General features: G+C 37.7%; 1 protein-coding gene and 2 long non-coding RNA genes across 5 annotated transcripts; all 3 read left to right on the top strand.

The window, feature by feature from the left end:
• Nucleotides 1-27,502: 27,502 nt before the first annotated feature.
• Nucleotides 27,503-94,472, top strand: NDFIP2 (Nedd4 family interacting protein 2). 3 transcript variants are annotated; one of them, XM_078432579.2, is made up of 11 exons: nt 27,503-27,592; nt 28,460-28,563; nt 31,233-31,294; nt 32,027-32,368; nt 61,188-61,344; nt 67,293-67,426; nt 72,538-72,631; nt 80,739-80,863; nt 85,436-85,502; nt 88,348-88,453; nt 91,108-94,472. In XM_078432579.2, the coding sequence occupies exons 4-10, from the start codon at nt 32,096-32,098 to the stop codon at nt 88,449-88,451; spliced, it is 954 nt and encodes a 317-aa protein (XP_078288705.1). In that variant the 5' UTR covers nt 27,503-27,592; nt 28,460-28,563; nt 31,233-31,294; nt 32,027-32,095; the 3' UTR covers nt 88,452-88,453; nt 91,108-94,472. The 3 variants fall into 3 exon arrangements, with proteins under 3 accessions (XP_078288705.1, XP_060492871.1, XP_060492872.1); XM_060636888.3 differs by having other exon boundaries at nt 28,460-28,572; XM_060636889.3 differs by lacking the exons at nt 27,503-27,592; nt 28,460-28,563; nt 31,233-31,294 and having other exon boundaries at nt 32,015-32,368.
• Nucleotides 94,473-98,765: 4,293 nt separating this feature from the next.
• Nucleotides 98,766-101,989, top strand: LOC132681951 (uncharacterized). The gene is made up of 2 exons (XR_009611349.3): nt 98,766-98,810; nt 99,203-101,989. It is a non-coding gene; the product is annotated as an uncharacterized LOC132681951 (long non-coding RNA).
• Nucleotides 101,990-119,916: 17,927 nt separating this feature from the next.
• LOC132681950 (uncharacterized) lies at nt 119,917-126,836 on the top strand. Its single transcript, XR_009611348.3, has 3 exons — nt 119,917-120,665; nt 123,660-123,739; nt 125,980-126,836. It is a non-coding gene; the product is annotated as an uncharacterized LOC132681950 (long non-coding RNA).
• Nucleotides 126,837-138,415: the final 11,579 nt, after the last annotated feature.

The raw sequence follows: 138,415 nt of genomic DNA, 5'->3' as shown, positions 1-138,415 counted from the left end.
AGTTCCATCCACGTAGTTGCAAATGGCAAGATTTCATTCTTTTTGATTGCCGAGTAATACTCCATTGTATATACATCCCACATCTTCTTTATCCATTCATCCATCGATGGACATTTGGGCTCTTTCCATACTTTGACTATTGTTGATAGTGCTTCTATAAACATTGGAGTGCATTAGTCCCTTTGAAACAGCACACCTGTATCCCTTGGATAAATGCCTAGTAGTGCAATTTCTGGGTCGTAGGGTAGTTCTATTTTTAGTTTTTTGAGGAACCTCCATACTGTTTTCCAGAGTGGCTGCACCAGCTTGCATTCCTACCAACAATGCAAAAGAGATCCTCTTTCTCCGCATCCTCAAAAATATCTGTTGTTGCCTGAGTTGTTAATGTTATTCATTTTGACAGGTGTGAGTTTTGTGATTTTGATTTGTATTTACCTGATGCTGAGTGATGTTGAGCATTTTTTCATGTGTCGGTTGGCCATCTGGATGTCTTCCTTGGAGAAATGTCTATTCATGTCTTTTGCCCATTTATTCACTGGATTATTTGGTTTTTGGGTGTTGAGTTTGAAAAGTTCTTTATAGATTTTGGATACTAACCCTTTATCTGATATGTCATTTGCAAATATCTTCTCCCATTCTGCGGTTGCCTTTTAGTTTTGCTGATTGTTTCCTTCACTGTGCAGAAGCTTTTTATTTTGATGAGGTCCCAGTAGTTCATTTTTGCCTAAATTATTTTTAAATAAGAGTTATGATTATAGCATTTGTTTTTTCTAGCATTTGCTTGGAAAATTAGGTATACTAATTACAATTTAGTAGCTGTTATAAGCTATATAAATGTTCCATATGTGAAGAAGCAAATATTAATGAGGCTAATGAGAAAAATTGAGCTTCCATTTCCTAAACACTTCATATAAATAAAATACAGAATTCTCTGAGACAAATCTAGGACTTTTAATTAGCATCTCTTTTATTTATTTAGTTTTTGAGAGAGAGAGAGAGCACAGGAGAAGGGCAGAGGGAGAGGAAGAGAGAGCAGACTCCACACTCAATACAGAGCCTGACTTGGGGTTCGATCGAGTCGGACGCTTAACCAACTGAGCCACCCAGGCACCCCTAAAATCACTTTAAGTGTAATGTAAGTAAGGAAAAACCTGGGAGTGTTCTCAACAAAATTCCTTTTTTTGTTGTAATTATAATGAAAGGCATTTCATTTATATGAGAAACTTTTGTCTCAGAAAAGGTAAAAAAGAGAATAAACTATACTTTGGAATTTTGTTTTTTTAAAAAATAATTATTTAATTAATTTTTTATGTAAGGCGAGTCAAGTGAAGTAGTGGGAGTGGAGAAGAAACAAAGAAATCTGTAACTGGCTATGATCAATTAATTGTAAACACCACTGCACTCACACCAGCCTCTGGCTTTTTTTTTTTTTTTTTAACCAAAAAAGTTTGGATCATCTGAAGATGATACAATATCCTGGGAAAATGGAAAGAAGGGGATGATTATCTTCTTTATGTGTTATGTATGCAAATAAGTGACCCAAGTCACCTATTACAGAAGGCCTCTATATCAACTTTATAAAATATGGATATCTTGCCTATGGCAAACATATATATTTCAAGAATATATACTTGATATTGGATTGAGGCTGTTCAACTTAGGGTTAGCTATAGCCTTTTCATAGATGCTATTATTAGGTTGAGAAAGTTCCTGTCTATTCTAGGTTTTGAGAGTTTTTATCATAAATAGGTGTTGAATTTTGTCCAATGCTTTTTCTGCATTAATTGGTAGTGATCACGTGGTGTTTTTCTTTAGGCTGTTAGTATAGTGAATTACAGTGATTGAATTTCTCATAGTGAACCAACTAGCCCTGTATTCCTGGGACAAACCCCACTTGGTTGTGATGTATTATTCCTTTTTATATGTTGTTGGATCTAATTTTCTAATATTTTGCTGAGGATTTTAGCATCTATGTTCTTGAAGGTATGATTCTGAATTTTCTTTTCTTCCAGTGTCTTTGTCTGGATTTGGTATGAGAGTAACTCTGGCCTCATTACATGATTTGGGAAGTGTCTTCTATTCTATTTTTCTATTTACTTCTACTTATTCTATTTTTTGCTTCTATTTGCTGGAAAGAATGTATTGAATTGTTTTTATTTCTTCTTTCAATGTTTACTAGAATTCTCTAGTAAAATAATCTGGGCTGGATATTTCTTTTTCAGATTTTAAACTATGAAGTCAATTTGTTGAGTAGTAATAGGATTATTCAGATTAAATTTTAGTAGTTTGTAGTTTTCAAGGATTGGCCCTTTTCATCTTAGGCGCATAGGAGTTATTAAATTGATGTGCACAGAATTATTTATAGTATTCCCTTTTTATTTTCCTTTCCTTATTATTCTTTTATTGTCTGTGGGATCTATAGTGATATCCTCCCTTGCATTCCTGATATTAGTATTTTTGTACTATTTCCTCCATCTTGCTAGAGATTTATAGATTCTGTTTATCCTTTAAAAAAATTTTTTTTAATGTTTATTTACTTTTGAGAGAAAGAGACAGAACGTGAGTGGGGGAGGAGCAGAGAGAGAGGGAGACACAGAATCCGAAGCAGGCTGTAGGCAGTCTATGAGCTGTCAGCACAGAGCCGGACTTGGGGCACAAACTCACAGACCGCAAGATCATGACCTGAGCTAAAGTCAAACGACTACTACTGAGCCACCCAGGCGCCCTTCAATTCTATTTATTCTTTTCAAAGACCCTCCTTTTTGTTTCATTGGCTTTCTCTTTTGTTTTTCTGTTTTCTCTATTGTTTTCTGTTTCAACTTGGTTGATTTCTGCTCTAGTCTTTGTTACTTCCTTAATTCTTCTTGCTGTGGGTTTCTCTCTTCTTTTGCTAATTCCTGAATTAGAAACTTAACATTATTGATTTGAGACTTTTCTTCTTTTCTAATATAAATATTTAATGCTATAAATATCCTAGTAGGCACTGCTTTAGCAATTGTCTTTCAGTTTTAAGATTCATTGTATATTAAGATTATTAGCCCTTTGTCCATCTTATATGTCACTAGTATTTCTCCCTGTTTGCCAGTTTATGACAAACTTTACGTTTTTTTGTCATGCAAAATTTTTAAATTTTTATGTAGTCAAAATTATTATTTTCTTATTTGTGTCTGGATTTTGAATCGTGTTTAGAAAGTCTTTCATTACACCAAGGTTAAAAAGGAATTCACTCATGTTTTCTCTTTTTAAAAAATTTTTTTTAAATGTTTATTCATTTTTGAGAGACAGAGAGAGACAGAGGGTGAGCAGAGGAGGGGCAGAGAGAAAGGGAGACACAGAATCTGTAGCAGGTTCCAGGCTCTGAGCTGTCAGCACAGAGCCCGATGTGGGGTTCGAACCCATGAACTGTGAGATCATGACCTGAGCCAAAGTTGGACACCTAACCGACTGAGCCACCCAGGCACTCCACTCATGTTTTCTTTTAGTACTTTTATAATTTTTTAATTTATGTTTAGATTTCTAATCTATTTGGAATTTAGATATGGATCTAATTTTATCTTTTTCCAAATGGTTACCTAGTTGTCCAAGTACTTTTATGTTCTGAGGTTAATAGAAAACTCAGCAACCAAAAATGAATGAATAGATAAATGAATGACAAGATTGTTGAGAATACAGACTCCTCAGGAATTAAGTTTGAGATCATTCCACCAAGTGAAGAGCCCCAGCTAGCTGATATCTTTCCTGAGAGCAAACAAAATATGGAAAGGATAGATGTCAACGACAGTCTCATGGCCAATTACAAAAGCTGGGGCTATAGCAGCTTTGCATATTTTCTATTTGCTTAAATGCATATATTAGTGATTTTTTTCCTCTCTCATTTATGATTTTATATACGTGTTTTTGAAGGTTACATTTACAGTTTAGCCTTTAGATAACAGAATATTCAATTGGACTATGATTGAATTATAATACAGTAACTCTTGGCATTGTGTGTCTCTCCATTTTGGGAAGAGGGTAAGAACTTTTTCACGTGTACAGAGGACAGCTGTAACTTACTGGTGGAGAACTTGAGTTGTTTTGTCATAGAATAGAGGTCTAAATGTGTGGAGAAAAGTGTATATGGAAGCTGAATAGCCAGAGGATGGGCTGTGAGGTTATCGATTTATTGTCTGTCAGCTACAAATCCACCATTATTTGCCCTACTTTGTAATATTACAGCTGGACTTTAAACACTGGTGTGACCCTCCAGGCAATAGCAGCAGGAACATACTTCTCTTCCAGATTCCTGTCTTCCAATATTATTCTTTAGAGCAGATTAGCAGCTGGCTGTTCAGAGGAGCTCCTGGCATACCCTAAGGTTATGATCTCCCTACCAGAAGCCTGAGCAGCTCTGGTCTGCCTACGCTTTCAGGCAATGGTGTATCACTTCTAGAAACCAGCTCCAGCCCACTCACAACTGCCAGCAATGGTGCACCCTTTTCTGCAGACCTATACTCAGTCAACTTCTTCGGCTACCAGCAGGCTATGTGCTACTGTGGTAGCCACTTTCTCTCTGAAGACATCAGAATCTCAGCCTGAGCTATGGGATAGCCTGCTTCTGGTGATTAGTTCCTTTATTATCTATGGTTTCACAGTCTTTGTACAAAAAGTAGCTGCTTTTTTACACCTAACATTTCTGGACTCTTTTTATTCATTTTGGTAGATGACCACCTTCTACTTTCTAGCAATTCTTTATATTGTGTTATTCCTGTTCTAATAACTGGTGTGATTTCTGTCTCCTGACTGGACTCTGACTCATAAACCCTTTGAAAAGAATATCATTTTTTTGAATTGTAAATTGCCTATTCTCATTGGTTTACTAGGTTATGAATAAATGTCCTACATCAGATTGCATTTTGTTTTATAGTGAACTTTCTGTTCTCTAAGCTCCTGTCCCCAAAAAGAAGATGTGCTATGGAACTTGATTTCATCTATTATGAAATACACAATAGCAACCTTTGTACTTGAGTAAGTGTAAAAGTTTTGTTGAAGCATTGTCATAAATAATTGCCTAAAGTCATGGAGTGAAAATTGATGACGGTTCGTAAATTTTATCGGTTGGTGCAAATGAATCAGCAGCAAGTTTACTGTTTTTTAAAGTCTTTCATTTTCAGAACTATGAAAAGTTCATTGTAACTCTCAGTAGTTAGAAAAAAGCAGTCACTTTTTTTTCTGCAACAGACCTTTTCAACAAAAGGATTTGTGACAGATTCCTGAAATCTAAACACAATGCAAAAATTTTGGATGGCTTTTTTTTTTTAAAAATAAAAACCATTAACATATAACAATCAAGACAAATACTGGCCCTTAGAGTTAGACTGAGCTTTCTACTCTCATTAAAATAAGCTGCAGGGGTGCCTGGTGGCTCAGTCGGCTAAGCATCCTAACCATCCGACTTCAGCTCTGGTCATGATCTCACAGTTTGTGGGTTCAAGCCCCGCATTGGGCTCTGTGCTGACAGCTCAGGGACTTGAGCCTGCTTCAGATTCTGTGTCTCCCTCTCTTTCTGCCCCTACCCTGCTTGTGCTCTCTTTCTCTCAGAAATAGAATAAACATTAAAACATTTTTTTTAAAAAGCTGCAAACACTAATGTTATAGAGAAGTAGTTCTCAAACTTTAGCTAAATCACCTCCTGGGCTTGTTAAAATCTGGGTTGCTGGATCCCGCCTAAGAGTTGCCTATTCAGTAGTCATAGGGCAGGACCAGAGAACCTGCATTTCTAACAAATTTTCATATGATACTCATCTGGGGTCCACACTTTAAGAACCAATGTTTTCTAGAGCAACCACTCAGGGCCTACTTCCTCTGTTATCTCCCATTTCTCTCCCTTTCCTTCCATTTAGTCCCAAACTGTTTGCACTTGGTATTATTATCTGGGGTTCCATATTCTTCACACCATATTCTGCCTTAAATTCCTGTAACTCTTTTTCCAACATTATTGCAAGTTAGCACATTTTTTTTCTCTTTTTTTCCTCAGTCACCTGACCTTGACATTTCCCATTGCCAAAGACTTTTAATTGCCTGCCCTAATGTTCAGTGTAATATTATACTAACTTAAATTGCAGCCCTGTAGCCAGTGTCCCTCCTTTTCCCCTCTCCCTCTCCTTGAAGATCACAAACACACTCTTCTATTCCTAGTAATGAATGGTAAGTGTGAAATTTGGAGAGATGAGTTCAGGGTGTGTTGATCTTTTCAAGTTAGTCCATGCTGGGAACTAGGAGGACATGAAGCATTCCTTAATAATCCAATTAGAATCCTCCCCAGAATCTATCATTTCAAAAATTTATGGAATGATCTTATCTCTTCTGAATGTTATATAATCTTTATTTTACTCCTTCTCTGCATCTGTCTTTCATGTGTCATGTGGGTAGCAGTGTTAAGAACAGGATTGCAACATTTCCTCTATGTTTAGACTTGATATTTCTTTCCTACCATGGTTCCTGATGCTTTTCCTCACTTCCTGCTTTTTATGATCTGATCTTTGCCTCTTGCTCCTAATGATTGATAAAATTCTTCTGATACTAACCAGAGGATCATATCCATTTATATGTGTCCTCTCTGAGTAAGCCCTATTTCTGGGACCACAATGTAATGACTTAGTTTTGTAGAAATTGGCTTTAGAGTAGCAAAAGTAAGCACTCTGACATTTATGTGTTATACATTTTATTGTGTAACTTACAGTGATACATTTGCAGGAAAGAATAACAGAAGGTATGAAGCTAGGGAAGTCTTTCTTAACTAATTCCAGGAGAGAATCAGGCCTTATTGCAATAAGGCATCCCTTGCATGCAACGGATTGACTTCTCTCCTATGCATCTAGAGTGGTACTAGTTATGGAATCAACTTGGGAAAATTAAGAAAATTGTCACTCAAATCATTTTTCCATGTTCTTTGGTTGACATGGGTAGAAATATGGCTTCTAGTGTCCCACAGAATGGTGCATATGGTTTTGTGATTGTTCAGGGTAAGGTCTTGCCACACTAAAGAAAGTCCCCCGTTGGAGCAAAGGCAGATTTAAGCTCAAGCTTTAGGGGTCTTTGCTTGCTTAAGCCTATCCCCAGGCCTTTGGAGAGACCATATAAATTTTGAATTTGTCAGTTTTTATTTCTTAAATAGGGCCCTGCTCCCAAACTGACTACATTTCAGACTGCAGAAAATCTGAATCTGTTACTGTTCTTATTCAAACTATGTTCACCCGAAACTCCAGGATAATTACCTTTTATGGTTTCTAAACTGTCTTAAAAGTACATTACATGCATCTCATCCAGGTTCTAGGTACAATATTTACTGTCATAAATACCATATTGCTACATGGTACATCGGTTATATAAAAATGACTAGGGCTTATCCATGTAGAGTGGCACTGCAGTCATGTTACCTTGGCAGTATGCAACAGTGACCAGTCTGCAAACATGCATGCGGCATGGCAGGCCTGGCTGGGACCCATCACATGTGGGTGCCAGCCTTCGGAGCTTGAACTTCGTGTTCTCCTTTCTTTTTCCTCTCTTTTCCTTTTCCTTTTCCTTTTCCTTTCCTTTCCTTTTCTGTTTCCTTTTCCTTTTCTTTATCTCTTTCTTTTTTCCTTCCTTCTTTTTTTTGTGAAATATAACAGAAAAAGAAGGAAGAAGGGAGGAGAAGGGGGTTGCAGGGAAGTGAGCAGAAAGGAAAGAAACAACTTGCTGTGTATGGTATTTTAAAAATCATCTCACTTTATTTAGGCACATTACTGCCCTCTGACATTGCCCATAGTTACATGCTTTTATTTCCATTACATATACATACGTACACGCATGTGTGCATGTGTGTGTGCATGTGTGTATAAGTAATATCACAATCAAAAATATAACTTAAATGAGAGATTACTAAAAAATTCACTGTGAATCATATTGTTTCTTTTGATATCCTCCCATTCACTCACTCATACTAAACCAATAACACTCTATAGTCTAGAGTATTTATTGGTGTGATTACTGATGCCATTTGAACTATATAATGAGAAATAGATTTCTGGAGTTGCTTTTTTTTTTTTTTTTTTAAGACTTCTGGAGTTTTAAACCCTCTTGAGCTATATAGGAGCCTTAGAATCTGTTCCTCTGAGTTTTTTGAAATATAGTTTCTTAAATTTAGGAAAATTGATTTATTTTAGATTTTAGACTTCCCAAAATTAGATTATGCCCAGTTTTTCTCTCCAGACCTATGACAAACTCTAAAATTACAAAACTTAAGCTCTTTAACACTGTCTCTCCTACGTCATCTCCTGCCATTCCCACCTTCGCACCTTGTGTTCCAACAAAATTGGGCTGCTTAAAATTCTCTAATCCAGTTGGCTCCAGGCCAGTGACAGGAGTTGAGGACATTCACAAAGACACATGTTTCATAGCCCCTCCACGTGGGTACTCCACTGTATGGGAGGTTAAGTTGCAAATAAGCATGCCAAGATCTCCAACATAAGATATCAATTCTAAAAGGTGGAGGATATTGACCTGTAACACTTTTAAGCTATAATATAAAATAAAACAAAGAAACGAATATACTGGAATCATGATTTTTTTTTTAAAAAATCCATTGACATTGCAGAATAGTGCAGAGATCAGGTGCTGCAACTCTAGTTGCGTTGGGAATCCTTGTCATTCCAGGAGAGGTATTGTATGCAAAGCTATGAATAAACAGATCCCAAATAGAATGCCAAGGATTGCAGTTCTGTATCTTATTTTGGACAATTACTGATAGCATTTAGTGGGAAATACAGTTGACTATACCACAGAAAATAAGATCTTCCTCCTGCACGGATTTTTTCCCCCGATGGAAAGAAAATATTTAACTGAGAAGCAGAATAGAAAGCCAATTTTATATAAATGATATGAAAAACAAAGTTACTGATTTTAGACTTAATTTAGCTTGTGTTCAAATAAGTAAGGAGATGCCTACAAGAGAAATGACCAAAAATAAATGAAGTAAATAAATAAAGATAGGAGTTATGCTTGTCCTTTAAAATGGCCCTAAGGAGAAAGAGGATGAGTCATAAAGCACCTCAGCAGAGCTGAAGATTGGGGCAATTCCCCAGAACTCTGTGTGTGGGGAGGTGCAGGAGGAGTATGTTACTACTGAGCTAACAAGTACCTGGCAACAGCAGGGCAGTGACTCATGGCAGGGAGTCTCTTCTGAGACAGGAAGTGGCTCAGCCACTGCTAGACCCAGTCCTGAGATCTGTGTCTGTATAATGAAATTCTACCTGAATAAAAATGTTGGCTAACCAGCTGGAGGGAAGGGTGAAGCTGTGATGTTTGTCCCTGCCCACCCAAATTGTCCTAGAACTCCATAAAGAGAAGCTAATGCTGTTAGATCATTTGCGGGGGGGGGGGGGGGGGGGGGGGGGGGGAAGGGGTAGAAAGAGAAAAAGAACAAATCCAAGGCAAATTCAACAGCTAGATAAGGTGTAAAGATTTTTGGCTGGGGCAACTAGGTGGCTCAGTTGGTTAAGCATCCAACTCTTGGTTTTGGCTCAGATCGTGATCTCACGGTTCATGGATTAGAGCCCCGAGTGGGGCTCCATGCTGACATTGCAGAGCCTGCTTGGGATTCTTTGTCTCCCCGCCCTCCCCACCCCCCACCTCTCTGCCCCTACCCTGCTTGTAGCAGGCTCTCTTTCTCAAAATAAATTTAAAAACTTAAAAAAAAATTTTTTTTTGGCTACTTGGTTGGGCTTTTAGGAAAGACCTAACAACAGCAACAAAAACCTGAGAGAGTTACAAAGTGTAAGTTTAGCCCAGTTAGGAAAGAGGGTCATAAAGAACGAAACTGAGGGAAATCATTCTGGGTGATAAAGTTTGTGGACCTCAATTATTACTGTGCATCATATCAAAACAGAAACCCTCTTTCTAAAGCAGTGTGATTTACTTCTGAACCTAAGGAATCCTATAGCCAGAAAATTAGAAGACAAAATGAAATATAAATTGATCTTTTGGTTCTTGTGAGAGCTCAGTAATAAGAAAATAGACTTCTTTTCTTAGAAATCATTCTCCATCTGTTATATTGTCGAATGCCTGCTGTAAGCTAATCCACACAATTTGAGCTGTATCTGAATTCAAAAATTGTAGCCCCCCTCCGCGTCGCCCTGCCCCGGGGGCTCAGTTGGTTAAGCGTCCAACTTTGGCTTGGGTCGTGATCTCGCGGTTCATGTGTTCGAGCCCCGCGTTGACAGCTCAGAGCCTGGAGCCTACTTCAGAATCTGTGTCTCCCTCTCTCTGCCCCTCCCCTGCTCATTCTCTCTCTCTCTCTCTCTCTCTCTCTCTCTCTCTCTCTCTCTCTCTCCCAAATATAAATAAAAACATTTAAAAAAATGAATTCAAAAATTGTCGTTCCATTGATTTAGACAAGGGCAGTCCTGAAGCTACTTTGAGAAGTAAAAAGTCGGATCCTAAATCATTCCTGATGACGTTAGAAAGTGGGTCAATGCATTATTTCCTCATATTTCTCTAAAGACTTTTCAACGATCTTTTCTGAACCAATCCCCAAATTCTAATATACTGGTGCATACCTAACCCCCAAGATACTGCATTCCTAAAAAATAAAAATAAAAAAACAGGATGAAGTGGAAAATGGTAAAGAAGAGTTCTTAGAAATTATACAATGGACAAAATCTTTGTTAGAAGAGATGAAGGATAATGTTAAGAAAATCTCCCAGAAAAATAGGACAAAAGGACAAAGAAAAAGACCTTCAAAACTGTAATGGAGCCTAAGGATTGATCTAGGAGAACATCTGAAGAAAAGAGTAGTTCCAGAAAAAAGAGAACAAAAAAAATTTCCTGGAATTGAGGTCATGAGTCTTCAGATTAAAAGGACCCCATTGATTACTAGCAGAATAAATGGAAAAAGATCCAAACCAAGGCATACAGTCATGGAATTTCAGAATATCAGGGATGAAAGAGTCAGACTTGCTAGCAGTAATTTAGCATCCTAAAGGACAGTATAACTATTCTTCCATTATTTGTGAGACAATGATTTTCACCTAGACAAGTTAACAGTCAAATATGAGGGTAAATGAGGACATTTGCAAACACATGGGAATTCAAATGTATGACTTTTGTAGGAAACTACTGGAGAATATACTCCAGCAGATGAGGGAGTATACATGATAGCAAACTTCAGAGACTACAGGAAGAAAGGGGTCCAACACAGGTAGGGTCCCCCTCCCTGTTTTTATATTATTTTTGTTTCCCTTCCCTTATGTTCACCTGTTTTGTCTCTTAAAGTCCTCACATGAGTGAAGTCATATGATTTTTGTCTTTCTATGACTGACTAGTTTCACTTAGCATATATACCCTCCAGTTCCATCCACGTAGTTGCAAATGGCAAGATTTCATTCTTTTTGATTGCCGAGTAATACTCCATTGTATATACATCCCACATCTTCTTTATCCATTCATCCATCGATGGACATTTGGGCTCTTTCCATACTTTGACTATTGTTGATAGTGCTTCTATAAACATTGGAGTGCATTAGTCCCTTTGAAACAGCACACCTGTATCCCTTGGATAAATGCCTAGTAGTGCAATTTCTGGGTCGTAGGGTAGTTCTATTTTTAGTTTTTTGAGGAACCTCCATACTGTTTTCCAGAGTGGCTGCACCAGCTTGCATTCCTACCAACAATGCAAAAGAGATCCTCTTTCTCCGCATCCTCGCCAACATCTGTTGTTGCCTGAGTTGTTAATGCTAGCTATTCTGACAGGTGTGAGGTGGTATCTCATTGTGATTTTGATTTGTATTTCCCTGATGATGAATGATGAGCATTTTTTCATGTGTCGGTTGGCCATGTGGATGTCTTCCTTGGAGAAGTGTCTATTCATGTATTTTGCCCATTTCTTCACTGGATTATTTGTTTTTTGGGTGTTGAGTTTGATAAGTTCTTTATAGATTTTGAATATTAACCCTTTATCTGGTATGTCATTTGCAAATATCTTCTCCCATTCTGCGGTTGCCTTTTAGTTTTGCTGATTGTTTCCTTCACTGTGCAGAAGCTTTTTATTTTGATGAGGTCCCAATAGTTCATTTTTGCTTTTGTTTCCCTTGCCTCCAGAGACGTGTTGAGTAAGAAGTTGCTGCAGGCAAGATCAAAGAGGTTTTTGCCTGCTTTCTCCTTGAGGATTTGGGTGGCTTCCTGTCTTACATTTAGGTCTTTTATCCATTTTGAGTTTATTTTGGGGTATGGTGTAAAAAGTGGTCCATGTTCATTCTTCTGCATGTCGCTGTCCAGGTTTCCCAGCACCACTTGCTGAAGAGACTGTCTTTATTCCATTGAATATTCTTTCCTGCCTTGTCAAAGATTGGTTAGCTATACATTTGTGGGTCCATTTCTGGGTTCTCTGTTCTGTTCCATTGATCTGAGTGTCTGTTATTGTGCCAGTACCATACTGTCTTGCTGATTACAGTTTTGTAGTATAGCTTGAAGTCCGGGATTGTGATACCTCCTCCTTTGGTTTTCTTTTTCAAGATTTCAAGATTGCTTTGGCTATTCGGTGTCTTTTCTGGTTCCATACAAATTTTAGGATTATTTGTTCTGTGAAGAATGCTGGTGTTATTTTGATAGGGATTGCATTGAATATGTAGATTGCCTTGGGTAGTATCAACATTTTAACAATATTTTTCTTCGTATCTGGGAGCATGGAATCTTTTTCCATTTTTTTGTGTCTTCTTCAATTTCTATAATTATAAGCTTTCTATAGTTTTCAGTGTAATAGGTTTTTCACCTCTTTGAAATCTAACCTCTTTGGTTAGATATATTCCTAGGTACTTTATGGTTTTTTTGTGCAACTGTAAATGGGATCGATTCCTCGATTTCTCTTTCTGTCGCTTCATTGTTGGTGTATAGGAATGCAACCGATTTCTGTGCGTTGATTTTATATCCTGCAACTTTGCTGAATTCATGAATCAGTTCTAGCAGTTTTTGGTGGAATCTTTAGGGTTTTCCATATAGAGTATCATGTCATCTGCGAAGAGTGAAAGTTTGACCTCCCCCTGGCTGATTTGGATGCCTTTTATTTCTTTGTGTTGTCTGATTGCAGAGGCTAAGACTTCTAATACAATGTTGAATAACACTGGCAAGAGTGGACATCCCTGTCTTGTTCCTGACCTTAGGGGGAAAGTTCTCAGGTTTTCCTCATTGAGGATGACACTAGCATATGGCTTTTATGTTCTCGAGTTATATGATCCTTCTATCCCTACTTTCTTGAGGGTTTTTATCAAGAAAGGATACTGTATTTTGTCAAATGCTTTCACTGCATCTATTGAGAGAATCATATGGTTCTTGCCCAATTGTTTTGTTGTAGTAAACTACATAACGTAAAATTTACCATCTTACCATTTTAAGTGCAGAGTTCAATGGTATTAAGTCCATTCATATTGTTGTGCAATCATCATCACTATCCATCTCTAGAACTCTTTTCATCCTGCAAAACTGAAACTCTAGTCCATTAAACAATAGTTCCCCACTACACCCTTCCCTCAGCCCCTGGAAACCACCATTCTACCTTCTGTCTCTATGATTTTGACTACTTTAAGTACTTTATGTAAATGGAATCCTACGGTATTTGTCTTTTTGTGACTGGCTTATTTCACTTAGCATAATGTCCTCAATGTTCATCCATGTTGTAGCATGTGTCAAAATTCCCTTGCTTTTTAAGGCTGAATAATATCTCATTGTATGTATATACTGCATTTTGCTCATCCATCCCTCTGTCCATGAACTTTTGGGTTGCCCATATTTTAGCTATTTTGAATAATGATGCTATAAACATGGGTGTACAAATAACTCTTCAAGAATCTGCTTTCAGTTCTTTAGAGTGAATGCCCAGAAGTGGAATTGGTGGATTATAGTGATTTTATTTTTGATTTTTAAAGAATCAAATGGTATGACAATACTGCTTCCCACAATGGCTGCACCACTTTACATTCTCACCAACAGTGCCAAAGGAGTCTATGTTCCCCACATTCTCACCAACATTAATTTTCTGTTTTGCTATTGTTGTTTTGTTTTGTTTTTGATAATAGCCATCTTAATGAGTGTGAGGCAGTAAGTTGTTTTTGTTATTAGGTTTATTTGGCCTATTTTAAATAATTGGATAGCCTAAAGTGATTTTTAAGTATGTTTGTGGAGTTTTTTTTAGTTGTTGTTAGCAAATAATAAATAAAACACACTGAGCTCATATCCTGAATATTGATTTCTCATGTTTCTGACACCAAGTGATCGGTCACCTTGAATTGATGACAACCTTGAAATTTGGTGTTAAAGTCAGAAAAGACAATTGGCTTTTTTTTTTTTTTTTGGTTTAATGACTCCATATTTGATAATATTAAGGGTTATTGTTAAGGGTTTTTTTTTTTCAGTTTGCTTTTAGCTATGATATTGGATATTTTGATTATGCTTTAAAAAAGAGTCTATACATGAATTCAGCAAAGTTGCAGGATACAAAATCAATGTACAGAAATCAGTTGCATTCTTATACACTAATAATGAAGCAACAGAAAGACAAATAAAGAAACTGATCCCATTCACAATTGCACCAAGAAGCATAAAATACCTAGGAATAAATCTAACCAAAGATGTAAAAGATCTGTATGCTGAAAACTATAGAAAGCTTATGAAGGAAATTGAAGAAGATATAAAGAAATGGAAAAACATTCCGTGCTCATGGATTGGAAGAATAAATATTGTCAAAATGTCAATACTACCCAAAGCTATCTACACATTCAATGCAATCCCAATCAAAATTGCACCAGCATTCTTCTCGAAACTAGAACAAGCAATCCTAAAATTTATATGGAATCACAAAAGGCCCCGAATAGCCAAAGTAATTTTGAAGAAGAAGACCAAAGCAGGAGGCATCACAATCCCAGACTTTAGCCTCTACTACAAAGCTGTCATCATCAAGACAGCATGGTATTGGCACAAAAACAGACACATAGACGAATGGAATAGAATAGAAACCCCAGAACTAGACCCACAAACGTATGGCCAACTAATCTTTGACAAAACAGGAAAGAACATCCAATGGAAAAAAGACAGTCTCTTTAACAAATGGTGCTGGGAGAACTGGACAGCAACATGCAGAAGGTTGAAACTAGACCACTTTCTCACACCATTCACAAAAATAAACTCAAAATGGATGAAGGACCTGAATGTGACACAGGAAGCCATCAAAACCCTAGAGGAGAAAGCAGGAAAAGACCTCTCTGACCTCAGCCATAGCAATTTCTTACTTGACACATCCCCAAGGGCAAGGGAATTAAAAGCAAACATGAACTATTGGGACCTCATGAAGATAAAAAGCTTCTGCACAACAAAGGAAACAACCAACAAAACTAAAAGGCAACCAACGGAATGGGAAAAGATATTTGCAAATGACATATCGGACAAAGGGCTAGTATCCAAAATCTATAAAGAGCTCACCAAACTCCACACCCAAAAAACAAATAACCCAGTGAAGAAATGGGCAGAAAACATGAATAGACACTTCTCTAAAGAAGACATCCAGATGGCCAACAGGCACATGAAAAGATGCTCAATGTCGCTCCTCACCAGGGAAATACGAATCAAAACCACACTCAGATGTCACCTCACTCCAGTCAGAGTGGCCAAAATGAGCAAACCAGGAGAGTATAGATGCTGGCGAAGATGTGGAGAAACGGGAACCCTCTTGCACTGTTGGTGGGAATGCAGACTGTTGCAGCCACTCTGGAAAACAATGTGGAGGTTCCTTAAAAAATTAAAAATAGACCTACCCTATGACCCAGCAGTAGCACTGCTAGGAATTTTCCCAAGGGATACAGGAGTACTGATGCATAGTGGCACTTGTACCCCAATGTTTATAGCAGCACTCTCAACAATAGCCAAATTATGGAAAAAGCCTAAATGTCCATCAACTGATGAATGGATAAAGACATTGTGGTTTATATACACAATGGAGTACTACATGGCAATGAGAAAGAATGAAATATGGCCCTTTGTAGCAATGTGGATGGAACTGGAGAGTGTGATGCTAAGTGAAATAAGCCATACAGAGAAAGACAGATACCATATGTTTTCACTTTTATGTGGATCCTGACGAACTTAACAGGAACCCATGGGGGAGGGGAAGGGGGGAAAAAAAAAAGAGAGAGGTTAGAGTGGGAGAGAGCCAAAGCATGAGAGATTCTTAAAAACTGAGAATAAACTGAGGGCTGATTGGGGGGGGGGGGGGGAGGGGGTGGGAGGGAGGGGAGGGTGGGTGATGGGTATTGAAGAGGACATCTTTTGGGATGAGCACTGGGTGTTGTATGGAAGCCAATTTGACAATAAATTTCATATATTTTAAAAAAAAGCGTTCTTAGTTAATTGTGGTAATCATTTCACAATATATGTAAGGCAAGGCATTATGCTGTGTACCTTAAACTTATGCAGTGCTGGATGTCAGTTATATCTCAATAAAATTTAAACAAAATAAAAACAACAACAAAAAAACATCATCTTTCAGAGATACATACTAAAATGTACATAGACAAAATGAAATAATGTCTGATATTTGCTTCAAAATAATCCAATGGAGGTCAGGGTGAGAGAAGGCAAGTTATAGATAAAGGTTGGTTATTAATTGATAATTGTTGAAACTACCTAATGAACCCAGGAAGATTTATTGTATCAGTCTCTCTACTTCTGAGCAAATTGTGATTTTTCATTATACAAAGTTTGTTTTAAGCAGAGTTTGATCTATTAAGTATTTAAAAAGATAACAGGGTTGCCTGGGTGGCTCAATAGGTTAAGCATCTGACTCTTGATTTCAGCTCAGGTTATGATCTCACAGTTCATGAGTTTGAGTCCCTCGTCAGGCTCTTTGCTGACAGTTTGGATCCTGCTTGGGATTCTCTCTCTCCTTCCCCCCACCCCTCCCTCTATATCAAAATAAATAAATAAACTTTAATAAATAAATAATAGAGAGATAAATGAACAAATAAGTAAGAAGATAACATTTGTTAAATATGATAGGAGTAAGTTTTCACTTAATGCAGAAAAGAAAAATGTGAAATAAAACATTTGTATCACACTCACATATCATTTTTCTTACATTTGATCCTTACTATAGATGATTAATTTAGTTCTGAAATAATATTAAGTTTGTAGTATACTATAAAAAAAATTTCTGGTTACCAAAAATTGAGTAATTTATTGAATAAAATGGAGGCAAAAAACATAACTCATGAATTAATGCATAATCCAAACATGCCACTTTCTGCCTAAAGCCATAGTACAGCTCCATCCAACAGAACTTTCTGCAATAATTAAAATGTTCTATATCAGCTCTATACAATATTGTAGCCACTAGCCACATATGGCTATTGAGCTGGCTGGTGTAACCAAGTGGCTAGTGGGACTGGGAAATGGAAATTTAAATTTTATTGATTTTCACTTGTATTTTTAAGCACTTTTCATTATATCTGAGAAATTATGTTTTTCAGTGAAAATGTATATCCCTTGGACAAGTGAAAAATAAAATTATAAACTTAGTCCCACCATATATTAAAAATTGGTAATTAGAAGTCCTACTACTTGACCTAAAATACTTTATAGTATTTATAGTACTTTATAGTATGTTAAAATTTAAACAGAAGGCTGTATAAATAATCTATAAATAATATTACAGATTTTAAGAGTAGTTAATTATTGTATTTGTCTTGTTTTAAGATTTCAGTATTTAGCATACCAAATATGCACTTAATAATTGCGTGTGTATTTAATGTGTTGTAGGTTAACACATTTAATTCTTATACCAATCCTATCAGGTAGGTACACTATTTATATTCCCATTTTTCAATGAAGAAACTGAGACACAGAGAAGAAATAACTTACTCAAGTTAATGCTAGCAACTGGTGGGACTAGGATTTGAACACACAAATTTGGCTTAGGTCTACATTCTTAATTGCTTTGTATGTTTCCTCTCTTGAAATAAGTTACCAGGAAAGGAGTTAAGAAAGAATAATTAGTTAGTTGTTAAAAACATGTTCATAAATTTAGAGATTTTCATCACCTTGAAAAAATTGTATGTAAAGTATTATAAGTTCTAGTGGAAAAGGATATAAAATTGAATATAGAGTATCACTGACTATGTTTACTCTCTCCATTAGCCCCCTAAAAAAACTATGTCCAGGAAAAGAAATCAGAAATAAATATTTTATCTATTTTTTCATATATACAGATTTCTAAAATTAAAAAAAATGTTAATTATAAAACTTTATTATAATCATAAAGCATACTTAAATTTTCTTTATGGTATAAATTAATATTTTATATCAGATAAAATAAAAAACTATATTATTATAAAAGTTCATAAAAAATTTGTCTGAATAGTTTGGTTGTTTATTTTCCCAGATGCTAACTCTGAGAATCAGTTCAGTCTGAAGATGCTTTTATTTTTAATAAGTTATTAATTCCATATTCCTTAAAGATATGATTCTACTTACTTGTTAGAAAAACAAAATGAAACATTTTCTCCCTGAAGAGACAAATCACTGATACTCCTTAACCTCTTTGAAGTTGGCAAATAGATTGGGGATAGAGTAAAAAAAAAAATGCATGTTTCACAAATGATTCTTTTCTTCCTTGGGTGATCTGAATATTTTCTTTTATTTTTTTAAAGTTTATTTTTGAGAGAGAGTGGGGGAGGGGCAGAGAGAGAGGGAGACAGAGGATCTGAACCAGGCTCTGCACTGACAGCAGTGGGCAGGATGCAGGCCTCAACCTCACAAACAGTAAGATCATGACCTGAGCCAAATGCTTAACTGACTGAGCCACCAGGTGCCCCAAGTAATTTGCACGCTTTAGAAGTCAAAAATACCTTTTGCATATGCCATATGTATATGACCTGAGATGACTTTTTCACAAAGCAGGTGATGCAGGAGATACATTGAGTACGTTAGTCTGGACTTCTGAGATGAATGGCACAGACTCTTGAATTGTTTGCCATCAACATGAATCATTATGTTACTAGCTACCCTTTATTTAATAGCAATTATATGACAGGCACTACACTAGGTATTTTGTTATCTTATTAAATCCTTACCCCAGTGAGATGGGTAATTTCATTTCCATTTTACAAGTGGGGAAATTAATATGCAATGGGAAAATTCAACTTGACCAGAGTCAGTTGCTATGTAAGTGACAGACTCAGCTTTCAAATTCAGGCCTACCAGGACTGGTAATTGTGAAAATTAAATAAAATAACCCAAGTGGAAACAACCCAAATGTCCACTGATGGATGAATGGATAAATAATATGTGATATATACATACAATGTATATACATACAATACAATATACAATACAATATACAATATACAATGTATATATACATACAATGTATAATTCAGTGTTAAAAAAATGAAATTCTGACACATACTATGACGTAGATAAACCTGAGGACATTATGCTAAGTGAAATAAGCCAGACGCAAAAGGATGAACCTATGATTCTACCTACATGAAGTACTTACTTAGAATAGTCACATTCATAGAGATAGTAGTGGTTTCTGGGAGCTAGGAGGAGAGAGGAATGGGAAATTCGAATTTCATGGGTACGGAGTCTCACTTTGGGATAATGGAAGAGTTCTGGAGATGAATCATGGTGGTGGTTGCATAACAGTGTGAAAGTATGGACTGTGCCCTTAAAAATAGTTAGAAGGGTAAATTTTAAATTTTTTTTTGTAACGTTTATTTATTTTTGAGACAGAGACAGAGCATGAACGGGGGAGGGGCAGAGAGAGAGGGAGACACAGAATCGGAAGCAGGCTCCAGGCTCTGAGCCATCAGCCCAGAGCCCGACGCGGGGCTCGAACCCACGGACCGCGAGATCGTGACCTGAGCTGAAGTCGGATGCTCAACCGACTGAGCCACCCAGGCGCCCCTAGAAGGGTAAATTTTATGTTATGTATATTTATGTGTTATGTTATATGTTATATGTATATGTATAAATATATGTTATGAATAATAAAAAGTAACTTAGGAAAACTCTTCTTTTTGTTTTTAGAGAGAGAGAAAAAGAAAGTGTGAGCTGGGAAGAGGGATGGGGTGGGGGGAGGGGGAGAGAGAGAGAGAGAGAGAGAAAGAGAACCTTAAGCAGGCTCCATGCTCAGCACAAAGCCAGACATGGGGCTGGATCCCAAGACCCTGGATCATGACCTGAGCTGAAATGAAGAGTTGGGTGCTCAACCAACTGAACCACCCAGGTGCCCCCCCCCCCCCCACTGCACCTTTTTTTAACTAGGCTTTATAACCAGTACAGAGCACAGCACAGGGCTTGAACTCACAACCCTGAGATCAGCACCTGAGCTGAGATCAAGACCTGAGCTGAGATCAGGCGTTGGACACTTAACCGACTGAGCCACCCAGGCACCTCATGAAAACTCTTTTTAATTCCTTTTTTTGGTGGGGGGCGGGGGTGTCTGGGTGGCTCAGTTGGTTAAGCAGCAGACTTCAGCTCAGGTCATGATCTCAATGTTTGTGAGTTCACGCCCTGCATCAGGCTGTGTGCTGACTGCTCAGAGCCTGGAGCCTGCTTCAGATTCTGTGTCTCCCTTGCTCTCTCTGCCTTTCCCCAGCTTTTGCTCTCTGTCTCTCTGTCTCTCTCTCTCTCTGTTTCTCTCTCAAAAACATTTTTTTTTAATGCTTATTTATTCATTTGGGGGTGGGGGGTGGGGAGGAATGGGCAGAGAGATAGAAAGAATTCCAGTCTCTGCACTGGCAATGCACAGCCCAATGCAGGGCTCGAACTCAGAACTGTGAGATCATCACCTGAACCGAAATCAATAGTTGGACACTTAACTGACTGAGCAACCCAGGAGCCCCCTCATGAAAACTCTTAAGTAAAGTTATAGCCCATTATAGAACCAGTACAAGGTTGAGAATCACAAGACTTTATCTGTAATAATAAATGAAAGTGGGGCGGGGCGCCTGAGTGGGTCAGTCAGTTAGGCATCTGACTCTTGGTTTGGGCTCAGGACATGACCTCATGGTTTTGTGGGTTCGAGCCCTGCATCAGCCTCAGAGCTGACAGTGTGGAGCCTGCTTGGAATTCTCTGTCTCCCTCTCTCTTCTGCCCCTCCTCCACTTTCACTGTCTCTATATCTCTCAAAATAAATAAATAAACTTAAAAAAAAAAAAAGTGGGAAGGAGATCATTAGTGAGATGCTATTTAAGTGGTCAGACCTAGTTCTATTTACATTTAGTATAAACCAGGAAAATATTCATGGAGAAATACTAGAGACTTTCTAAACCTCATTTACAAAGTATGGCATTTTTTGTTATCTCTTGGAATATTTTTTTTTTTTTTTGATGTTAAAGATTCTTAAGAAACAAGACAACATTCTATGAATGGATATACTATGCATCTATTGCATGGCAATCAAATGGAGGCTTCAATCAATTACAGTCAACAAGTCAATAATGAGGGCCTACTTTATGCAAGGACCCATATTAGGTACTGAAAGCAAACACATACATCCTATCCTCTGTAGCCAGTGCTTGTAGGCAGGGGAAGTGAGCATACATAAAAAACTGTAAAAAAGACAGGCGAGCAGGCCAAGTGGCTAAAGGCTTTGAAAGGAATGTTGAAAAAACAAGGCAGATAGACAGTCTGGCACTCTGACAGACATGCACACACTCACTCACTGAAACCAAAGGTCAGACTTAAAAAAAAAGAATCCAATAGACCAGATGCTGATGGATAGTTTTGCACTAACTTATTCCTCCTGTCACTATTTTAGGATATGATTTTTCACCTTCTACTCCTGGCATTTTAAGCACGTGCATAAGAGAAGGCAGAAAGTGAAGCAAATTACCTATATCTGTCACTTGCCTGAAGCCTACTTCCTAACTCTGAGAAGAGTGAAAAGGGATATATGTGTATATATGAAGGACCCATTATCTCCGAAAAAATGAGTTACTGCAAGTCCCAAATAAACACAGGTAATTAAATAGAAAAAAAAGCAAATGACCAGATCAACAAAATGATCTCCACATGATAAATAATTATATCAAAAAGGAGTTCGACTTTATTAATCATCAGAGAAGTCAAAATTGAAATCACAATGAGATACAACTATCTTCCCATCATGATGGTCTAAATAAAAAAGACACCATACAAAATGTTTGTGAGGCTGTGGCTCAGCTGGAATTCTCATACATCGATGAGAGGAGGGGATATTGGTATAATCATTTTGGAAAACTGGCAGTACCTACTCAAACTGAACATATACGTACTCTAAAATCTATCATATCCACTTGTGGGAGTATACTCAGCAGAAATAAGTACATGTATTTACTGAAATATGTACAAGAATATTGTTAGCAGTGTTGGCCCTAGTAGCCTTGTTATGGGTTCAATTGTGTCTCTCCCTACCCCCAACTTACATGTTGAAGTCTTAACTCCCAGTGTCTCATCTGGGGCCTTATTTGGAAATAGGGTCATTGCAGATGTTCTTAAGGTGAGGTCATAGTAGGGTGTGGCCCTAACCTGACTAATGACCTTTTAGAAGGGGAGACTTCGGATACAGACACACACACAAGGAGAATGCCTTTGTAAAGATGAAGACAGAGATTGGGGTGATGCTTCTACAAGACAAGGAGCACCAAAGTTTGCCAGAAATCCGCCAGAAGCTAGGGGAAAGGCATGGAATAGATTCTTCCTTACATCTCTCCAAACAAGCCAATCCCGATGACACTTGATCTCAGACGTCCATCCTCTAGAACATGAGATAATACATTTCTGTTGCTTAAGCCACTCAGTTTGTGATACTTAGTTATGGCAGTTCTAGGAAACTAATATGAGCCCCAAATTAGATGCAACCCAAATTTCAATCAGCTGTATTTATTCAGCAAAACAGATAATTAAGATAGGATATATTCTTGCAGTGAAATACTGCACAGCAACAAAATGAACTAGCTACACCTATACTCAACTGTGTAAACAAATCTTACAAATATAAAGTTAAGCAGAAAAATCAGACTCAGAAGAGTACATATACTATGATTCCATGTATATAAAAGTCAAAACTATAAATTAGTCCAAACTACTATATGGTGTTAAAAGTCAGGATTATGGTTACTGTTTGTCTGGGAGAAGACACAGGAATTAGGCCAAGGGTTTTTCTGAGGTTCTGGAACTATTCCATTTCTTAATATGGGTTCTGGTTGCATGGATTTTTTAGTTTATGTAAAATCTGTGAGCTGTATGTACACTTACAAAATGCATACAAGTATGTATATTTCTTTTTTTTGTAATGTTTATTTTTGAGAGAGAGAGAGAGACTGAGCATGAGCAATGGAGGGGCAGAGAGAGAGAGATGGAGACACAGAATCCGAAGCAGGCTCCAGGCTCTGAGCTGTTAGCACAGAACCTGACATGGGGTTCGAACCCATAAACTGCAAAATCATGACCTGAGACGAAGTTGGACACTTAACTGACTGAACTACCCAAGCACCCCAAGTATGTACATTTCAATAAAAAGTTGTTAAAGTAAACAAACAAACAAACAAAAACAACAAAAACAAACAGAAAATTCCTTTTACCTCAGTTGTTGGTGACCTTTGGTAAATTTCTTGAGACTCTAGGTCTCAGTTTTCTGATATATAAAGTGGTAGTAACAATAACACTTATTGCATACATTTGTTGTAAAAGATATGATGCACTTAGCAAACTGACTGGCAGCATTTAATGAATGTTAGCTATTATTACCATAATTATAATGATTGACAAACATACTTCTGGATAAACAAATGACATATTTTCTATGGTTACACATATTGGAGTCTTTTATTTATTTTAGGATGACTCCTGCAGAGCATACGCCCAGACACTTAGCTTAGAAAAAATAAGATGTGGCCAAGTTGGGAGGCCTAACCAGCTTCTGGGTTCTTTCAGCAAGTCTCCATCTTCTCCAAACTATAATATTTATTCCACATTTTAAGTATAAAAGGCATTAAACATCACTTTTTTTTCTCTTGCAGTCACTAGAAAATGAAAGAAAGGAAAAGAACCTCCAGGATTAATATTACTTTTTATTTGTATGGCTACATTTCATTTGAGCTTCACAACAGGCTGTGAGACAGAGAGGGAAGGCATTAGTATTCTGATATTTAAGAGGAGCAAACCAGCTCAGCAGGTTAAGTGACTTGCCTAGGAGCCACACTGTTAAGATATTCAGAGTTGGGACCAAAGCTATTAGAAAATTAGGCGGATAATTCAGGAAGTAAAAGAAGGAGGGTGGGGCGCCTGGGTGGCTCAGTTGGTTAAGCACCTGATTCCGGCTCAGGTCATGATCTCACGGTTTGTGGGTTCAAGCCCACCTCAGGTTCTGTGCTGACAGCTCAGAGCCTGGAGCCTGCTTCAGATTCTGTGTCTCCCTCTGTCTCCACCCCTTCCCTGATCACACTCTGTATCTCTCTCTCAAAAAATAAACATTGAAAAAAATTTTTTAAAAACGAGGGTAATTTAAGATGAATAGTAAGAGAACCTTTGCTTGAGCAATGATGGCAAATGGAACTTTCTGTGATGATGCAAGTGTTCTTTATTTGCCCTGTCCAACACAGTAGCTGTTAAACATTTATGGTTAGTATCACTGAAGAACCAAGTTTTTAATATTAGTTTAAATGTAAATGATCACCTGTAGCTATCATGTGTATGTGCAATGTATATCATTTCCAGGAATCATGACAAAGTCCCATGGTCAAGGGGTTGGGGCTGCACTGAGAGCTGGCATCCTGTTCACTGTATGTGTTTAGGTCATCTTATATCCCAACCTTATCTGAATGGGCATGCTTGTATGGGATTGGGATTGTTTAGTTTTTAAGCTTGCATGCAAGCTGTAACTTTAGTTGTAACTAATGTTAGGTATCTATTGTATTTTCAAAGACTATCTTTTTGGAGGGCTCATTTATTTTATGTTAAAAAGTAGACTTTCATGGGGAACCTGGTGCTAAACCATTTGTAGACGACCTGCTTCTGCATCGGGGTTTCATACTTAGCAGAGCAGATCTCTCACTGTGATCTATTCAAAGTCAGGCCTCAATGAAAGGGTTTGAAAAAAAATATATATGAAGAGGGGCACGTGGCTGACTCAGTTGGAAGAGCATGTGACTCTTGATCTTGGGGTCATGAGTTCAAGCCCCACGTTGGGTATATAGATTATACTAAAAAATATATATATAAACTTTAAATAAAAGAAAGAAGAGGGGCCCCCGGGTGGCTCAGTCAGTTAAGTGTTGACTCTTGATTTTGGCTTAGGTCATGATCTCATGGTTTGTGAGTTCAAACCCCATTACGGGCTCTGTAGGGACAGTGCAGAGCCTGCTTGGGATACTTTCTTTCTCTCTGCCTCTTCCCCTACCCCTCAAAATAAATAAATAAGTAAACAAATAAATAAATACATGAATAAATAAATAAATAAAAAGGACAAGAGATAAAACAATATTTAATATCTGTTTATAAAATTTTTAAAAAACACACACAAAAAGGACCAAAAAAAGTAGATGTTTTACTTGTTCTGAAGCAGCAACCCCTGAAAGAATTAGCAACAATCTTAAAATTTATCCTGTTTGGTGGCAATACATTTCACTATAATATTTCTTCCAAAAGAAATGTTGAGATGTTGAGTTCATGATGCGTTGGAGTTCTAGATTTATTTTTACTGGTAATGTTTTGGAGGGCCGTTTCTTGTTGGATGTGGTAGGAACAGTCAATGGGGTATTTTTTAATGTTTTATAAGTTACCACATTTGAACTAAGCTGGAAGTGGAGTGGTAGTTTCACAGATAATCACTTCAAGGCACATTTACCCCTCTCAGCCTTAGTTTCGATATCTCCAAAATGAAGGTTTTGGAATAGGTGACAAGGAAGATCCCCTGAAATGCTAAAATTTTATTAATCCATGAAAACACACATTTCTCTCTTTTTCAGACATTTGGGCTCTAAGGAAATTTCAGTGACCTGTGAGCCAAATCATCTGTTGTGTTCAAACTGAAGGAATTAAATTTGATTTTCTATTCTATGTGCTATATTTGTAAGTACGCATGTGTTTTTCGTAACATTTATGCTTTTGTTTTTTTTTTTTTTTTAATTTTTAAATGTTTTATTATTTTTAAGACAGAGAGAGACAGAGCATGAGTGGGGATGGGGCAGAGAGAGAGGGAGACACAGAATCTGAAGCAGGCTCCAGGCTCTGAGCTGTCAGCACAGAGCCCAACGCAGGGCTTGAACTCACAAACTGTGAGATCATGACCTGAGCTGAAGTCGGACGCTCAACAGACTGAGCCACCCAGGCGCCCCTATGCTTTTGTTTTTAAAAGTCAGTATCTGGATGCTATCTTCTGAATGTTTGTATCTCTCCCCTCCCCCCTCCCCAAATTCAAATGTTGAAAATCTAATGCTGAAGTTGATGGTATTAGGAAGTGGATCTTTAGGAGGTGATTAGGTCCAGAGGCATTGGATTAATGTCCTTTTAGTCCCTAGATAGATCCCTCAGGACCCCTTCTGCCATGTGAGGATACAATGAGAAGCTGGCAGGATGAAACCTGCATGGGGTCCCTCACTAGAACCCAACCATGCTGGTATTTTGGCCTCCCAGCCTTGAGAGCTGTGAGAAATAAATTTCTGTTTATAAGCCACCCAGTCTATGGTATTTTGTTACAGCAGTCTAAACACACTAAGACACTGGATAAAGAAGATTTGAGCTTGATGTCTTTATTGGGGAAATCATGCCAGATTTCTCAGTGATCATTCTTCGTAAGGAGAATTTATAGACATTTCATGGGAGCTTCACATATTTTTGACAGGTGAAGTGGAATAGTATAAATATTTAATTTTTTCTATGATATCTAGCATATATAAAACAACTCCTTTTTTTCATTATCTTGACTTACTTAGGCTCTATAAGGCCACTAAGTTTGTTTGTTTGTTTTTCCCTATTTGAATCTTAAGGCCAGGAAACGGGTATGAATTTCTTCTTAATTATGGAAAGGCAGCATCTTGTAAGTCACTCTGTCTCAATACTGTCATCATTTTGTCCCTTCAGATATTGAATGCCCTTTATCCTCACTACTGAAATGAGGCACCTTTATCATACAGCAACCTTATTGGTAATGTTGTACAATGTTGTTAATAGCAAAGTGGCATTCTGACTTCAGATGATTTAACAAATGAGGCCTGGTTCCTGTTACAGAAGGAGAGCAAACAATGTCTTAGATGTTACGAAAATCTTGATATATAAGACATTTGTCTCTCCTAGTATTTTATACACACACACACACACACACACACACACACACACCTACATGCACACAAACATAGTATTTGTCTTCTTCCATGATCATCTTGTAGGTAGTTAGTCAAGAGAAACCTGTCATAATAGGCAATGTACTCAGTGCCAATTCTGCTCTTCTATGATGAAAGTGATTATCAGGCTTGCAGAGAAAACAGGAGACAAATAACACATAAAATCCTGCCTTAAAATGGTCAAAGAACAGCCTTCTGTACTCAAGGTAAAGCAAAGAACATTTTAATAATTTATGAATTAGCCCAATTTTAAATACGTAATCCCTAAGGCAAAATGGCTGTTGATTTGATTTGCTCATGACTAAACAAAAATGGGAATGATAAATAAAAGTAGTGTTAGGACAGCTTATCAAAATTCAAATATTTTCTAATTGTTGCCTGGTGATGCCTCCATATATATAACAGTATGTATTTAAAATAAAGCTGATAGGAAATACTTATTATGGAAATTTATTTTAATCTCTAAGCTAACTCTCTGTACTTCTTTCTCTCTTCTGTTTCTCTCTATTTTATAGAGACAGTTTCAGCTTGTAGTATTTAATAAACATGGGATAGTCAGTTTTCTGTGTCAGCTTGGTTAGGTTATAGCTCCAATTAAAACTCAAACACTAATCTAGGCATTGCTGTGAAGGTACTTCTAGATACTATGATCAAAGTCCAAGATCAGTTGACTTTAAGGAGATTATCTTCTATAATCTGGGTGGGCTTGATTTAATTTGTTGAAAGGTCAAGAGCGGAACTGAGGCTTCCCTGAGGAAGAAGAAATTCTGCCTGTAGATAGCAGCTTCTAGAATCTTCTAGAGTTCCAGTGGCCTATACTATGGATTTTGGATGTTTAGCCAGCCCTCACAACAGTTTAAGCCAATTCCTCACAATAAATCTCTTCATATATATCTTCTATTGGTTCTTTTTCTTAGGTTGAGTCCTGACTTATAAAAAACATGAGCTGTATTTTAGATTCTTCCTATATTCTTACTATATTGATATTCAACATAGTGTATGAGAATAAAGAGACAGGAAGTAGATACCTGATTGTCAAATTGCTCACTCAGATTTCCTCTCTTAAATTATAGAGCTGAACAGATGACAGGAATCTCAGAACCAGTTAAATAAGGAACACTATGTGAAGCTAAATTGAGATACAAGCCTCCAAACTGCTAAAAGATCCACGTACATGGTAATAGAGGTAAAACTTTGGAGTAATAATTATGCTCATTTTCATTTACCAAAATGACACAATAGTTTCTTGTATTTTCTAAAATCTACTTCAGAATTTAGTGAGCAGAAAATAATGGCTACTGAATTTTTTTAGGTAGAGTTAGAAATCTTCAGACAGAGAATGCAATTTTACCTCTTTTTAATCATTCTCTAGATAAATATACAAAATCATACATATTCCAAATGCAATTAACCATTAGGATCTATGGTCACACTAACCATCAGCAACTACTTGGGGAGTAGTTTTATGTTGTATGTTCTACGTTGTAGTGGAAGTGATAAAAAACTAGAAGTCAAGAAGTAAGGAAAATTTGGAGCATTTGCCTACCTATGATTTAGGCCTGTGTAGAAAGCCATGTGCTGGCAAGGGCACGTCTGTCCACTGCTCTTTAACTGGTGAGAATAACAACAAAGAATCCTGGCACATGTACATGCAGTTTAGCATATCTGGTTTGAACTAGGAGGAGGGTATGGAGGATGATAAGAAATCAGTTTATCTCTAAAGGGAATGGCTTTGCTTCTGGGAAGGTAGGAGGGATTCCCAGTGGGAAGTATATCCCAGGAAAAGGGGTCTCTATGACTAGATAGCATCACTCTACAGAACTTCAAAGTCATTCTTGGTGGGAAGACTGTAGATACATTATGCCCACATGAGAAAATGGTAAAAATGGAGGGTAACGGGGGCGGGGGGGGGGGGGGGGCGGGGATTATTCTGGGGATGATGCATCAATTAATGTGAAAAGACTGTTGTCACTTCATACAATTTTGATATTAACCATGTTTTATCACTTTATGTCTTGGCACGTGTTTAGTTTGGGTTCTCTAGGAAGCAGATGCTGATATGAAGTTATGAGTACAAGAGATTTATTGGGGAGTTAACATCTGTGAAAAAGAAAAGGATTGGGCAGGGAGAGTCGTCACAACATACTACAAAGCTAACAAAGTCTCTGCCAGGTTAGCAGGGAGTTCGGAAGCAAAGATTGCCTCTTAAAAGGATGTCAGGCAAAAGTGGCTCCACCTGTACCACCACCAGTTGATGGCCAGATGCCACCCTGAAAATAATACAACCACAGGTTGAAAACTGAAGGAAAACCGGGCAGAACAGCTGGAGGTTGTTAGTTAATCACACTCCTTATAACTAGTCACAGAGTATTTTCTTGATAGGGAATTCAGGCAGTTTATCTCCATGTCTGCCCCAGTATTGCAATGTGGCTCTGGTAAAATTTTGGGTGGCTGAGTATTTGAAAATGAAAATTGATCAGGCCACAATAAGAGGTGTTCGTGAAGGGCATTAACATTCTAAAATTCCACCTGAAGTATTTTATAGTGGTACACTACCATCAATTCCTTAGGTGACTAGAGTTGTCACCACCAAAACATTAGGGGTTGAATACATCAGATGTTGTTAAAAGCTTCTAAAATGATAAGAATATTGTTTCTCCCATTTCATGCTCCCAGTGGGACAACTCAGGGCTTCTACTTGTGATGGCCTGTTACAGGTCACACTGGCTTAGTTGTGAAATGGGCAAAAGGAGCTCAGAGTGGCTCTTTTTGGGATGGTAAGAAAGCATCATTCATTTCATATAGATCAAAAAGGTGGGATTTAAGAAATTCAGATTGGCTCTTTGTGATGCATCACTATGGGGGAGGGGTATTTTATAGCATAGTGCTTAATATAGTGGAGACTCTGGAGTCTGTGACCACCTGCTAGTGATTTGGCTTTGGACAAGTTTCTGAACCTCTTGGTGCCTTAGTTTCCTGACTTGTTAAACAAGGATTATAGTTGTGCCTACATCATGGAGTTGCTGTGAGGTTAAAATCACGTAACATATGCAACGCCTGGCTGGGGAAAGGCTCAATATCCATTAGCTGTTATTCTACTTCTTTCCTCTTTTTCTCTTCCTTTTCTTCACTGAAAAAAAACACTTTCTGTTGAATTTTGTTGTCTGCTGTCTAGATTAGCAAAATGCTCACAAAGCTTGGGAGGAGGGTAAAATTGAAAGAATCTGTTACTTTAACAGGATTCAGAATGTTTGCTTTTGGTCTTTGCTTTTCACCATTATGTTCTCAGTACTGTTCTGGGTATGCTAGGTGCAAAAAATGGCCACTGCGCTGAGCAGTAGTCTATTTGAAAAACAACAAATGGGCATATAAATGATTAATGAAAACACAAGCACATATAAAATTAAGTTCTAAAGGAACAGTACAGACCATAAGTGATGTAGGAATCACATTTTTCTGTTTCAACACTGTGTGTTGTTTTGGCTATTTAAAGGTGGTATCATTTGGGGTGAAACTGTGAAGGTGACCTCTTGTACAATAATACAATAAAATGTCCTATGTTTATTGTCTTCGAATCCAAAATACATGAATTTATATTAAAAGAAAACAAGTTTAAAGACATTTCAGTATGTTATTGCCTCCTTTTATTGTTAGTCTATTCATAGTCTCTACCATTAGATGTGTTGAGATGGTAAAAATAGGAAGAACTGGTCAATGCTTTGAATAAAACTATCAACAAAGCTTAAATGTTTTTAGCTGATTATTTCTCAGTGAGTTTGTCTTTATTGTATTTTTGCTATCTTAACTAGCCTATCAGACTCACTCAGTGGCTTTTTTTTATTCCAGGACTGTCCTTTGGAAATTCAGAAAGGAAGTAAAAAGTAAAGGAGATCGCTGGGCCAGCTTATGTGAGATCATAGTTTTTGGGGTATAGAAAGGTTAAAAGATACTTTACTTTGTCCCATCATACTCTTCTACTCCGTAGAAAAACATGCTTTGTGGCCTTTGGGAGATACTCTCACATAGTAGGTCACGTATGCCTAATCGGACACTAAGACTGTCTTACAATGTTGCACACCAAGTGATTTCTTACTGTTATTTCCTTTGGCATTACTGAAGTGAGTACGATGACAAAATAGTCCTATCGTACTTCCCTATTTTCTTGTACCCTTCCAGTAACCTAGGGCTCTAGAGGCCTCCTTCCTTGGCGAGACGTGAGTATGGTTGAAGAGTCCCTGTTAGATTCTTAAATCTCATACTACCAAGAAGGGGACAAAACAGTATTTAAAAAGATATCCTTTACCTCACTAATGATTTTGAACGAGCGTTTTAGGAACGTCTTAGAGACGGATCTCCCCGCATTGTCCTAGCCTGGGTGAGTTATAAGAGGAAGTGTTGGGTAAACGGATGACCCATCCTGAGGTGTTCTAGGAATGCGTTCCCTTCCTCCTCGACTCCGGTGTCTGCGTGGTGTGATTGTGTACCCGCCTGTGCCGGCGCCGAAACCCGTCCAATAGAAAAGACCTATCAAGGACGGTGATTTTTTTTTTCCGTCCCTTTTGCCACCGCCCACTCCCGGCAAGCAGACAACCTAGACAGTTCCCCGGACTTGTCTTACTTTTCCATTTCCTCCCACCCAGCCAAACCCCCCCGCTCGCGACGCGAACGGACGCCGGAAGACCCCACGAGCATGCGCGACCACTGCGAGCATGCTCAGTAGCTCGCGCGGCGTTCTGGAGCTTCGCCGCGCGGTGGCCGACGCGGAGGTTTCCGCGACTGCTGCGGGAGCGACAGGAAGTGAAGCGGCCCGGCCGGGCGACCGCGGCGGCAGAAACAGCAGCGGAAGGGGCGCTGCGGCCAGGACGTCGTCGACGGGGGTGGACGAGGGGTCCGAGAGCCGAGAGGACTCGCCCGCTCGGAAGCCGGATCCCGAGCCGGGCAGGATGGATCATCACCAGCCAGGGACTGGTCGTTACCAGGTGGTGAGTTCCTGCGTCCCGGCCCCGGCCTTCTGCGCTGCCCAGGACCCCAGAGCTGCCTCCCGCCGTGGACCCGGGAGTCCCCTTCCTCCGGCTAAAAACTGCCTAATTCTTCTTTTTTTTCTTCACACCTTTCCTTGTGGAGCTTGTCTCTGACTCCTTCGAGACCCTTTCCTCTCAACCCAAGGCTCCTCCTGCCTCCCCATCCCTCACCCGCACCCTGTATTTGGCTGTAAGATACCCTTCTCCCTCCCCCTTCCTAAAACTTCTGTTTGTTTTACTTCTCACCTTCTTGGTCATTCCTTATTTCCTGACCCAGTCACTTCTGAGATATTTCCAGTGGATTGTCTGCTGGAAATGGTGCTGAGTTCACATACCTGCTGGGAAGAGGGTCGCCGTCAAAAATGGAGCGGGTAGGGGGGAAGTAGATGTAAGCACGATGTAGGGTGGGATGTGGATTCGGTGAAAAATGTGGGTTGAAAAATTGTGTAACTACGGAGAATAGTGGTGCTGATCTGTGTCTTCAGCTCTAGTTAACCTTGCCATTTTGTCCTGTTCCATTTTGTTAGTATTCAGATTTTATTTCTGTTCTCACTTGGGGGGGGGGGTGGAGGCAGGAGAGGAAACAGGTTTTGCTAGAAAAAATGCAAATCCTGTTTGAAAATTATTTTTCACTAAATTTTTCACAGGGTTTTCCAGTTCAACCACACAAATCTTTGTATGTTAAATGAGTGAAAAGTGTCCCTCTACATTTTCAGTGTCAGTTTCTCTAATGTAGTTTTTCCTGTAGTCTTAATTCTGGTAGTGTCGTTGGAGATTTCTCTTCTAAACCCTCTTTAAAAAATGGGCTCAGCAATAGTTGACTGGTTGTAGCTAGGTAGCATGTTATAAACTTTCATGTGGTAATTAAACCTTTTCACTAAGGAAGAATAGGAAAGCATTAATATGTAGCATTGATGGTGCAATTAATAGTGCTGTTTGTGAAATTTTGCAGATGTAGATATATTAGTGCAGATTTCACCTCTCAAATATGTATTTGCAAATGTGAGGCTTAGTTACGAACAAAGAATTCCTATCAATAAGTGCATTTTGACGAATATGAACGAAGGCTACTGAAAGATGAAATTCCAACGTATGCAGTTGTGCATTTGTCTAAGATACAAGCTCATGATGCTTCCATTTCATCTGGTTTACATCCTGTAAACCTTCAAATGATCTATGTTGAATTTTGTGAAAATTTATCTATTTTCAGAACGGTTTAGAAAATATTGCTGCCACTGTGGAAGGCATTTTTCTTTTCTTTTCTTTTCTTTTCTTTTCAATGTTTATACTTTTGAGAGAGAGAGGGATGGAGGGAGGAAGGGGGAGGGGCAGAGAAAGCAGGAGACACAAAATCCAAAGCAGGCTCCAGGCTCTGAGCTGTCAGCACAGAGCCTGACACGGGGCTTGAACCCACAAACCATAAGATCATGACCTGAGCTGAAGCGGGATGCTTAACCGACTGAGCCACCAAGGCGCACCCCTGGGTAGTTTTTTTAAAAAAGACCTTTTTTTTGCAGATGTTAGCTAAAATAAAATGCAGAAAATATTGAGTACTCTTTCCGGTGTCTTTTTTCTAATCCCTTTCTTTTCTTATTTCTATTTGTTCCCTTAATGGCATTAGCTTTATTTGAATTCTTTCTCTTTGGGGTTTTGTGTGTCAGAATCAACTGTGTTCTCATACACAAGTCACTACTCAAAACATTTTTAACTGATGTAGCTGTGTCTTAAAATAATTTGTTACAGTTGCTTTCAGTAATTATGACTAGTTGAGATTTGACTTAATTATTACTAAAAAAATGTTTTTCTGACATCAGTGTATTGAAATTTACTTACCCAGTTTTAAGATATTTTTCTTTTTTTCTACAACTCCTTTTGCAACAAATGGGTATTTGCAACAAATGGGTATTGCATACCTCCCCCACCCCCCCCCCCCACGCCCAACTGGAGATGTGTCCTACATAAACTTTGAAATAGACTTTGAATGGGTGGAAGCATTCCTTCAGAGCAGAGGGCAAAAATTGGTTCTTGTAAAGATACTACTCATGGTAGGATATCAGTTGTTTTCTTTGTAAGGCAAAATGTTTGAGAATCTTAGCATAGTTTAAATTTGGATTTTAATTCCTGTTGCTTTGTAATTACATAGCTATTTCATCTGTCTAGTGTAACTCTGGGTTTTATTGAGGATGGCCTGATGAATAACTATATCTAGGTATTCTGAAGAAGCAGCTGAATTGTTGACTATTAGACTATTTGGGGACAAGTCTGCAGCTCTGGATTATATGATGAACACAACTGCTGTGTAGTTGTCTTTACTCAGTTTTTTTGAAAACTCTGGAATGATTAATAAATTATTGATCAATAAGTAATTTCAGTTGTTAAATGTTAAGAGCTAAGTAGGAGACAGGCAGATATGTTTAGGAGTACAATCGTCTGTAATGTTAATTTATCTCTTATTGATAGAGTTAAAATTTAGGTTTCCATATTGGAAAGTTAGTGGTGATGACCGTCAGAATGACTCATGACCATTAACCAGTGTAAAAGTTTAATGTGGAAACAGCTTTTTCTGTGATGTCTTCTTCCCTTCCATTGTTATAGGAGTCTGAATTTTGTTAAGTAAAGCAGTGGATAATAATGTAGAGCTACAAAAAGCCTGAATTATTACCCTTCTAATTTTAGAAAAAGCTAGATATGCTATATGGTTTCCTTGTGTTACGGGATTAAGTTTTGTTTGGTAGAAAATGAGCAATGTTGCCAAACTATGTAGTTGATTTAGCTTGGAGTTGTTAGGCCACATTCTAACTTTGATGTTTTCTATTGTAAAGGATTATGTACCTATACCAAGCTGACTACTAAGGTTTCAGAGATGTTCTGTATACAGGTTAAGTTAGCACTGTTGATTGTAGCAGTAGTTTCCCAAACTGTTTTCCAGAATGATGGTAATAGATGGTCTTAGAAGATTTATGGCATATATTAGCATGTTAAAACATATATTTGCATATTAAAACAATGAGAAATTCTGCAGTGAAGACAATGGTTTAGATATTTAGTCTAGCTCTTCCTAAATTTTGATCACAGATTTTTAAAGAAAATTTTGAGATTATATTAACATTTCCAAAATGTTAGTTTTCTGTGAACCTAATGAAGTATTCATATGGTAAAGATCTAGATACTTTGGCCTTGTATCTGGAGAATTAGAGTTGTCCTTGATAAATCAGGGAAGGGGATTAACTGTTGATGGTTTAAAAAAAAACACGTTTTAAAGTCATCTTGTCTTATATTTAGGTTGTGCTGCTTACAATTTGTGAGCTCTTACCTTAGTTAATTTATTTAGCATTTTGAAGCCTCAGTTTTGTCATATCAGTACCTACCTCATAAGGATTATTATGAGAATTATACGTTGTAATATATGTAAAAGATGTAATACAGAGATTGTTACGTGGTAAATATTATGAATAACATAAGGTATGTAAACTGTAAAGTATTATATATCAGTTTTTGTTTGTGACCACTTTTGTATTTTTTTTTTATACAGCAACAGGAATATCAACTACTTCTTTCTTGTTCATGTCAAGTACTGTGAAAAGTCTTAAGATTTGATTTTATCCTATTTACAGGCTAAGAAGTTAGTTTGCTAATGTTTCATGGTTACTACCAGATGAGAAACAAATAGCATTCTTACTCATAGCACAGCGAGCTGCATGAATGTCAACATATTTGGGTACATTTTCCTTGCACCCACATCCCATTATGGTGATGGGTCTAGATAGATGCACTTGGTGGGTCACAGCACAGGAACTCAGGACCAAGGCTCTAGCACTTTAGCAAGCAACAAACAACAAGCTAGTTAACCTCTCCCTAGGAGTACAGTTATGTGCTGTGGTAACCTTGACCTTCTTTGTTGCCTAGGTGACTTATTACAAGAATCCACTCAGTATCAGGAAATAGATAAGTTTTGCAGACTTTAACACTCAGCAAGAATGTGCACAGACACTTAGGCCCATGGCAGACTGCCATACCCAATAAATAGTACATGTTCTGGGTGAGATAATAGATGGGAATTTTTAGGTGTAGTTATTTACTTTTGTTTTCCATGTTAAGGAAATATTGCAGTCTTTTACCCTATGTTGCTGTCTAGTTTTGCCTTCTTTTCTTGGCCCACCTCTGTTCCTTTGATCCTTAATTGTTTGTTTCCTTTGAATTTATCAGGATTCTTTGGTTTATATTCTTACCACACCACTTTTACATCATCAGAGTTGCCCATTGCTTAATCCAATAGATACTTTTCAGTTCTCATCTTACTTGATTTCTGTTACATTGACCCTGGGAACCTTCTTATTCCTGAGAGGAAGAAGCTTTCTACTCTTTACTTCTCTGACTTCTCTTTGTAACTCATTTTGTACTTACTCCTTAAATGTTAATACTTTCTAAGGCATCAACTATTGTAATAGCTTACTTACTACTTTCTTCCTTCATCCGACCATTCTTCAGAATGTCTTTTGCACTGTGTGAGTCCTATTTGTAGAACCTAAATTTTATTTTCATTTCTCTGCTCAAAAATCTTCAGTGGCCTTTTAATTGAATGACCTGTTCCCCACATTTAATATTAAAACTTTCAAATACATGTATAGAAATGTTGAAAAATTATACTGTTACCCCCATATACCAAATACCAATTGTAGGATCTACAGTTGCCAGCAGTTAATTTTTTGTGTTGTATACCTGTCCATCTTCTTATTTTTTGATGCTTTCAAACTTGCAGATACCTTGCAGTGTACCTCACTGCAAACCACATGCTTATCATTAGCCTAGAGTTTGATATTTCATGGTTCTCTTTCTTTGAGGTTAACATTAACATAGAGTGAAATGCATAAATCTTATGTGCTTTATTGGATGAGTTGTGACAAATGCATACACCTGGTAACTCAAGTCACTTTCAAAATACAGACCAGGGATCACAAACTATGTTCCAAGTACTGTTTTGTAAATAAAGTTTTATGGTAACAGCCATGTCTATTCATTTACAATGGCAGAATTGAATATTTGAAACAGGGCTACTGAAGTATTTATCATTCTGCCCTATAATATAGAAAATGTTTATAGAAAATGTTTATTGACCCCCTGATAGAAAACATTACTATTACCCTAGAAAGTTCCCTCATGACTCTTCCCTGTTGATTCCTATTCTCTAGTTGATCGCTGTTCTGATTTTTTTGACTTCAAATTAGTTTTGCTTATTCTAGAATCATAGAGCATATAGTCAGCAAAACTTCTTTCACTCTCTATGGAGTTTTGGAGATTGATCTGTGTTATTGTGTATATCAGTAACTCATCCTTTTTATTGGGGAATAGTTTTTCATTGTATAAATTGAATGAATACACTAAAGTTTGTTCATCCATTGCTCTGTTGTTGGACATTTGGGTTGTTTACAGTTTTTGGCTATTACGGATAAAGCTGGTAGGAATTTTGTACAAATCTTTTTATGGACATATGTCTTCATTTGTCTTGGGTGGAATTACTGAGTAATAGGGTAGGTGTATGTTTACTTTTATAAGAAACCATCAGACTTTTTTGAGTAGTTGTACTATTTTACACTTCTACCAACAATGTATGAAATTTTGGTTGCTCCACCAACTTCCAAAATTTTGGTGTTGTCAGTCTTTTTAATTTTAGCCGTTCTGGTTGACTGGAATTTTGAAGTATAAATTTCTGTTTTTAATGTACAGACAGAATGGATGGGTCTTCCCATACCTGTACAATGCAGTATCTTAGCAGTTCCCCCTCTTAATTTTTATGCACTAACTGCTGTTGTCCAGCAGTACTACTTATTATTAGTTCTGTAGCCATAATGTATTCTCTCTTTTACTTCCTTGATTCTACATGTTTGTTTATCGTCTGACATTCTGTACCACACCCCTCTGATTTGTTTGCCTCGTAAAATACTGTTCTTAAATGTGAAAACTACGAAACCATAATTGAAAGGTAGGGCAAGTTACTTGTGTCTGTCATCTACATCAAGGCAGAGAAAAGTTGAAAATTACAGTATAGTTATAATGAATCACGTTTTTGTATGTCTTTCTGCTTTCTAGACTGGTGTATTTCAGAGGTGCATCAGGGTTCCTGTGAATGTCTGATTTTTATCTCTTTAAAATAGGTTTTAAACTTATAAAAACTGTAATTAAGGAAATTCGCACTCAAATGTATTTTATATCACGTTTCTACAGCTTGAAGATTAGTATTACGTTATTGTGTGTTGTCAGGGTAATTTGTTTTTGAATGGAGGGCGTAATTAGTTTCTTTGGCTATTTCTGTGCTTGTAGTGATATTTACTGTAAGTGGGTTACTGATTTGATTAGAGCAGCTCTTTTTTTTTTTTTAATTGTACAAATGAACAAGAAACAAGTTTTGGTGAGGACGTGGAGAAATAGGAACCCTCGTGCACCGTTGGTGGGAATGCAAACTGGTGCAGTTAGTGGAAAACATTATGGAAATTCCTCAGAAAGTTTAAATAGAACTATCGTACAATTCAGTAATCACACTACTAGGTGTTTATCCTCAAAATACGAAACACTACTTCAGAGGGATGCATGAGTCCCTATGCTTATTGCAGCATTATTTACAGTGGTCAAGTTATGGAAGCAGCCCAAGTGTCCATCGATAGATGAATGGATACAGAAGATGTGGGATGTGTGTGTGTGTGTGTGTGTGTGTTTATGTAAATATAAATCAGCCATAAGAAAGAATGAAATATTGCTATTTGCAATAACATGGATGGAGTTAGAGAGTATAGTGCCAAATGAAATAAGTCAGAGAAAGGCAAATACCATATGATTTCACTCATGTGGAATTTAAGAAACAAAACAAACACACTAAAGAAAAAAAAGACAAACCAAGAATTAGATTCTTAACTATAAAGAATAAGCTGATAGATAGTTACTAGAGGGAGGTGGGGGTGTGTGAAATAGCTGATAGGGATTAAAGAGTACACTTAAGATGAGTACTGAGTAATGTATAGAATTGTTGAATCACTATATTGTACATCTGAAACTAATATAACACTGTAAGTTAACTGTACTGGAATTTAAAAAGCTTAAAATACTCTATTAACAAATTATACAAATGAGTATACTGTATTAGCAGACGTAATTGGAGGTTGAATCAAATGCTAGTCATTACTTAGGGCGTATTTGTTCATTACATGAGCTAGTAATTGTAAAAGATTTGTGCAGTAACAAGTAAATGCACTGGAATTGTATCATGAAAATATCACATTGTAGCTTATATGCTTATTTTATGTTTTGAGTGCCTCTTGTCAGATTTACACTTAAGGTATGGGAACAGTGTTAGATATCATTATTGATTATGAAAAAGAGGTCCTATAACTTATTTATTCAATATATAATTTATGAAGTATCTCTGCCAAATTCTGTTTTAAGTGCTGGTGAACAAAACAGTTAAGTTCTTGTCCTATGGCTTATACTTTGGTGGAGGAGGTAGAACTAGGTAGTTTAAAGAAAATGAAGCAGGCTTGTGGGATAAATAATACATTTCATCAATACTAAAATAGCAGTAAGAGAACAGTAATGACTTTGCATTATGTCAGGAATATGCTGAGAACTCTGCCAAGTGCTTTATGCATATGAGCACATTTAATCCTTGGACCACTTCTATGAAATAATGTCATGATCCTCACTTTGCAGATGAGAAAAAATGAGACTTAAAGAGGTTAAATAATAGGCCCAGCTGTGATAGATCTTGTATTCAGATTTAGTTTTAGTTGTTTTTTTTTTTTTAATGTTTATTTATTTTTGAGAGAGAGAGAGAGTGTGTGAGCAGGGGAGGAGCAGAGAGAGGGAGACACAGAATCCGAAGCAGGCTCTAGGCTCTGAGCTTGTCAGTACAGAGCCCAGTTCAGGACTCGAACCCATGGACTATGAGATCATGACCTGAGCTGAAGTTGGACACTTAACCTACTGAGTCACCCAGGTGCCCCTGTTTTAGTTTTATATTACTTTGTAGCAAACTACTCCATACACAAGCATTTTATTATGTTTCAGGATCCCATGGGTTGGCTCTTATCAACAGAGTGGTTTTTCTGCTCCATGCGATGTTAGCAGGGTCTGCAGCCATTTTGTGGCTTTTTTGGATTGAACACTCACTTGGCTAGCAGTTGATGCTGACTATTGATTGGGATCCCAGCTGACACTGTTGACTGACTCATTTCAGTTCTCTTGTGTATTAAAAGTTAAAGCAGTCATAGGTCCAGCCGAGATTCAAAGGGAGAGGAAATGAACTCCATCTTTCAGTGAAGGAGAGGCATGCATGTACATGGTGGTAATAAATTAGTAGTGACCATCTTTGGAGATGTCACACCAGTTGGTCTGACCCCTTGGTTGATTGGAATCAGGATAATAGAGAACTGTATCCATTCTGAAGGTATGACAGTTAGGATGAGACTTGATTGAACTGTTGTAGTTGGTGAGTATTTCAGGTGTGGTAGTGGCCTATGGTGGAAATGAATTTATTTAAGAAATATGAAGAAAACTGTGGTAGACCAAGATGAAGGGAGTTGGCTCATAGTGCAATGGGACAAACCATAGTAATTTCATGAATTTGATTGAAGAATGGAACTTTCACTTACAACTTCAGTTTATAATTTTTGTTTTATGAAAACAGTGAAGTCTAGCTACATAATTTGCAAGGTCCAATGCCAAATGAAAATGTGGTGTCCTGCCCTGGGGCAGTCCCTTTCTGTAGGTCTGCTGTCTCAACCCACAGCAGATGGACAACTCCCAATGGATTGCATCCTCCATGCTAGGACTTGCTCCATACATGAATCAGCAATAGGAGAAGACCTTGCTGGTTTGCCTGTGAATGTGTCATGGTGATACCAGCCTGGGATGGGGTGCTATCTACTTCGCCCCTCTACTCATGGGGCAAAGGTGGGGAGATCAAGCTGAGCCAGAGAGTTCAGCTGACTGAGAATTCTTCCTTGGGAGGCGGGCTGCTTATGAACCAAGGTTCTAAGCCCCTGGCACATGGTCTGTTGTCCCTTTGGAGTTCACTTATAAAATAGAAGACCATGGGGGAGGGGAAGGGGAAAAAAAAAGTTGCAGAGAGGGAAGGAGGCAAACCATAAGAGACTCTTAAAAACTAAGAATAAACTGAGGGTTGATGGGGGGTGGGAGGGAGGGGAAAGTGGGTGATGGGCAGTGAGGAGGGCACCTGTTGGCATGAGCACTGGGTGTTGTATGGAAACCAATTTGACAATAAATTTCATATTTAAAAAAAACTCAGATTCAAAGATAAAATTATTAAGAATTTTAAGATGGTGACCACAAAGCATTAAACCCCAAGCATGGGGCCTTTTTGAGGCAGGATTCTGTGTGACTACACTGGTCATGTGCTCATGAAGATGTCCCTGAAAGTGGTCTTACTATGAAGGGGTGGTGATGATGATGATGATTATGATGATGATCTAGACCAGGTGTTGTCAAACTTTCTGTAAAGGGCCGAATAGTGAATATTTTAGGCTTTCCAGGGTAATGTGGTCTCTGTCATAACTTCTCCAATCTGCCGTTGTAGTGCAAAAGTATCCATACTTAATATGTAAACAAATTGATGTGGCTCAAAAGCAGTGGGCTGGATTAGACCTGCTGGCTGTAATTTGTCCACCCCTGTTGTAAATGATTTGGGAATGTACCTCAATCAGTCCTGAATTTGGGGCCCTTTGCCAGATGCTTTTGCCAAATTATTTATTTCACCCAGTCTCCAAAACAAACCCTTAGGAATGTGGTAAGGTTGTTTTGTGTCACTTACTTGTAATCGGGCAGCTACCTAGTCTGTCACTAGAATGGGGGTAGAGATGAATGGATAGTGGAATAGAGTATAACATTTTTCTGTGAGAATGGCAAAGACCGGTTTCTCATGTCTGGTAGAATCTTCATTCTGTTGGAGTGGTCACGTCATTGAAGCCATTCTTGGCCCTCTTATTTGAAATAACTACACTTTCTTTACAGTACTCCTAATTCTACTTTCTCAGTTTTTCCCATAGTACTTATCACCAACTGATACTCTAAATATTTTGCATATTTAATTCCTACCTCCTCCTTTCACCACAGGTGTAATCTTCATAAGGACAGGGATTTTGTCTGTTTAGTTCACTGCTGTATCTTTCAGTACCTCGTATATGGGAGGCCCTTAGAAGTATTTGATGAGAACGAATAAACAAATGATGCTAGCTCCAGACCAATTTCGTGCACTCAAAACCTTGCTTATGTTATTTTATTCTATTTTTATATTAGTTTTTCATTGTTACTGACACTTGGGATCTCTAAGGTTGTTGTCGTGGTGGTGTGTGTTTATGTTACCTTCCAACTTAACATGTATTGCCTTGTCTTTCTGTGTATACATGATTGACACCCCCTAGAGTTGTTTATTAACCCATGAAGCCATTTGCAGTGGCCCGGCTTAGTATCTTCATTAACTATGGAACTGTGAGTACTCCTTTGGTTTTCTCATCTGTTTTATATTGGTTACTTAACGACTATTTTCTTTTTATTCTTCCCTTGACGTCAGACTTACATTCTAAAACATTGTCTGATTATGTGTGTATTAATAATATTTCAGAATTTTGTATATATTTTATGTTTATAGGCCTGACAAGTTTAAATAACTATAGAATACATTCTATTCTGCTGATGTTTATTAAATGTAAATTTACTGACAAGATCCTTGTAATTTGGACTAGCCTACCTAGCATGTGATCATAATCCATCCTGTGTCTGTGTTTTCATGTCTTGTTGTTACGGTTTCTTCCAGAGTTTGATTACATAGCTGGAATTAAGGTGTGGATAAAATTCTTGTTAAAGACATGCCAAATGCAAGTTGGGAAATGCTGCAGTAGTCTAAGATTTACTATCAGATTATTTCAACTTGCTTACTTTTAAGATTTGTTTGAACATGAACAATTTAATATTTTAAAGTTAGGAATGTGCTGTCGTTTAGTTTGTGATGTTTCTCCAGTATTACCAGTTACATTATATAAAGAGACTGCTGTTTAGCATAGGCTTTGAAAATCAGGAAATAAACTGGGTGGTTTTACCTCTTTACTAATTTTGAGGTGCTTAGGACTTATAGACTTTAGATGTTGGACTGAAGAAATCCAGTAGTGACAGTTTTTATAGAACATTGTTTTCACTTAGAGCTTTCATTTATATCAGGGTAACTTCTGTGTGATTTCCCCAAAAGAGGAAGGGCCTTGAAATAAATCTTGACCCTTTTTGAGTTTTTGTTTAGAGAACAACATGAGCCTCTGCTTGATTTGTTATTGCGCTGTGCACTAAAGATATTTTGAACTCTTTTTACTTTTGTTCTCTTGCTCTGTTCCTCTCTAACCACCACTCCGAAGCATGCTCTCTTGCTTTTTGGCTTTTGAACATATTATCCCCCCTTTTTCTTATGTCCCTCCTTCCTCAGGATTAATTTCTGTTCTTTATTCAGATCTGTTTAGATGTGCTTTCCTCCAGAAAATCTTCTCTCACTGTCTGCTTCCTCCCTCCCCCATTTCCCACCCTTTACTACCTACCAAGTTCTGTGTGTTATTTTAATACTGTGCATGGATCCCTATCATAGTTCTTGTTCTTTGGTATGTATTTTGTAAACCCAATGGGAAGTAAAGCTTAGGTCTGTCTTGTTTGTGATAGTGTATATCATAGTTCTGAACCCATTATAGATGCATAGTGCATACTTATTGAAGAAATAGATCAGGCCTTTCTGAATGATTTCAGGTGTATGCATGAGTTACTGGTGTATTATCTTTTATTTGTAAAGTGAACAGTTTTCCAAAGACCGTTACGACCAAAAAACCCAACAACGATGTTTTGCCTAGCCTGTACAATGTTGATATTCTTGATGTCCATAATTAGGGTAGGTACTTTCTTTTAGAATAGTGCTGAGGAATCTGTTTAGATGAATTCTGCAATTTTTACATAATTCTTCATCTGACTGGTGGCTTGTATTTGCAAGATAGTGAACCATGGTTAGGTTATTTGATCTACTTATGGAAAGAAGGAGAATAAACTGTTTCCATTTATTGTGGAAGTTAGCTAGTGATCATTTTCTTCAATCTTCTCATTTTATAGATTAATTGAAGGAGGAGGGTCTGTTCCAGGTTGTGCAGCAAAGGTGGGAGGACAGATGTTACTTTATTACTTGCAAACATATCAGTTAAGTTAAAATATATTACATTTTATAATATATGTTACAGTAGTAGATATTAATATTAATGTCAAATACTGAGAAATAGTCCCCTTTTCCATTCTTTGTCCTCTAAGCCATTCTCCTCAAAAAAAAAAAAAAATCTTTTTTAGCTGCTTTAACTCTGCATTTTTAACATATATGTATATTCATTTACTTATTGATTAATTCTACAGTTGATCCTTGGACAACGTAGGTATAACTTGATGTTACATGTATTATATACTGTATTCTTAAAGTGTTCTAGAGAAAAGAAAATCTTTTTTTATTAACTTATTTATTTTTATTAGAAAGTGCACAAACGGGGGAAAGGAGAGAGAGGCAGAAGGAGAGCTAGAGGGAGTGGGGGGTAGAGAGAGAGAGAGAGAGAGAGAGAGAGAGAGAGAGAGAGAGAAAATCTTATGCAGGCTCCATGCTCTGCGCATAGCCCAACATGGGGTTTGATCCCATGACCCTGGAATCGTGATCTGAGCTAAAATCAAGAGACGCTTAACTGACTGAGCCGCCCAGGAGGCGCCCCTCATTATAATTTTCTTAAGATTTTCTTTCCTCGGGGCACCTGGGTCCCTCAGTTGGGAGTGTCTGACTCTTGATTTCAACTCAGGTCATGATCTCGTGGTTGTGAGATTGAGCCCTGCGTGGGGCTCCGTGCTGGGTGCGAGCCTCCTTAAGATTCTTTCTCTCCCTCCATCTCTCTCCAAAACAAAACAAAACAAAACAACACAAAACAAAACCCAAGAAAGTTATAATGGAAATACAATTACAGTACTGTATTTACTGAAAAAAAATCCGCATGTAAGTGGACCCACACAGTTCAAACCCATGTTGTTAAAGGGTCAACAGTATTTTCTTACATGTCCTGCTTTCCACTTTCAGATCATGATCTTTGTAGTCTCACCTCTAGCGTTCAAATCTTGGCTGCTCACTATAGGCACTGTAACCTTGGGCCAGTTACTTAACCTCTCTATGCTATAACTTCCTCATCTATAAAGTAAGGGCAGTACAAATGCAGGACCTACTTCATAAGATTATTGTGAGGATTAAATATATGAAAAGTACATAATTTTTAAATCAGTAATAGTGTTTACATTTTATGACATGAAAATATTGCTCGTTACTGAGTCAGGTGGTGTGTTCTGTGGAACTTTTTAATATTTTTAATAGAGTTGCCTAATTTTTATTTCTTTATTTTTCTCTGTATCTGAGTTAATTCTTTGCATACCCAATGGTGGTTTTTCAGAATTTGGTCTTCAGCTGTATTCTTTGTATCAGATAATTATTATTTTGTTCTTTGAAGATAGTCTTTCTAGAGCCCTTCTTCCTCCTTTTTCCATTTGTACTGTTTTCTAGGCTTAGTACAGAGCTATCATACTGAGACTTCTTTGTGTAATACTTTGCTATGTTGGATCCTGTTTCTTGAATTACAAGTCTTACTCTGATTTTGATTTATTCTTTTATTTCATTGTGACATGTTTTCTGGCAGGTTCCTAAGAAAAGATGCTTGGAGGTAAAATTCACTCAAAAATTTTGTTGCTGTTTTTTTTCCTGTTTTTCTGCTCTGATTCTCTGTCATTTCATTGATTTCAAGGTAATTTTGCTTTACTTCCTGGAACATAATTATAATAGCTGCTTTAAAATGCTTGCATGGTGACTATAATCTGAGTCATCTTGGAATTGGCATCTCTTGATTGCCCTTTTCCTGGAGAATGTTTTATATTTTCTAGTATTTTTTATTTCTAGTAATTTTGGATTTTATCCTGGATCTTCTGAGTTTTGCTGTGGTCCTCTGGAGAATATAGCTGTTTTGTTTTAAGAGCCATCCTCTCAGCTTTAGATTTTAAGTACTGCTTCACACTATGTGTGCAGTGGTTCAGATATGATATTAAATTTTAGGCCTTTACTAATCTATTTTGGGTTAGTCTTACACCTACATGGTTCCAAAGGTAGTGATGTTTCTGTACTTTCTGGCCGGTTTGGCTGCATTCCATGCTTCTTTTGGCCAGGAATAGGATTTCTATTGGGGTTTTAGTAGCCCAAGCCACAGTGGTTTTCCACAACTGTGGTTCTACCTCAGAGCAAAGCTGCAAAAAGAAATAAAAGGCGGGTGGTGGTGGGGTGCTGGTATTTTGTGCAGGTTGTTTCATCAAGTTTTAACTTTCCTCTACATCCCTGTTTTCTTTAGTGTTCAGAGTGCTCAGGCAGTTGGGTTGCTTTGTATGTTGTCCCAAGTTTTTAGTTGCTATCAGTGGGAGGGTTTGACTTTAGGGGGCCTATCCTGCCATGCTGGAACTAGATCCAACTGTAGATTAGTGAGATTTTTTATTTTCTACTCCCTACGTTAACTTTCTTTTTAATATTTTTGTTTTGTTTTTCTTTCATGTTGGAGATTTTCTTTAAATTGGGTACTCCTCTAAAGGAGATATTTTTCTAAAAAGATTTGTGTTTTATAAGATGTGTTTATGTGTTCTTGACTTACATAGGTGGGCTTCAGTGTTGTATTATTTCTTGGTGAACCAACCAAGAATTAACAAATGTTAGTGTCTGCAATTTAGTTAGGAAGCTATGGCAATAGTTTAGGTAAGAGATAGTGGTGGCTTGGATTAGAGGAGTGGCACTGAAGGGAAGTAGATGGGTGGATTCAAAGATGGGGTGTGTGTGTGCGTGTGTGTGTTCGTACTTGAATCAGCATAAGAAGTACTCAAAAAGGTCATTTTGTGGTAGAATGGATTACTACCCCTGATTTTTTTATTGGAGGCATTTTGAATTAGAAAGAGTCTGAATTTAGAGACAGTACAATCTGTATTTGAATCTTGGACTCTGCTTCTAACTAGGTGTGTCAGTTTAATTCATACTTGTTCCACCGTGCTCATTTTACTCAGCCATACTCAGAGGGTTATCGTAGAGACAAAAGTGGGTGATACATGTAAAGTGGCTTTGTCTTGTTTTTTTAAACTAACACTTATTGGAGTTTTACTGTGTCAGGCATTATTCTAAGTGTTTACAGGTGTTAATTTTATAATTCTTACAGAAACCCTGTGAGTAACCATTTTGTGTTTAAGATGATAAAACTGAAGCCCAGGTAGATCACAAGAGTTAGTAAGTGCTGGAGCCTAGATTTGAATCTAGAAAAGTTGATTCCAACCCCGTTGTGTTTAAACCCAGTATGCTTCTTATTTTTAGCCCAATTCAGGTGATTGAGGATGGGCTCAGAACTGTTTGTGCTAGTATTTTATTTCATTTGTCTATACGTAATATATGCCTACACAGTGCTATTCATTGACTCTAGTTAAAAGCAAAATTACCGTATAATGAAATATGTACTTTCAGGTCTTTCACTGTTTTACTTATGCTAACTAAAGATTTCTTTTGAAAGCAAAATTCAGTTTTGCAGAGAGTAAAGCATTTAGATTACCAGGTTTCCGCCCCCCCCCCCCAAAAAAACCTATTTGGTAAATTTGTTTTATTATGTGTGCTGAGATTTGCTGACAGTTGGAATTTGAGTAACATAGAGAACCACCTACTCAGCTTCTCTCTGGGAAGTAATTTTGCTCTGGTTTCTTCAGAGGCACAAGTTATAACATGTTTTTGTCTTGTGCATCTTTGCTCCTAGGGCAAATCAATACAGTAATGGAATTCACGTGTGTAAATTTTTATTAGAAAATGCCAGCAGTCGCATCAAGTTGTGTGGAAAACCTAGGCATAATGGTGTTTCTGTATTGACCATGCCTTTAGAAATGTGGCAATATAGTGATCACTATAGCATGAGAATAACTAATATTTATATGGGAGTAAAGAAATATATAGTGTGAGTCAGTGTAGAAACACAAGATTTTTTGAAAGGAACAGAGAGAATGTGTGTGTGTTTGGCTTCTGATATTGTGAAGTTATTGAGATTATGTATTTCATTTATCAGCCAACTTTTGAAGGTTTGCTTTCGCATGTAACACTGATGGATGAGTCCTTTGACTTTTGCCTGTAGTGGCATCTTGGCATTTGCTATCCTTCCTGGATGAATCATTAACAGCTTGTCTCATAATTGTTATTACTGTATTTAGTTTTGCTTGAGGATTCTGTCCATAGCTTCTCTGTGTTTGCTGAGGGAAAATTGATGTTTCAGGCCTGGGTCCTTGCTGGTCTTGGCTCTCTGGTTTATCTGTGATAGATACAGACTTTTGTTTTCCTTTATTCTCTCTGTTGTAGCCCTAGTTATACTGTATCATGGCCTTGCCTAGAGCTCCTAGTTGTTAGAAGCTAGAAGTTCTAGGGATTGATGGTTTGGAATTTATACCCATTTCTTGCACCCAGTCTGGTACCTAGAACATATTAGGCACTTAGTAGATGTTAGATAACTGACTACTGAATGAAAATGAATGATTCACAGAAAGAAGATGAAGCCCAAAGACCAGTGAAGATTATGCAGTTAGGAGGGGTAGGAAATTTAGATCTTCTGATATCAGGTTATCTTCTTTTCTAGTTTATTCATTAGCAGCTACGCAGCCATCTAAGAGAATGTAAAATCAGAAGACAGTACACTGTGCTATTTTTTTAAATGATGAATGCTTCTAATAGCAACTTCAGCATTGTTACATGGGGTTAGTTGCTTATGCCCTTGGTAAATGAAACTAAATCATATCAATTACACACTATCCAGCTTCAGTCCAGTCTGTGTCTTCGAGGCAGTCTCCACAGCTCTTGATTCAGTTTTAGCTAAGACTTTTTAAAGTTGGCAGAGTAAAATAAGGACCCCTGCAAAAGAAACAAAATGAGTAGTCAGAGGTAGGAGGAAAACCAGAAGGAAATAGTTCTGTGGAGGCTAAAGAAAAACCAATTAGAAGTACACTCAATCGAGTTGAATGTATTAAAGATTTTCTTATAATGAGGACTGAAAAAAAGGCTTTTGGATTTAACAATTAGGAGGTAGGTGTTCCTAGCAAGAGCTCTTTGAGTGAAAGCCAGTTGGTGATGGATTGAGAGGAAATGAGAATTAGAAGTGCACAGAGTAAGAATAGATCTCTGTCTCTCTCTCTCTCTCTCTCTTTATAGGGTGTTTGTCACTGAAGGAAGGAAAGAAAGGCAAGATGGAAATACTTCAAAAAGCACAGGGGAAAAAAAACTTTATTTTTAGCTGATGGCAGTTTTTCTCTTTTAACTATGGCATGAATAGAATATACATGTGGGTAGAGAGGCAGAAATTAGTGGAGAAAGGAAGGAGAGACATAATTTAAAGAAAATAATCCTTTGGGAGGCAGGATCTTCTCTGTGCAGTTGTCTGGCATTTAGGAGTAAAGAATATGTTAGGATGGATGCCATAATGCTAAATTTAGAGATGCAGGGGAGAGAAGTTGAAGGAATTTTTGCTTGAAAACCTGTTTTCCTCTGTGAAGTAGGAAGCAAAGATTTTGACTGAGCTCCAAGGTCGGAAGTGGAGGATAGGAGGTTGACAGAGCTGAAACACCTGTCGTGGTGAGGACTATTCTGATGGCCCTGCTGAGATGAGAAACTAAATTTGTGTGGCACAATTGTGTGATTTGTTTTCCTCTTTCTACCTGGAGAATAGCAGAGAGACTCATTCCAGATTGGATCTCAGTAGTGTACATGTAGCAGAGGATATAGGAGCTAGAAAATTGAGTGTGTCATGTAAATTTTTCACTTTATAATCCTGGCTGCATGGGATAGAAAGTAAAACCAAGTGGCAGTGAATGGAGGGCCCAAAGAATAGACTTAGTGGAAGTAAGGAAGTGGGAAAGGTAAATGCCAGGAGTTTGTGAACCAACTACTAGATGTAGAAATCTTTTTTATAGAAGCAGGAATAGATGACTGTCAGGTCAGGAAAAGTGGTGAACTGAGGTAGTCTCTGGATAACTCAACTCTGAATATCATCACTTCCTGTTTTATAGCTGGGGTGTTAAGTTGGTTTAGTGATCCTGTAACATAGTAGGACTTAAGGCAGAGGGGATGTTGGGGGTAGAGAGCTGGCTTGTAAGGCTTAACTGGGGAATGATTTTTGACCCTTGTGAATAGTAATAATAAGATGTAAGTGGGTCTAACAAGCTGTATAGATAGTGTAAACTTTAAGAGAGCCTCTTGATCTAGATCTGGCAATATCCAAGAAAATGTTCCTTTTCTTCTTGTTCCCGGATAAGGAGGAGCTGTGGGAGGATTGACATATTTGTTTGAGAGGCCTTTGAGGGTTGTAATGCCATCCGGGGAAGTTGGATTTTGATTAAATGTGGAGAAACCATTTTCTAAAGTGACTGAAGGTGTGGAGGTTTTTCATGATCTTATAGGATTTCTAATGCTGGAATGGAAATTGTTAGAAGCCAGATTGTAGAGTTTAAGTTAATCTGTTGGTTTTTGTACAACATATTGTTCTATTTTCTTATTGTATAGCATTTTGTTTTTTAACTTTTATTTTAAAATAATTTTAGACTTATAAAAAGTGTGGAAAAAGATTCCAAAGAATCCTGTATACCATGTATACAGTTTCTTCAAATGTTGATTTTTTATTATATTTGCTTTGTGATATTCCCGTTACATTGTATGTGTATATACAAACATACACTGTTTCCCCCCCCCCGCCCCCCCCAAGCATTTTTGAAAGTAAATAGCAGACATGCTGTACTTTTACATCTAAATATCTCCGTGTATATTTTGTAAAATCAAAGGCATTGTCTTATAAACTTATAGTGCAAATTATCAAAATCAGTAGCATTGATATAATAATATAATCTGCAAAGTTCACTAGTTTCCCTAAGATCTTTTATAGCAAAAGAAAAATATCAGGATGTAGCTCTTTATTAAATATTGTGCTTCTGTTAGTCTCTTTTAATCTGGAACAGTTGTCTAATTTTTTAAGTCTTTCATGACAATGTTTTGGAAAGATTCACATCTGCTATTTTGTAGTATACTCCACAAATGTCCATTTTTTTCCTAACAATACTTTCACCAACTGGCTTTAGAATTTACTGGTTATTATTGCCTGAAATAGTTATACCTATGGTAGTCGTCATGGTAATTTTCTAGTTCTTTCATTTCTTCTACATTTATTTAGAGTTGTACAAGGAAACATTTCCTTGCCTCCAGTTTATTTATTCATTTATATCAGTATGAATTAATGGATTCTTATTTTATTCTACTGATTATAATTTGGTACTGTTATCATTTATTATGAGGCTCAGCTCCTCCCAGATTTGACCAGTGGTTGCGTCTTTCATCTCCCATGTCCTTTGATATGTCCCCATCATGTTTGCACTTTCCTACCATACAGAATCTGGATAATGTGAAATATCTGATTTCTAGAGTTTAGTTTGGATTGAGGAAGTACTGTTTACACTTAAACATAGGGCTGTAGTGGAAGCAAACTGACCAGCACAACAGTCACTGCCATAGTAGCTTACTATTGCTCTACTGGGTGCTTACTGAGCATTTTCTCACAGAGTTGTTTGTGGAAAGTTTGCAGAGTCGTTTATTAGCTGAGTTGTTGAATAAAACAGAATATTGGCGGCATGTTGCTGATGATGTAAGTGTGCCATCCTTGTAACTGGAGTACTAAGGACTAGATAGTGTTCCTGTGCAAACAGAATGACTTTGTAGATGATGTACATGAATATGTAATGTGATTAACAAAGGCAAAGGGACCCCATAAAGCAAACTCTGCTATAGATGGATAAGAGACCAAGAAAAAGCCCTTATGAGTAATTTTGGCCTCTAAAGTGTGTTTTATTAGAAAATCATCACACAAAAATGTGTACATATTGGTATTACTTTATGTATTAGTGCTATTAATACATAATTGTATTAAAAATTGATGGAAAATAAAGATGATCATATCAGTTTATATACCTGACTTTCTTTTCTTGTAAAGATAATGGTTATAAAAGGTTATTGGATGTATGTAGAGTATGTGGTGATTTTTTTTTAATTTGGTAATGGAGAAATTTTATAGTGTCTGTTTTCTAGCTTACAGAAACTTCTTTCTTTAAGCATAGATGGAAATGTCTTTAATATATCACTTTGTGTCTTAAGAATAAAAACGAATGTTTCTTACTTTCTTCTCAGTTCTAGAGAACTTGGAGAAAATAGAAAAGTAAAAAACAAAGAAACATAAAGTACAACTTGCAAGCGCTCATGCTGCCCATTTTGTCACCTGTCAGTTTGAAACATTTTTTCTTATTTAAACATAGAATAATATATAATTTATCCACACAATTTTGTCAGTTTTTTAATACTATATCATGATCATTTCCTTATGTCATTAAGTATCCTGTTAGAAACACCATCTTAAATGGCTCCATTCTTTTGATACTCCTATATTATTTTGGATGAATAGATTGTTTCCAGTTTTCCATTACTGTAAAACTGTGATGAACAGCTTTATAAAGAAGTCTTGTTTTAAGTTTCTGATTAGTTTGTTTGGGTGTAGTCTTAAAGTAAGAATTACTAGACTAAAGTGTGTTTTTGTAATGACCTTTTTAATTTTTCTAAAAAGTTATATATACTTATTTTTAAAAATGTAGGCAGTAAGAGTACAAAGAAAGAAGCAATATAGGCATCCATACCTTAGCAACCAGAAATAACTTATGTTAGCATTTGGTGCGCATAATTTCATTTGTGCTTATAGAAAGGAATAATGTTATAAAAATAGGATAATGCCATTTATGCTATTTTAAAAAACGAAAACATGAAATATGATTTTGTTTGAATTCAACACCAGGGGAAAAAAATCTAAATGAACAGCTGAATTCTAGATAAAGGTTTAACACAGAGCTGTTCGGTTATGTAAGATTTCACCAAAATTAAGAAAAAATACAAAAACCAGTAGGGAATTAGGATAATTTAAAAAAACTGCATGTTTTAATTTTAGGTATTAGAGATTAAATCCCAGCTGTGATAGATGAGATAAATGATACTTTCTCTCATCTCTTTTTTTCCTCAGTCCCTCATTTCTATGTTACGTATATTTTTACTTTTTCAGGTTATGTAATGTTTGCTTTTTGGGTTTTTTTGTTAAAGTTTTTTTTTTTTTTAATGTTTATTGATTTATTTTGAGAATGAGAGAGGGGTGGGGAGCATGCGCAAGCAGGGGAGGGGGAGAGAGGGAGAGGGAATCCCAAGCAGGCTGTCAGTGCAGAGCCCAGGTATTCACAAACCATGAGATCATGTGAGCTGAAATCAAGAGTTGGATACGTAACTATTAACTAACTGAGCCACCTAGGCACTCCAGGTTTTTGTTTTTGTTTTGTTTTTTTTTAAGTTTATTTGTTTATCTTAAGAATGAGAGAGAAAGAGCGTGAGCAGGGGAGAAGCAGAGAGAGAGGAGAGAGAGAATCCCAAGCAGGCTTAGCACTGTCAGTGCAGAGCCCAGTGTGGGACTCCATCCCACGAACTGGGCAGTCATAACCTGAGCCAAGGTCAAGAGTTGGACACTTAACTGACTGAGCCACCCAGGCGCCCCTGATTTCTGCCAGCAGCTTAGACTTTAGCTCTATGTTTAGCATTAGTTCTGTATTTAAGAGGATTCAGTGCTAACCACCATATCTTTTCCTAATACTTTTCTCTTTGCTTGGTATTTGACTCATTTTCTGATTGCCTGTTTTTCATTGTGGATTAATTTTTTTTAAGGAGTCGTGGGTGCTATAAATATACATGGAAGACAACTTGGCCAGCTCAACTTTTTGTTTTAAATGTAAATATTAAAATTATGAAACATTTCAAACATAAAAGTACAGAAAATAATATACAAGATAGTTTTATATCCACTGTGGAGATAATGGCAAGTGGAGATAATAGCATTTTGTCATATTTGTTTCAAGTTTTGAACTTTTTTTTCCTTTTTTTGAGGAAAGGTATGCTCAAAGCCTTGCATTCATGCCTCCCCCTTCTTCCTCGTATGCTGTCTTGAAGTTGATGTATATGATTTCTATGGATGTTTTTACTATATAAAATAGATAGGTTTTAGATTTATGTGAAAATGTACTTATTACAGTTTTTTGCTGTTTTATACTTTTGCAGCTTGCTTTTTCACCTGGAATGTTTTAAAGATTTATCTATGATGATTCATATTGATCGAATTCATCAATTTAAAGTGTTGAATTGTGTTATAAAATCATGAAATAATATTCATTTTCTGCTGGCAGACTGTTGTTTTCAGTATCTTACTATTACGGATAGTACTGCTGAGAGCAATTTTGTACATGTATTTTTATGTCCTAGTGAGTTTTCTAGTGTTGACATCTGGAAGTAGAATGATTGTATCCTACACACCTTCAGCTTTCATAGGAATTGCCAAATTGCTCTTCAAGGTAGTTCAGTGAATTTATACTCTTACTAGTTTGAGTCCCAACACTATCCTTCCTAACAGTTTGTGCTCTTTTAATTATTAGGAATATTTTCATTTTTTTCATTAATAATTTATATTCCTTCTATGTGATGCTGTTTTGTTTCTTATGTCCAGTAAAATTTGTTTTCTTAGAGTTTTCATTTCTACTAACTTTTATCAAAAGATCACCCCTTTTATGACCTGTTTTTGGTTTTGTACTTATATTCTTTCATAGTAAACTATTTTTTGATGAGTAAAAATCCTGTGTATGAACTTTCGTTACTTCTCTGTGCTCTGAGTCCCTGATGCTTCTTCTATCTGTACGTACAGTCTCAGGTAGTTTGTCTGTAATCCAGTGACCCTTACCCTTGCCAACTCATTGATTTGCTTATGGGAGAGGATAGCTGCATGTGATTTTTGTGACTTTCTTTGTTGTTGGTTGTCTTGTCTAGCTGTGGTAAGAAAGGCTGACTCTAGTGTAGTTTTTCTGAAGACTTGGGTGATGTGGGGTTGGAATTTATTTTCTTGTTTAATGTAATTCAGAGATTTTTTTCTGAAAATATGGTTTAATTTTAGTAAGCTTAATAACAAACATTTTCTTATTAACTAATAATAACTGCCCACAAAAGTTGAATGACTAAATATTTCAGGTGTCTGCTATATGTAGAGCACCGAGGAAATCCTAGAAATATATGAAATATGATTCTTGATCTTGAAACGTTAAGTGCATCTATTACTTGACTAAACTCCCTCCCCCATTTTGGTAAAAAAAACTCTGGGAGGCTTAGACGACTGTATTTTATGTGAAGCCTACTCAAGCTCTACACTCAGCTACCTGTTTTAGGGTATACCAGGATGGATAAAGCATACTTTATAAATTTCTGAAGGTTATGATCTGATCGGGAAGGTAGAAACATTCCCAAATCTAATTAGAGGTTGTCAGGGTCCCTAAGCCCCCACAGGGCATCATGAAGCACAGTCCAGACTTGCAAGTGGTAGTTTGCTGGAAGGAAATGGTTGCAATTAGAATTGACTAGATCTTGTTTTTCATTCTTGTGCCTAAATAGTTTTGATTTTAAAACCTCTTGAATGTTCAAATTCTGATTGCCGAATTAGAGGCTTATTTCATGTGTGGTGACATTTATTTTCATAGTTTCACTCTATTTTAATGTCTGAGATCTCAGTTCTTTTTTTCAGTTGACGTGTTGGAAGCAGACAATAGCAGTTTTGAAATGAAACCAAAACCCTTATTTGTTTAAGAGAAAACTAAGATGTGCCTTGATAAAATATCTGATGACACTTTTTTTTGTTGTTAAGTTTATGTATTTATTTTTCTGTAAGAAAAAGTGTGAGCAGGGGAGAGTCAGAGAGAGAGAGAGAGAAAATCTTAAGCAGGCTTAGCACTGTCAGTGCAGAGTCCAACGTGGGGCTTGAACTTAAAGTCATGAAGCATGAGATCATGACCTGAGCTGAAATCAAGAGTCAGACACTTACCCAATTTAGCTATCCAGGTGCCCCGACACTTGGTTTTAAATAGTTATTTTGCAGCCTTGTTCAGGTGATGGAGCATCTAGCACTCATGGTACCGTTTGTGGAGCACTATGAAATAATGATACTATTTCATGTTAAGAAGAAAGGTTTTACTAGCAGAAATATGTTTATATTATGAAATATAAAACAACTAAAATTCTGTACTTTCAAGAGAAGAAGCTGAAAATTAAGCATGATTTGCCAACTGACAGTTTTTTATTAATATTCATTCATTGCTTATACATTCTTTCCTAATTGTTTATATTTTTGCTTTATCATAAGCTAGCTCTCATTAGTGGATAAATGTCCAGAGATCGGAAAGTTTTAGCGAAGAAAAAACACCCTAACATTAAGACAGTTCTGTTACTTTGCTTAATAGTATATTTATATATATAAGGAAGACTGCTATAATTTAGTTTTATTGGTAGAAAATCTAACTTCATATACCAGGCAGCAGTGCTTTGTGGGAACCTGTGTTCCACGCTATTGGTTTAGATCGCTTGTGCTGTCTGCAGGGATTTCGTAGCTCCTGCTATTATCACCTTATCCCTAGAGGCATAGATAAGGTAGCTCATTTTCTTCTTGGGTGATTAAAATGAGTAGCTGGATTCTACCAGTTGATTTTATTGCAACTCTAATCTGTTTTCTCCTCTAATTGAGGTGTTAAGGCAACATAGAATGATAGAGACTACCATAGGTTTTTGCTAGAGTCATGTTATCTTATAGCAGCCTTTGCCATCTATTAATATTATATAAAGGGCAAGAATCCCATTTTATGTAGGTTGACTATTGAATTGACCATTCAGTTTTCTTGAGAATGAAAGGGGTGGAGAAAATGCTAAGTTGAATGGAGCCCTGCAATAGTAGATATAAAAAGTAGGACTCTTCTGGGAAAAACAGCTATATGGTGTGCAGCCTTGCCAGAGAATCATCCAAAATCTGCCTGAAAGTGTTGCCCTTCAGAAAAGCTAGCATTCTAATAATTTAAAAGATCTAATTAAAAAATTTTAAAGGTTTTTTATTGAGGTAAAATTTATCTCCTTGCATCTACGAACTCTTCTTCCCAGTTTTGTTTTGTGCTAAAATTAAATGTAAGAATATGGTAGTATACAAAATATACATTAGTTCTTCACGTACTTTTTTCCCCCCAATAACTTACAGTTTTTTTTTTCTCTTTCAAACACTGCTCACTGAACACTTCATAGTACATCCATACGTTCTCATCTTGGTATGTTTAGAAAACATTCATTAGGTTTCTGGCTTCTCAGAAGCAAAGCTCACAGTTATTACGTTAATCTTTTATCACCTTAAGATAGAGTGAAGTGCCATAGCATAGGAGAGCTTAAAGGAAAATAAATAATAGTTTACACATGAGAAGACTGGACGGCAAGGTAGAGTTAATCATAATGGTTAAGGTTGACTTATCATTAAAAATACTCAGCATACATCAGTAAGGATTAGCTACAGGTATGTTGAAGATAGCCCTCTTGTTATCCTAGTATCCTTCAGGCTAAAAAACTGTGGCTCCCTGTGCAACTTTTCATCACCCTGGTCACTATATAAAGGACATGTTTTAGTTTTCATGTGCTATTTTTTAAAAAAATTTATTTATTTTGAGAGAGAGCACATGAGCGAGCCAGGGGCGGGTAGAGAGAGAGGGAGATAAAGACTCCTATATGGAAGCTCAGTATCACAACCATATCATGACCTGAGCTGAAATCAAGGATCAGAGGCTTAACTGACTGAGCCACCCAGGTGCCCCTTCCTGTGCCCATGTTTTTTTTCAGGAGACTTATAAATAGGATAAGCTAGGAAGATAACTTTGGAGGTGCCTTGTTCATTATTGTATATATGTAGGTCCTACCCTATTTATCCCTGTCTCTTTTTTTGCTGTTTATGGTAATCCTTACAGAATGTAAACTAGAACCATTGCACAGCATGATTAAGGAAAAATTTCCACAAATGACACTGTCTGGTTTGATAAATGTGATTTGGTTTGAGCCCTTGAATGGACTTAGTTAAAAGGCACTCAAAGTAGGTCAATTTACAGAGGCACCAAAGAGATCAAATAAAAAAATTGCATTTTGGAAGTTCTCTGCTACAGTGGATAGACATTATTGACTGAGTTATTGGGTTTTACTATTGATACATGGCAAATGTTCACTGTACGTTATAATTTTTTTAAAAAATAAAACTGGAACTGTAGGGCATTTGAAATAATTTAGGGTATGTTTTACAAGTTCCGAGCTCTACTTCTGAGATCATATATAAAAATATCTGTAGTTAACTCTTTTTATTGCAGTTATTTAAGTACATTTTGATAGGTTTTAAAAATGAGCTGGTCATTCTGGGGAACACATTTATGTATTTGATATGGTAAGGAGTGTTTCTTAGGAACCAGAGGAGAGCTGTTTTGTCATAAGGCGTTTTCTTTAGTATAGTTCACCCACATTTGCATTGTTAATGGTAGCGGTGGAGCAGTGGTTTCATTTTTTGACAGCATCGCTGTTAATTGTTTAGTTGTGAATGTTAGTATATATCCGTACTTCACTTTTATTTGCCTCAATTTGCTCGTCTGACATTTTTGCTTTTCAAAATATGATCAAAGATGACTAAGTTAGGTGTTCCCCTGTGTAACTTGTACGAGGAAACATGGAAGATGCTTTGTGACTCTGAGGCAGTGTTGCTAGTCAGGAGGGTGGTCGTGTAGTGCCTGCTTGGAAAACTGCAGGTAAATACAAAGCTCATGCAAAATTCACTTTATGATTATTTGACCTTACAGTTCAGTTTCTGTGAGTGAATTCTGTCACATAAACCTTGGTGTTATGGAGAAAAAAACTGTCTTAGTAACTTGAGAAGTGATTTTAGGTATGTTTATGGCAGTTCTGTTAAAATTTATGAACTCAACAAAAGTATTGTGTTAGTGAGATCACTTACCAAGACACATGCAAACAGCAGTGAAGTAAATTTTACTTTGCATATATATATTTTTAATTTTTTTACAGGCATATGAATGACTATTGGACTGATAGCACCGAATTATTTCGGGTCACAGAATAAAGTATATTAAAGGGGAAGAAGGAGGAAACTAGTATTTATTAAATGCCTTCTGTGTGTTAGATGTTAATGTTGGGTGCCTTCCAAATATTATTTTACAATCCTATGAGGATTTTGGCTGCATTTAGAACTTAAACTTGGAGACACTGAGGCACAGAGGTTTCTCAAAGCTCCTAAAAGGTAGAGAAAGAATTTGCATGCTCTTTTTAAACTCCAAGTGCATGTTCATTTCACCACATCACAACACTCAGATTTGTGTTTATACAGTTTTGCTCTGTGACAAAATTTGGGGGATTTTTAACATTGAATTTCTTTACAAGAATAAATTAAGATGTGAAAATTGAGTAATATTGAAGACCTGTAGTTTCTTTTCAAAACAAGATTCTAATAGATTTAAAAGTATCTTAAAATATTTCATAAGAGAAGGGGAAATAATAGTTACAAATAGAGGGAGGGAGGCAAACCATAAGAGACTCTTAAATACAGAGAACAAACTGAGGGTTGATGGGGGGGCATTGGAGGGAGGGGAAAATGGGTGATGGGCATTGAGGAGGGCACTTGTTGGGATGAGCACTGCGTGTTGTATGTAGGCGAAGAATCTTGGGATTCTACCCCCAAAACCAAGAGCACACTGTATATACTGTAAGCTAACTTGACAATAAATTATATTAAAATTCTTTTAAATAGTTAATACGGACTCTTTTGCAAATATAAGGATCAATTATAGTACCTCTTTGGTGAGTCACTTTTTAGATACTGATGCTTTTGGTTGACCTCGAATTAGTTTGTATGTCATTACCATCACCTCCTAACAAATTTAAAGTTTTTAAAACACTTTTTAAAAGGTTACTTGTAAATGAAGTAAGAAGTCTGCAGCCCTGCTGCTCAGGTTTGAGTCCTGGCCTTACCCGTCCTGGCTGTTGTGATGTCTAGCAAGTTACTCTAGCCCTTTCAGGGTTGTTCCCTTCCCCCATTTTAATCTGTCAAATGGGGATAATACTATTTCATAGATATGTGGTGAGGATTAAATGAGTTAAATACAGATCCAACGTATTATTTTGCAATTCTGAGCTTTCAGTACGTTTGTTGTGTTGAAGAGCGTCTTCCAAGATTTTATATACACATTGGTTCATATTGCTTGATAAGTAATTCTTCTGGTACTTGAGAAGACCTCCTTAGAGTATTCTGCATTTTTGAAATGTTTATATATTATTATTTCATTTTATTAATTCAGGTTACATTTCAGTTATCCTAGATGCTAGTGTAATAGAAATGGTATTGTGGTTGTATTGGTTGTTTTCTTTGTAGCGATTAATACATGGTAGATGATATTAACTGTAGGATTGAATGGATTTGAATGTATTTTAGTCATGATTTTTTTTCTTTATAAATGCTTAATTTGAACCTCAATTTTATTGTAAAGAAACTACCAAAAATACAATTTTTTAATGACTGCTTAGATCTCTTACAAATTTTGTTCATCTTTTTAAATGCTATTTTTCTTTGTTTTTAGCTAAAAAGTGATCCTTTGCCTAAAACAGTCTTTGAAAATCAGCTTACATTTTTTAAAAATAATAATGAGAATTACATTATTGTTTTCTTTTTCCTTGTTCTCTTAGCTTCACAATGAAGAGGATAATTCAGAGTCGTCTGCTGTAGAGCAACCATCGACTTCAAACTCAACACCGCAGACTGCTCCTTCTGCATCAGTACTTGAAACTGACTCTTCTCCTCCACCTTATAGCAGTATTACTGTGGAAGTACCTACAACTTCAGGTATTGTTTCTAGTTTGAAACGACAAGTAATATTTTTAGTATCTCTTTTTTTTTAACCAGTATGGTTTTGTGTAATTATCGAGTCTATTAAGAGGCTTCCTGGTTTTATGATTTTTTAAAAAAAGGTTTTCCCAAGGATAGTTTGTAAAATGTTTACTCATATATTACTTGCCTCGTATTCTTGTTGTTTTCAAAAAAATTATAAGTATAAACTTGCTTATGCTTATTACTATTTCCAACAGAGTAGCATATTGCTTTTGGAAGAAATAAATACATTGTATGTACACAACATATTTTTATATATTTGTGTTTGTGTATATCTACTTACATAGTTGTAAAACAAGGTACTATTGATGCTGAGTGTGAGCAGGAATGTGGTATGTGTGAACGGAGGTGAAGGGTGTACATAATGTTATCACATACATATGGTAGTAATTCCTGGACATACGACAGTGGTTCCTGCTTCTTACTGTTCATCTTACCTTTTCAGGTCATTCTAAAGAAATACCCTCCTCAGTTTCTCCGGCCACAATTTGTATTTTCCCAGTAATGCTAAGCTAATCATTATATAATTTATTTTTTATTCTTTACTTTTATTCCAGTACAGTTAACATACAGTGTTATATTAGTTTCAGGTGTACAATAATTTAGCAGTTCTGTACATTTCAGTGCTCATCATGATAAGTGTACTCTTAATCCCCTTCACCTATTTCACTCATCCCTTTGCTCACGTCCTTCCGATAACCATTTGTTTGTTGTCTCTGGTTAATAGTCTCATTTTTGGTTTGTCTCTGTTTTCTTTCCTTTGCTCATTTGTTTTGTTTCTTAAATTCCACATATGAGTAAAGTCATATGGTATTTGTGTTTCCTTGACTTATTTCACTTAGCATTATACTCTCTAGCTCCATCCATGTTGTTGCAAATGGCAAGATTTCATTCTTTTTTTAAAAAGCTGAATAATACTCCACTATATACATACACACCATATCTTTTGTATCCTTTCATCTACCAGTGGACACTAGGGCTTCTTCCATAATTTGGCTATTTGGCTATTGTAAATAGTGCTACAATAAATACAGGGGCGCATATATCCTTTCAGATTAATGTTTTCATGTTCTTTGGGTAAATACCCAGTAGTGTGCGATTACTTGATCATAGGGTAGTTCTATTTTTGACTTAAAAAAATGTTTTTTTAATGTTTATTTAGTTTTTAGAGAGAAAGTGAGAGAGCACGCGTGAGAGTTGGGAAGGGACAGAGAGAGACGGAGACACGGAATCGGAAGCAGGCTCCAGGCTCTGAGCTGTCAGCACAGACAGCACAGGGCTCAAACCCATGAATGGTGAGATCATGACCTGAGCTGAGGTCAGACTCGTAACCGACTGAGCCACCCGGGCACCCCCTATTTTTGACTTTTTAAACTTCCATACTGTTTTTCACAGTGGCTGCACCAGTTTGCATTCCTATAGCAGTGCATGAGAGTTTATTTTTCTGCACATCCTTGCAAACATTTGTTGTTTCTTTGAGTTAATCATTATATAATTGAAAAAATTTTAGGGGCGTCTGGGTAGCTCAGTTGGTTGAGCGTCCAACTTTGGCTCAGGTCATGATCTCACAGTTTGTGAGTTCGAGCCCTGCATGGAGCTCCCTGCTGTCAGTGCAGAGCTTGCTTGGATCCTTTATCCTCTTCTTTCTCTGCCCCTCCCCTGCTTGCACTCTCTCAAAAATAAATATTTAAATTTTTAAATATGCTTTTGTATACGATTGTAAATAACCTCTACGTATTTTATGTATTCTTTAGGAAACACTTTTTAAATCTATTATAAGAAACATTTTAATATTAGAAGACCCTTCACTAGAGTATTTCATCTTTCTTGTCTCTTATTCTATAATCAATATCAATACTTCTCAAACTTCTGCCAACTTTATCTTGTTACCATTTCTGCTTCTACAAATTTTATCTAGACCATATGGGTGTGTAAAAAGATCATACCATTTACTTTTTCCATTTACAATTTTATGCAATTGCTGAAAATGATTTTCTTATGAAGGTATTCTCACTAATTTAGTAAATGCTTACTCCTTTTATTTGTATATAATGTTTATTTGATCAGTGTGCTTGTTTAGTGCCCAGTTTGATGGACAGTTTTTATATTGATTTATGTCAGTTTTATTTGTCTTTGGCCATAGGATTTAACAGCTGGATTGGTGCTAGCTAAAATTTATTTTGGGCTAATTTTTTTTTGATTATTCTACGAGTTTCCAGAATATAGTGCAGTGAATTTGCTATTCTAGTCTAGGTAAAAGAAAAACAAATCTATTTAATGGTAGTCTTGAAGAAAGAAAAGGAGTTATTTTCCTGATGCTTTGCCTGTGTTTGAATGATGGACAATGCTAAGATTGAACTTACAGGTTTTTTTCTTGTGGCCACCATTGCCTGGCTGTATAACAAGCTACCACAAACCAAACAGAGTAAAGTAGCAGTCATTTAGTGTTATCAGTTCTCATGGTTTTTGGGGTGGGCTAGACTCAGTTATGCGATTGTCTCCCAGAATCTCATGTGATTATTATCTTTTGGTGACCTGGAGCTGGAGTCATCTTGAGGCTTCCTTATTTACATATTTGGCAGCTGATGCAAGCTTCCGCTGGGGCCTCCGCTGAGACTGTTGGCCAGAACACCTGTACGTGACCTCTTGTGGCCTGGGCTTCCTCACTGAATGGAGGCTGAGTTCCAAGAACAAGCCAAATAGAATCTGTGTCACCTGTTGTGGCATTACCACTCAAGTCACACAGTGTCACGTCTGCCACATTTGATTTGTTAGAAGTGAATATCTGGGGTTAGTCTTTATTCAAGACAATTAGTCTCCACCTCTTGATGGGAAGAGTTTGAAAGGATAAAGGAGGTTTCAGTACCTTTAAAACTGTCAATGGCTTCTTCCTCCATCACTGAACCTTTTCCTTGTCAGTTGTCTTCACTTCGGTAAATGGCTCCACTAGGCCAGAAACCTTGAAGTCATCTTTTTGGGTCTTTATCACAGAATTACGTTTTTTTCTCCTTTAATTTTTGACATAATGAAATATGTTATTACTAGATTTCTTTTTAAGCCAATTCATTTCTGCATTCATAGACTAAATTGTTACCATATTCTAACCCATTCTGGATTTATATTTGTTAATGTTTTTTTTTCCCAAAAGTTTTGCAATTTTATTAGTGGGATCTTTAACCCTTGTACTGTCTTTGTGGTTTTAGTATTAATATTATGTATGGAAGCAACATAGCATGAATTGAGAAGTTTCTCATTCTTCTATGCTCTAGAATAGTTTTGATAATGGAGCATGTAATTTTTTTTTTTTTTTTAATTTTTATGTGTTTTGAGAGAGAGACAGTGTTAGTGGGGAAGAGGCAGAGAGAGAGAGAGAGAGAGGGAGAAAGAATCCCAAGCAGGTTTCACACTTAGTGTGGAGCCTGACATGGGGCTTGATCTCACAGCCATGAGATCATGACCTGAGCCAAAAATTAAGAGTCAGATGCTTAACCAGCTAAGCCACCCAGGTGCCACACAGATCATGTCATTTTTAGAGATTGGATAAATTTCCATTGTAAGACAGGTTGTCCTTGCTACCTAGGTATTCAGTTATTCTTATAATCTGTATGACTACTGGTCTCTTATTTTTACACTTGTACTAAAAGGCCATTCATGACTGTAATTGAGCACAAGAACTGAGTAATTCTAGAAGTTTGCTTCTCTTTAATGAAAAACATCAATAGTGTTTTTCTTCAGCCTTTTACTGTTAAATTTTAAGCATGGACAGTATGAGTTTTCTGTGGAGATTATGTTCTTCAGTAGGTCACTTTATGACTGGTTTTATAGATCTGAGCACCATCAATAATAATAGTTGACATTTGTATAATGCTTTACAGTTTACAGAGTCCTCTTGACTACTCTTAAATCCTGTCATATAACAGCAAGTAACAGCCTTGCTGAGTCAGTTTTATGGATGAGAAAGTAGAGCTTCATAAAGTGCTTAAGTGATTTGCTTGAGGTCACACAACTTAAGACGAGCAGCTAGGATTGGAGCTCTCCAGACTTTAAATTTTCTGGTTGAGAACTGCCGCCTTAAAGGGTAGATAAAAAATAAGTAAAATTAACCAGTGAAAGTTAAAACTATAGCAGTGCTTTTTCCCAGTTTGCATTGCATTTGTTAGTTTCATTTTGCCTTTCACGGGAGTTAAAACTTTTCAAAAATTACATATCTGTTGTTAATGTAAAAGATCTCATCCTCTTGGGTAATGTATGTCATTGTTCCAGTTTTTAAATTTATAATTTTAATGTTACTGCCTTAAAATTTATAACATTGCTTTCACTTAAATTTTGCTTCTATTCGAGGCTTCAGAACTAAAGAAATCTATTTTCCTGACTGTGTGTGGTGTTTTTACATCTGAATAAGAAGTCATTTCTAAGGATTTATGACCCTTGTACCATTTTGGTGGTGCTCAGTGTTCTGCTGCTACTAGCATTACCTGTCATTGGATTAAAAATTGCCTAGCTTCATATCCTTAGCTCTTATTGATAGCATTTAAAAAACTTCTTTTAAAACCAGTATACATTAAAATACAAAAGGAAAAGAATTGCTAGAGTGAAATGTGTTTTCATGTGGAAATGCAAGAAATTCTGATAGAGAAAATTATAAACCGATATAGAAAATGTGCAAATACTGTATTTATAATCGAGGAAATCACGAAAGTGATGTCAGACATTGGGGTGTGGACAACTTTGAGAGTCTGATTTTCTTGGCAGTGATGCTAGCATGAGTCTAATCAGTATATCAACCTGTATGTATCGCTTTACCTGTACTGCTGAAGTTGGTGATAAGTGATGCAGGGTTTTTTTTCTAAATTAGCACTCTTTGGGGCTCCTGGGTGGCTCATTTGCTTAAGCGTCCAACTCTTGGTTTCAGCTCAGGTCATGATCTCACAGGTTCGTGAGTTCGAGCCCCGCATCAGGTTCTGTGCTGGCAGTGTGTAGTCTGCTTGGGATTCTCCTTCTCTCTCTCTCTGCTCCCTTCCCAACTTGCTCTGTCTCTGTCACTCTCCAAATAGATAAATAAACTTAAAAAAAAAAAGTAAAATTAGCACTCTCCCCTTGCTATTGTGTTATATTTCTGAAGATCATATTTTAAAAATCATCTAAAAATTGGGGATGGAAAAATTCTTCATAAAAAGAAACTCTGAAAAACTAGGTAGATATGGAAAAAAATGAGAAGAGGGGGAGAGGAGTAAAAAAGAACTAAAAATCACCAGTCTTTTTTAGGAAAGAGAAATGTTGAGTTTGCTGAAGAGATTTGGACAGTTGCTAAAACTGACATGTAAAAAAAAAATGAACCTCACATGTTATGAGAGCAAATATTGGTAATTAGGAAATCCCTGGACTCTGCCACTTGTTGGTTGTGTAATACTGGGCAAATTCCTTAAGTTTTCTGAACTTGAGAGTTGCTAGGATTAATGTCTTTAGAAGTGGCATATTAAATAATGAGTACTATACAAGTGTTGTTATTCCTGATACTTCTACTTTTAGGCTATGAGATTATGAGCAAGTAAATTAAATTCTTTGAGCATAGCAGTAGGTAGAATGGATGCTCATATGTGATGACTTTCTCACCTCCCTTGTCTTGTACAGATTTTCAGATTTCATTCTTGATATTTTTGTTTTTTGTAATAGCGTTTAGATGATATTTATGAGTCTTTTCCCTTTATAATAGATATGGGACTAAACTAACACATAGGATTGAATTAGTAACTTACTACTACCTAGCTTTATAAAATAAGACTACAAATAGCAGTAATAGTCTTTAGTAGCCTGTTGTAAATTATTAAATTATGTTTTTGACTATAAAAATTTTATTAAATAGTTTGTTTTAATGGTTGTCCTTTTTTAATCCCTTTCTTCAGATTCAGAAGTTTACAGTGAGTTTTATCCCGTGCCACCTCCCTACAGTGTTGCTACCTCCCTTCCTACATACGATGAAGCTGAGAAGGCCAAGGCTGCTGCCATGGCGGCTGCAGCAGCAGAAACAGCTCAGAGAGTAAGGCGGTCTGATTGCTTCCTTTTGAGAATATCGTCTAATAATTCTGAGTACATTCAGTCTGTCAGAAATAGTTCTCTAAGAGTGTTTGTGCATGTAGATTGTTTTTTAGTATTTTCTCTACTACTACTTATGTGTGTTGTCATGCTATGGTGAAATTGGCACTCTCCTAGTTAAATCCACCTTCTCCACCGTTTCTGTTTCTGTTTATTTCTATATCAGTCTTGCTCCTACACTCCATCTTAGTTTGTGGACATCCTAGTCCTTATCAGTATGTTTACCAGTATGTTTCCTAAGTCTTGATTTGTCTTCCCTCACGTGCTGACTTTTACCCCCCTCACTCTAGTTACTGCATCCCATTGACCTCTTCACTGTTGATATCCTTATTTCCTTCTTTATATAATTTGGATTTTGTGGTCCTTAACTACAATCATAAAGCATCTTTTTTTTCCCTACTCAATTGTGTATATTAGTATAGCCAGTCTAGTGACTCTGAATGAACTCAGTGTAGGTTAAAAAACACAGAGAAATAACATCACAAGGCCTCCAAATTATGTTTGTCAACCAACTTTTTAATATTTTTTGGCGTTTTAACACATCCCACACTAGAATTTTAGAATGATGGTCAAGGATTCCACCTGCCCCTTCTCCCCTTACTGTCTCAGTAGGAGAGCCAGTGATACATATGGATGCTACTTCTTGTTCTGGTAAAGGAGTGACTATCTCAGTAGTGGACAGTCAACAAGATGCATGTGTGCTATTTTACAGTCCAGTAAAAGATGGAAGTTATTTCATTTCAGCTTGTCTGCAAGCCGGGCTAGAGTTTGTTGCCCTTTTTTCTTGCTTTAGACGTTAGAGATGAGTACCATTTCAGAGTCCTAGATTCATCCCATTTTTTTTCAGGAAAAGACACCCAAACTTATGTTTACACAGAAAGCTAGAATGAGGTGAGGCATAAAGGGAGAGAAAGGAGTTTTTGTGTACAGCGTTCTCCTGCCATCAGGCCAGAGCCCAGCAAGTAGAGTATTTGATAGGTGAGTGTTTTCTCCTGGATGGGTTTCTTTTATCAGTACAGCACTTTTCATGCCTGCTCCCACTCCTGTACTCCAACACACAGAGTTAAATGTCAACATAAATAGCTTTGGGCACATAAGTAAAAACAGCAAGCCTCAAATTTATTATTTATGCCTTTTCCCTCTGAGGGGGAAAGCAAGTCTTTGTTAAGACCGTGGCATAAATACAGCTCAGTCAATAAGGGTTTTTTGATGCTTGGAGGAGAGAATCATAGAGAAGGAGCATAGATCTGTATAGAGTGTGGAGTTTCTATCAAAATCAACTCTAGGTTGCCTGGCACATATGTGGTTGTCCATGCATTGTATACATGCATGCACTCTCCGTGAACCAGAAGGACTCCTTTTCTCAGGGAGTGTCTCTCTAGAGAGGTTGGAAATGGCAGAGGTCCTTAAAAGGATGTTAAGCAAGTTTGGGACCTCTATTGCCCTAACTTGCACACAGTAGGGTAGAACTCTCCAAAGAAAGAAGCAAGCCTTGTCTTGCTCTCTGTGAGGAAAAGCTTTTAGAACATGGCTTGTTCACCAGGTAGTCTTATCTTACAACCTAATAGTGTTTGGTTTTTTGTACCTTATTTTAAAGTTTGTCAGTAACTTGTCTTTTGACACAAAAACTAACACTTTATAAATTGTGAGCAACTCCAGGACGAGGACCTCGTGGTTACATTTCTAGCACCTCGCTATTATCTGGCACATACTTGGTATTTAATAAATTACAGTTTATTAAGTTGAATACTTTTTAAAAATTAGCAATGAAGAGAAAAATTAGGAAGAAGAAAATACCACACTTGTTCTCTTACAGCTTTTCATTTTAAAATATATTGGTGTCTTTTACCAGTTTTGGGATTTATAAAGCTGTGTTTAATGTAGTTGAAATTATCACAGAGTTTCTTTTATTTTTTAAGCATTTTATATAAATGTTTCTCTGTTATTTTAATGGTTGAGTGAAATTCCATGGAATCAATTATGCTACTGTAATTTAGTGGTCATTCCTCTCTGGTAAAGTTATCAGATTATTTTGAAATGTGTGTTGATGTGTCTATGTTTTACATTGTTAATGTCGTAAAGGTATCTTTGCATATATGTTTTCTTTTTACAAATGATGTGTGATAAAAATATCTGGACTGATATTTAGAAAAAATATGAAATGTTTATATTCTTGCTATCATACTGACTGGTTTGGAGGGGCTTACACTGGGTTTTAATGCTTATTTCTTGAATTCACTTGAAATTATACAAAATCTTACTGTGTATTTAGTCATTGCCAATCACTGAATTTTCTACGATATATGATTGCAGAGTACTTGAGGGATCTTTTGGCCCAAATAATGAGCAATATGGTTCTGAAAGTCTTTTTCTTTTGGCAGTGTATGTAGTGAGACTGCCATGAATATATTAGCATTTTCTTGACCAGTCTCCTGAGCCTCAGTTCCCACTAAGAAACACAAAGAGGACCAAGTAATGTTTCCACACACAGTGTTGAACCTTGGGTTTAGTGAACCCGATGTATTTTTAATGGTCACTAAACATGCCCACATCTCTGCCCTAGGGAGTGACACGCTCTCTCTTCCAAAGCTGTCTGCAATATAAATAGCCTTGAAAAGATAGTACAGAAGAAGGGCAGCCATTGCCTCCACCTGGAAGACAATCAGAAACATGAAGGACTCATCAAGAATTGTCTCCTGACAAGAGTCCACTGTTGGTGGGCGTTTAGATTGTATCTGATCTTTTGCTCTTATTAACACTGCTGCAACAAATTATCTTTAATGCATGATTTCTTATAAGTGGGAATATAATAAGTAAATTTGTACAGAGTATTTCAAGAAGTGGAATGCTGGGTCAAAGGGTGTGTGGGTAAATTTTTTTTTCTTTTTTAAGAGTTTTTATTTCAGTTCCAGTTAACATACAGTGTGATATTAGTTTCAGGTGTACAGTTTAGTGATTCAACACTTACATATGACACCCAGTGCTCATCACAAGTGCAGTCCTTGATCCCTATCGCCTTTTTGACCCATCCCCAGCCCCTCTGGTAACCATCAGTTCTCTATAGTTAAGTCTGTTTCTTGGTTTCTCTCTTTCTCCCTATGATCCTTTGTTTTGTTTCTTAAATTTCACATATGTGAAATCATGTGGTATTTGTTTTTGACTGACTGACTTCGCTTAGCAAAATACTGTCTTTAGCTCCACATCACATCCACATCATTGCAAATGGCAAGGTTTCATTCTTTTTTATGGCCAAGTAATATTTCATTGTATGTATGTACCATGTCTTCTTTATCCATTCATCAATCAGCAGACACTTGGGCTGTTTTCATAATATGGCTATTGTAGATAATGCTAGTATAAACACTGAGGTGCGTGTCTCCCTTTGAATTAGTATATTTGTATTCTTTGGGTAAATACCTAGCAGGGCAGTTGCTGGATCATAAGAGTTATTTCTGTTTTAACTTTTTGAGGAACCTTCCTCCATTCTGTTTTCCGGAGTAGCTGCACCAGTTTACATTCCACCAACACTGCAGGAGGGTTCTGTTTTCGCCACATCCTCACCAACACCTGTTGTTTCTTGTGTTTTTGATTTTAGCCATTCTGACAGGTGTGAGGTGGTATCTCATTGTAGTTTTCATTTGCATTTCCCTGATGTTGAAGTATGGTGAGTACTTTCTTGTGTCTGTTGGCCATCTAGATGTCTTCTTTGGAAAAAAAATCTATTCATGCCTTCTGCCCACCTTTTAATTGGATTATTCATTTTTTGGGTGTTGAGTTTTATAAGTTCTTCATACATTTTGGATACTAACCCTTTTTTAGATATGTCTTTTGCAGATATCTTCTCCATTCCATAGTTTGCCTTTTAGTTTTGTTTCCTTCACTGTGCAGAAGCTGTTTGTTTGTTTATTTATTTATTTACTTATTTATTTTTGAGAGAGAGAGAGAGAGCGCAAGCAGGGGAGAGGGGGAGAGAGAGGGAGACACAGAATCCGAAGCAGGCTTCAGGCTCCAAGCTGTCAGCACAGAGCTGGATGTGGGGCTTGAACTTATGAGCCACAAGATCATGACCCGAGCCAAAGTGGGATGCTAAACTGACTGAGCCACCTAGCCGCCCCTATTTACTTACTTAAAAAAATTTTTTTAATGTTTAGTTTTGAGAGAGAGACAGAATATGAGTGGGGGAGGGGCAGAGAGAGGGAGACACAGAATTCGAAACAGGCTCCAGGCTCTGAGCTGTCAGCACAGAGCCTTACCTGGGGCTCGAACTCATGAACTGTGAGATCATGACCGGAGCCGACATCAGATGCTTAACGGACTGAGCCACCCAGGTGCCCCAGAAGCTTTTTATTTTGATCAAGTCCCAATAGTTTATTTTCTCTTTTGTTTCCCTTGCCTCCGGAGAGATGTATCTAGTAAGAAGTTGCTATGGCTAATGTCAAAGAGGTTACTGCCTGGATTTTCCTCTAGGATTTTAATGATTTTGGGTCTCATATTTAGGTCTTTCATCCATTTTGAATTATTGTTGTGTATGGTATAGGAAAGTGGTCCAGTTTCATTCTTCTGCATGTTGCTGTCCAGTTTTCCCAACAGCATTTGTTAAAGAGACTGTCTTTTTGCCACTGGATATTCTTTCCTGTTTTGTTGAAGATTAATTGACCATATAGTTGTAGGTTACATTTTTATTTTTGATAAATATTGCCAAGTTGCCACCCATAGAGGTCATATAATTTAGACTCCACCAATGATCATGAAAATTCCTCTTTCCCATTGGATGCAAATGCACAGTGTCAGTCACATCTTTCTTCACATCATTTTCATTAATCCAGTATTTAGTTTTTATCTTTTTTGTTTAACCCTTTTTAAGGGTGCCCATGAAAAATTAATTCTTGCTAATGTTTTTGATTACTTTGTGCCAGATATTGTATTCTCTGTATCATTTTGTCTATACAACAAATTGAGGACATTTGATTTTATTTAAATTTTTATCTTTATACTTAAGATAATAAAGTTGTAATTGGTTTTTAGTGTGCTATTCTAATGTTACATGTTTTACAGATTCAGGAGGAAGAGTGTCAACCAAGAGATGACTTTAGTGATGCAGACCAGCTCCGAGTGGGTAATGATGGAATTTTTATGCTGGCGTTTTTCAGTAAGTGATTTTTCATTTCCACATTGTTTCTTTGGGTATACTGGCTACATGTGTATTTAAAGTAACATAGATAGTGAAGAAAGGCAAATATTGTTAAAGTGTGTCTAATTAGTGTAAAATATAAATTGTTTCTGATATGTGATCATGTGAGACCATAAAAATCCTAGAATTTATTAAACACAACTGTGTATTGCAATCATTATGCTAGATACTGACTGTATAGAGTTATATAAGCATATTTAAGCTAAATATGTTTTTGCATGAAAAATGTTGCATGTCCATGCAGTGATGTAGGACCAGGCAGAATGAAACTATTAACTTCTGCTTGTGGGGCAAAGGACTTCCATTTGAGCGTCTTTATAAGGCACGAAAGAAGGGTTGGAAAAGGAAATATTTTGGGCAACTGGAATAATGTGATTTGAGACACAAAAGAAAGCAAGTATGTCTTCTTTGGGGGAATGGTAAGTGATTAGAAGACCAGAAACCTAAGTAAGATTTTTTTTTAACATGTTGCAGAATTCTTAGTTTAATATCTGAACTTATAAAGTATACTTTATACTTTGAGGGAAGACTGTGTTATAGTTATTATTTAAATTCCTAATACAGGGATTGGCATATAGTATACTCAGTATATAATGTTATGACACCTGAATTGTTTAATTGCTAAAATTAAGTTTTAGAAACCCAATATTCATGTAAGTAAATTTCTTAGACTAGGATATGGTGAATTTCTGCCCTCAACCTGGTTAAATGACCAAGCTTTCACAGAATGCTTATTTCATTCATTTTAAGTATAATGTTTATTTTGATAATAAAACTGAGGAATATTTTACTTATTTAAAGTATCACATTCAAATTTAAACATAGAAAATTCTTCTTGAGTTACTTTTGAGTCTGGGAAATCACTAATCCTCCATTTTGAAATGGTTTCTTGCTTGCTTGCTTTCATTTCACCTGCTGAAGAATAGAAGTAGATAACCACTCAGAAATGGTAGGTGAGTGGGAAGATAGTTACGTTTTCTCTTCAAATTTAGTACCTTATGTTCTGCTTCACAGCCAGCTAATGTATATGCAATATTTAAATCTTGTGGTTTTAGTTAAAGTTTGTAATTAGATACAATGTTGGGTATAGTAGAAAGGAATACTTTGGCTACAGATAACTACTGTCTTGTGCTGTCAGTCTAGTAAACTGGCTTTTTTCTTAGTTTTAGTTTAACTAGTAAGCCTTTATTATCAAGTCTTCCACATATTTTGCTAAGAGCGTAAATATTAATTCCTCTAATGGTTATAGCTTTTAAAAATCTTAATTGAAAAAGAGAATTTAAATTAATTGCGCTATTTTTAGTATAAAGACCTGTTTCTTAGGAATAAAAATGTGATTTAATACCATCTAGTTATTTGACCCTGAGCTTGTGATTATTTCTCTATTTCTCAATTTCACTTAATCCTGCTGTCTTTTTAACCTTTATTTTTTTTTAGATTTGAAAACATTTTTTTTGATTAAACAGTGTTGTGTTTGGTAACCTAGACACGTGGTTGACCTTATTTGGCCTGTGGTGGTATATAATTTAATATAAATATATTTAATGTATTTAGTGTAAATCACCTACTTTTACTGCATTTTTACTAATGCCTCTACACCTTATTTTTTTATGCATCCCATTCTATAAGTACTGCACCAATATTATAAGAGTAAAAATATATATTATTTTCAGACTTCATTTCCTAATATATTTTTTTGTGGTAGACTGTAGGCCAGTGTTTGAGTTTATTTGCTTTGATGAGCATAGATTTATTTGTAATCACTACCATCTAGTGGCTGTTCTTCAAATTGCAACTTGGTATATTTTTCATGCTTCCACTATCTAATAGTAGCTATTGTCTAGATTCTGTTCTATTTTCTATTTCTGTGGTTCAGAAATAGATTTTTTTTAATTTTTAAAAATTTTTCATTTTAATTTCAGTACAGTTAACATAGTGTTATAATAGTTTCAAGTGTACAATATAGTGATTCAGCAGTTCTGTATATTTTCAGTATTCATCATAAGTATCTTCTTTAATTCCCATCACTTATTTCACCCATTCCCCTCCCCCACCGCCTCCTGTCTGGTAACCATCAGCTTGTTCTCTATAGTTAAGAGTCTGTTTCCTGGTTTGTTTCTCTCTCTCTTTTTTTTGTTTGCTTGCCTTTGTTTCCTAAATTCCACATGAGCGTGATCATATGATATTTGTCTTTCTCTTATTTCACCTAGCATTATACTCTCTAGCTCCATCCTTGTTGTTGCAAATGGCAATATTTCTTTTTTTTTTTTAGTTTTTTTTTACGTTTATTCAGTTTTGAGAAACAGAGAGAGTGCAAGCAGGGGAGGGGCAGAAAGTGAAGAAGACACAGAATCCGAAGCAGGCTTCAGGCTCTGAGCTGTTGTCACAGAGCCCAATGCAGGGCTCAAACCCATAAACTGTGAGATCATGACCTGAGGCAAAGTCGAACATTCAACTGACTGAGCCACCCAGGTGCCCTGAGATTTCATTTTTTTTTAATGGCTGAATAATATTACTCTGTGTGTGTGTGTGTGTGTGTGTGTGTGTGTGTGTGTGTATACACATCACATCTTCATTCATCTATCGGTAGACACTTGGGCTGTTTTTCATAATTTGGCTATTGTAAATAATGCTGAAATAAACATAGGGGTGCATATATCCTTTTGAATTAGTGTTTTTATATTCTTTGGGTACATACTCAGTAGTGTGATTACTGGATCATAGGATACTTCAGTTCTCACTTTCTGAGGGACTTCCGTAGAGTTTTCTACAGTGGCTGCACCAGTTTGCATTCCTACCAGCAGTGTGTGATGGTTCCTTTTTTTCCACATCCTCACCACACTTGTTGGTTGTCAGAAATAGATTTTCTTTAATATGGTTTATAGCTTAAGCATTTCAGGTAATAAAAGTTGTGTGAATACAAACTACGGTGAATATCAGTAAGAATATTTCAGTTAAAACTCTTTGGTGGCTTAATTCTTGCCTATTCTGTTTCAACATCCATTTTTCAGTCTCTTACCATAGGTAATCCTAAAAAAAGTTTACACATAAATTTGTAAAATAATTGAATGTTTATGTTCAGAAAATGTAGAGAAAGAAATGTATGTATCCCTTGATAATTTTTGCTTTTCATAATCCCTTGAAGTGTCACAGCAAAATGTCTCATACATGCCTAACTTGCTTGTTTAACAGACTTCTTAAGACAATGGAATGAAAGTCAGTCATTAGTTAAAAGCTAGAAATTAAGATTGAATTCATTGGATAAATTGATAGTCTGGAAATGACCTTGAACTTTAGTGCTTAAAAATGGAATGGACTCTGTTTAGAAAACTTTACTTCTAGGGTTTATTCCTACCTTTTATACTTACTGTAGTGATCTCTGTGGTGTGAACATTTTGTAACTTTACTAAATGAGTGCTTGTTACTACATGGAAAGAGCTTTGAAAACAAAAAATCGAGTTTGGGTCTTACTTATATCAGTGTTCTAACTTTAAATTTTAAATAATTTTGAGCATTAGTTTCTTCATAATGGGCTGGTAACAGCTGCATTTCATGATTTTTGTGAGGCTTAGAAGTGATATGATTAAAGCATTTGCCCAGTTGCTACACAAATACCATAGATATGATGTGTCCTTCTCACTGCATCGTATCAGGAGGCAGTGATCCAGTTATGTCTTTTTACTGGTGATGTCAGTTCTCATCAGGTTAAGGTGGTGTCTGCTAGCTTTCTTCACTATTTTTTCCTTTTGTAATTAATAAGTGTCTTGTGGCTTTTGAAAATTTTAAAGTAAAGTCTTATTAATGGATAACTGTAGTGTACAATATTGCTTTCTAGGCTGTTCTGCTACCCTCTTTCTGTAGATGGGAGGTATATGTAAGAAAGAGATCACTGCATAGAAGACATGAAAGGCTTGGATGTGCCTATCCTACCTATACCTCTTACTTGCTTTGTGAGTTTATGTGGCACTTTGCTGTTCTAGGTCTCAATTTGTCCTTCTGTAGAACGGAATTAATTCTGACTTTGCCCTTCTTAAAAGGCTAATGAGAAGATCAAATAAGTTAAAATATGTGAAATGTCATAAATTATAGAGTGCTGTTGGGTGAAGGTAGTTTGTAGTAATGTTCTCCTTCCACATCCTTAATTGAGAATTCACCTTTTACATGATTTAAACTAATTGGCAGCCTTCTTTCAAATGTCATTAACCTGTCTGACTCACTTTCATACAAAGAAGGCACTGTGAACGTGACTGTGGAGAGTGTAATTGGAGCAACACTTGGCATTCTTTACCAACTTTTCTTAATTGCCCTGCTTTGCAGCTGCTTGCTCCCCCCAGTTTTATTTTTTCTAAGGAATATAGGTTTTGGAAGTCTGTCCCTTCTTTGGATTCCATGTTGGGCCTTGACTGTGTGGCGACTAGGTGCCCTATGCCTTTTAAGCTTTGTCCTAAGTTTCCAGGGAAACATGGCACAAATGAAGTAAAGCTGAAAGAAAAGTGTTCCTGTCTTTTTCCCTAGGCATATTACATTCACCTGCCTCTACTACATGTTTCTTTTATGGATTTTACACACTTAAGGTTTAGCATACATTTATTTTCTTTTTTGCCAATTCAGACATGTCATAGAGGATTCAGAATTCAATGCTTCTGCCCTTTCTGTGTTTTAAGACCTGTTCAGCTTTACTTGCTATCTTATAGGCCAAGGCCATAAAAGGTGAATCTGTTGGGGCCCCTGGGTGGCCCAGTTGGTTAAGCATCCCACTTCAGCTCAGGTCATGATCCTGTGGTTCGTGAGTTCAAGCCCTGCGTCGGGCTTTCTACTGTCAGCACGGAGCCCTCTATAGATCCTCTGTCTTTGCCTCTCTCTGCCCCTACCCTGCTTATGCTCTCTCTGTCTCAAAAATAAAATAAACATTCAAAATTTTTTTTTAAAAAGTGAATCTGTCTACACTCAAGTAGTCACCAACTTTGTTTTTTTCCTAGTGCTTAAATCATTTACAGATGGATAAAGTTATGTATTAGTCTCTTAGAGCTAATACCACCATCTGGGTGGCTTAAACAGTGGAAATTTATTTTCTCACAGTTCTGGAGGCTAGAAGTCCAAGATCAAAGTGCTGGAAATTTTGGTTTCTGGTGAGGGGTCCTCTTGGCTGTGGACGGCTGTCTTGCTGTGTCTCACATGGTCTCTTTTCTACATGTGGGTGGAGAGAGAGCTCCCTTAGTGCTCTTCCTCTTCCTATAAGGTCACCAATCCTAGTGGATTAGGGCTCTACCTTTATATACTTAATTATCTCCATAAAGGCCCTATCTCTAAATTCAGTCACACTGGGGAGTTAGGGTTTTAAGGAGACACAGTTCAGTCCATAATACGTTATATTGCACGAGCATAGCTTGTAGGAATCCCTGCTGCTGGCAGAGTGCAGAAAAAGAAAACATGATGACTCAATAGGTACTTTTTTGTTTTTTGGATCTTATTTCTGGTGTGGGTACAGTGGTATGTGTACTAGATACCAGTAGATCTGATTTTGAAGAAAACAGTGTTGAATTTTCCCCTGAACTAAACATGCTCAGAGGTGAAAATGCACTTTTGGAATATTTCGCTGTTTTGTATTTTCCCCATCAGTGCTTCCTGTGTTTTAACCATGTGACATGCTTGTAAAATGATAGACTGAGGCATCACTGGGATAAAGTAATAAGTTGCTCATGGCTGCTGGCAGTCTGTCCTCTGCCCCAGACCTCACCCACCTGCTGAGGAGGAGGAGAGTAACTGTCTCAGCCAGTCACAGCACATGTATGGCACATAGGTTGGGAATCTTTACTGCTATTTATTAATGTAAATTCTTTATTTTAAATAGACAGGAAGATATTACATAAAGCTGTTGCATGGTTTCTCCACAGATAACACAAATATTAACCCATTGGATGTAGAACAGCTATGTCTAATAGTATATTCTATGATGCTGGAAATATTCTGTATCTCTGCTGTCCAATATGGTAGCTACAAGCCAGATGTGACCATTGAGCACTTGACATGTGGCTAGTGTGACTGAGGGACTAAATTTTAAATTTCCTGTCATTTTAATTAATTGAAGTGTAAATATCCTGCTTTGTAGAGCAGGGTAGGTTCCTGGAGCAAGTGGAAGAAGCAGTGTGGCTGGGGGGCACTGGATAACAGATGCAGAGGACATCGAAGTACTGATCAGTATCTGGGTTTACAAAAAAGAAAATGTGGAGTGTAAACAAGTTTTATTTCCAGTAGTGTCACCTGAATTTTTTTTTTTTTTTTTTTTTAAAGATACAACCTATTCTGTAAAGAGATCATCTTGTATGGGTAGTAATAATGGCTAACATTTCTTTAGGGATCACCATGTGCCAGATTCTATACCATGTTAAACTCTTTAAATTGATTATCTCACTTAATCCCCTTATCAGCCTTGTGAAGTAGTACTACAGATCAGAGAACTGTGGCTCACCAGAGTCAGCAGTGAGTCCAAGGTCATTTATCTAGTGAGTGAGTACACTTTGACTCAAACACAGGTCTCTTATTTCAAAATTCATTCTCCTGACTGTTGCACCATATAACATAGCTTACCATAAATGATCAGGAAAGCATTTGGAGAAAGAAATTATAGAAGACATTGGGAAGGAAGAAATTACAGGAGTAGGGAAATTGCTTTGAAGAAACAGCTATTTCATTTAAATTTATCCTAAAATGTTTCCTCTCTGTCTTCAGAATTCTGAAAAAGTCAGCATTTCTCTAGGTAATTTACTTTGTTTACCCTGAGAGTTGGGTGGAGATATTTGGGGTATGAGGATGGGCAGTGAACAGGACAAAGTTCTGTTCAAATTGATCTTCGGTTTTACTATTGTTACTGTTATTATTTGATAATGTTACTCTCTTGGACACAGGGCACTCTGATTATATCTCAAGGACCTGTGTCAGAATGGTTTCTGCTACAAGTAATAGAAAACCCTCATTCAACTATTTTAAATAATTAGGAGATTATCTCACAAAACAGAAAATCCATGAACAAGCAGATCCCAGCCGTAGCAAGTATCAGTGCTATAGCTCTGCTCCTCCTGGATTTCCTTCCTTCTCTAGCCTGTTTGGAGTTACAGTTTAATCCTCAGGCTGATAGCAAGATCCCTGCAGTGGTTCCAGGTATCACATCCAAACTAGACATCTGGGGGAAAGCAGTATTTAAAAAAAAAAAAAGTATGTATACACACACACACACACACACATTTAGTAGAAATTCATAAACTAGGCAAGAGTGTAATAAACTTCTATGTATTTATCACTCAGATTCAACAGTGATTAATTTAGAGCCACTGTTATTTAACCTATATTCCATTCTCCATCTCCTTGATGTGTTTTTAAGAACTGAAGAATGGTTTTCAGAAATCCTATTTCAAAAAAAAAATTGGCAGGGAGTTTTGGCCTCCTGTGATTTTTTTTCCCCCCAGACTACTCAGGATTCACCTTTTGGAGTTAAGTATGGAGTCCAGACTTCCCTAAAATAAAGACTTTATAGGTAGGTGGATTCTTCAGGAGGGGGAAAAACAGGTTTTGTTAAGTAGGAGGAAGAGGCAATGAACAGTATCTTCTCTGGAAATACTTTATAATTTATGTGACTCATCTTTAATATTGCTTTTTAAAAAATCCAGTTTGGTTGGCTGATTGCTTAGGCTGGGTTTATTGGGTGGGATCACAAGGGAGCTACCCTGTGACTTGGTTTATTATTAGCTGGTTTATTATTATTACTATTATTATTATTAGCTGGTTTAAAAATGCAGTTTAACCTAGTGGTGACACATTTTAAGGAATTGATTCCTCTTGGCCAAACTGACAAGAAACCAAGCGTACCTGTTTGTTAATGTGTAGTTAATAACTAATACATTTGCAAAAGGTAAACTACAGTCTATAAAGAAGACTTAATTGGTACAGAGTCAAAAGAAAGGGGAGTGTTATTTCCATTGTGCAGTAAAGTAGTGTTAATATTATGTCTTTGTTACTTTGTTTCCGAAGTGTGATCTTTAAAAGAACTTTTTACTTCTCTTGCTTTTAGTGGCATTTATTTTCAACTGGCTTGGGTTTTGTTTATCCTTCTGTATCACCAATACCATAGCTGGAAGATATGGTGCCATATGTGGATTTGGACTTTCATTGATCAAATGGATCCTTATCGTTAGGGTGAGTGTTTTGATAGCGTCTATTACTCTTATCTCTAAAATTAAAATGTATGAAAATTTGTCTGTGGTTCATGAATGTTCATTTTATGTCTAGGAGTTCAATTATTTTGAGACTTATTCTTACCTCTTATTATTGTAGTGATCTCTGTGGGATGAACATTTTAAATGAGAGCTTGTTTACTACGTGGAAAGAGCTTTGAAAACAGAAAAAATTGAGTTTGAGTCTTATTTATATCAGTGTTCTAACCTTAAATTTTTAATTTTTCCTGAGCATTAGTTTCTTCATAATGGGTTGGTAATAGCTGCCTTTCAAGATTTTTGTGAGTCTTAGAGGTGATAGAATTAAAGTATTCACCCAGTTGCTCCACAAATGTGCTCAGTAAACTGTGTCTATGACTATTGTGATCAGTCAAAACATAAAAATTTCTATCAGTTAGTAAATTGTCACAGATTTAGTTATTTTCCCACTCTTTTGGGGGGGGGGGGTAGCATTAAGAACTCAAAAGTAAACTAAGGCCCCTGAGGTGGCTATCAGAACTCACCTTTTTTCCTTTATGTTCCTTCTCAGCCTTTCTTCTCATTTCTCTGTTGTTCCTGGGATTCACCCTCTGTCTACTTCTTATCACTTACGAGATGGTGTGTTGGGAGATAATGCCAAGTCCTCTTCTTTCTCCCATCTCAAAGCTTGTCCCATAATAAATTTCTGTGTCCATTCCACCAGCAGTAGTGTTGTTAGCATAGCTTTCCCCCAGCTCTTTGCCTTTTGAAGGCCCCCTTTGGCTCCTTTTTATGAAGCCTTTTCCCTGGTTTCTTTAGGGTAAGGCCTAGGAGAATGATTAGGAGTGCCTTTATTTATTGTTTTAATAAGTTTTCTTACAAGTAACCTATACATTTAAATGCTATTCTACAGTTGATAAAATGCATAATTTCAACAAGTCGTATTTATTTAAACATTGATTTCTAATTGAATGAATGCTCAAATGCTCCTAAAATATTCGGTACAGTCACATAATAAAATGTCAGCTTCCCTTACGTGCTTCAGACACTTGTTATGCACCTATATTATCAAATTGATTTAAAAAATTAAAACTGGATTTAATGTGTTTTTGCTTTATTTTTAAACTTACTGCCTCCCAGAGTTTCAGTAATCTTATCAGACCTTGTCTGTGTTCAGACCAGATTAAGGTTTTGGCTATTAATCAGTTGATTCTTGGGTGAGACCTTATTGCATGGCTTCTAAGATGATTAAAACTAGAGCCATTGTAAGAACAGCCCCCTGGCAGATTCTTTTTATAATTTCATTTCAGAAGTTGTGGAGTGGATTCCTACGATGAGCAGAAATCTGTTAAGGTGTTATGGACCATACAAATATAAAGAGATGATATAGGAGTAGATGATGTAGAAGTTACTACTAGAGAACCTCAAAAGAGTTGAAGTTAGATATGTCCATTGGTTATGGTTATATTAGTAATAGAACTAATTACTGTTATTCAAATAGGATTTCTCATCTTAGTCACAGAACACAAAATGAGTTGAGGACTGTTTTTTCAGTTCTCCTAAGCTTAATAAATGTGTGTATTCTAAATTTATAAAAAAGAAGGTAGTCTAGTCCATTATATGCAACCTATGCCCTAGGGGTATTAGCTCCTAATTCTCCCATAGTAGCCCTAGTTGGGAGGGGGTTGATTTAGTAATTAACTCCAGTTAATGTGATAAGGTGGGGAACTTAAATTCAAAGACTGCAGGTGCTCAGAGCTTTGTAAGGTATATACTAGCATCAAGTTTGATCACCAGGACTATTTAGTTTCCCTTTATAATAGCGCTACTGAAGGGTACCTGACTGGCTCAGTCAGAAGAGCATGTGACTCTTGATCTCAGGGTCGTGGGTTTGAGCTTCACATAGGTGTGGAGATTACTAAAAAAAATAAACTAAAAAAAAAACAAAACCCAAAAACCATAAAATGTGCCTTTAAAAAAAATAAAGTACTCCTACTGAGTTAAGGTTAATGTCATGCCTTTAGTGTATACTGAGAATTGATACAAGAAAAGGATTTTTAAAGATCTTTTGTATAAAGTAATAATGGCAGCCATTCATTGAGTACTTACTATGTTCCAAGCAGAATTCGTTACCAACATCAAATTCTTGACCCCCTACCTGTATCAGTGATGCTCATGACAATGCAGCCATTATATTGATGATGAAGCTAAGAATAAAAAAAAGTCTAATAACTTGCTCCACATCCCATAGTTTGTATGTGAATTAGAAACTAGCTTGGTCCCAGTTCAGTGCATGTTCTCTTGGTTCTGTACTGCCTCTATGACACTGCATTTTGACTTTTATTATAATGCTCCAAACAATAAATTCCCTGTGGAGCTCAGTGCTGACAGAAAGGGTTTCTCCTAAAAACCGGTTTTATTTTATTAGACAATAAGTAATTTATAAATCATACTGCAGCTTTTCTTTTTGTTTCTGAGTTGCCATGAACCTCAGATTTAATGTAAATATCTTTAGCCAATTCTGGTATTATTTCTGTCTACGGCTTTTGATCTTTTTATTATTTGTTTGAAAATGCATATGTGTTTTGTTAAAAACTAACAACTCTTTTTGAAAGTAGACAGGATGTAAACAATAAAATGCTGGTGTTACATTAATGAAATAAAATTAGATAAACTCCTATTGTCAGTTAATTTATTTTTCAAAATCTGATTTTTGCATCCTGTGATTGGCCAGTCAACATGATGGATTTATTCATTAAAAAACCCAACTTGGCTCAGCCCTGCGACTGTTGGTATTTTAAACATTTTTGCTCACTCAGTAATGAGTTCAAAAGCTTATTAGTTTATCCTTTTTACGTAGTGGACTTTACAAAGTCTCTCTTCGATTTCAAGGTGAAGGTAATTATATTTTTTACCCAGAAGTAAATAAAAACTAACTTTGGTAAATATTTTTGGTGAAGAATGATGATGTTCTTTTCTGGTTGTCTCTTTCCTGTTAGTATTATTTATTAAATATATTCTACAATATATTTAAATATTAGTTAAATGTATTGCTTTGCTTCTTTATTTCTTTTCGTTCTTATAGACTCTAAAACCCATATGAAAATCTTTTATTTATAATTAGTAATCACTTGATTAAAAAATATAGTGCAGTCCTACTTTACAAGCTATGTTTTCCTAATTTTTTAGCTCTCCCTTGTACTTATTTTAATGATGTAGGAGTCTGGAATTTGCGTCTATAATGGCACTTTAAAAATTTTAATCTCTGAAATTTTTGAAACTCTAAGCTGAGAATTTAGATTATAGTTGATTTATTAATTATAAATACTTCCTATGAAAATATTTAAGGTTTTAAAAATAGATTTAGATAATCTTTAGTACATATGCATCCTCAGTAGTGATATTTTTATTACAGTTTATAAGCATTTTGGTTATTACCAAACCTATAGGATTTTTAAAAATGCTTCTGTGGAAAATACCAACGGATAGTTGGAAATAATTATCAAAAAAAGTTGGAGATAGATACTTTTAATTTCAGACTTGAGGGCAAGTCTCCATTTGATAAAATCATTTTTAGTTAAATCAGATTCAGTTTGGAGACCAATGGAAACAGAGTAGATAAAACGACGTAATTTTTAATAGTTTTAGCCTAGGTTATATTACTTTCAGCAAACAACTATTTGCAACACTGTTTAATGCTAAAGGGTCATAGAGAAGAATTATCTGAAGTAACTCTGAAGACAATTAGTTTGACTTTTTACAAAAATTTTTTCAGTAATTAAAATCATGACGTCCAGAGTCTAATCAAGGAAAAGATAGCCGTGTTCATTGTCATCAAACTCTCCCTTCCCATCTGCCTGTTCATATTCTCATTTTACAGAACATATAAAACTGTCTACCGTGGTCACTAATAGGAACTGTTGAAATGCCACTTCAAGGTTCATTTAGCTGTTCTCAGCTCACTGTTGAGAGCTGAATACTGGAGCATCTAGTTTGAAAATAAAAAGAGTCTAATGAGTTGGGGGTCTTTATGTGCCTAGTATTCTTGGCAGTGATTAACAGTAGGGGGTGTACAGAAGGTCAAAAGCTCTTCTTTTTAGAGGTCAGCCGAACATCCCCATCTGATAAGATTAAACTAATGTGGCTTTTGGTGTTAATATCTAAAGCAGCGGGTTGCTGTAGTGTGTTTGGGATGGTAGTTGTGGCTTTTAGAGATTATGAAGAAAGAACCGACATGTGAACTCTTTAATGAGAAAGTTGGATTCAGATACAGAGAATTTACCTTTCTTTCTTACAAGCATCTTGAAACTGATTTTTGTTTCTAAAATACTTTGTATAAGTTTGTTAGCTATTGTATAAAAGATTTTAAAGAGTTTTTTCTCAAGTAACTATGTATATATTACATAATGTATTAAGTAATTATGTATGTATTACATAATGTATTAGGCATTTTGTTTTCTCTTTGTGTTAAGTGCTAGAGATTATTTGAGGTACATGATTCTGAAATTGAGGCTGATCTTTCATTTTCAAATTCAGGTACATAAATATGGTTAATATATTTATGTTCACTCCATAGTTTTCTGATTATTTTACTGGATATTTCAATGGACAGTATTGGCTTTGGTGGATATTTCTTGTACTTGGTAAGTTTATTCTTAATTAAATTTCAGTTTAATTTACATTTAGTTTAACTTTGATATTTCCCCAAATTGTAAGATGTAAACCCATTGTGTTGGAACTTAGGTGGTAATAATTTTTCTGTTGTAAAGTTCTCCTGTCCTAGCACTTAAATCATCTAAGCTATTTGGGTAATTATACATAGTACTCTAGATTTTGGATTTAAAAACCAGAGCCTTTCGATTTAAAAAATCAGTGGTTGGATGATAATTAAATATATAAAACTTGAACACCCTAAAATGATTTTAAGAAATGTCTTCGGCATTTATCTTGGAAAATATACATGCATAATTTCTTTTAACGATCCTAGGAGATGTTGAGAGTAGGATAGTTGTTCTATGCATTTTACTTATTTTTGGAACATTGAAACGTTCTTTATACTTTTGATACATACCCTGCATTAATCATTAATCAGCCAGGCAGAAGACTTCATGCCTAACTACCCCAGTACTTCTGTTGAGTTTTCTTCTTACAAGACATGTCTTTTTATTAATATTGATGAATTTTATGGATTTCCAATTTTTGTTGCCTGGTGATTTTCACTTTAGATATATGATAAGTTAATCTTAAAATCACATGATGCCTTTAATCCACATTTCAAATTTATTTACTGGCGTGAAGAATATACTGAAGTTTAAAAGCCCACATTTCTCTAGGAACATTATTGTACCAGAAAATAATAGCATTTCAGTAGGTGGCAGTGTTCTCATTGAGTTTTTGTTTAGTCCTGCTATTGGATCTTTAGGATCTTTATGGAAACAAATTCTTGCGATCAGATAAGGTCACTAAAGATCCTGTATTCTTTCTTTAATAATTATAGTGAAATTATTCTGCTGTTGTGATTTTGTTAGGGAGCCAGACTCTTATGAGGGTTTAGGCAGTTTTTTTGCATTGTTAATTGTGTTCTGACTGCCTGAATTCTGTGATCGTTATTGAGCTACTTAGTTAACAGTGAAAAAAATATATAGTCTATTAGATGTTTAAGCATATTAGGTGAGTATAGTTGCTTCTGAATATATTATTAACGATTGGACCTTACTATAGGCCTGAGTGGAATGCAGAGGATGACCTCATTTCCACATCAGAACCATAATCTATCTAGCATTTAGGGAAATATGGAAATTTAATCCATGATGAAAATGTTGCTCTCACATATACTCAGAAGAATGTTGAGTACATTGTAGAACACTGAGAAACGATAGCTGCTGAATGATTGATTGGTTTCTAGGTATGAATTGGCTTATTTTAGAAAATGGTTGAGCAGAATAAAATATGTCTTAGAAACAGCAGTTTTCATAGACAAAAGGAGGGATTTCACAAATAATTTTGGTTTACATTATTCAATAATGCTTTTACATTTGGATCACAATAGCATTATCTTGGAACAGCATCTGCAAGAGCACGAGGGTGGAATTCAGAGTGGGAGTCACAAATGGAAGGAGTTAGGATATGGGAAGCAGATGTGATCAGATTTAGCTGAAATTTATACCACTTGTTTAAGTCATTATTTGTGTATCTTCTATCTTTTTCGTTTATTACAACCATGCTCTTTTTTAGTACTTTGGTTACTGTCTTGCATTTGGGGTACGAATTTAGTTTGGGACTTTGCATTTGTATATATTTGCTATATGTATATATATCTTCTGTTTTTGTTTTGCATCCCCTCCCATTACTAGTTAAATATTTACTGAAGTTAGTAAATGTTTCCCTTAGAATTCTATGCGTAATATCAGAGAATTTACTAATAATGCTAATGCTTTTTGTGGTTAACTAATATTTTTCATCTGAAACTTTGAAGCATTTCACAGGCAATGCTTGCTCTCCTTCAATTACTAAGGAGACCTGTTAGCAAATGGCTGTTATTTAAAATTCCTATTACAGAGAATACTAAATAGATATAGTAAGACCTATCCCAAATCATTTAAGAAATCACTAGAGTGGTTGCTTCAGAAGTCTTTCCTGATTCTTCTTATGTAAATTTGTATTATAAATTAGTCTTTTATTATTACTTGAAAATGAGAAGTAATAATTAAAATTATTTATGTAACACACATGTCTTCAAATACAGATTTAACAGATGACAGGCACTTGATATTGCTAGACAGGCTTCTTGGTTTTATCCCACGGTTGTTAGCAAATTACATGCATATATTCCTTCTTGAATACTTTATATTAGCAAATATGTCTTAAGTTTGCTTAGTAGTTGTATTAATTGAAAAGTTTTATATGGGGGTGCCTGAGTGGCTCAGTCAGTCAATCTGACTTCAGCTAGGTCATGATCTCATGTATCTTGAATTCAAGCCCCGTATCAGGCTCCGTACTGACCATGACAGCCTTTTTGGGATTCTCTCTCTCTCTCCCTCTCTCTTGCTTGCTCTCTCTCAAAATAAATAAATAAACTTAAAAACTCAGAAATTTCTTTAAAAACAAAAAAAAGAAAAGTTTCATATAAAAATGGGATTTCTCTGAGTTGAATCACATTAAATGCATTAGGTAACTTTTCTATTTAAAGAAATGGAATGAATGTATATATTTTTTATAATTCTGGATTTTCATGGCTGGATTTGCTTTACTTTAATTTAGATACATCTGGACTTAACAAATTGAAAGAATTTTTGGGAGGCAGTAAACTTTTATTAAATTTTTCCAAGATGACATTATCATTATAATGTAAAATAGGTTATGGAATGAATGGAATTTTACAGATTAAATTCTTTAAGCCGAGAGGATCTTGTTTATAATTGTCTATTTTAAATTTGTGGTACCCCCTCTGTATAAGAACATAATGTATCTGTGATTTTAACCTCTCAGGCCTGCTTCTTTTCTTCAGAGGATTTGTTAATTATCTAAAAGTCAGAAACATGTCTGAAAGTATGGCAGCTGCTCATAGAACAAGGTATTTCTTCTTATTATAGAGGTAAGAAATCTTAACATATTAACTGTTCCCTTCATGTATTCATATTCACCAGATGCATATAATGTGCACTCATATTGTTTGTTTAAATTTAGCATATTTAATATATTGATATACTGTTAATCAACTAATGAAAATTTAATAAGTTGTGAACTTTTTAAAGTAGATTTTAAAAATTGAATTTCTTTGGAAATTTTAATTTTTTAAAAATACAATGAATAAGCAAACTTTAAGTCAGACTTTTTACACTTCTTTTTTAAAGATTAACCACAGGATGTAACCATTAGCACAAAATTTAAAAGGTTGAAAAAATAGGACAAGGCACTTACACAGAAGGGATGGGCACTTTGTATAAAACAATGTGAAAGTCACACATGTGTTGAAGAAAACAAGAAACAAATTTGTGATTGAAAAGTAATTTTCTGTGCACTGATCTTAACAAACAAGATCGGAGAGTTAAAAGCTGTGTGAAGAAAATAGGAGCTCTGATATTGTTTACTTGAAGTGTGTCAGTTTATACTAATAATGAAGGCTTCAACTTGAATAAACGGGAATAAAGAAACGAGCAGGGATTTCTTACTACTTATCCAGTGAGTTTCTGGAGGCTGTGTGTAACCAGTAGTATCTTCACCTGAAGGGACCTTGTATCTCTATTTTCTATAATAGATTCTTTTTTATTGAAATACAGGTAACATACAATATTATATTTGTATTATAATATAATTTGTAATATATTATATTATATTTGTATATATGTGTATAATACAGTGATTTGACATTTGTATATTTTGTGAACTGGTCATCACAGTAAGTCTAGTTATCATCTGCCACCATACAAAGTTAATACAGTATTATTGACTGTATTCCCCATGCTGTAAATTACTTCCCCATGACTTAACTTGTTTTGTAACTGGAAGTTTGTACCTCTTGATCCACTTCACTCATTTTGCCCCCCTCACTCCAAAACTCCTTCCCCTTTGATAGTTATCACTCTGTTCTCAGTATCTATGAGTCTGGATGTTGTTTTATTGTGTTTGTTTGTTTGTTTGTTTGTTTGTTTGTTTTTTGGTTGCATTTATAAGTGAAATCATGCAGCATTTGTCTTTCTTTGACTTATTTCACTTAGCATAATACCCTCACGGTCCATCCATGTTGTCACAAATGGCAGTATCTTTTTTGTGGCTGAGTAGTATTACATTTTACACACACACACACACACACACACACACACACACACACACACCCCACATCTTCTTTATCCATTCATCTATTGATGGGCACTTAGTTCCCATATCTAGGCTATTGTAAATAATGCCACAGTTAGCAGAGGGGTCCATATATCTTTTTGAATTACTCTTTTCATTTTCTTCACACAGATAGCCAGAAGTGGAATTGCTGGATCATAGGGTAGTTCTACTTTTAATTTTTTGAAGAAGCTCCATGCTGTTTTCCAGCATGGTTGCCTTAATTTACTTTCCCACCAACGGTTCACAAGGTTTCCCTTTTCTTCATGTCCTTGTTAACACTTGTTTCTTATCTTTTTGATTATAGCCATGCTGACAGGCATGCGGTGATAATCTCATTGTGATTTTCATATGCGTTTCCCTGATGTATAGTGATGTCAGGCATCTTTTTCGTGTGCTTGATGGCCATCTGTATGTCTTTGGAAAAATGTCTATTCAGACCCTCTGTTCATTTTTTGATTGGATTGTTTGGTTTTTCAGTTATTAAGTTATACGAGTTCTTTATTTTGGATATTAACTCCTTATTGAATATATGGCTTACAAATATCTTTTCCCTCTATACTATTTTTAAAACAAGCACCATATACTTCATGTCTATAATTGATTTGAACTTTTAAAGTATTTGAACTCCATAAGCAAAATGTCTGCTAAAACACTTAACTTTTGTATCTGTCTACAAGTACAAAATGTTCCAAAGTTACTATAACTAAATATCCTTTTTATAAATAAATTGTATGGTTTTTTTATTTGAGCGCTTAAACTTTATAACATGAGTTTTACATTATCTAATATAATTTATTTATTTCTGCTGAAGAGTAGAGTGAATGTAGTTGTATTTCTGGATAATATTAAAGTATACTTTTAAATGTTGTTTTACCTCGGGGCGCCTGGGTGGCCCAGTTGGTTAAGTGTCTGACTTAGGCTCAGGTCATGATCTCACAGTTCGTGGGTTCAAGTCCTGCATCGGGCTCTGTGCTGACAGCTTGGAGCCTGGAGCCTGCTTCAGATTCTGCGTCTCCTCCTCTTTCTGCCCCTCTCCCGCTTGTGCGCACGCGCGCTCTCCCTTTCTCTCTCAAAAATAAGCCAGCATTTTTAAAGAATGTTCTTTTACCTCTACCTAGAAGAGGTCAATTTTCTCTTTAGCCACTAAAATGTCTTTGCAAGAAATAACATTGAGTGTATTGTGATTATCTTGTTTGCATTTTCAAGAGTCTATACTATACATATTTTCTAGATGGTTTTCTATAGAAGCTTAAATGTTGGAATATATTCTGATATATGCTGTTTTATGTCATCTTTACCAAAAGAGCATTATATACTTGATGTACTACTGCTATAAAATGGGTTTTTGTACTATCATTTAGATACTTGCATTTTAATATGCTTTAAGACTAATTCTTTCTTTGTCCCTAGACTACATCGACCAGACATTCTTTTCTTATATCAATGTGAAATTTCCAGATCATCTGTAAACCTACAACTTTAATAGAATAGAAGACTACTAAAAGCAGAAGAAAAATTAGTGAAGAAAAGATAGATCTTCAAGATTGAATGGCAGGGTGGTTTATGCTTAAAGGCCAATTCTGTTCATTCTCTTAAATATTTATATTTCATTGGTTTTGCACATTTGCATATGTGCCCATTTAAAAGATTTGCGTATACTTGAAAGAGACTGTAAAGTTGTATCAGTAAAGTCCAGTCATATTTGGTCAGTCGGTGTTTGGTATAATTGAAAGAGCTGAGTAAAAAACAGTCTTCCAGCATGTAAATGCCATTGACTTTTGACCTGACATTTAGTATAATAAAATGAAATTATTAACCATGTCAAATGCTTTATAGTTTCTGGCTTCTAGATTCATCTAGTAACTCTACACATGGAACATCCTTTGTTATATATAGGTTTTTGAAACCTGCAGTGCTGATTATAGAAAAGCTTTGTCAGATTTGTGAACATGATATTTACATTATTATTTAGCATATTCTTTCTGTAAATAACCATGCATAAATTACTTTCTGCTTTGTTTTAGAAACTGTCTGGATATCTTTTAATTTAAAATTAAGTGAACTTAATATATAGAGAAAATTTGGGTGTTAAAGATAGTTTGTTTTAGGACAAATTTTAAGCAAATGTGGGTATTCCACATGTCCTTTATAAAAAAAAATCTTCCTGTTTTTTTTTTTCTTTTTAAGGGACATGCCAGTTTTAGGTACTCTTAATTGAGAAGCTTGGTTTTTAGCATTGCCATCTTAGAGATTCTTGGAGGAAGAGATTGTATTAGATGTTCTATTTATTTCATTTAAGACGTTTTTGAAAGTTAATTTTTTGAATAAGATACTCTCATTTGCATTTGTCTTTTAAAAAGCCAATAAAAGTATCTTTCAATTATGATTGTAATAATTTTTTCTTTAGAGGTTTAGTTTGTTAAACGAAGCAAATCAGAACTTGTACTAGTAGCTTCTTGCTTTGATTATAGGATTAACCTATAAAAATCCTATCTTGAATTGAGATATGCAGAATAATCTGTCTTCAAGTTATGGAAACGTGTGGAATATGGGGGTGTGGTGTGTGTGTGTGTGTGTGTGTGTGTGTGTGTGTGTGTTGCAAGAATATGTGTGTCTGTGACCATTATTACAACTGGAATCTACATTCATAAGCTACTGCCATTTTGCAAATCATTTTATGTCTCATCTGTTTTCTTTTTAGTTATGTTTTTGCTTTTGAATGCCAACATCAAAAATGATGGAAATTATATCCTCTTTTCAACTTAAAAATCATTTAATACGGATATATAGAACATATAAAATTGGTTGCTCGTTTATTATTTGACGCTGACTACTAAAAAATACATCTAAAAGTATTCAGGGACATTTTTCCATTTCTGAAAAAATAAGTTATACTTTATAACTTCTTTTGTATTTCTCTGTATTTTCTGATTTATTTCATTGTCTTTGATAAATAAAACATGCAGTTTTGTTTTGCTAATTGAGCCTGTTGTTTTTCCTCATTCATTCTCCCTGCATGGAATTTCTTATTGTTGATTGAGGTACCTGTGTTACCCCCTTGAGGTCAAACAGTAGCATGGGGTAAAGAAAACAAAATATTTAATTTAGTTGCCTGATTTGGAAATTAAAGTTAGAATGTACTTATAAGAAATATGATCTAATACTAGATCTCTTCTTTATCTCATATTAAGTTCCTGTACACCTGTACTTGTTTTTTTGTGGTAATTTTCAAATGAAATTAAGCTTTCATACATGGTAATTTTAGATTACTAGATCACCTATCACATCACTTTATTAAAATGTAGTATTTTAGTCCTTGTGGTATTTATACTTGGTTTCTGATTATGGATGTGTCACTTTTGGTCCAACATCAAAAACTTCATTTTCTGTTTGGATTTTTTTTTTTTTTTTTTTTTTCCCCTTTCAAATCTATAAGGTTCAAGTGTGCATGTTGCCGGATGCTTTCTAAGTGGTACAATTCAATGGTAGCCTTAAATCTCATTAGTCAGGGGCATCAGAATATTAGTTTTAAAAACTTAACATTCTCTTCTGGATCTGTGAAATCCTGCACACTTCCCTTCATTTGCTGTGAGCTGGGGTAGAGCAGCTGCTGTTGTGCTTGGGGGATTCTGAACCACCTTTGCACTCCGTCCTGAAGTTCACAAATCGGAATCTTTGTTAGGATGTCTAAATAATTTTTGAATGAATATGAATCGGGGCTTGGAAGTTGATGTGAATATTTATTAAATTATATTGATTATATTTGAATAAGCTAGTTATGGCCAGGATAATCCATTTTTATGTATTTATGAAATCAACTGAATTTAAGGTGAAAATACATTTTTCTGTACAGTGTGTTCAGGATCGAATTAGAAATTTGAAATTAAAAGATCTTATACTCAGTTAAAATAAAAATCTCCATTTAACAGAGAAAAAAAATACTAATGTCTAGCCTTTTGAGACCGTGAGATACCTCCCTTGCCTTTGAGGTTGTTCATAAATTTTAACCTGTTAGGACGGTAATCACTAATTCCCAGCAAAACCTTTCGTCACAGGAAAAGTGAAATCCAAAAAGTCCAATTGGAGAAAAAAAAAATCAGGGTTTCTTAATTTAACATTTCTTTTTCAACTGGTCCTTTCTGTCCCCCAAAGCACAAACATAACAGTGGTGAATGTGATACTGTATTTAACTGGAGTGACATGTCCTGAGCTTGCTCAGAAACAGTCGTGATTATTTGTTTTCTCAGCTTAAATAGTGCCTCTTCTCTGAAAAGTGTCCTAAAAAGGAGAAAAAGTTATATGAACACAGTGTCTATATAGCTGTACCTTTCACTGCGAAGTGACTGCCTAAGCCCACTGCCCTTTGGGAGAAGGAGCTGGCGTATTAGGTCAGGAGTTAATTGTTGTCACAGCCTTTCCTAGCCAGTGCATTTGTCTGGCCTGTAGAATATGCACAGTATCTTTTTTTTTTTTTCTTCCTTTTTTCTTTTGAAATAGAAATTGTATTGGAATGACTCCAGCTTATAGTAAAGAGTAAACAATGAGCTTTTATATTTTAAGACTGCTGTTAAATGTTATGTTAATTGTTTATTAGTTATATAATTTCTCCGACATATGAAATGTTAGTGTATTCTTTTAAAAAATCTCATTCAGGATAAAGTTCAACTGTTAGATGATGATGTGCCAATTATTGTAAGAATATCCTTGCCCATATATAAAACATGCTGACATGTGTTTTACTTGTTAATAAAGTTCTATAGATGTGGAAATGTGAACCTGTGCATCCTTTTGAAAATCAGTTTAAGACTGACAACATATTGCCACCTTGGCCTCACAAAATGGTTATATGGTAGACGTCATTTAAGATGAAAACACCTGGCATGGAATTAGGTTAGAGTGGGGAACAACATTTAACTTGTCACAGTAATTTGTTGGGAGGTGATTGTAGTTTAATTTTAATAAATGCAAAAAACCAGCTTTATGGAAATAATTTATGTTCATTGCTACTTTGCAAAATATCAGTGGTAACCATGGGCCAGACCTGCCTGTGTTATGGGCTTGTATTTTCATTTGGGACATAAGACCTAAAGTGCAAAAAACTTCAAGTTACTTAGAAAAAAAGAAACCAAAAAGCTCATTCCATACTTCATAAAAGTTTTTAAAAATGTTTATTTTGAACTCCACATGTTTGCATTAACTTTTCTTTCTTGAAGTTTTCAGCTTAGCTTTCATTCTTTGATTTTGGTTTTGAGAGATTGAGCTACCAGCTTTTAAAAACCCACTTGATTTTCATGAAAACCGTAAAAAAATTCAGTAGAGTATTACTGTTTTAGCAGTTGAGGTTATGGCAAGCGAACGTCATACACTCCTGGTTTACAGAAACTTACAGGTGGCTTTCCTATCTCTCACACTTGCAAAATGAGTCACCTCATTATTTTCCCACTCCTTGTGTGTTTGTTTTACTTAAAATCAACATTTTACCTTCAGTGACACAAGAAGGGGTATAGGCTATCCTTACAGCATACTTTCCTCTTTTAGCTTTGTCAGAAGCATAGCAAAGTCAAGAAACATTAAGTTTACTCAAAGCTCCAAAGAAATTTGGAAGAGCCTCTGCCCTCAGCATATGAAAAGTAGCAGATAACCTTGTTGGAAAGTATGAACTCAGAGATTCAAGAACAGTTCTTGTACATAAATCCCCTGTGTGGAAATACATTTATCATTCCTTTCCCATCAAACTTACTTTATCAGCCATCTGAATTCCTGCTTAGTGATTTGGTTTGGCTATGAAATCTATGTATGGGATTTGGGCTCTACAATTTTAATTTTCATCTTATTCAGAGATAAGACCTAAAGACTCTAATTGCTAACAAGCATTGGTGATGGCATAAATGGGAAATATCACTTCCTAAATCCAGCTTTTAAAATGGCCAGCAGATAATGGAAAAGAACATCAGTTCATTGAGAGGTATGAACTTTTAAAAGATAAATGAGTCTTAACATTTCCCTAATCGAGTGGCCATCTCCAGGGGTGAATTCTTGATTGAATGATTCTTAGGACCTCTCTTTAGAGCTGTGTATGGTGCATTATAATCACCTGGAAGTTTGGGTAAATTAACATTCCAGCTTCAACTTCCAGAGGGTCCAGTGCAATATACCTGCCCAGTGGACAGCACATTTCCTTCCCATAGTTTGAAGTTCCGGGGTTTGGGTCTGATAGTACTGCTGATTCCTTTTTCACCATTGTGTGCTCTCTCTAGCTAGCTCCTAGTACACAGGTGATTAGTTAACAATGTTAGGATCAATGGAAGACTTCTTGCGGGGAAAGGGAAAAGGCACATAAAACAGATCTTAAAGAGTTAATGAGCATTTCTTGAGTTCTTGCTTTATGACCTCTCTGAATGAGAGCCCTTCTGGTTTTCGTGCCTTTATACACACAGCGAGGCTCTGCAGGGCTGTATCAACAGGGCAGTGTGGGAGCGTTGTGGCAGAATAGAACTGTTTGTGCTGAGAAGGCAGTTGTTTTCTCCATAATCCTGTAAAGTGAGCAGAATTGGATTAATTTTCAGACAGTTGATTTTGCCTCAAAAAACGTAACTACTTTTCCACTAGCACCTTCCCTTCTCTATCCTTGAGGAGCCTATGGATTATTAAGAGAAGCAGCTTTATGTAACAAAGACTGGGTTTGGGAGCCAGGTTAACAAAACCTGAGCTCAAATATCAACTTCCATGCAAGCTGAGGCAATTTGCTTAACCAAAGCCTCAGTTTCCTCACCCGTTTGTTGAGGGGCACAACATGTACCTGAAGATTAGGGGAGGTTTAAGCAAAAGAAAAAGGTGGGCAATATTATGTCTTTGCTCAGTGTTTCCTGACCAAGACTGCCTGTTAGTGTCAGCAGATGCCTCAAGGATTTGAAACAAGCCCGACCCTTGCCTGATGTGGGCATTGCACCTGCCAAAAAGGGTGATTATAATATCCTGTTGATCTAATGTTTGTTCCTTGTATCTTCTTTGCAGCAAGTGGAATCAAAACAAAATTTCTTAGGTGACAATTGACTTTAAAGGGCACAATCATGCCAAGGGGAAGGAAGTTGCCTGTTTGATGAGCAATAAAGCACTCTAGCTGGTGGGGAGAGAAGAAGCTCACATAGATCTTTCCAGGCCAAAGCGTGGAGGCCCCCAAACCAGTCCCTCCAAGCTTTGCTGTTGAATTGGAATGAGGTTACTTTTTTTTTTTTTTGTATTGATGTTATTTTTTATAAGTATCCCCTGCTTTTTGAAAGTCTGCAGTATGCCACTTCACTTCTGTGAAAACCTATGTTCTCGTTTTTGCTAACTGAAAGAAATCCGAAGAGGATTTTAGCTTTAATGAAGAAAGGTGAAAAGCAAAAATAGCATTCAGCATTTGTTTTGCAGCAAGCTGTTAAAGGAGCAGCGTGCACCCCAGGTGGCCAGCGTGGCCCCGTCAAGTTGCTTCCCATGACCGGCTCCTAGTATCTCAGCATCAGGCCGCCAGAGCTCTGAACTGTGTCTGTGAGCATCTGTGACTTATCATGGTTGGTTTTGTGCATTTGTTAGCAAGATGTCTCCTAAGGTACCAGAAAAGCCTGAGAGAGATGATTTTTTGGATCCAGGAATACTCAAAAATTAATGGTAATAAATTTAATGGTAATTGCTTTCATATAAATCTATGGTAATTGCCGCTTTATACATTTTGGCTTACAAAAGGTTTCATAGGAATGCTCTACTTTTGGATAGCGGGGGAAACCTGTAATTGGTGACATATTGCTTTAGCTCAGGGGACCCGTGTGCTGAAATCCTGGTTAAGAAGCAATCGGAAGATAGTTTGTGGGCAGGTTGTTTCTGATTCTAGGAATTCTAGGACTCACCAGCTTTCTCTTATAATTATGGTTTCTTAATCTTCAATTTATTTTCGAAAATGTCTATTACGTTGGAAGGGAAATACTTAGATGGGAGTTAAGTCCCCTCCCTAGACTCTACCCTGATTATAATTGGGGTCAACTAAATATTTTTGAATGCTGAAGGGCTGGTGCTGTTGCCTTCACATGAAATCCATCTACCCTATTCATTTTTCCACCTTCTTTAAAAAGAGCTTTTGGGAAGGCCATTCTCTCTCACCATCTCACTCTGATTCTGGTCCTCTTGGTTTTCATAGCCATGTGTATTATTTCTATCAAGGCACTTAGGACACCGCATTATCATTACTGACTTTCGTGTTTCTATCCTCAGTTGCAGATACTAAATCTTATTCAACTTTGCCTGCCTCCCCAACACCCAGCACAGCTCAGAAAATGGCTGGATGGGATGGCTGCTAGTGCCAAGCTGTGTGTGCATCAGGATACGGGAAATACTTTCTGCCCTTTAACTCAGGGTCCAGTGGAGGAAGATTTATAAACAGAAAAATGTGCTAATATGAGGTAGGGACAGAAATCATGGATCTGAACTGACCTCTGGGAGAACCAGGGCTCCCCTCACTACGGAGGTGACACTGGAACTAGATTTAGAGAAAACAGATGTGCAAGTATGTTTACATGTATTACAAACATTTCATAGTTTGCCGTGTCTTCCATGATGCTCTGCCTTCCTTGGTCCTCCTCAGAAGGAAATAAGCGTTCTTCCAATCCTCATGACACTTCATCTCACTTCATGAGCCCCGTTATTATCAATCTGCTTTCTGCTGTGTGGCAGTCATTTGCATTCATGCCTCATCTCTCCTGCTGGAGGCTGGGCCCATGCCTGCTGTAGCTTCCTAGCCTCCGATGTGCCCGGCACAGAGGAAGCGCTTGCAAAACCAACCTGAGGTTCTCCACATGACCCTGCGAACCACTCGCTTTGCCACTGCAGCTACTACTGGCCTCAGAAGTTAATGATGGTACAGGCACCCTCTTCTCTAATTACACTGGTACAAGACGTATTAGAATAAACTGTGATCTCTCCTTTTCACATACCTTCCAATGTTCTCTCCCTTTCCAGAAGCAATCACTGTTAACTATTACAGAATCCTACAGACTTTTTCCACATACTTTTTTTTTTTTTTTTTTTAACTAGGACGGCCCTGTCTTCTATGATGTCATCAGAACTGGTTTCACATGAAGGTGAGCTGATCCGAGGTACAACGTCTGAGACAATGTGCCTTTTTCTCTGTATCCCAGGAGACCACTCTCAGGGGGAGATTACTGTTTATTCCTGCAAATGTACTTTGTTTCTCCTGAGAAACCAAGGTTTATTTTCTTGGTTCTTTAGTCTCTAGATGAGGCATGACATGTGACTTCAGGGCCTTTGGGAGCTGGGCTATTCCAGGATCTGATATCTGCAGCATTTAGATGTCCTGCTTTGTGATCTTTTGATAGGTCTATTTTTGGTGAGAAGTTCTCTGGAACGAGGTTATAAGGAGGAAAGGGGTCGGAGTCAACAAAATACCCAGGCTGGGTAGGTTTAGGGAAGACCAAAATGATTCTGGGTTTCAAACTAATTCCCCTTGTTTCAGGACCAAAATTGTGTTCCAGGATGTGGCAGTCACTATTCTCTGGCTAAACCAGCAAACGTTGGCAACCCCTCACTCACTTTTTCCCAGTTTTTCCTTTCTTGAGCTCAAGGGTGACATCTTGAGCTGAAGCAACTATTGTGCCATTGAAGCAACAGTTGATAGACTTAAGTATGACAGCAGTAAGAAAGGAGGAGCCTTGATTTTGCTGACATCACAGAGCACTGCATGAGCCCTGGACCTGCCTACCTTCCAACTTTCTGCTCAAAGAAAAATAATTGCTTAGGTATTGTTACTCAGGTTTTTGTTACAGATATTTAAGAACAATTCAGACTGATACAGGTGTAACCATCCATTTCCCCAAAGCCACCCATTTTCCCAGAAGAGCAGCTCAAGGTCATCAGAAGCCACCAACATGAGCCTGCCCACAGGATCACTGACCATCCAGTCTCCTTGCACTTGATTTATTGATTGTCAGTCAACTCAATACAGTGGCAGTGTAAGCAGCGGGTTTACATCTGCTTTGCTCACCCCTTCATTCTCTTTTTTTTCTCTAATTGGGAGTCCCATGGAGCGACTAACTTCCCAACAACTGCTAACAGATAGGCTTAGTGAAAATATCAGTAGCCATAATTCAGCCCCCATCGCAGAGACCATTCAGTGCTATCCACACTTCCTGTCAACAAATTTTGCTAGGGGAAGCAGGTGCCATTTTTAAATTATTGCTTGGTGGAACAACCAATGAGAATGGTTCAGGTGAATTAGGCAAACTCTTTTTACAGTAATCTAGCTCCCAAATTATGATTTTGGTTTGTATATTCAGAAATGAAATCAAGTCTGATCCTTTGGAGCCAAGTAGCTTTCTAGATAGAGACGCTGCTGCCCAAATAGGCCCCCCAAAACACCATCTCCGCTCTCACCTGCCTTGAGTTCTGCCCTCTGACCAGTACAGGAGATATGACTCTGAGACTCATTGGCTGTCCCCACCAGGGAAGTCTGTGCAGACACTTCCCTAATAGTGTATTTGCAATGATTATGTACAGTTTGGAGCTTTGCTTTGCCTTCCCCCTCAATGTTAGCTGGAAATCCATATTTTCTCACTCCAAACTATTCCCCAGAAAAAAACCTATTTTCTCAAAGAGTTAAAGAAAGAATGTGTAATGAAGCCCTATAGAAATACATACCTCTTGCTTGTTAACGTTCCAGATTCTGAAATTGATTTCCCTCTCAACTCTGTGTAGCACAATGCAGAGGAGATGTAGAGAAAGAAGTCTGGCACTGTTTATACCTACTTGTTAACAGCGGTTGCCCTTCCCCTCTTTTGTTTCTACCTCCCTCACTTCCTGCCTTTTCTCCCTTTTCTGCCTTTTCCTTCAATTACCATTTTTTTGCTAACATAAACCTAGTTTGTCATTGTCTGAAGTCAAGAGTAAAGGCCAAATATTAAAAATTCTGAATGAGAAATTACTTGTAATGTGAGCTCCATCCTGTGTATTAACTTCAGCCATTTGTCTACATTTGTCAAATCTCTGGGACCTCAAATTCTAGGGAAATGTTTCTAATAATGCTAATATTTTACAATTTGTGAACTAGAGGTGTTTGTTTGTTTTTAAGATTTAATGTACTGTTGGAAGATGGGGGGATGTTCCTCCACCACTTTTGATGTTTCTTCCTTGTGGATGAAATGTAATTAGTATAACTTCTGACCTCCCTTTTTATTAGGTCTTCCTCTGGGGAGTAATTTATTTGATGGATAAATTTGAAATGTAAACACCTAGGCATGTTCTGCTCAGCTTCTCTTCTTCCTCTGGGGAGCTAGCAGCTCACAGGGGTTGCAGTTGTGCTCTGTTCTTCAGGGCAAGCTCTGTTCTGCTCCTGCCCAGGGAAGTCTCACATGACCTGGGTAGGGTACATCTGCCTAATTCTGGAATTCATTTAACTAAACTATACCCTCCAATCTAGTTTTATCAGCAATAAAGTTAGTATTTTAATTCTCCATGTTCCACTCTTTTGTTGTATTGCTTATATGTATATAACCCACGTGGGAAAGAGAAGTGCTTTACTGGGACTGTCAGAAACTCACAATACACATCCCATTAGATTGCTGTTGACTAGATGTCTCATTAGCCATCTTCAATATACATGAGTCAAATGCAAGACTATCTGAATTCTTAAATTTGAAATCTTTCAGAGGAGGATTTTTGGACAGATCCAACAGACAAAATCAGTAAGGATATGCTGAACTCATCACCATCAATGAACTGGATATAATTGATATCTACAGACTACTTCATCTAACAAGACACATTATTCATTCACCAAAGTAGACTACGTTCTTGGCCACAAGGTAGAGCTTAATAAATTTAAAAGAATAGAGATGACACTATGTCTGCTCTCAGATCACAATGGAATTAAGTATCAATAACAGAAAGATAACTGGAAAATCCCCAAATTTGTGAAGATTTTAAATAACACACTTCTAAATAACACATGGGTCAAATAAGAAATCTCAAGAGAAATTTAAAAATATTTAGAACTAAATGAAAATGAAAACATAACTTATTGGGGTGCCTGGGTGGCTCAGTTGGTTAAGTGACTGACTTCATTTCAGCTTGGGTCACGAACTCATGGTTCATGAGTTTGAGTCATGCATTGGGCTCCACAGCTGGCAGTGTGGAGCTTGCTTGGGATTCTCCCTCTTTCCCTCTCTGCCCCTCCCCAGCTCATGCTGTTTCTGTCTCTCTCAAGATAAATAAACTTAAAAAAAAAAAAAAAAAAAAAAAAAGACAACTTAGCAAAATTGGTGGTGAAAGCAGTGCATAGAGGGAACTTTATAACAGTGCATACATTAGAAAAGAAGAAAGCTAAAATCAATAATTCAAGTTTCTACCTTATGAAACTAGAAAAAGAGTGAATTAAATCCAAAGTAAGCAGAAGAAAGAATTAGAGCAGAAATCAGTGATATTGAAAACAGGATTTCAATAGACAGAGTCAAGGAAACCAAAAGCTAGGTCTTTGAAAAGATAAAGAAAATTAATAAACCTATATAAAGCCAGGCTAAAAAAATAGAGGACACAAATTAGAAATGAAATATCAGAAATGAAAAAGGGGCATCATCATTACAAATCCCAAAGGATAATAAAGGAATATGAGTAATACTTCTATACCCCCAAATTTAATAACCTAGATGAAATGGACCAACTCCTTGGAAAACACAATTTGCCAAAATTCACGCAAGAAGAAACAGATGATCTGAATAGGCCTATCTCTATTAAATAAATCAAATCAGCAATTAATAACCTTCTAAAATACAAAGCACCAAGCCAGGTGGGTTCACTGGTGAGTTCTACCAAACATTTAAAAAATTATACCAATTTTCTACAATTTCTTTCAGAAGACAGAAGCAGAAGGAATGCTTCCTAACTCATTCTATGGGGCTGGCAATACCCTAATACCAAAACCAAAGCCATTACAAGAAAAGTAAACTAGACCAGTTGTTCCCATGACCATAGACACAAAAATCCTCATTACAAATCCGGATTAGTAAATCAAATCCGACAGTCAGTGCATAAAAAGTAAGATTTATCACCAGATATGCAAGGCTGGTTCAACATTTAAAAATCAATGTAATCCATTACATCAACAAACTAAAAATGAAAAATCACATAAATATATCAATAGATGCAGAAAAAACATCAGACAAAATTCATCATCTATTCATGATAAAAGCATTCAGTAAACTAGGAATAGAGGGGAACTTCCTCAACTTGATCAAGACTGTCTCCAAAACCCTAGTGCTAACATCATCCTTAATGGTGAGAAACTCCAAATTTTCCCACTAAGATCAGGTACAAAGCAAGAATTTCCCATTTCACGACCTCTTTTAAAAATTGTACAGAAAGTCCATGCTAATGTAATAATGCAAGGAAAGGATATTAAAGCTATACAGATTGGGAAAGAAGAAATAAAACTGTCTTTCTTCACATTTGAGATGAATAGACAAATTCCTGGAACCAACAGGCAATTATAGCAAGGTTAAAGGATACAAGGTTAATATAAAAAAAAAAAAATCAATTGCTTTCCTTTATATCAGCAATGAACAGGTGGAATTTGAAATTAAAAACATAGTACCATTTACATTAGCACCCCCCCCCAAAATGAAATACTTAGGTATAAATCTAACAAAATATGTATAAGATCTATATGAAGAAAATTATAAAAGTGATAAATAAAATTAAAGAAGTAAATGGAGAGATAGTCTATATTCATGGATAGAAAGACTCAGTATTGTCAAGATGTCAGTTCTTCCCAGTTTGACCTATAGATTTAATGCAATTCCAGTCAAAATCCCAGCAAGTTATTTGGTGGATATCAAGCACCTGATTCTAAAGTTTATATGGAGAGGCAAAAGAGCCAGAATAGCCAACACATTATTGAAGAACAAAGTTGAAGAACTGACCTGACCTGACTTCATCACTTACTACAAAGCTACAGAAATCAAGAAAGTATTGTCTTTTCTTGGTGAAAGAAGGGACAAATAGATCAATGGAACAAAATAGCCCAGAAATAGACCTAAATAAATACTGTCAACTGATCTCTTACAAAGGAGCACTGGCCATACCATGAAGCAAAAGTAGTCTTTTGAACACATGGTGCTGGAACAACTGGCCATCCACATGCAAAAGATGAATCTAGACACAGACCTTACACCTTTCACAAAAATTAACTCAAAATAGATGACAGACCTACGTGGAAAATGCAAATCTATAAAAATCTTAGAAGATAATACAGGAGAAAACCTAGATGGCCTTGGGTATGGTGATGACTCTTAAGATGCAACACCAAAGGCACAATCCATGAATGAAATAATTGATAAGCTGGACTTCACGAAAACCAAAAACTCAATCTCTGTGAAAGACAGTGTGAAGAGAATGAGAAGACAAGTCACAGAGTGGAATACAATATTTGCAAGAGACATCTGATAAAGGACTATGATCCAAAATATACAAACAACTCTTAAAATCCAACAATAAGAAAACAAACAACCTGATTAAAAAATGTGCCAAAGAGGGCCCTTGGCTGGCTTGGTTGGTAGAGTGTGTGACTCTTGATCTCATGTTGGGTGTGGAGCCTGCTTAAAAATACATAAATTAATAAAGGGCGAAAGACCTTCACATCTCACCAAAGAAGATACACGTAGATAGCAGCTAAGCATATGAAAAGGTATTCCACATCCCATGTTATCAGGGAAATTCAAATGAAACCACTACAAACCTATTAACATGGCCAAAATCTGGAACACGGACAACACCAAATTCTGGAGAGGATGCAGACCAACAGAAATTCTCATTCATTGCTGGTTATTATGCAAAGTGACACAGTCACTTTGGAAGACAGTTTGGCAGTTTCTCACAAAGCTAAACATACTCCAGGATCCAGCAATTGCACTCCTTGGTATTTACCTAAAGGAGTTGGAAACTTATGAACACACAAAAACCAGTGCATTGATGTTTCTAGAAGCTTTATTCATAATTGCTAAAACTTGGACGTAATGAAAATGTACTTCAGTAGGTGAATGAATAAATAAACTGTAGTATCAGACAATGGAATATTCAGTGCTAAAAAGAGGGTTTTGCTTTTTGTAAGATTGAACAGACGTCACTGGGATTGTATACAGAAAGCTCAGAAAACATTAGAATTATCCTCTTAAAAATAAGCTATTGTCCCCTCCAATAATTTAACCATTTTCCTGGTTGTATGATTTCTGCACCGTCATCTGGATTTAGGAATCCCAGTAGTCAGTAAATTACACAGTGCCCGTTTTCAGTCTGTTGTTTATGCCAGACACGCCCTAACAGTCCTTGGTGTGAGCAGTAACGTGACTTAGCAAAAGGAAATTTGAGTTGGTATCTATCTCCTTTGAGCTTCCATAGCTGTTGGACCTTCTTTTATAAGATGCTGTGTTTTCTTTTTGTTTTTGTTTGTTTGTTTGTTTGTTTCTTTTTTTTTTTTTTTTAACCACATGATATGGTCATTTCTGGTTTTAACTTGTCGTCTTTGATGGCAACTTCTTTTGGCAACTCTTGGCCAGTTGTATGTCCTTTGTATTCCCAAACTGTGTAATATTTCTCAAATTTCAATAATTATGTTGAAGAACAGAAGAGAAAGTGGGCAAAGAACACAGAAGGAAAGCTAGGAGGGAGAGTGGAAGGAAAGAAGGTAAATATGTAGATGAGAGCGAGGGCATTAGGGTCGCATGGCTATAGACAAGAAGGCAACTACATAGGAAGGGAACGTATGTTGTGCCAATAATTCAGGCTGTGCAGTGACTCTAGCAGCCATGGTAGATGTTTCCTGTCATGGTCCATACGGAGAGCTGCAGCAGCAGGACCAGAGGTCCGTGGTCATCCAAACTCCACAAGTAGACACTCCTGTTGCAAAGCTCAGAAATCTACACGAGAAAGTTATTAGAGGGATATAGGGATATTGGGACTCAGGAAACCTAAGGGCATGAAATGTGGCTTATATGCAAAACGACCTGAAACTGGGCACTGGACAGTGAGCAGGGACCAAGTCAGAAACACATTCACACAAATCTTCTCTGGAACCCCATGGTTTCTTGTCTCTTCTCCCTGTGTGTCTGCTTTGTTATTATTTTTTTCTTTCTACAGACTGATTTCTTCAGTTTTTCCTTCTTGTGCCTAACTCATAACGGTCATCTCCAAGTGCCTGCCTCAGCCCTTTACTTGACCTGACCTTGAACTTAACAGAAGTTAGCTTATGAAATCTGTGTCCCAACCTCAAACTCTCTGGAGATGGAATTTCATGTGCCTCTCTCCCAGGCGCCCTGGATTCTGTCAGTCTGTGGTACTCACCCACAGCGTCACCCGGCAGGAGGGAAGGACAGGGTCACAGCTGCTTTCATCTGAAGCCGTGGCAGGGGAGGATTCTTGCATAGAAATGAGAAGGCAATTATTGCATCTTTAGTATACTGCGTACCCCTAGAAATATGATCAAGGTGGGGGATCCCCCGACCTAGGATGAAATTTCATCTCAGGTCAGAACTGATTTGGGCTTAAACTTAATGGAGTTTGAGTGAAAGTTGTCTTCCTGTCAAAATGGTACAGCTTTTCCAGATTTTGTTCTAGGCAAAATAAGATTGTTAAAGGATTTTTTCTGAGGACCTCTGCTTCTAGAAAGATGTAGCGGACATGCTTTTCTATTCCACCCACTGAGTATAACTAAAAACCTTGAACATTATATAAAACAGATCTACCAAAAAAGGTGGAGAGAGGAAGGCAGACCAGCTAGGGACCTTGGGATTCGAAAACAACACTGGGGTGAATTCCTTGAGCTTTCCTTTGCCTTGTATATCCCAGACATGGAGCCAAAGAAGCCAGCAACTGGAAACACCAAAGGCCACAGACACAAAAAGTGCCCAGCAAAACCGTGGTCTCTCTACCCACAGGACCAGAGAAGGGGCAACCTAACAGGACAGAAAACTTTTGGACAACAGCTACTCTACAGCAACCAACACCACAGAAACAAATTGTGTTCTCCTCCAACCTTGACCAACAAAGCGTGGCGTCCAGACTTCAACGCTCACCAGGTGGTCACGAGGCACTCCACCCTCCACCAGGAGTCAGGACTTTGGTCTTCCAGTGGTAATAGGACCACCCCAGTGTCACCATGTGGGGAGCTGGAACACCCTTCCTGCCAGAGAAAGCCAGCTAAAACAGGTTTCAAGAAGATCCAGAGTCTCATAACACAATATGAAATGTCCAGGTTTCATTAGAAAATCATGCATCAACAAAAGGGTTTCAATGGTACAGTAACTAAAATCTAAACCAGGAAATAAAGGCCAAGAAATGCTCATGTGACTGTTAAAATATTTAATCTTTTTTAAGAAAATGTTTATTTATTTTGAGAGAGAGAGAGATAGTGAGCAGGGGAAGGGCAGAAAGAGAGGGAGACTGGATCCGAAGTAGGCTCAGTGATGACAGCAGAGAGCCCCATGCAGGGCTTGAACTCGCCAACCATGAGATCATGACCTAAGCTGAAGTCAGTTGCTTAACCGACTGAGCCACCCAGGTGTCCCTAAAGTATTTAATCTGACAAGTAACTGACATTTTTTTTTAAATGTTTTTATTTATTTTTGAGACAGAGTGAGACAGAGCATGAGCAGGGGAGGGGCAGAGAGAGAGGGAGACACAGAATCGGAAGCAGGCTCCAGGCCCTGAGCTGTCAGCACAGAGCCTGACGTGGGGCTTGAACCCACAGACTGTGAGATCATGACCAGAACTGAAGTCGGATGCCCAACCGACTGAGCCACCCAGGCACCCTAATCTTACAACTTAGACTGGAGAGAAATCCAAGTAATTTCAGCCCTCAGTTGTTTATTTCAACATATTTCAAGAATGCTAACAGGTAGAAGCAGATAAAGACTTATAACTGAGTTTAGGCCCTGAGCTTATGCTGTGCTGCATATATGAAAGATAGAGCCCTTGGGAGGAGAGTTTGAAAGGAGAATAGAATGGAAGGAACAAGATTATCCAGAGAACCATGAGGATCTTGAGTTACAAGATCAAAGCATCAAGATGTACGATGGGATCTATACACTAGGGAATTCTTCTGGAAATATCTGGAAAATAAAGCTAGTAAGATTCTTGGAGGAGTATGGTTTTGCTTTTACTGGAGAGGTATTTTATATTTTTCTAAGTAAGTAGATGGTCTATTTAGTTGCCCATGTCAGTAAAAGTTAAAAATGCTTTAAAAAATCTTAAAAATTTCCATCGCTCCTGTATATTGTCATTGCTGATCAGTCCACAGATTTCTGGATGAATTTTGAACATTTTTCAAAAAGCGGAAAAGATATCATTCTTAAGTGAAGAAAAATACTGCCAATTCTTTAAATAATTTATTTTGCACCACTCCCATCCCCCAGGTCTGGCACGCTTAGCGCTCACATATCTGTAATGGGGGTATGAGGGATGAATGAGCTGTTTAATTGTGTAACCAAGTTTGCCTTCTTTTAATGTCTGAGAAGAAGGGGAAGAGAAAGATCAGATGTGTTGACTTAAGGGTAAGTAATAACCGAATGCTTTTTGAGGGGCTAGATGAGTATCAGAGAAATGGTTTATGTAAACTTTGGTTTCTGCCCGCTGCTGATGCCCACCCAGAATGCTCTCTATAAAACCTTCAGTCTTGCTCTCCTCAGGTTCAGCCTTCCTGAATTTACCATATAAACTTTTAATGAGTGCCCTATTTGCAAACCTCCCTTCCGGATTGGCAAACACAAGTTGATAGGGAACGTCTATGCCTTTTTTCTTACAATTTCCCTTTCCTTATACTTCCCCCGCTTAACCTTACTTACCAAGGCGGGAATCACACACACACCACAGAGAGTACACTTAGTGGCCAAAGGAAAACAAAAAGCCAACATTTACAGTGGTAGTTTACAGCATTTTAGCACTGTGATTTCAGAATGAAATGATGTCAAATCATGTTGTACAGCTAAAGCTAGTATGACAGTATTTGTCAATTATGTCTCGCTAAAGCTGGAAAAGAAAAGAAGGGTTTTAGAAAAGGGTGAAATGCGTTAGGCACTTTGATTTAGAAAAAAATTAACTACCTGAAATTTAAATTTAAAAAATAAATAAATGAATAAAAATGGTATCTGTTTTAGCCTATGTGGAAGTTTTTAGACATAAAACAAACGCTTCTTAGTAAATGCTAGAACCTACCTAATTGTTGAAGGATAAAGTGACATATAATGATACCTGGAAACAAAAGGAAGAAAGGGTTGAGATCTGTTATATTTTGATTTAAAGTAAGCAACTAGAATGCATTAGTGCTATTAGCTATCTTGTAAGATAATTTTACAAATAGAGAAAAGATTTGATTTACTGTTCAAACAAAGCAAAGCCACTTAACTCTCAGTATTATTCCCTTCTTATTGTGTATTCTGTCTTTCCTCTGGAATGTACGTACAAAATGTGAATTAAATTTAGAATTTGAATGAGGAATAAATTCCGAAAAAATTATTCAGTTATGTTGAATTAGTAGATCAGCCATAATCACACCCCCTCAAATGTGCATGTTTGTAAGAGCAGTACAATTAAAACAGGGTACTTTGAGACTGTGCTGTTACTGTTTGTCAGCTGCTTTTCAAACACTGAAATGCCAGTAGATCATGCAACCAGTACAAATTTGATTATGTCATCGAAGGACTATAATGCTCTAAAGAAAAGCCATTCTTTTTTCACATATTCTTTAAAGAATAAGAATACTTTTTCAATGGAGAACTCACGTGCCCCTATAATCAGAAGATGTCAGTGGTCTTTTCAAAAAAATTCCAGGGGCTTCTGGGTGGCTCAGTCAGTTAAGCAGCCAACTCTTGATAGCGGCTCAGGTCATGATCTCATGGTTTGTGAGGTGGAGCACCCCCTACCTCCCCACCCCCTGTTTGGCTCTGCACTGAGAGTTCGGAGCCTGCTTGGGATTCTGTCTCTTTTTGCCCCTCCCCACTTGTGTGTGTGCACACGCACACACTCTCAAAAGAAAGAAATAAAACATAAAAAAATTCCAACAAAATTTAAACATTGTCAAGTTTTGAAAGAAAAAAGAAATCACTTCTTTTTTTTTTTTTTTTTTTTTTTTTTTTGAGAGAGAGAGAGGGAGAGGGAGAGAAAGAATCTCAAGGAGGCTCCACACCCAGGGTCAAGCCTGACGGCGGGGTGGCGGGGGCTCAATGTCACAATTGTGAGATCATGACCTGAGCCGAAATCAAGAGTCAGACGCTTAACCGACTGAGCCACCTACACACCCAGAAATCATTTCTAATCTCATTATCTTGATAAAATTTTCATTTTGGCTCATTTTTTCCTGATTTTGACCCCATGCAGTTGTTACTATTTTTCAAACAAATTGTGTTCTCTTTTTCCTTAACAATGTTTTACCCTAAAATCTATTTTTTATACAATTATCATAATTACTGTTTGTGATAGTTGTAATAATCTCATTTATGAGAACTTATCATATAGAAAGTATTCAGCAAAGAAAAAATACTTTATATAAAGATGTTCATGATACCCTTACATATAGTAATACTTAAAGTAATGATCACATAATACTAATATATTACTGAATAATATAAAAGTAAAATAATGAATACAGTCACTGTCCAGCAATGGTAAATCATGGCCTATAAACTGCATGGAATATGACATTAGTGTTTTCAATAGTGGCCGAAAGGCTGAACACTCTGATTCACTCTCTGGTCAGCTCCATGGACTCTTAATGGTCGAGTGTCAGGGTTGGTTGAGTAATATTTCTGTGCTGCCTTCTGTGTTATGTTTACAACAAAACGTCTTATTTGACAGTCAGAACGTGAGAAGAAATGAGTAAGAGAGGCCCGGGGATGGCAGTTAGAACAAAAGTGAAATACACCCTAAAATGTGGCAGTGCCACAAGCAGAGATGAGTTGACAAATTGTAGACGTTTTTCTTTCCCCTCAGGATTTTCTATAACGAGGGACTAAAATGCTGGGCTGACTTAGGTCACCTGGCTCCGGAAACCAGAATAAGGGAATCTGGATATAGGTCAGAACGGCAAAGATACCATGTGGAGGGACTGATTACACTTCACTGAGGTGCTGAATTGAGATGCTGGCTGCAGGCAGCCTGGGTGGGGCAAGTCCCACACAAATCAGAATGTCCAGCTCCCAATGCAAACTGCAAATGCTCCTTCAGTGGAAAGAGCCAAGGCCATGGTTGATGCCCACAGTATCCTTGCCGTTCTGACCTATATCCATACAGGCAGGGCAGATTGGCCAGGTCAAATTTGGACTTTGGGTTTTCACTGGGTATACTTATCCCACTGGTAATATATTTAAGAAATGTCTTAAAGTTTATTTATTTTGAGAGAGAGTGGGAGCACCAGTGAGGGAGGGGCAGAGAGACAGAGGGAGAGAGAGAGAATCCCAAGTAGGTTCCATGCTGTTAGCGCTTGATCCCATGACCCTGGGATCATGACTTGAGCCAAAATAGAGTTGGATGCTTAACTAACTGAGCCACCCAGGTGCCCCTAAGAAATGTCTTAATTTCATGTCATTATCTTTAAATTTTTAAAAAATATTTATTCATTTTTTGAGAGACAGAGAGAGAGCACAAGCAGGGGAGGGGCAGAGAGAGGGGGAGACACAGAATCCAAAGCAGGCTCCAGGCTCTGAACTGTCAGCACAGAGCCTGATGTGGGGCTTGAACTCATGAAATGCGAGATCATGACCTGAGCCGAAGTTGGATGCTTAACCGACCGAGCCACCCATGCGCCCCTCATGTCATTATCTTTAACAAAGGTTCCTCAATATATGTAAAAATTAAACTAAAAATAAAAGTGGATTAGGGTTTTCCTGAATAGGTTCATTGTTCATTGATACTTCATTCAAAAATGTTCTATTTCAGGGGTGCCTGGGTGGCTCAGTAGGTTGAGCGTCTGACTTAGGCTCAGGTCACGATCTCGCGGTTTGTGAGTTTGAGCCCTGCATCAGGGTCTGTGCTGACAGCTCAGAGCTCGGAGCCTGCTTCGGATTCTGGGTCTCCCTCTCTCTCTGCCGCTCCCTGCTCATGCTCTGTCTTTCTCTGTCTCTTAAAAATAAATAAATGTTGAAAAAAAGTAAAAAAAAATAAATGTTCTATTTCACTTATTCATCGGAAGGTAAAGGAAAATATCTTACATTTTAAATGTCATACTTATTTTGAAATGAATATCAAAATGATTGCAAAATATTTTAGTGCAATGAGATAGTAGCCTACAGTATTAATCTATGCATTTTTTTTTGGTCTCCCCTGTGACCCCTACCATGTGCCCCTCAGTCAGGCAGCAGGGAAGGTTAATATTAACATTTCTCGGTGTATGGTTATTAGAACAGCAAGGCGAGGACTAATAAGTAAGGGGCTCGACTAAAAAAAAGTGAATGTTCGGTTTCATGTTCTCAAATAACACATTCATTGCAGGAATAGCAGTTGGAAAGGAAAAGTTTTTTGAGTTGTAGGAAAATCAGTGTCAAAACTCAGAACTCTGGAGAACTGAAGTATATAAAATATTATGCCACAAAAACAAGGTAGAGAGGGCTATTACACAGATCCAGGTAGCCCACCTACCAAGACTAGACAAAGTTATATCTCTCTAGGGGAAGAAGAGAGTAAGCAAGGAAAGCCACGATTAGGGGATGAAAGGAGGGAATGAAGGACTCCATGCAGGAGTGCACTGCAACTCTTGTTTCCTTGGTGGGAACTGGGTGACAGGCAAGGTTCCAGATTTCTCCTACATTACAGCATGGGTCATGATGTCTAGGCAAAGTGGCAAGGAGAGCATCGAAAGCCTTACCCTCTCCCTAAGATGGACACAGAAACAGGCAGAGAGGGCTGTTGAACATATGGAACCCCACAGTTAGGACATGAGTGATGCAGAAGAACTGCCAAGGAGTTTAGGCTGCGGGCCAGGTGGGACTATGGCCATGGGACTACGGACTATAGATGTCCCACATTAGAGACCAGTGAGAATGAGGACCAGCAGGAAATGCCAGGATGAGCAGATGACAGCTGGGCCCCGAGGCACACCTGCTGCCTATGCCTGGATGTTGTAGATCTTTCTGTATCTTTGATGCAATGTTGGAGAAATAGAAAGGGGATGGGAAGGGCATTGTGCATCGGCCAAGGAAATTGTGCCGGACTAGCATTAATTTTATGTCATCAGTGAAACGAGGGCTCGAGAAAGAAAATAAGTTTAGTTATAGAAAAATAGATATGTTTTTGCCTATCTGAACTCGCAGGCTATGAGATTCAATGTCTCTACATAGTTATTAGTACAAAGACCTCATCAAAAATTTATATCAGAACCTGACATATCCAAATAAAATTAAGCATCTTAAAATAATCACATGTAAAAGGTTAAATATCAACCCTTGGAGGGAGATTTTCATTTTATAAATTCATTCCATCAAAATGTAATGCATTTGGAAGGGGATCTTGCTCAGTTTCCACAGCGTTCTTATGACATAAATGTCAGCACTGTTACAGTAGTTTCCTTTGTGGAAAAAAAAATATTGTAACATTTAAACTAAGTTTAAATGAGGACTGTGATTCAGGGGAATCAATAGGTTAGAACTTTGCCTTTTCTCTCTTTGCGGAAACAGGTGTATTCCGAATACTGGGTCACTGTTAAGCTGAATCTGTATCTGGTTCTTTGAGAAGAGCTTTCTGCTTTGAACATGGAGGTGCTCTTCCAGCTATCATGGTTCTTTTTTTTTTTTTTTAAGTTTATTTATTAATTTTGAGATAGAGCACGAGCAGAGAAGGGGCAGAGGGACAGGGAGAATCCCAATCAGGCTCTACCCTGTCAGCACGGAGCCCATCCTGGGGCTCGAACCCACGAAACCGTGAGATCATGACCTGAGCTGAAATCAAGAGTTGGAGGCTCAGTGACTAAGTCACCCACACGTCCCCCAGCTATGGTGTTTCTGCAGTCCCATGGACACAGCTAATTTGTCCAAAGGTATACAACTGACCTAGGCCGGGCCAATCAGATTCTGTTCCAGAAATTCAGAACTTAAAAACAGAGACTAGGAGTTTTTGGTAACTGAGACACTGGAAACTCATGTGGTGAGGTTCCCAGAGCAGCCCTATGTGGATCCTGAAAGCTTGTTTTTCATCAATCCTTGAATTTCATCAGCTTTTCTAAAAACATCCTACCATCAGTTTTGCTTAACTAGATTGGTTTCTAGTCCTTAAAAACAAAAGGGTCTAAAATCCTACTTACAAATTTACTAGAAACAATTTTGGCAACAAGGCCCTACTCCAATGACCTGGGTGAAATCAGGTCTTGCTTGGGATGCTGGCCTCTATTTTCCTGACTGAATACACATCTCACATTAAGCATGTAAAAACACACACACACTAAACAAAGTGTTCTTCCTGAAATCAGCTCACAAAGGTTGTTGAGGCAACCCTGTAAAACTTAGCCCTTGTTCCTGGAGTCTTTTTTTAAAGAGAAAAATAATTTTCTGTGTTCATCTAATTTATTCTTAGATCATCACAATTACTTACCAATGGCATGTATGCACCTGTTGGGTACTACAGAACTTCTCAAACCTTGGAATCAGATTAGACACCACCACCCTTGTTTCCTGTTCTAAATTGATGTTTCCAAGTCATGCTTGCTTATTTTTTATCACAGCAATCGCTGACAACTCAGCTTCACAAGGTATGGTGTTATGGAAACAAATATAGTGTGATCTCATGTTAACGTTGTGAAACTAATTCGAATGAGCTGTTTGTCCATTGTCCGATAAATGGTGCTGTATTTCTCTCAAAAATGTAAACAGCCCGGGGGCCCCCATTGTGACTTGGCTGCTGTAATTCTGTCAATTTTTTGTTTGTATACATTTTGAAGCTAGGTCACTGGGCATCTAGTATTATAATTGTTAAGCTTCTCATAGTGGGTTGGATGCTTTTATCATTCAGGAAAATCTGTCTCTCAAAATGCTTCTTGCCTACATTATTTGATAAAAGGATTTCTGAAAACGTGTCTTTCTGTTTCAGCGAAACTGTTCTTGACAGCATTTGAAACCTGTTCTAGAGAATATTTATATGTGCTTCCTGATGAGAAAATATTAGGGCTGCTTGAAAGTGAAATTAAGATTCCGGAGTACTCTTTTCTGGCTTATTCCTGTCGATTCTGTAAATGTTATTTAAAATAATTCATACCGAGTTTTAGAGAGCCCTAAGTGGCCCACACACCCTTTTGCACAGGTCTGCTCTTTGGAGTCCTACTCTGTCCCAGGGAGTCTGCCCACTGGAGGAAACCTCTCATCCCGGCCAGCACCATGACTTTTCATTTTGCCTCCCTTCCCTTTTCCCTTGGAGACCTGTAAGTGTACTCTTTAGGTCGAAGGGAAGAAACTCAATGTCTTACTCACAAAGTTTTACTTATAAAATTTAAAAGTCTGCAGAGTGAACTGTGAGCTGCCCATTTCCCATCAGACATGTAAAGGGCTTGCGTGTCCCTCTTGTCCTTATAACAAGAAAAAGCTGAACAAACTGAAAATCAAGACCTGCACTTAGATTTCTCAGAGGATGCAGGTCACAAGGCCAGACATTGCCTCAAGTATTGAATAGATAGGTGAACACAGAGAATTACGGTTTAATGGGAGCAGAAGGCAGTCCCAGGGTAGAAAAACTTACACTAATTGATGAATTTCTGGAGGCTTAGTGCAGATGAGCTAGAGAGTTAAAATCTCTTGGAGGCTCAGTTTTAGGAGTCTGCCATGCTTTTGTTAGATTTACCTCCCGGTGCCCCACCAAGTTCTCAAGATGAAGATCAGAGAAAAATCTGGTGCGTCTGGTGGCAGGAAGGGGTAAGGCCTCTTTGAAATCTGCCCAGAGCGTTCTGTTCTTTTGAACAAAATCCTGCCTGCTGGAGACATTATTTATCAGAGGCTCCCTGACTTAGGGGCAGGGAAACACCCAACTATACCTCCCTCTAGCCTTCCATGTGGGAGAAGAAAACACCCAACTACTGCCCCCTCTAGCCTTCCTGTTTCATCTGAAGTTGAGGAGCATGTTTGAAGATCACATCCCAGGGGCACAGGCTCACTAAAAGGTTGAGACCTGGTCACAGGACTAATAGAATACTTCCCCTCTCCCCACCTGTTACTACCACATGGCCTGTGCCTCTGTATAATAACTAGGGATTACAACAGAAGGGACTGTCTGCCTCAGATCCTATGTAAGAAGGAGTGTCTAGGGAAACCCAACAGACAACAGGGGAGACAAAAAACAATGAAGGTAGAAGGAATTTTAGCCTCTGACACCTGTAGCCACAAGAGTAAACACAATCTGACTTCTATACAGACAAACATGAAACCTCGCACTGACAGCCCATTTAACTGTGAGTTGCCTTGACCCAGGATCTGATCACGCAACCTCAGATGAAAGTAGGAGGCCTTACCCTTCTCAGAGAGTCAAAGGAACTCTGTTCTCTAAATAAAAATATTGCAGTATTTGCAAGTTCCTAACTGGCCACTTGACAATATTCTCTTTATTTTGCAAATAGTTTTTTTTTAGAAATTACATATTGAATACTATGCAGGGATATTTATAACCTGCAATGCATAAAGAACAATAGTAACTAGAACACGTGAACACCTGTCTCCTGCCACCAGGCCTGTGAATAGGATTATCCTAGGGCTCTTCAAGGCCTAGTGGATACTCCTGGACCCTAGCCTTCTACCTGTACCACAAGGGAAATTCTCCTGAACTTTGTATTTGTCATCCTCTTGCTTTTCTTTATAGCTTTTCTGTAACTTTAAACTTTTATTCATTTTTTGAGAGAGAGAGAGAGACAGAGACAGAGACAGAGAATTTGTGGCAGAGGGGCAGAGAGAGAGGGAGACACAGAATCTGAAGCAGGCTCCAGGCTCTGACCTGTCAGCACAGAGCCCGACCTGAGGCTTGAACCCACGAACCGCGAGATCATGACCTGAGCCGAAGTCGGACGCTTAACTGACTGAGTCACCCAGGGGCCCCAACTTTTCTACAACTTTATAACCAAGAGATGTTTTTTAGTTTTGCACAGTTTTGAATGTTATATAAATGCAACCGTCCTAGGTGGATTCTTCTGCAGATATTTTATCAATGCTGAGATTCATCCATAACAGTACATGTGGTTGTAGTTCATCTCTTGATTTTCTTGGCACTAGTTTCTCTTTTGTTAAGGTGTATTATTGTTCTGTAGTTTGGGTTGAGCCATTAAGGACCTATGTCACCCTGTTATTATTGTACATTTTCATGTATGTTTTATATATGTTTATTTTATGTATATTGTCCACTGGTCATAAGTATTTTCCCTTTTTACTCCCTCCCATTCACTCCCATTAACACATGGGGCTTGGGTCCAATAGTCTCTCATGGGCTCCCTTTCTTCCTCTGTGACTACAACATTCAGAGGCAGGAAAAGAGAGAGGCTCCCCCCAGGTGTGTTTTAAAACCTCTCCAGAAGCCCCTCAGAGCCTTCCCTCACATCTTTTTGCCATTCCTAACCCGTTCACTGGCAAGAGCAATATAATTATGATGGCCGAGGCTAACAAGATGGAGGAACAGCCAGTTTCCTTGAAGTGTACCGCCTCCCCAAATGCAGACTGAGGTAACACTCTCTCAGACAGAAGTGAACAAGGGGAAAGAGAGCACTTGCCACACAACCCTGCCGCCTCACAGGGTGACAGTGGAGATGAAATGATGGAAGACAAGCAAAAGATGAACAAATGATGTAAGAAAAACCAAAAAATATAAGATGTCATTAGATTGAGAAACTTAAAGCATAAAATATGTTATTTCCTAAGAAACTACTATCTTCGCAGTTTTCAAGAATAACTATGAACAAAATAAAAAATAGTATTTTTATAGGTGTGTTGTGAAAAACCAGTATTTGAGATGTGCCTTATTTCAACAACTACCATCCAGGACACAGTGGAATCCAGGGTCTATGAGATGAAAGACCCTCTAAGTTCTGGGGTCTTACTCTTGTAATAGACGGTTGCTGGCATTCTGTTAGATTTGTAAACTGAGGTGGTAGACTAAATCTCCTGTTCTTCTTGGGACGCCTGCGTGGCTCAATCAGTTAAGCGTCCAACTTCAGCTCAGGTCACGATCTCACAGTTTGTGAGTTCGAGCCCCGTGTCGGGCTCTGTGCTGACAGCTCAGAGCCTGGAGCCTGCTTCGGATTCTGTCTCCCTCTCTCTCTATCTGCCCCTCCCGTGCTTATGCTCTGTCTCTCTCTCTCTCAAAAATAAACAAACATTAAAATTAAAAAAAATAAATTTCCTGTTCTTTGTGACTTAGGAAAAATAAAACTTAAGAAGGAATTTAATAAGATACTTGAGGCTTAGGCTTTTATAAAGGAGTATCTTTCCTATGAACATTGCCACATTATTTAAAAATCAGCTTTGAATTTAGATTTTAACTTTTTTTTTTTTTGTCTAATATTGTCTTGAATGAGAACATGGTTGACAAGACTCACCCATTTGAAGTTTTCTAGGAGAGATTACATTGGCTAAATAATTTGGAGAAATTAAAGGCTTTATATTAGATATAGTAATTCTACAATTATTAATTGATAACCAAAATATCATTATATTAAGTATAATAAGCTTTCTAAGTATTTATATTGTCTTCTATCTCTTAAGTTAGAACTTTGGTAGCAAGATACGGTTTAAATATTTGATTTGTGTTACATATAAAGATAGAAGTTATGTCTACCGAAAGTGACTTTATATTGTGGAAAAAGACATTTTTGACACATTTCTTTTACAGTTTACTTAGATCTGAGCTTTTGGGCTTGAGAGCATTATGGCCAGTTTTATAAATCTACAAGGCATTTTGATGCAAGAGTAAAGAATGGAAATAATATAAATAAATTTATAATAGAGTTTTATAAAAGCGGTAGCTGGGAATGAGGCATTGTGGTAAAACTGAGCAAAATTACACACCTTGTCCACATGCTGTGTCCATTTAAAATTGGAGATCATAAAGAGAAATAAATCTTTTCTTCTGTTAGGTCCATAAGTTGTTGTTTTGCTTTTTTATTTAACTTTTTTAATTAAAAATTTTTTTCGAATGTTTATTTCTTTTTGAGAGAGAGACGGAGTGCAAATGGGGGAGAGGTAGAGTGAGAGGGAGACACAGGGTCCAAAGCAGGCTCCAGGCTCTGAGCTCAAAGCCTGCTCTGAGCTCAAAGTCGGCACAAAGCCTGATGTGGGGCTTGAACCCAAGAGCTGCAAGCTCATGACCTGAGCTGAAGTCATACGCTCAACCAACTGAGCCACCCAGGTGCCCCTGTTTTCCTTCCTTCCTTTCCCTCCTTCCTTCCTTCCTCCCTTCCTTTTTTCCTTCCTTCCTTCCTTCCTTCCTTCCTTTTCTTTCTTTTCTTTCTTTCTTTCTTTCTTTCTTTCTTTCTTTCTTTCTTTCTTTCTTTCAAGTGAAGAGAGGAGGTAGAGAAAAAGAATTACAGAGAAAAGATCCTGAGCAATGGTAAGAAGGGGAGAGAAAACAATAAATGTCAAAACTCAAGGAATTTTGTGTGGTGAGCACAAAGTCAAGGGTAGTGTGTAATGGGAGAAGAGCCTAGAGACTCAAGCAGGGGTCGATGATGAAGTCCTAGTGGGAGACGAGGGAGCCAGAATAGCTCCCCAGGAGAGGGGAGAGGGGAGATTCCTGCTGGATCATTTCCTCGTGGGACAATGGGTGACAGAGTTAAGATTCCAGGTGGTGGCATCTCTGGGCTATAGCTGCAGGCCAGCTTGCAGAGGCTGAGCAGGTGCCTTTAATCTTCTCATTTACAGAGCACAGTTTTCCAAATTATAGGACACTTACATAGGGTAATCATCTTAAGTGGTGTGTGCATGAACATTTCTACAAAAAAGTATCTCCATAGTACAATTGGGACCTTCTGAATGTTATTGCTCATACATAAATTAAACATTTTAAATAAAACGATTCGTGTTTTAATTTACTATTTTTTAAATGTTTCATTTATTTATTTATTTTGAGAGAGATAAAGACTGAGCAGGGGAGGGGCAAAGAGAGAGGGAGAGAAAATTGCAAGCAGGCTCCACACTGTCAACCCACTAACCCTGAGATTATGACCTGAGCAGAAACCAAGAGTCCCATGCTTAACGGGCTGAACAACCCTGGTGGCCCTGAACACTGAAACGTTCCTAATGAGAAAAACTGTCCTCCAAAATAAGGTGGACTTGGACAGTATTACATTATGTCTGGCAAGGGGGAACCTATGCTATTATCCAAACAGAATATTTTGTGTTCCTACATACTAATGTATCATCTTTATTAAATCACATGAGGACACAAGTAAATGTCCTGAGGGATCCAATTCCCAGCCTAGGGGACTTAGTAAATCAGAGTTCAGATCATGAGGCTCTTAATGGACAAAATTAGTACTCACTTTGTGAGTCATGGTCTTAATCTGTGTTTTCTCTCGCAGATACTAAATTGTTACTGTGGCGTCTGCCTCCGGCGCAGCCAGTTAGCTACCAAAGGAGGCACCCCCGTGCCAAGAACGCCCCCTGCGGACCGCTCAGGACACACTTCGGGGTGGGAGGGGCGTGTAAGAGTGGAAGCGCAGGCCCCGGGGCTGCAGTGTTGGAGGAGGAGGTCATCCAGAGGACGTGACCGCTGGTTGACCCATTGCTGGATTGGTAATCAGAAGTTCCCCACCCTTCCTCTCTCCGTGGAATGTACCTTCCGCCCACCAGTTCCACGGCGGGGTCGCTTTTCGAGGGCACAGCCTTGAGGGCACAACGTGTTGTTTACACCATCTTAGATGGTATACGTGGCTGAACCCCGTTAAGGCCTCTATAAACGGTCCGATCTTACGGCTGCTGAAGACAAGCCTCGTAAGTAGGCTTATTTTAAAACTGCCCCCCTTGCTTTTTTAAAAACTGCCGCCTAGCAGCCTGGAAGGGTCTGCCTCTTTCTTCCATCTCTCCTACCCCTCCCTCCACCAGGCCAGTTTCAAATTTCACCGCGGAAGCCCCCACCCTAGAAGAGTCGTAGGTGGAGGCAGGAAGTAGAATAGGAGTGACCAGGGGCAGGGGGAGAGGGAATGGGCCATTACTGCTTAATGGGTGCACGGTTTCGGTTTGGGGTGATGAAAAAGCCCTGGAGATGGATGGTGCTGATCACTGCACATTATTGTGAATGTACTCAATGCCATTGAGCTGTACAGTTAAATATGGCTAAAATGGTAAATTTTATGTTAGGTCTGTTTTGCCGCAATAAAAGAAAAAACCCCTAAGGGCGCCTGGGTGGTTCGGTCGGTTAAGCCTCAGACTCTTGGTTTTGGCTCAGGTCATGGTCTCCCGGTTTATGGGTTGGAGCCCCGCGTGGGGCTCTGTGCTAACAGTGTGGAGCCTGCTTGGAATTCTCTCTCCCTTCTGTCTCTGCCCCTCCCCTGTTTGCACGCGCTCTCTCTCTCAAACATTAAAAACAAAACAAAACATAGACTTTGTATTAATTGAGTGAAAAATCACTAAGGCGGTCACATCATACTTGCAGTCTTATAGACTGCACCTTTACCACGGGGCCTCTGAGACAGTCTTGCCAGAGCTGAAGGTCCTGCAAGATCTTTCGGGAACTTAACTCTTTCTACTTCTCAATTTACCCCTCTCTCAGAGAGACTCAGAATCAGGCCTGCGCTGTGTAACACATACCAACCCTCATTCTGTATCTCTTCCCTTCTCCGGAGCTTCGGTGCACTGAAAACATAACTTCTGACTCCTTTAGCTACAGTTCCGGTCGGTACCCTCACTGGATAAGCCTGGAGACCGCATGCCCATCAGTTCAAGTAAATAGGGCCCACAGGGACAGGGGAATTGCTTCCTGATTTAAGATACCAGTTTCAGCCCAGAAGTACCTACTAGTGTAAGATATATATTATAGTATATGATAGATCATATTATTCTGAAATGAACTTTTTTAAAACATATTTTTAAAAATGTTTATTTATTGAGACAGAGCGAGACAGAGCATGAACGGGGGAGGGTCAGAGAGAGGAAGACACAGAATCTGAAACAGGCTCCAGGCTCTGAGCTGTCAGCACAGAGCCCGACGCGGGGGCTCGAACTGACAGACCGCGAGATCATGACCTGAGCCGAAGTCGGCCACTTAACCGACTGAGCCACCCAGGTGCCCCCTGAAATGAACTTTTTACTTTGTGTTTAATCCCCTTACAGGAAGCTGGTGGAAGGGAGGGGCCATGTCTTAACTGTGTATGTTCCTAGGGCCTAACTCTGTGCCAGACACATAGGAGTAGGTATTCAGGAAATTTGTGCAGTTAAATTAGGGATCTTCAAGTCAATTAAACCAGTTAAACTAACATTTAGTAAGTACCTGTATTAGTCATCTATTGCTGTGTAATAAATAACCCCAGACTTAGTGGTTTAAAACACTAATAATCATATGCTACTATTTACAGTTTTGCTGAGTCAGAAATTCAGGGTTAGCACAGGAAAGAGGGCTCCATGAGGACTAGGTCCACAGGCAGATGACTTGAAGGCTGGGGACTGGAATCCTCTGAGTCGCATTCACTCCCATGTCTAGTGCTTGATGTTGGTGTGAGCATGTCTGGCTTCTCCACGTGGCCTGGGCTTCTTCCCAATATGGTGGCTGAGAATCAAGGGTAAGCATCCTAAAAGAGAGAAAGAGAGAGAAGCTGAAGCCATATGTTGCCTTGTCTGACTCAGAAGTTACACAGCATCATTTTTGCAACTTTTGGAACAGTTGCAAGGTATGCCTAGATTCAAGAAAAGGAAACAGACCCTAGTGGAGGTGTGTCAGTCTCACTTGGTAAGAACATGTGGGAGGGGTCATGTTAACTGTGGCCATCTTTAGAAAATACATTTGCCACAGAGCTTGTAATGTGTCAGGGACTGTGTCAGTGCCTTTCTCTAGGCTTTTTTTTTTTTATGTTTATTTTTGAGAGAGAGAGACAGAGAGACAGAGTGCTAGTGGGGGAGGGGCAAAGAGAGAGACACACACACAAACACACATGAAGAATCCGAAGCAGGCTCCAGGCTCCGAATTGTCAGCACAGAGCTGGACGTGGGCCTTGAACTCACGAACTGCAAGAGCATGACCTGAGCCGAAGTCAGACGCTTAATTGACTGAGCCACTCAGGCACCCCTCTAGGCTTTTCTTTAGAATATCTATTTAAGTTCTTTTAGATGATTAAATAGTGATCAATGAAAGCAACATTCTTTTGCTCTCGTTCTTCTACTTCATGTTCTCTTAAGTCTAAAAATGCAGAATATAATTGGTCATTGTTTTCATTATTCAAGGTTGATTTACTTATTAACTTGTTTTTTTGGCGAGTATTTATTGAGCACTCACTGCCAGGAAATAATGTTTGGTGATAAGGGGAGAGGTGCACAACACAGAAGTGGTTTCTGCCCATGTAAAGACTGTGGTCTGGTTGGTGATGGAAGAAAGCCTTGTACCATCATTTTATCCATGTGCAGAATGAAGACTGAGTCAGATAATAGACTCATAGATCGACAAGGGTATCATCAGGGCCACCATTCTTAGTAGGCCATGTTGACCAGATAGCTGACCATTCTAATTTTAAAGCTCTCCAGGATATAAAAGAGGAAATTTCTGATGATAAAACCTGATGGCAATTCAAGCTCAATTCTCTCTTGTCTGGTTTTCTGTCAAGCCACAGAAGTGGTTAGTTCTCTCCTTATAAAAACTTGTTATATATTGAGTAATTATTATCAAGTTACTTAACAGCTCTTCCCTTTTCTAGCTAAACTTCCTCAATTTTTAAACATTTCCTCATGGGGCCATTGTTTATTCTGTAATCATTTTATTATTCTGTCTCGTTTCTGTAGGGAATCTCAAACTGTATTTTGGGTAAAGCCAAGAAGCCACGGGAGTGAAAGAATAACGTGTGGGCTCCAAATGCATTTTTGTGAGTACACACTGATAACACTGACTTTTAATGCGACACCAGCTTGTAGCTTAGAGTTCACGGACTCTTCTTTTCCTCTTCTTTGCGATGTGAGTTCCAAATCACATTTGTAGCCTTGCTGTAGTTTCTGCTTTGTTCTTAAATGACCATGCTTACCACCACCATTGGAATTAACACTTTACCAACTGAAATAGGGTCTGGGATTTTATTTTCTTATTTTGATACCTTAAATAGTTTAGCTTTTTCTCTGACCTAGGGTTGAGTGTTTGAATCTAATACGTTTAGACAAACCAGTTCTAAACACCCTTGAACCTGGTTTCTTTCATTCCGCAAATATTTATTGAGTACCTACTATGTGCCAGGTGGTGTGCAATGCGCTAGGGGGTCAAATGCCCAGCAAAAGCTGACATGGCGCTTGCGTTCTCAGAATCTAGTGCTTGCCAAGGGAACTAGATGTTGATTGAATTGCAGACCAAGAAGATGCCTGCTTAACAAGAGGTAGAACTGTATGCTCTTATAGAAAGTTGTGAGTTGGAGGGGCGCCTGGGTGGCTCAGTCAGTTGAGAGTCCAACTTCAGCTCAGGTCACGATCTCGCGGTCCGTGAGTTCGAGCCCCGCGTTGGGCTCTGGGCTGATGGCTCAGAGCCTGGAGCCTGCTTCCCATTCTGTGTCTCCCTCTCTCTCTGCCCCTCCCCTGTTCATGCTCTGTCTCTCTCTGTCTCAAAAATAAATAAATATTAAAAAAAATTATAAAAAAAAAAAAAAAGAAAGTTGTGAGTTGGAGCTCAGAGCCTGATATTTTAGTTAAATAAACTTTTAATTTTTGAACAGTTTTAGATCTACAGAAAAACTGGGAAGATACTACAGAGCAGTCCCGTATACCCAGTGCAGTTTCCCTATTATTAACATTTTACATTAGTATGATCTGTTACAATTAATGCATCAGCATTGGTACATTTTCATTCAAGTCCATAATTGATTCAGATTTCCTTAGTTTTCACCTACTGTCCCTTTTCTGTTCCAGCATCCCGTCTGGTGTACCACATTACGTTTAGTAACCGTGTCTCCTTAGGTTTCCACAGGCTGTGATAGTTTCTCAGATTTTCCTTGTCTTTGATGACCTGGAAAATTTTGAGGGACACTGGTCAGGTGTTTGTAGAGTGCCCATCAGCTGGGATTTGTCCAGTGTCTTTCTCATGATTAGACTGGGGTTATGGGTTTTGGGGAGGAAGACTATGGAGGTAAAGTTCCATTCTCATCACATCAGATCTAGGGTACGTGCTATCAACATGACTTATAAGTTGATGTTGACCTTGACCGCTTGTCTGCGGTTGTGTTTATTAGGTTCTTCATTGTGAAGTTATGCTCACCGTTCCATGGCAGCTTCTTTGGAAAGAAGTCGCTATGCACAGCCCACACTCAAGGAGTGGGGAGTTGTGCTCCACCTCCTTGAAAGCAGAGCGTCTCGGTGGATTATTTGGAATTTTTCTGCATGACAGATTTGTCATTCCTCCTCCAGAAAGTTTATTTTATAATAGCTAGCTTTGTTGTTGGTTAGCCATGTGACCTCTGGCAAGTCGCTTTGCCTCGATGGGTTTGTTTCCTTATCTTAAAAATCTGTCTTCTTCACATAGAGTTTTGAGACATGGTAGGCCAAAATGCTTTGTGCTTTATGAACTGTGACTATAGGAAGGACTTGATGATTGTTTCTCTTAGTTCAGCTTTCTTGTCCCCCCTGGGATGGCCTTTCCTGAAGGTTATCTACGTGTGCTTTGTGCCTAGCTGTCAGTGGAATGGCCACTGGTGGAGGGGGATCTGAGGCCTCAGGGGGCAGTTGCTGGCTCTGGAGGGACCCACAGATCCCAGTAGGGAGTCCTGCATTGCTTTCCATTTCTTCTCTTCCTGCCAGGAAAGTTCCTCATCTGGGGTGATTGCTGTGGTTAAGATTACCCAATATCGCTGTTTTAAAGCTGCTAACCAGGTCAGAGGGATGAGGAAGAGAAGGGCTTTTTCTAATCAGGTGACACGAAGAGAGCCCAGAGCATTTTGGTCCAAGGATTTCAGTACGCCTTGCCTACTCTTTCCTCTCTTTGCTTCTCTCTCAGTCTCTCTTAGGAGTATTTTTGGTTTCAGTTTTGTGCAAGTTCCTAACACAGTTGCAGGTTGTGATTAGGAGGATTGTCTTTATACAAGACACTTGAAAGTCAGGTTCAAACACAGCACATGCACGTTCTTTGCAGAAGATGTCAAGCTTGTTGACTGGAAGCCTGCCTGCCAGAACAAGATCCTTCTTCGAACACCAGAAACAATCTGCTATTGTCTCCTGGGATGAAACGGTGCCAATAAAGAATGAAAACTCTGAGCCAAGAGGAGGAATACCGCATTAACTGCTTCACCACTAAAAGTAATTATGGGAAGGGAGAGACGGGGTAAAACCCTCTCCTTTGTTTTTAGCTTGCAAGGACACACAGAGCACAGATGTGACCAGAGCAAAGCCTGCTGTGTGTCTTGGCCCAGTGGAGAGAATGGTTCACTCCTGTGTGTGCACTGGTCAGGGTCAGAGCCCCTGCCTGCCTTCTGAGCACACTTGATGCTGCCGGTGGAGAAAGCTGGGCACCCCCTTAGTTTCCTTTCCGCTTGGTTGTCTTGGTTCCAGAAGATGTTACCACAGGGACAGGCCTGTGCTGGGGCTTAGGGGGAGGGTGGGGGGAGTGCGCATAGCTTTAAGGGCACCTTAAGAGAAGAGGATAAAATGCATTATCCATGGAGGGAATCTGGGAAGAAGAAACGAGAGGGAAAAGACCAAAGAAAATAAATTGAATTAGGTAATGGGGAGGCTTATCTTGGTTTTTTTCTAATTGTTTTATTAATTTTTTTAAATGTTTATTTTTGAGAGACAGAGGAGAGAGAGACAGAGCACAAGTGGGGGAGGGGCAGAGAGAGAGGGAGACACAGAATCCAAAGCAGGCTCCAGGCTATGAGCTGTTAGCCCAGAGCCTGACGCGGGGCTCAAACCCATGAACTGTGAGACGGTGACTGAGCCAAAGTCGGCCGCTTAACCAACCGAGTCACCCAGGTGCCCCAGGCTTGTCTTAGTTTTATTAATTCTTTGATTTGTGACTGACTGAACATGGGGACAAGAGAAGACAGGGGCAGGGGGCTAAAATTCTCACAGCCCCTCTTCATGTTCACCCCTAGCCTCTTATGAATAAAAGTAAAGGAATATTAATTAAATCTTTGTGGGATCTCCATTTTCTTCCGTCCTACAGTCCTGGTCAGCAGCCAGCCTGCACTGCAACTCCTAGCAAACTCTCTGCTGATGTTCTGAGCCCCCTGCTCTTCTCCTGACCACAAAGCCGGTCTACCCTAACGCCTGTCCTCGCAGAGTTCAGCTTTACTTAAAAAATTCAGGGGCGCCTGGTTGACTCAGTCAGTTTAGCATCTGATGTCAGCTCAGGTCATGATCTCACAGTTTGTGAGTTTGAGCCCCGCGTCAGGCTCTGCACTGACAGCTCAGAGCCTGTAGCCTGCTTGGGAATCTGTGTCTCCTTCTCTCTCTACCCCTCTCCTGCTTGTGCTCTGTCTGTCTGTCTCTCTCTCTCTCAAAAATAAATAATCATTAAAAGAAATTTAAAGGCTGTGGAACAATTCAAGACTCTAGGAGATTTGGGGAGGTACTGGGTTCATGTGAGTAATCACTAAGGGTAATGAATGAGCCTCTGGGATGGCAGTCAGTTTTCCCTGCTATTATTCAAGGTCTCTCCACACACATGTCTTCCAAGGAGAAGCCCATTTCTGAGTTACCGAGATTCCTAGCTGGGCAGGGCCCCATTCTAGTTTTAGGCACTACAAGTTTGTCTGTGGTACTTTGTGAATGATCTGTGGTAGAGGTGGAGGGGGAAGGGGAATCTGCCCTTGTTTTAACATTGGTTTGATAATTTCGATATCTGAATCACAACTGCGTCTGTTTCTATTTTGATTTTTTAATTGTAGTTCTCCATCTGGGTGTGCCTGATAATCTTCCAGGAAAGTTTTATGAAACATTGTAGAGGGTCTAGATGATACTCTCTTTGGAGAGGTTGTTGTTTGGTTTCCGGAAGGCAGTTAGTGGAGATCACCTTAATCCATTAGAGGGAAACCAATTTGAGCCTGAGTCTCCCTCTTATAGGCTTTGACTATTTAAGGTTTGTCCCCCCCTTTTTTTTTTTAATGTTTATTTATTTATTTTGAGAGAGAGAGAAAGGGAGGGGCAGAGAGAGAGAGAGAGAGAGAGAGAGAGAGAGGGAATCCCAAGCAGGCCCTTTACTGTCAGTGCCAAGCCCTGTGCAGGGCTCAAACTGGACAGTTTGCCTGGGCACTTCCACTTTGGCGACCCTGAACTCTTATTATTATTATTATTTTTCCTAGCACAGTGAGACTCTTAATAGCTCTGCTTAGTGTTTCAGCCGCTTAGCAAGCACTTTCTGGATTAGCTTCTCTATCTCTTGGCCAGCACCACAGACAAATGGATGACTATCCAGAGGAAACATGGGTCAGACTATCAGGCTGATTTTCCTATGGATCCCTTCTGTCCAGGATCTTGATTTCTTATATCTTGGGTTTCTTGATAGTCCTGACCTCCCAGTTTTGACTCTCCTGTTCCATCAGACTGCTAAAAGTTTTGCTCAGTTTCTCTGCATCTCAGCAGCCACTTTCTGCCCACCCTCTTGATTAACTTTTCTTCTTTCAAGGATCTTGATCTCTTCAAGGAGCTACTTTTATAGTTCTTCAACACATTAAATAGGTGTGGGTGTGGGGGTGGGGGTGGGGGATGTGTGTATGGTCCTGCTTGTCTGGTTTTTCTTTTTTAAAATTTTTTAATGTTTTATTTATTTTTGAGAGAGAGAGAGACAAAGAAGAGTGTGAGCGGGGAAGTGGCAGAGAGAGATTGAGACACAGAATCTCAAGCTCTGGGTTCTAAGCTGTCAGCATAGAGCCCAATGTGGGGCTAGAACTCACGAACCATGAGATCATGACCCGAGCTGAAGTCAGACACTTAACTGACTGAGCCACCCAGCTGCCCCTTGTCTGGTTTTTCTAAGTAGAATTAGTCTGCTCAAAGCCAGATAGCAAAGTTCTGCCCTTGTTTTTTTAATTAATTAATTAATTAATTAATTTTTATTTTTTAAATTTACATCCAAATTAGCATATTGTGCAACAGTGATTTCAGGAGTAGATTCCTTAGTGCCCCTTACCCATTTAGCCCATCCCCTCTCCCACAACCCCTCCAGTAACCCTCAGTTTGTTCTCCATATTTAAGAGTCTCTTATATTTTGCACCCCTCCCTGTTTTTATATTATTTTTGCTTCCCTTCCCTTATGTTCATCTGTTCTGTGTCTTAAAGTCCTCATATGAGTGAAGTCATATGATATTTGTCTTTCTCTGGCTGACTAATTTCGCTTGGCATAATACCCTCTAGTTCCATCCACGTAGTTGCAAATAGCAAGATTTCATTCTTTTTGATTGCCGAGTAATACCTCATTGTATATATATACCACATCTTCTTTATCCGTTCACCCATTGATGGATATTTGGGCCTTTCCATACTTTGGCTATTGTTGATAGTGCTGCTATAAACGTGGGGTTGCATGTGTCCCTTCAAAACAGCACACCTTTGTCTCTTGGATAAATACCTTGTCAAGTATTTAGTGCAATTGCTGGGTCATAGGGTAGTTCTATTTTTAGTTTTTTGGGGAACCTCCATACTGTTTCCCAGAGTGGCTGCACCAGCTTGCATTCCTACCAACAATGCAAAAGAGATCCTCTTTCTCCGCCTCCTTGCCAACATCTGTTGTTGCCTGAGTTGTTAATGTTATTCATTCTGACAGGTGTGAGGTGGTATCTCATTGTGGTTTTGATTTGTATTTCCCTGGTGATGAGTGATGTTGAGCATTTTTCATGTGTTGGTTGGCCATCTGGATGTCTTCCTTGGAGAAGTGTCTATTCATGTCTTTTGCCCATTTCTTCACTGGATTATTTGGTTTTGGGGTGTTGAGTTTGATAAGTTCTTTATAGATTTTGGATACTAGCCCTTTACCTGATATGTTGTTTCAAATATCTTCTCCCATTCTGTCAGTTGCCTTTTAGTTTTGCTGATTGTTTCCTTCACTGTGCAGAAGCTTTTTATTTTGATGAGGTCCCAATAGTTCATTTTTGCTTTTGCTTCCCTTGCCTCTGGAGACGTGTTAAGAAGTTGCTGCGGCCAAGGTCAAAGAAGTTTTTGCCTGCTTTCTCCTCGAGGATTTTGATGGCTTCCTGTCTTACCTTTAGGTCTTTCGTCCATTTTGAGTTGTTTTTTGTGTATGGTGTAAGAAAGTGGTCCAGGTTCATTCTTCTGCATGTCGCTGTCCAGTTTTCCCAGCATGACTTGAAGAGACTGTCTTTATTCGATTGGATATTCTTTCCTGCTTTGTCAAAGATTAGTTGGCCATACATTTGTGAGTCCATTTCTGGGTTCTCTCTTCTGTTCCATTGATCTGAGTGTCTGTTTTTGTGCCAGTACCATACTGTCTTGATGATTACAGCTTTGTAATACATCTTGAAGTCTGTGATTGTGATGCCTCTAGCTTTGGTTTTCTTTTTCAGGATTGCTTTGGCTATTCGGGGTCTTTTCTGGTTCCATACAAATTTTAGGATTATTTATTCTAGCTCTGTGAAGAATGCTGGTGTTATTTTGATAGGGATTGCATTGAATATGTAGATTGCTTTGGGTAGTATCAACATTTTAACAATATTTGTTCTTTCTATCTGGGAGCATGGAATCTTTTTCCATTTTTTTGTGTCTTCTTCAATTTCTTTCATAAGCTTTCTATAGTTTTCAGTGTATAGATTTTTCACCTTTCTTGTTAGATTTATTCCTAGGTATTTTGTGGTTTTTGGTGCAATTGTAAATGGGATCAATTCCTTGATTTCTCTTTCTGTTGCTTCATTGTTGGTGAATAAGAATGCAACCAATTTCTGTGCATTGATTTTATATCCTGCAATCAGTTCTAGCAGTTTTTTGGTGGAATCTTTTGTGTTTTCCATATAGAGTATCATGCCATCTGTGAAGAGTGGAAGTTTGACCTCCTCCTGGCCAGTTTGGATGTCTTTTATTTCTTTGTGTTGTCTGATTACAGAGGCTAAGACTTCCAATACTATGTTGAATAACTGATGAGAGTGGACATCCCTGTCTTGTTCCTGACCTTAGGGGGAAAGCTCTCAGTTTTTCCCCATTGAGGATGATATTTGCGTTGGGTCTTTCATATATGGCTTTTATGATCTTAGGGTATGATCCTTCTATCCCTACTTTCTTGAGGGTTTTATCAAGAAAGGATGCTGTATTTTGTCAAATGCTTTCTCTGCATCTATTGAGAGAATCATATGGTTCTTGTCCTTTCTTTTATTGATGTGATGAATCACATTGATTGTTTTGCGGCTATTGAACCAGTCCTGCATCCCAGGTATAAATCCCACTTGGTTGTGGTGAATAATTTTTTTAATGTATCGTTGGATCCAGTTGGCTAATATCTTGTTGAGGATTTTTGCACCCATGTTCATCAGGGACTGCTCTTGTTTTAAATGCCACTGATAGAAATGTTCTAAAGTTTCCCTTTCTTCTGCCTTGTTTTGAGTCTTTAGTTTTAACCCAGGGACCAAAAAGGTACTTGTTTGACTTTACTTACAGTTTAAATATGACTTGTCTCATATATGTGATTGTGAATGTGTTTCTATAGGACAGGAGTTCACATTTCTTGCTTCTCCCATTGTTACTTACAGAGTAGGCACTCTAGAATAACTGGAAAGTAAATGGATTTTATAGTTACCATCTTACTGGCAAGAAATATCCCCTCCACACCTCTGGGAATCCAGCTGAATCATTCCAGGTGTCAGCCAGACAGAGACTTCCTGCCTGAGATAGGACAGACCATCTGCACCTCACTTGAGGCAGAGGAGAAAGGGAAGCGAAAAGACAGACCACATCAATTTCTTCAGCTGTAAAATGAATTGGATGAATCTTGACATCATCAAAATTTCTGCAGGCCTTAATAGTTTGTGAACCTTTTAGCAAACTCACCTCTGTTCTTTGGTCCTTTTATTGAGGACATTGTTAAGGCCAGCGCCCATCTGTACCTTTATTTCCTCTGGCCACTCACATGCTCAGTGGCACTCTGCGATGAGAGACTGTAGTCTGCATGCTGATTTTTGCATTAACACCACTGTATTAGTGTCCTTGGGCTGTCATAATGAATGGCCATGGACTTGGTGGTTTAAAACAGAAATTTTGGGGCGCCTGGGTGGCTCAGTCAGTTAAACGTTTGACTTTGGCTCAGGTCATGATCTCATGCTTTGTTGAGTTCGAGCCCCGCGTTGGGCTCTCTGCTGACCGTGCAGAGCCCAGAGCCTGCTTCAGTTTCTGTGTCTCCCTCTCTGTGCCCCTCCCCCACTTGTACTCTGTCTCTCTTTCAAAAATAAATAAATATTAAAAAAATTTAAAAAATAAAACAAAAAAATGTATTGTGTCATAGTTTTGGAGGCCAGAAAGTCTGAAATCAAGGTTTCAGCAGGGTTGGTTCCTTCTGGAGGCTCTGTGGGAGAACCGTCCCATGCCTCTCTCTTGGCTTCTGGTGGCTGCTGGTGGTTCTTGGCCTTCCCTGGCTTGTGGCTCCATCACTGCAGTCTCACCTCCATCTTCCCATGACTGCCTTCTCTCTGTGTCTACTCCTCCTATGAGGACAACAAACACTGGATTTCGGGCCCACCCTAAATCTCAAAATCCTTAGTTACAGCTATAAAGGCCATATTGCCACATTCTGCGGTTCTGGATAGGCTTGAATTTTTTTTTTTTTTTTTAAGTTTAGTTATTTATTTTGAGAGAGCATGCATGAGCTGGGGAGGGGCAGAGAGAGAAGGCAAGAGAGAATCTCAAGCGGTCTCCATGCTGTCAGCCCAGAGCCCAATGTGGGGCTCAATCCCACGAACTATGAGATCATGACCTGAGCCGAAATCAAGAGTTGGAGCCTTAACTGACTGAGCTACCTAGGTGTCCCTGAGTAGGCTTGACGTTTGGGAGAACCCTATTCAACTCACTATAACCACCAAAATCAGTCTTAAAATAAGAAACTTTGTGAGGGTGGTAATTCTGTGTCTTGTTCACTGCAGTATTCTCTGTACTTAATTGAAGGCATTTAATACTTGTTAAATAAATGGATGGATAAGGTTGAAATTGGGTCTAAGTGGTAGAAACTCAATATATATGGCCAGCTGCATTCAAATTAAGATGTCATTCATGGGCTAATCTTGTAGAGTGCTTGCTTTTTATGAGTTTTCAGTGTTTTTATATAAGGTTCTATACCTCAAGTGGGTTGATGGCTATGCAATCCATTAGTGAAAAGCGTATTGCTGTGTAGTCTACTTTAAAAAAAATTAACCTTTTTTTAAAAAAAAAATTATTTATTTTGAGAGAGAAAGAGCAAGGGAGGGGCAGAGGGAGGGAGAGAGAAAGAATCCCAAGCAGGAGATAGCATGGAGCCTGACATGGGTCTCAGCCTCACCAACCATGAGATCATGATCTGAGCCAAAATCAAGAGTTGGGTGCTTAACCAACTGAGCCACCCACGCTCCCCCTCAATATTACCTTTCTTTATATTTGAAGTTAAAAAAAAATGTTTGTTTATTTTTGAGGTGGGAGGAGGGACAGAGAGAGAGGGAGACACAGAATCTGAAGCAGGCTCCAGGCTCTGAGCTATCAGCACAAAGCCCAACGTGGGGCTCGAACTCACAGACTGAGATCATGACCTGAGCTGAAACCAAGAGTCAGACACTTAACCGACTGAGCCACCCAGCCCCCCGCCACCTCCAAATTACCTTTATATTCTTTACTTTTACTTTCTTTTTTTCCTCTTTCTTTTGTTTTCTTCCTATTTTCTGTTGGATTCGTTTACTGTTACCAGTTACAGGTCCTCTGTTTCCTTCTCATTTTCTTTCCGTTTTTGTGTTTTTTCCTTTTTTCAACTCCTCATATTGTGCTTTCAAAACGTATGGGTCTGCGATGTAAAAAAAGAAAAAATGTATTTTTTCTATGACTATATATTTCAATATATTCAGTAAATACATATTTCAGTAAGATTTAGATGAAAGAGATCACTTCAGGTAGATTAAGCTGAAAAAAGAATGATACTCAGTGATTTTTTTACTGTTCCCCTGAAGAAAGGAGACACAGCTTATTTTGTATTTTATTTTATTTATTTAAAAAAATTTTTTTTAACGTTTATTCATTTTTGAGAGACAGAGACAGACAGAACATGAGCAGGGAAGGGGCAGAGAGAGGGAGACACAGAATCTGAAGCAGGCTGCAGGCTCTGAGCTGTCAGCACAGAGTCCAACGTGGGGCTTGAACTCACGAACTGCGAGATCATGACCTGAGCCGAAGTCGGACACTCAACCGACTGAGCCACCGAGGCTTCCAGTATTTTAAATTAGTCATAAGAGGAAGGTATTGTGTCTGCAGCTCTTCTAATAAACTAGGAACATAATGAGGGTGGTGACATTGTACATAATAAGCCTCTAGCTGTCCGACTAAGGAATCCTTTCTCACGCTGTTTCCTGCAGAGTGAGATTGTGCGGATGCCTGCAAATATGTAAACTTGCTGTACTGTTTGAACATCCCTATTACCTTGCTGTGCCTCAGATCTGGTTCTTTGATTTGTTCTCTCAAGCTCCCTAAAGCTTCTTCTATGGCAGTTTGGATAGTATTTAGGAATCTTCCTGCATATGCTCATTATATAACACAAAGTGACATAAAACACTGCCACATAACCGTCCCCTGCTCAACTCCCGTGATTCACTCGGTACTAGGTTAATAGCATTTATGTTATTCATAGATCTCAGTTGACCTTGATCTGCTAGAAACTCCTTCCTTTTTATCTCTGTTCCATACTGGGGAGATTTTGTCCTACATAAACAATGGTTCTTTTGTACATCAAAGCACATACCCCCCTTCCCCAACATCCAAGTTTTAATTTTCCTGGCATGCATAGTATGTATCTCTCTTCTGTTCAATGTCTGTTACTTCTTACCTACGTTTAATTGATGGATAATAGAATTTTCTATTTAGTTTGCAGAAGAAAAGTATTTAAAAATTAAGTTTTTGGTATCTGAACAACAACAAAAAGACTGCAGCTTTGTGAATGAAAAAGTTCACAGGAGTGATTTTTCTTCTGTTTTTCCAATTTAAAAAATACAGATTAAGTGGGGATTTAGTCTCATATACCTCCGTTTATCCAGTATCTTTCAAATAATAGTATTTGTCTTGGAAAACAAAAGAGTTTTAGTCACACTGAAATATCCCTGTTTGGGTTGAGAGTTTAATATTTCTCTATGTATTTTGTATATATGTGTATATATTAAACATATGTATGTATGTGTATGTATGTGTGTGTATATATATATATGTAAACCCACACACACAGTCTTTCTGTGAGTAATGATACAGGCATTGGATAAAAGTTTGTGGGTAATAATTGAGAATTTAATTCACAGAGTCAATTCTGCCATTCCTTTTGGGAAACTTCTTGGAAAAGCACTTACCAAAACACAACAAACAAATGAACAAAATGGAAAACAAAATCTAATAACAAAAACCTCATTTCTTAGGAATTACTCTGTAACATAAATCTCACCTCTCAATAAAACATCTTATTTATAAAGTACCCCCTTCAGTTAGCTTATTTTTTGTAATCAGTGAATACTGATCTGGTATTAAGTACTTCTGTGTAAAACATTTACAACTCTGTTCTCCATCAATTACCCAATAGGTGGGTAAAATCTTTTAAAGCCTTCTTTCATGGAGTCCAATTCGGAGTGTTCAAATCATCTCTTGTTTTTACCTGAGGATTCAAATATTTATTTATTTATTTAATGTATGTATTGTTCTGGTGTATTACTTTTCTGTGAGGAGATATTCCGCAATTATTTGTGGTAGCAAAATGTGTAATGAGAATTATTTACCATACTTAAAATGTTTTTCCACATTCTCAAACTTTAGTTTGCTTAATAGTGCCTGGACAGCTTTTTTCTTTTTTAAATGCAGACTCCGGGGCCCCATTTTGAGAAATGCTGACTTAGTAGATGGGGGGCATGGGCCCAAGCCTATGTTTTAAGAAAGCGGCTCTGTTGATTCCAGTGTGCTTGGGTACAGATTATACCTTGAGGAACATTTTTCTGAACGATTATGGAACAAAGAGCTTAGTCCTTTTGCTGGGGAACCTAGAGACTGAGGGTTGAAGGGCGCAGTGGAAATGTATTCTGGAACGCTAACGGTGCACCTAGATACACAGTAAAGATACACCATGAGTATAAGCTAGGTGCAAGAAATATTCGACAGATCTGGCCTTTAATACCTTGCCAAAAGTAGGAAGGGGAAGCCCTTACAGAAATTGGTGTAGAAGGTCATGTGGGTTGAGGGGTGTTGTTGGAGGTGAAGGTGTTAGGACATTTCTTCTGTACCTCTACTTGGTTTATTTAAAATGAACTGGGCCCTGTGATTATTCATGCAAAAGACCAGGGGCACCTAAAACTCTTCTGTGGGAATAAAATTACTCACCAGCCCATCTATACTTGTTTTTGTTTTTTAAGTGTTCCTATAATCATGCCATAAGGATACTTTGGAAATGAAGTGACTCAATCATTACACGGTTTTTTACTCCTTCAGGATAAAATGCTCATTTCCCTGGATGAATAGGTATAGGCTTCTCATAGTCCAGATTACCATAATTAGTGTGGAGCCTACTTTAAAATTAGGTCATATAGTTAATGGTTTTGATTTACCTTTGGCTTTAGTTAATTACATGAGATAATACATGTGAAAATGTCTGGCATGGAATCTGGCATGTGCTAAGTACTTAGTTCCTATTGCCTACTTAACATCTCCTCTCAGATAGCTTGCAACCACCTCGGACTCAATATAAGCCTCTGAGTCTTATTGATTTGACTTCCTCCGTATCTCTTAAATCAGCCACTTCATTCATTGCTCAGTGGACCAGTCATGGCCTGTGTGAAGTTTCTGGGCAGGTTGTGTGGATGGCCCTCAGGTCCAAAGAACTTCATGCATAAAAAGAACAGAGAGGTCAGCATGCAAGGGGAAGGAGGCCAAAACATGAAGTACCCTTATAAGTCACATTAAAAGTTTTTGAAATTTTATTCTAAGAACAATGGGAAAAGTTTGAAGAGTTTCAAACATGGGAGTGGCATGATCAGATTTGAGTTTTACGAACATTGCTCCCTTCCATCTCTCCAACTCCTTTTGTCCTAACATAAGACCAGGTCACAAACATCTCTCCTCAGGAGCATTACATCCAGTCCCCTTCCCCCTTCCTTCTCCTCTTAAATGCGTGCTCCACATTTCAACCAAGCAAAACCCACAGACAAAACCCCTAGGAATCTGATTATATCATTTTCCTCTTTCAAGTCTTTTAATGGTTTCCCAATGCCCTTAGGATAAATTCCAAATTCCTTGACAGGGGTTCCATGGCTTATGACTAATATTTACCTTCCCAGGCTCTTCTCTCAACCACTTTCCCTCAGACATTCCAGGTACACTGAACATCTTTCAGTTATTCTAACGAACCATGCTGTCTCTTGCCCAGACCTTCCTGTTCTCCATGCCTGGGCACCAATCCTGCCCAGCTCTGTTTGGGCTGGTGAATTCTTACAGCCTTTGACTATGTGGAGTACCCTGCTAATGATTGCCATCTTTCACAGTTGAGACGTTTATCACACGTTCCCCTGCCAAACTGAAGCTCCACCAGTGTCTGACCTGGTCATTCCTTCAACCGTAGATAGCACTTGCCCCTGGTGGGCTCTCAAGATGCCTGGAAGGTTCTCAATAACACACTCCTATGGAATGGATGAATGAATGGTACCTATCAGCTTCCTTCACTTTGCCTTTTATATCATGTCCTCTTTCTGAAGAGCTTGTTGGAAAAAGGGCTAACTCAATAATGACACACCTGCTTTGAGTTTAGATGACAAATTGGAGTCCTGTTACAATGTTAGGAATAAAAACAACCAAGTTAAATTTTAGACAGGGATATAGAATCTGATATTAGGCAAACAAGGAAAGACCTAAGGGAAATATTTTTATTGTAAATGGGAGATGCTAAATAATTGTTGAATACAATCAATATAATCAGTTGCTTAGTGTTGTCCCTGATTCCTTTTACAACCATAATTAATATTTGAAAAATGCTTTATATTTTATAAAGTGAATTTCACCCACATGATCTCATTATCCTAACAATACTATATCATCATTACCTGTCTTATGAAATAGGAAATGAAGGCCTACCTGTGGTGCAAAGTGACTCCCCAGTGGTAAGTGGTAGTGCAGGACTTGAACCCCTGTCCTCACCTCAAATCTAGTGCTCTTCTAATATATCACATTCCTTCCCTAAATGTCTGCAAGCAAAACCAAAATTGTTGGTTACTTCTGGGCATGGTTTTGTGTGCATTATTTTATCCGGTCAGAGTTGCAAATGATTGGGAGGACAAGAAAAACAACAGGGAACATGACTGTTTTGGCTGGGAATGGAACCCCTCTCCAAAATATTTGCTCATAGAAGGAGCAAGAGCAGTGTGGCAGACGTGCCCCACTTGACT

This window comes from Panthera onca, chromosome A1 (assembly GCF_046562875.1).
Source record: "Panthera onca isolate mPanOnc1 chromosome A1, mPanOnc1 haplotype 2, whole genome shotgun sequence".
Taxonomy (NCBI): domain Eukaryota; kingdom Metazoa; phylum Chordata; class Mammalia; order Carnivora; family Felidae; genus Panthera; species Panthera onca.
The sequence above is the reverse complement of the archived record's forward strand: the minus strand, read 5'-3'. Positions and strand labels throughout refer to the sequence as shown.

Bases quoted from the DNA above. Each gene is read 5' to 3' on its own strand.
- NDFIP2 (XM_078432579.2), top strand. From the start codon at position 32,096: ATGCTCAGTAGCTCGCGCGGCGTTCTGGAGCTTCGCCGCGCGGTGGCC. The intron at 67,427-72,537 runs GTAAGGCGGTCT...CATGTTTTACAG, and splicing joins CAGCAGAAACAGCTCAGAGA to ATTCAGGAGGAAGAGTGTCA. The intron at 72,632-80,738 runs GTAAGTGATTTT...TCTTGCTTTTAG, and splicing joins TTTTATGCTGGCGTTTTTCA to TGGCATTTATTTTCAACTGG.